The following is a 144,179-nucleotide window of genomic DNA, read 5'->3' on the forward strand; positions in this document are numbered from 1 at the left end:
TAGGAAGCTCCCTGTAAACAACCTGGTGGAAGGAATAAGATGTCAACTAAAGGAAACAATAACTAGTAGAGGAAATTAACCTTCAGAGGGTCAACCACCCCCCCAGGAAGTGCGAATTATGAAGTATTTTGATCTGGAATACCTTAGTGGGTAGGGTCATTGGACAAGAGAGCACCATATCCAGCTAGGCTTCGAGGTCTACTTGGCTCCCCTTGAATGCTTCTTGAAGTTGAACTTTGACGGGGCATCGAAAGGGAACCCAGGCATGGCAGGGGCAGGAGAAATCATATGGGACTCGATAGGAAAAATTTGTAGAGTATATTTCATAAACCTAGGCCGTGCTTCAAACAATGCAACATAATTCTAGGCCCTGGAGCATAGGCTGGAAACAATGATTCGGGAAGGAATGATGAACATAACTGTCGAAGCTGACTTTGTGTTAGTCATCCAAGTGACATGTAGGTTACAATGTGGCGCACAATTAAGCAAAGTAACACAGAACTTGTGCTTGGCCCAGTTAATCCAACGCATTCAGAACATTTGGAGGTGTTGAAAATTGTGGAGTTCACCTTAGTTCGACGGTCAGCGAATGCATTGGTAGAAAGGGTAGCAAATGGAAGGGTAGAGAGCGTCCATTCGCTAATCGACGTGGCGTGGAGGAGCTATCAGAGGATCAGCTAAAGGAGGAATGTCGAAGATTGGCAGAGAATGATCACTCCACGTCATTAAGGCGAGTTGATAGAGAAGGGGTGGGCCCGAATCAAGGAAGTGAACCATTCTCATCATGGATAGATAGGTAGAAGGTAATTGGGAAACAAGAAGGGGTATGTGTTTGCAGTACAAGGATAGAGTGACAGTTGGTGATGGGAAGGAGGGAATTTCCACTGCAATAGATCGTAAGTTGGATCGACTCAGTAATATGACAGTGCGGCGAGAGGAGTGAGAAGGTACGACATCAAGAGGGGAAACGTACAAGAGCAAGTCCATGGTGATTATGATTCTATACAAACCTCTCGGAGGGGCTAATGAGAGGGAGGCACTCGCAAGAACACACGAATGAATAACAACATTGTTGGCATGTCTGGCTTACTGCAAATGGAGAGGGAAAGTACTCAAAACTCGGCGAGGCAAGTCACATCTTGTTTGTCGCCTTTAAATCGCAGTCGGGGAGTGGGCATTTTCGATATAAGGCAGAACGTTGAAAGGTGGTGTAATTGTGAGTTTGTGGTAGTAATTTTAGCAAGGGAAATTAAGGTATCAGGGAGTGCAATGGGTAACGGTCGTATTGTGGGAGGCAGGTCGAGGGGTATACACCGAGTGGATGCTCAGGGTTCTGAGTCCAGCAAACGAACACACATGGAGGAAAAGGAGAGAGTTGTTGCAACCAATTACTAAGCAACAGTCCTGCAAAAAGCGGAGGAGATAGTGGAAGTCTGGGAGATTGAGGTTCGACGACAGCGGAGGGTTGTCCTGATGGAAAAATAGAGGAGGAAGTGGACTGGATTATCGACACCAGGAAATCCAAATCACGGATGACTGTGTACCACAAGACCTTAGAGACCATTTGTCATGTTAAGGCTCTGGTGTGGAAGCTGCAAGCAGAGGCAGTGGAGGAGAGGACTAGGAGACAACTTGAGACAAAAATCTATTTGAAGGCTATAGACCAACGACTGAGAGGAATTGAAGAGGTTCTTAAGGGTTTGATGAATATAGAAAAATTGCAGGATGGTAGAATTGGGCATATGAACAAGATGTTCTCAATCTATCTGAAGTACATCCACAATGTGGATATCTCGCTGGGTGAAGCGAAAAGAGATCTGGCCCGTCTGAGAAAGTATCGAGTTCGGGAGACTAGCGATGTTAGTGGTCGTCCACCGACAACTCCAGAGGCTCCAACAACAACCCTAGCGGCGAATCCAAGAGCCGGGCCAATGACAACAACAACTCCTATCAAATAGTGATGTGCGTGTGGAACCCTATTCTTAGTTGATTATGGCGTTGACCACTCTTTTGTTTAGTTTCTTTTTATGTTTCTATATGCAGTATGGTAGTTATTTTGTTAAGAGTAGGTCTGAATATCAAAGTTGTAAAGTTATTCAGATTATTCAGATGTGAAGCCCTGCAAATAGTAGTAGTGGGAAGGGGCACTTTTTAAAACTGTATAAGGGATACCACAAACTAAAAAATCCGATGGCGTGCCTGGTTAAATGTGTGATTAAGACCATCTTCTTCTGCAATTGGTCTGGTTTCCAATCTGGCAGACCAATTGCTATTCTTGTACTTCGCTTACAAATATAATAAATCTTTGTTGACTTACAGAAAAAAGGATGGATCAAAGTGGGTGCACAAAGATGATCCCCTTTTTCATTGCAATTAGAATGTGTGTTCATTGTTTTTTAGGAACACACGCGGCCTCACACTTTCTTGTTTAAATAGCCTCGATCCCCACCAAAGCTTCATGCAAGCTACTCATAAGAGTCCACGTCAATTATTTTAGTAAAAACAATGCACATGCATTAAAAACATGTTTTCATTTCTTAGTGTGCACACATTAGGAATGTGTGTGTTTTTGTCTATAAAAACATTTAAAACAAAATTATGCCTACTTTTCCTTTATTTTCTACCAATTTGAGGCAACTTTTCCTCTGCTAATGCAATCGCATATCATCATCTAAGCCCAAAATCAGCAAGGAAAAGTAAGGCCTAGAAATCTGCATCATTGGTACTTAATATTTTACAAAGAAAAGCTATCATTTCAAATTATATTTGATTTTAAATGTCATTTTTATTCATTTCTAAATTTCAGAAATTCACATATTTTTAAAGAAATTGTTTGGTATTGTATATTTGCAATTATTATTCCATCAGTATGGAGCAAAACCCTAATGAAAACACAAACCCAACCACCCATAAGAGTCCTACAATGAAATTAAACAATGTTTAAATGAACTTAAAAACCTAATTGGGGAGCTTAGGAACACAAGAGAGTCATATTTTATTTCATTTGTCATTTCACTTGACACTATCACTACCATTGACGATGTCCATGGCCAATTATTTGATGTATCTAAATATAGAACCAATATGAGAGAGTACTATTCAACTAGTAATAGTAAAGAAAAGTTCAAAAAATAAATTTAAGAGAGTATAGTTTAGTTGGTTGTTGACCCTATAACCAACCAACTGCTTGATTTGAGAAAGAGGTGTCTTTTTACGGAAATAAATACATTCCCAAAATGGAGAGACAATTGGATGGATTGATGTGGTGTGTGGTGTTTGATAAACCCTCTTGTAGTAACAAGGAGCTTCCAATGAATTTCCTTTAGAAATTATGGGTCAATTTCATTATGGATCCCGATGTCAATTATTTTGGCATTGAAGAATTCCAAGGAGTTGGTATTGGCTCTACTTATAATTGAGAAATCATCAAGTGTAACCCATTAAGTAGATCAATTTCTTCTAAGAAAATTCCTAACAACCCCTCCCCCTAACAACCTCTCCCCAACCCCAGCCAACCCACCCCAACTCAGAGATAGGAGTTGGGCCACTATTATTGCGATATTGTCCCAAACACATAATCTAGTTTGGCATAGTATATTTGTGACAACTTCTTAATGATAACCATCATCTAGATGTTAGACCATGAAGTAAAGGGGTTTTAGGTTAGATTGGTTATTCTGATTCCAAAGCAATTGTTTTGCATCGATACTCTCTTTTAGGCATTCTTACCATGGCTCGAAAGAAGATCCTATTCGATTTCCAAAGCAATTTTTTTGCATTGATACTCTCATTCTAGGCATACTTACCATGGCTCGAAAAAAGATCCGATTCGAGATAGTTTTATGGGCAAAGTTGATATGACATATTTTATATTTTCACTGCTTATGTATTTAGTTTTGCATTTGAAAAATATATGGTCAACATAACTTTAAAGTAATTCTAAGCATATTTTAATTTTTTGGCTTGTACATCTCCTGAGAGATGACAAACCTCCCTTAATGTGGCAGAGAACCTACCCTCCCATACTTGACGCAACAATTGTGGTAATGTGTTAATTGGGGCTCCTCAAACTTAGGTATTTATGATGTTACATTGTTGCAAATTAGTTATATGCTTCATATCGAATCTTTATTTTTCTTTATGCCTTGAAAAGATTGAGCCTAGTTTATGGTTTTGTGAATTGATGTATATTTTTAACAAAACACATCAATAATGATTCATTTCTTAAGCTAGAATATTCATCTTATGAACACAATTGAAGTAATTTAGAACAAATCCTTACAATATTTCAAAGGGGTATGCAAGGGGTTTTTGTTGTGGCACCATGCATGGAAAAATTTAGGGGCTATTATTTGTAGGTGGGCTAGGCTAATTTTACGTGTTTTTTCAAAAAAAAGAATCACCAATTTCCATTTTTTCTAAAATTTATTCGCCAAAATTTTATAATATAGATTATTTTAACTTAAAAAGTGCTAATAATTTACAAAGGCTATATAAAAACCATTAGAAATTTGAATATTTCTAGAAAAATATCACCAAACATTTTACAATTTGCATATTAGGGACTAGTAAAATTTTCCAAGGTTTCTAGACTTTAAGATAAATTTTCATCATCAAAATTTCCCTGTCACTGTGAACTTGGGTTAGTTGTCATATAAGTTAATATCAATCATTCTACCTACTAAGTGGGAAACTTGCACACAAATGCACATCAATGGAATTCTAAACTTAGGCAAAATGTCATCAAGTTAGGAACAATGTGATACCCAAATGTGACAAGAATATATAGATTAAATGGTTTTAGTTTACCCGCACAATATGTTAACCATAAAAAATGATTACTGTATGTACAGAGTGTTGAAAGATGCTTGCCCATTTTCTTGGATTTGGATCTTTGTACACAATTTTATATGCATTAATGAAATCACATCAAATCATGAAAAAGGTTCTAGAAAACTTATTATTAGCAGAAAAATCTCATGCTAAAGGCTTCCATAGTAAACTAAGACTTTATGTTGTAGCTTGAACTATTGTAAGGACTCGGGTACCTCAAACATCCACACATAGGCCCAAGACCAATCTGCTAAATGAGTTGTCAAGGCCATGAATGAATAGGGCTAGGCTTAGAATGTACTAAAGAATTTTAATGCTCTTGACTTGCCACCATGGGAAAAAAACGCTAGGTATTTCACTCTAATATGATATAACTATGCCTACAATGGTCAAGCTCAAAGTTCCTTTGTAGACCAAAGTATATGGAAGATCTGTAAGACTATTAAGTTCTTCATAATGAGATTTCCTATTCAGATTTTGGTTGTTGTTTTGTAAACATTGTATATAGTGGACTCTTATTTTGAAATCGGATGGTAAGGCCCTTGCCAAGGTTCCTGTTAGATTTCGTTAAACCTAACACTTGGTAAATTATTAACCTAACAGATTCTAAATACATTAAATAACTTACATAGCTAGGTTCATAAAATTAAATGGAAGAAAAAATAAAATAACCAATCTTATAAAATGACACACAAATTCTACCCAATCAAAGTTTTTCATTAATAATCCAAACTTGGGCTCCCATATTCGGATAATGGCCCAACTGAGGAATTAATTACAGCCTTGGATCTGATCTAGCTGGTCAGCCCTCCTTGATTGATTTAGATCTCCTTGCAACCCTTCCTCAGACCCAAAACTCACTAAGAAGCCTTTCTCAATATTGTGTTGTTATAATTTGCCTTTCCCATCTCCCTAACCTTGTTGTTATAACTTTACATTGAGTTAAATCCCTAATCCTAATCTCCAAATTGATTGATGTCCAAGGTTAAATATTGCCTCACTTGAGATCAACAATTGAGATTAAAACATATTTACTAAATTAATTTAATTTACTTTTCCTAAGTTTCTTTAGCTCAATAAGCCAATATAATAATATGTTTTTTTTTCCCAAGTTATACTTAGGCTAATTTACATTAACAACTTGCTCACACTTGAGGAAGTGTTTTAAGAAGATCATGGGTGAATTTTTCATGCCTAAACACTTAGGCCTCTATAGAAGTACCTCCCCGAGCTAGAAAAATTAACACTCCCTCTTAGCAATGGAGGTACTTCTTCCACATGGAACTAACTTTGTTCCTGGACTTGCATCCACTACCATGGCTTCTCCCTCTTAACTAGAAGACTTCCCTACCATCATCCTCCAAGACCCACTCCTAGTAAAGTTGTTCCTAAATCCTCCTACTCTTGAACACCCTATAAGGTCATATCATACCAAGAGACATTCTTGACAAAATCGGGGGAATCTATTGACTTCTCCTCCCCTCCCGAACCTAAAGATTGACTCCCTTTGAACTACTCAACCTTTAGAGCTAACTACTTCCTATTCTTTGTCAATAATATGCTTCTCCCTATGCTCAGTCTTTCTAGCACCCTTAGGAAACTCGTTGGTTTATAGATTCACTAGGATCTCCCTTATGGATCTGTCTTAATCCTTTGAGACATTCACGAAACAATATGCTTCCTATCCCCCAACTTGTATGGTCTTCCTCTCTCCCTCTAAGGGTTAACCTTTGTGAATCATGTTGGCAGACACGGTAGTATCCTTCATACCCTACTATATCGGCCATTATTGGCTCATGCATGTCATGATAGATCCTATGCCTGATGACTTTTTGCTTCATTCATCTACTAATTAAACATGCTCGGCTTAGCACTCTGGCCACAACATGATCCTCTGTGTTGTGTCCTCACAACACTTGTAGCACACTTCCTATGAACTAATGCAATGATCTTTTCAACAACTAGTTTCTATAGGTGTCCTTTGCAATGCACCCCCAACCACATGTACATAATTGGATCAATGACCTGTATGTCCCCACTATATGTTAACTTTTCTGATGATTCTATGTTGTGTCAATTACTTTAGCCCAATTTACTTTTTCATTAACAATGCATCCAATTATTAATAATGTAACCAATCATTAACTATAACTAAATATAGAACAATATATGCAATGACAAAGAAGACAATAACACAACCATAAGAGACGGTAGATTGATCCAAGACTAGGGAAAAAGCCCTCAAGGTAGAAACCCTTTCAAAACTTCTTCTTTAATAGATCGTCATAAAAAAATTTCAACAAAGCTTACAATGAGCCCAATACATATATTTGCAGTGGAGATTTAAAAAACATATCTATACACTAGCAGAGAGAAACCCATATCTACTAGATCACTAAAGCCAACTTGAGCCAACTGTCAAACCCTGGAAGCTCTCAAAAAAATTGATTGTGTGCGTCCGAAGCTCTCTGGATGCTCTCTCGAATACTGTGTGAGGTCATCTATGACTGCTTGGATGCTCTCAGGAAGACTCTATGCATGCGTTTGGGGTCAAACCCACCTAGATCTTCTCCAAACCCTCAGATGCTCCCTTCTAGTTACTGTGCGTGCGCCCGAGACTGCCCAGATGCTCTCAGGACCACTCTGTGCGGGTATCCGGGGATCGACACCTTCAGATCTGCTTCTGAAACCCTAGACGCTCCCTTAAGCTTCTATGCCAGTGTCTAGGGGTCTCTAGACGCTGTCTTGACCACTGTGTGCCCACGTCCAGAGGGGAGCACATCTTTGACCCTGCGACCTCATCGAGGAGCTCATCCTCAACCAAGAATCTCAAAAGGGGAGTAACTCTCAACCCAATCATATTTTCTACCGATCTTACCATCAATGACTCTTAGCAGTCATGTGGTAAAACACCTGAATCATAATAGACTTGGGTTGTACACCCCAAGTACACTCTCAACTCGTTGGCCAAACGAGGAGTGGTATTCTCAACAAGCCCTGCTTGTGGGTATGATGCCAACTAGGATATACTCTGCAAAGACCAAATATGGGAGCAACATTCTCTGACCTATGAAGATATGGGAGCAACATCTTCAACCCTATGTGTAACAGATAGGGGAGTACCCTATTGTCTAGAGATCCCTCGACCCCAAGAGACCTTTATCTTAATTCCTCACCTTGGGAGCTAAAACAGGGTAGGAAGAGTTGGCTCAGTATCCTTGATCAGTGCTGCCCCTTATCCGGAGGGACCACATCCATCAGTCCAAGCTGCTCTATGAAGACCAAGAACTTTCCTTTTGGTAATTCCTTGGTGAGAATATCTGCAATCTATTCATTTGTCGATATGTGATGGAGTCTAACAACTCCTCTCTGCACCATGTCTTGAATAAATTGATATCAATTCTTAATGCTTGGAATTATCATGGAACACAAAATTCTTTGCCAACCAGATCCTACTCTTGTTGTCACAATATATCACTGTAGTGTCTAGGACCTACTCAAATAGCTCTCCAAAGAGCTTCCTCAACCAAATTGCTTCGTAGCTAGCCATGCTAGAGACAATGTATTCTGCTTCGGTGACACTCAATGCTACAGACTTTTGTTTCTTGCTCATCCAGGATATCATGGCAGATCCAAGGAAATGAATTCCTCAATACTTCTCAGCCTCAGGAAATGAATTTGCCCCCCAACAATATAATTTTCACTAGGGTTTCGACCTGCAAGAAATCCCCTATAGAACTTGACCTCCACAACACAAATTCGACCAAGAGCCCTGGATTTCCATGAATTCAGCTCTTCAATTGTTTTGGTACTAAGATAATTTCAACCTCAGTTATCCAATAGATCTCGGCTTGCTCTGCACCATTCAGCCTCCATGAAAATAGAAGGGGCTTCTCACTCGATTCAACTCTCAACCACTGTGATAATTAGCAAATTAATGGAGCCCAAGGGCTTCTCGTTCTACATTATTGATGAACTCGAACCCACAATTTTTACGATGAAACCTTTTTGATCAATGTCAATCCAATCCTTGTTAACTTTTGATGCCTTCACAAGCCTTGAATTTAAGAAATTCCTCCAATTGACTAACTAGGGTGTATCTTGCAACACCGAAACTAGTATTTATCATTGGGGTGGATCATTCAACCTTATGTTGAAATTTTATATGTGAAGAAAGGATGGAATTGTCTTAATGGATAGCACAATGGTGTGCTCTCAATGAGTTTTCAAGAAGCTGAGGTTTTCCCATGAGCATATATATGTATATTTGGATGGAATTACAAGATTCTATGGATATGGTGATTCAGTTGTAGGTCATATCTCTGCGTTTATTGAGTTTAGCAAGAAAAATGGCCTCCTTCATGAAGATTCTTTGATAAGGTATTTTGCATTATGTCTCAAAAGATTCGCAAGGGAGTCTTTACATCTTTTACAAATTTCCTGCAAGCATTTTGCACACGCTCAAACTATACTTCTAAGTTGTTGATGCCCATTGTTGAAGAGAACAACATACTTAATGATGCACAAAATTAGATTGATGAGGGTCCAGACCACCTACTGAAGATGATGAAACCAACACCCGAGTAGTAGGCATTTCTAGCATTCTGCTTGAAAACGAAGGAGACAGTCTAGACATGGAAGCTGATCTTTCTCTAGATTCAGTTCATAGTTTGAATAGAGAAAAACGAAACTTTGTGACCATAGAAGCGGAAACCTTAGAAAAGAAAATTCCAAGGCAAGAACAACCTCGGGATTTGGGTGCAGATTTGAGGTCCTTACAATGTGCAGACTTGTTGTTTTGCACACAAAATAGGTTACCTCTGTTATGCAAATGTGAGCCTTTCCCTTTCCATATAACGACAATGGCTTCTAGCTTAAAAAAAGTCGATAACTTTTGTTCCAGTGATCTGGTGAATAGGCAAAGATTAGATCCAACCAGTTATAATGATAAATTTGGCAAAGGAAGATTGAGGGGAACTTTGCACAATCCATATGTCCAGGGATTGAGTAGTGAGGACAAACATGTTGGGAATGATTCTAACCTAGGTTTATGTCCTGCATTAATTGTGGGTGATCTTCCTATACCCAAATCTACAGCCAGTTATGATAAAAAAGTAGACCAATTATGACATGACTTTGAAATTGTCCTAAATTTATGCCCTGAGACAACATTTTTTATGCCCTTGGAAATGATCAAGATCTCTCGGTGTTGGATAAAGCAGATAATCATCACATAGATGCATAACCTGGTGTTACTGATGAAGCAGAAGGAACAATCAGTAATAATTGTTGCGAATATGATGACAAAGTGGATCATTTCACCTATGGTCCGATTAGGACGAAGCATAACAATGACTGTAATACAACACTAAATCCAAAGGTTGTTAAAGGATTTGAAGACGATATTGTGTTGACATAACATTATCAAAATAAATTGCTAGCTAGAAGCTCACTTTTCCTGACAACAAATGGCTAATTAGAAGACAACTCTACAAAGGTCGGGTATTGTCTTTGCGTCGGCAAGACTATTGAAATGTCGAGGGCATGTTGCAACTATGTAGTTAGTGGCTGATGATAGAAAGCCTAAATAGAGTCCATTCTAATGGAGTATAAGAATGAGGCATAGGATGGAGTTGATTTTCTGAATATTCAGTGAATAAATAAAAATATGTTGGTGTCTTTGACTACCACTAATAACCCTAGTGAAAATGATAGTTGATTTCTGACTCTAGCTTCAACCATTTGTCATCAATGAGGGAAATGGAAGGATTAAGTAGACCGATTGTCCTATATATATTTGAGGAGATGGCTTGCCACATGACAAAATGGATCTAGAGGGTCGAAAATCACTATTTGCTATCCCCAGATTATGTTTGGGTGCTGACATGTTATGACATGTGTGTCAAGAGAAGTTTCTTCCCTATCTGACAACCGATTCCCCAAATCGCCTTAGCAAGTAATCTTTATCTAAATATCGGGATTTCGAACAAGGAACTGCATTCATGAAAAAATAATGAAGGAACAACACCCTAGTCAAATGTAGTCCTTTATCAAATCTCATACCAAATACAATAGCCCTCTTCAAATCTGGATAGGGATATCTTGTTCCTGGTTTATTCATTGTTATCATATCCTAGAAGATATTATTGATTTGCAGGTAACCAAATTCACTTACTCCACGAAAATGATGGAGAAGCCATCCCACATACACTTGGTTTTCAATGTTTGACATGATTTGGCATAACGGAAAAGGTCACTATACCCTGGACATAATGAGGTGATTAAATTGGATCACCCACTTCCCCTGATAACCCCCTCAAGAAGATACTACAACTGCATAGAAAGTAGAATAAGTCCACTTAGACAATAGTGTAGCAATTTTCTTGTTGATGTTGATGTGGAGCTTACATGTACATTGATGAGATTCTAAGGCACCCATGAACTTCTGAGAAGAGCACATGTCCTGCAGTTGGAGACAGTTGTTAACCCTCCTTTTAGTAGTGGTACCCATAGTAAAAATTTTCTTTTTCACTTGCATTTTTATGAGAATCACATATTGGTGACATGAAGTAGCCCTCTTGGATGGACTGGTTGCATTATGATTTGTGTGCATCTTCACATTTCTCAACGCGATTCAAATTCTTTGAGGAATTTCACGTAATTCAGAGCATTGGTCACACCTATGAGAGCATTAGTGGGGCCACTTGGCACATGTGGATGTCTTCTTGATGTACCACATGGAAAATCATTGAACATTATCCTTAATTGTCACCGTATGTGCAGATTTGGAGGACCAATTTCCATGCATGGCAACCATGGGGGTATAATTCAAAATTTTGATAACTGGAGGGGTTATGAGGATGAGTTTGGCACTCTTTGATATGTCTTAGATGATGTGGACATAGATTGAATATAATATTTTGAAGAATGATGAGCTGGAAATGGAAATCAGTTTCATTCGTATCTTGGCATCACCTTCTTTGTGCAGGGTTTTGTGACCTATTTTATGACTTAAATTTTCATCCCCACACTTCATGGAGATCCCTTGGTCCAAGGTATGGGCATAGACCCTCATTTGAAACATTATTTAGAGGTGCTTTACCATTGTATCACATGTTTTATAGAACTATATTTAGCATGATGTAACCCCTTTGAAAATACATTACCACCCTTTCATAAGGCCGTTGCACTAAAGAAGAAGAACGGTGGGGACCTTGTTGGCTTAGGAGGACCCTTCACCATGTTTTGAAGCTTGCACCACCTTCTTTCAAGGACCCTTGACCATTTACAACAACATTAGAGCCTTTGGAGGCTAGATGTGGCACCATTGGCCATCATTTCTCTTCTTGAATGGATCAACCTCTCTCTTTGAGGGTTTTACTCATATTTCATTGTACATGTGGTTTGACCACTTTATTTTAATGATGTATTAGTTGATTTTATGAGTTAGATAGATATAGTTTGCTTAAGCTAGATCTAAGGAATTAAATCAAATAATTACATTTTATTGTAAAGGAAGTTATATCTCACTCTATAAATAGAGGAGAGATCCCTCATTTGTGCTTATGATTGGATTGTGATTGTACTGCTCTACTTGGAGTTTAATGGAAATATCTTTATTGGAGAATTTTTGGTGTTAAGACTCAAGAGCTTATCTATGTAGTGATTGTTTTCAATTTAGAAGTTGTTCTTTCTTGGTTCAATGGAAGGCGCCATAGTAGTTACTCAAGACTACCACAAGGATACTAAGGTTAATCCATTATAGTTGCAAGGAGGATGTCTAGAGGCTATTCTCACATGCTCTTCTTTGTTGGTACGTTTTAATCCTCTTTGTTATACCAAACTCTCAAGGTCCTTAGTAAGTGTTTAGATTGTATTTCATGCCATAGTCAATCTTGTGTTTGAAGGATTTCCCATTGGAAGAACCTCTTACATGTGAAAATTCCTTAAACCCTGGAATTCCTACTACAACACTGATGATATTTCTCTTACTTGTTAGATTTACATGAACAAGTTATTTGCAATTTCCTACGACAAACATCGAAATACATACATTGCAGCCTACACCATTTAAATTATATGCCGAAACAAGAAACTGAACAATAGAGAAAGATCCACACAAATAACACAGTTGTTTATGGAAAAATGTCCCCAGAAAAACCCAATTCGAGAAAACCAGTGCAGCAAATCTAAGGGTTTTTATTATTAAGCTGAAGTATCTCTACATACAACCACTGGATGCCCTCCCGGAAATTGAGTTACAGAGAAAATCACTTAGTAGAAGAAACTTGTGAGATTACCTCACTCTACACTTCAAGTCCCAGCTGATCTGACAGCCGAACTGCGAGTTCCCTGGATACTTTTTCACTGCCCTTACGTGGGCCCTGCGTGCGTCAGCTCAACTGGGAATTGATTTGCCCTTATAAGCCTTTTCCATCCCTATAGTCTCAAAAACGTCATCTTCCTTAGCAAATTCAGACCTATGTGCTGGAAGCTACTACGCTACTCTGCGTGGGTCCTATGTGAGCCCATCCAGGGTCTGTGTCACCCTCTATGCCCTCTGCGCTACCTCCTTTGTGTGTCTCTCTGCCTCTCTGCTGAGTATTCTTTGCTCCAGAGAAGATCCTACAACCAAAACTCCCTCTGCCTGTTGTGGGGAAAAATGCCTATGCAGGACGATCCTATCCACCTAAGGTGTGACAGTGCCTTAGCAACAAACAGAAACAGCTATTCTAGTATTCTTCCTTTATGAATTAAGAATGAAGAGAGATGGATGGACTAACCGGTGTCTTCCGTTTGTCCCTCGATCCGGTTTCTCTTCTCTTTGGGAGTTCCCAGCTACTTGCCTTCTCACTCGCCCAGCTTCAACAGGTTCCTGCAAGATCACAAGAAGGGAACACTACACAAAGACATAGATTCATATTCATAACTAGTTCAGGATTAGAAATAAACTAAACATACTAATGCAATCATACATCAAAGACACATCAGTATATAGGAGAAACCAAGATAGCTTTATTAATGAAATAACAATGTTCAGGAGAAGATACAACCAAGAGAGTTCCAATCCAGCATCTACCTCCCAGCGAATGAAATCCTTTCTTCACCTCCCTTCAAAGCATTAAGCACCCAATGATTCCAATCTCAAACCAACAACAATTCTTTGCAATAACAAAATTACAGCCTCTAGATCTCATGGAGGAGAGATCCATATATAGATGTTTGGAGAGAGGATGAGTCAGATTGAGATCTGACTAGTGTCCTCTCTCTCTGTCAGTTCTTGCTTCCACTTGGAGACTAAGAGCCTCTTACTCATCATTTAGTTGAACTCAGCAAGGCAAGTGTCATGGAGGAAGATTTTGGAAGCTTCCACAGTCTTTACACCTCGCACAAAGGACTCTGCCATTTGTCATTTCCCGCTCAGCGCACCTTGGTAGTGCTTCCACCTACGTTGCAATGCAACTAGCCAGTGTAGCCTCTGCATTTCAACGCACGCAGCTAATGGAGCCTCTGAATTGATCCTGAATTGACTTGTTTTTGAGTAGTTTCTGATGGAGAACTTCTGTGAATTGCTGTGGTTTGTTAGCCTTGTTCCTCTAGGGGTAGGAACAACATGTTTAGGGACTTTGGATCCCTTGGATTATGGACATTTCATACTTATAGCTGTAAGGCACAAAAATGTCTATAACAGTTGCCCCCTAAAGTATGAGGCCGTTTATCGGGTGAAATGCTTTATTAGGAGGATCCGAAGTTCTTTCAATGCTGGGAGGAGACCTGTAATACAATACAATACAATACATTATTTTCATACTTTTTTCATGATCTAGCTGAGGCGGGCATTCCAATGCTCAGCTTTATAAATTCATTTTCATGTACATATAACAGACAATCGTCTGATGATAGACTGATGATTCTGATAGAGCCATCATCCTTTTGGTAGGATGATTATTTGTGCGGTAAAGCTGTACATTTCTATGTCTTTATTTTCTGAATATATATCGCAACCCGGATGGATGAAACTAGATCCGGGGTCTTCAATCTCGTCCGATCTTCACTCTAAGTACAAGTCGATCCATGTGAGAATTGCTCTGAAGTCGAACATGGAAAGACATCGCTTGATTACTAGTCAATGATGTAAAATGTTAACAAGCGCGAGAGGAATCACCGATAATGAAGATGACCCTCAAGGTACTGCAGTACAATTCACGTGGTGTGAATAGACTTGGCATCGAACACCACGCAAAATCTTTTGGTCGAAGGTCATTGATGTATACCTGTCGCTGGAAGTGAGAAACTTGCCATTGAGGCATGCAAGCTTCAAAGTACTGAAGGGGGTGTTCCTAGATCAACTTCTTGGATAATGAGCTGATGTCGACAAGAAGCGATCCGTCAAAGTAGGGCCTTAAAGAATCCCACATCGATGACACGGAACGGAGCTAATGATTTTGATGGAGGTGAAAACGATCTGATGACATATGATTCAGGGTCGCGGTCATGAAAGAGTATAATGTATGGTAGTGGATGGGACACAGGTGACTTCTCTGAACGACTTCTCTTGAACATATGGCGACAATTATGCGATGGATCGGTAGCATTACCCCAAATATGGATGGTATGGCGAGACCATGGTGACGTGACCGGTGAATGAAACAACCCAACCCGGTTGTGGTACGGAGGAAAAGTGTCATGTTCAAGAGCGACTTGCTACCATCAAAGTTTTCTTGAGTTTCTCCCAATTTTTTCCCAGTCATTGCTGACCAGTACCTCTTTATTTTTGTCAAGATTGAGGAGGATAACATATGCTTGTTCTATAACTTGCCCTTCGGGCAAGCCCATCGCTATGTTTTAACGAGCCTAGCGATAGTGAAACTCGTTCTCGTCTAAAGACAAGTTTGTCGCTATTTCATGCATTTAACGAGTCTAACGACAAGGATAACTCGGTCCTTTTCATTTTTAGAGAGTCTGAAAAGGTACATAAAGTTAACTCCAAAAAGTCGTTTTTCGTCATCTAATCCCTTAAGTTCGAAAAAGTATAAAACAATACAGAAGGGATGGATGTTCGATATCTTTAACGAGCCGAATAAAAAAAGTGCTCGATCTTTTTGTGCAATAATCCCTCAGGTCCAAAAAGATTAAAATCTAGAGGAGGGATAGCTCTTCCGGTCACTTTATCGAGCTGGAAGGCCAAAACTCGGCAATCTTTTCATATTTCACGAGTCAAATGAAAAGAGCTTAAAGAAGACTCGTCTTTTGAGGAACGAGTGATAAAAAAGGTTAGCAGCTGATTCCAGCGAAGGATTGGAATTTCCAAATCACGGCAGTGTCACAAGGATGGCTAGTGAAATCACTCTTCGCAGCTGTTCCTCAAAATGGGTAAACAATCATATGGAGGTGAATGATCGACCAATGGAAAAGTGGAGGTGATGGGCAAACACGACCAAGGCTTTAATGGCTGATGATATTACATTCACGGTGGTTATTTACCGGAATAGTTCATTTTTTAATGAGCTTAAACGCGGGTGGAAAAATTTGCTCGATCTTATGTTTATTTTTTAACGAGCATGAACTATGCGCTAAAACTGCTCGAATCTTGCGTTTATTTTTTAACGAGTATGAACTGTGTGCTAAAACTGCTCGATGATGGTCTTGTTTTTTATTTTTACCATAAATAGCTTTGTTCTTTCAACAGATAGTACTGTATCTTCAACTGCTTCATCAAACGAGTTAGAAATAAATAATATTTTCTTGAAAATGAGATTGAAAACACTAATATTTTACTTTGAACTATGTGAAAAGCAATTAAAAAGTGTTTTTACCTCTCATTTTACCATTTCATTTGCACTTGGTTTGTTGGAGCTTTGGAGGTGCCTCTTCCTCTTCGATTTTCATTTCGGGAGATTCTGTGGACGATTCTCGGCGCCGTCTGGACCAGGTAGGAGCTAAACCCGAGCTCTTTCATTTCATGGTTTCCTTTTTGCATTCTGTGCCTCTTTTCCTGTTTTTCTGAGCCCCTGGGGTTTGATGGTCTCATTTTTTCATCAACGCACCCTGTGCCTAGCGAAACCTGCGCTGAATGTCAGCCAGTATGAAGGCAATTTGACGTTCAACACAGGTGAACCACTCCTGCAGGTGCGTTGGGCGAAAAAGAGGAACTTGTTGCATAGTTTTTGATGAAAATTTTGCCTGTTTTTCATCAAAATCAGGATCTTACTCCTTCTCTTGTTTGTTTTGCAGGGATCTTTGAGAAAAATGACCCTTACATGGCGAGAACGAGAGCATGAAGAAGAGGACATGATTGCCCTACATGATCCAGTTACCGTGAACGCGCTGAGGAACTGTGGCTTGCTGAAGTTCTTCCACATCTCTAGCATGAGACAACAGATCAACCTACTGCAATATTTGCTCGATGCTTGGGATCCTGACCACCAAGTTTTTCAGATTAGGGGCAAGTCCATCCCCTTGACAGTGGTGGACATCTATTTCTTGACTGGTTTGTCGAGGCGAGGTGCCCCCATCTCTTTGTCAGGTTCGGTCCGGGGGAGCGATTCTGTGAGAGATTATGTCCGCCAGTATTGTAGGGAAGGATCTCAGTCGAGTAAAGACGGTAAGATCGTCATCCGCGATGTCACCGACAGGCCCCTCAGGGCTATCTTGTTTACTTTTGGTAGGATGGCTGGGAGTGCGTCTCTTCATGTAGCCAACAGGTCCTATATGCAGCATGCCTTGGAACGCCTCCAACCGAAATTGTTCAACTGGTGCGATGCAGTACTTCTGGTGATGAAAGAACAGCTGACCAAGGTAAAGACCAGAAGATTGAAGAACTTTGGGTTCGGTTCTATTTTGACTGCCTTTGCCTTAGAGAAGATACCACTGATGCAGCCTTAGTACATTGCACTTGACTTGCCTACTCCTACTGAACCACGTATGCAGAGATGGGTTGACCACATGTCTAGGCATGCCGGCCAGTCTCAGATTTCGTTCTCTAATACCTTCTTCAGGTGGTTCGAGCGTCAGGAGATGCCTTATGCCGAGTATCCATATGCTGGCATGGATTTCCAGGGTGACCCAGATTTAGTACTGCCAGCTGGCGAGCAGTGGGGTGCTATTGGTAAAATCTTTGACCATATCATTGTTTATTGTTTTTGTTTATAATGTTCCTGTGCTTTATTCTATCAATACTTTAATCAAACTCATGTGTACATGCAGATGTTGGTCCTGTTGGCCCAGTAGCCCGTACGAGAGTGCCAGCTGTCGCCCCAGCAGGAGAGGTTGTTGGGAGAGTTATTCTTCGCGATCTTGATGTGGTTGAGACTCTTTCAGCTGTGCAGGAGCAGGTCGAGAGCCTTACTCTCGATATTCCAGATGTGAGGATTGACGAGTTGCCGTTGCATCTACAGCGGCATACTACCGGTGTGCCCAGACGATGGACTCATCTCTTACGCATGCACAGGCCGTGACTTGCTATCACGAGCATCATTAGACTAGGGTGCCCCCTAGCATTTTGAGTTTTTGGGTCATATGACCGATTTTGTCTTGGTTACAAAACATTATATGTAAACCATAAACAACTATATATATTTTTGATTTTCGGAGTTTTATTTTGGTTTATGTGATCCATATGTGAAACATTGATGATGCTTTTCTTTTTATCAATTTTGCAAATGTCTGTCTAACACATAGTTTGCTAATGAGTCGGTTAATGTGTTTAAGTTTCTGGAAATGTGTTGATACTGAATAAGATCAAATTGTCTTTCCAAAATCTTAACCCTTAGGAACATGCGATAAATAGCTGGATTTCGGACAGAGTAGATACCAGTGAGTTGCAGTATTACGAGTTGTGAGTCTAGCCTGACGATTAGTCGGCGTATACCATGGGTGATGGCATCAGAGAGTAGTCCTATCAACGCGCTATACTCAACGATGTTATTCGTTGATTGACCAATACATACCCCTCTGAAACTCACTAACTCGCCACTTGGATAAAAAATGGCCCAAGCTGCGGAGGATAGGTTCCGCGAACTACGACTCGCTCCGTCGGCATATCCAACACACGGTTCCAATGGATTTGACATCTGCAATAAACGTAAAAAGTGGATTACTTAACCAAAATAAACACTTTAGCGAAAACAAAAATGTAACAAAAGCATACAGGTTACTATTAGGCATAGTAACGCTTGAGGTACAACCCGTTACGAGGTTGCGCCTGTGGAATTCCGTCATAATCCATTAACTCGTGGGCTCCTTTCGCTAATACCCTTTTAACAATATAGGGGCCCATCCATAAAGACTTAAATTTACCAGCTCCCAATTTATCGGATTCTTGGTCGTAAAGCAAGACCAAATCACCTTTCGAGAAGACACGGGGTTTGACATTCTTGTCGAATTGCGGCTTGACTCATTTCTTATGGGTTTCGTTAGCCAATGCGACGTCACAACGGGTTTCATCCAATTGGATTAACTCCAAGAAACGAGCCTCTTCTTCTGAAGTTCCGGGGAGGAGATCAATTGCGAGTTTAAGAGACGAGATTTCACACTGGATTGGTAGGATTGCTTCCAGGCCATACACCAATTGGAAAGGTGTGAATCTAGTTGCATTCCTTACTGATGTTCGATAGGCCCACAAAGCTGAGTACAGGATTAGGTGCCATCTTCTTTTGTGAACCCCAATCATCCTTTGCAGCATGCGCTTCAGGACTTTGTTGATTGCTTCAACTTGCTCGTTAGCTTGCGGATAATATGGGGTAGAGCTGTCGTGAGACAACCCTAGTTTGGCAGCTAATTCGACCATCATGTGATTGCGAAAATGCGATCCATGATCTGTAACTATGGCCTGTGGTACGCCGAATCTGGCGACTACATGATTGAAAAAGAATAGGGCAGCTGTTTCACCAGTATTATCTAATGTAGGCATCGCCTCGGCCCATTTGGTAAAATAGTCAACCGCGACTATGATATACCCATGCCCCCCGGTCGAGGTGGGGTTACATGTCATGAAATCGATGCCCCATTTGGCGAAAGGCCCCACAGCTACTATTGGTTGTAGCGGAGCGGGAGGTCTTCTGGTTTTTCTATCAAAAATCTGACAAGCATGGCAACTTCTGACTGCGGTTATGCAATCTTTGAACATGGTTGGCCAGAAGTATCCTGCTCGTAAGATTTTTTGTGCTGTAGCATATCCAGATTGATGCCCCCCACAGGCGCCTGAATGACACTCATTCAGGGCTTTTTCGGCTTCCTCATGGGTGAGGCACCTCCTCAGAACCGTATCGACACCACGACGGTAAAGTGTATCACCGACGATCATGTAGTCTTTTGCTTGGTATCTAATACGTTTTTGTTCTGAGTGGGAGGTGTTTGGCCGAAATCTTTGGGTTTGGAGATAAACGATTATATCTCCATACCACTCATCGCTTGTGGATATCAGAAACAAACTTTCGTCCACGATTGATTCTTGGGATGTTTCATCGTTGGACGACGATGGGAGATCGCATAATAATTCTGCGAAAACCAAAGCTTTCTTTGATTTGGATTTTACAAATTCCAGATCAAACTCTTGAAGGATTGCTATCCATTTTGAATATTTTCCCCCCAGCAACTGTCGCGACAATATATAAGTCATGGGGTTGCAATCTGATAGAATGGTAGTTTTCCGAAAGAGGACATAATGTCGAAATCTCTGTATCGCTTGAATAGCAGCGAGTGCTAGCTTTTCAACGTAAGAATATTTGCTTTCTGTATCATTCAAGTTTTTACTTAAATAATATATAGGATGTTCAATTCCATTGACTTCTTGAACTAAAACCATCGCAATGGTCGTATCCGCTGCAGCCAGATATAGGTTAAAATCTCTTTGATAGTCTGGGGCATACATTAATGATGCTTTTACTAGAGAATCTTTCAGAGCGTCAAAGGAAGCTTGCGCCACCTGATCCCAGACAAAAGGTACATCCTTTTTCAAAAGACGAGTATAACCTTTAGCAAGTTCTGCGTAATTTGGAATGAACCTCCTCAGAAAGTTTGCTTTCCCTTGGAGTTTCTAAATCCGAAGCAAATTTGAAGGTGGAGGCAAATTTATGATTGCCTGAACCTTACAGGGGTCGAGACGAATCCCGTCCTTGGAGACTACAAAGCCAAGTAAACGACCAGAAATGACGCAAAATACACATTTGTGTGGATTGAGTCGTATCTTGTAGTGTCGACAACGTAGAAATATCGCTCTTAAATGCTGCAGATGATCAGTCCGCTTTCGCGAGTGAGCTGGAAGGTCGTTGAGGTATGGTTGAACGATGTTCTTAATGTCATGGAAGGCATAATTCATTGCCCTCTGAAACGTCGCCCCGACGTTCTTTAAACCAAAGGGTAATTTTCGATATGCGAATGTGCCCCACGGACAAATAAATGCAGTCTTTGACTGGTCCTGTGGGCGGATATTTATTTGATTATACCCAAAGAATCCATCCATAAATGAAAAGATTTCACATCCGGCGCATTCATCAATTATCTGGTCGATGAAGGGTGTAGGGTAGTTGTCTTTTGGACAAGCTTGATTTACATCCCTATAATCGACGCACACTCTAATTGTTCCTTGTTTTTTCATAACAGGGACAATATTCGATACCCAATCGGTTAGAGGAACCGGGTAGATGAAACCAGCATGGAAGAGTTTTTCAACTTCTGCCTTAATGGCAGCGACTTTCTTGGGGTGCACCTGCCGAAGCCGTTGTCTTACTGGTTTGACATCAGGATACATCTTAATTTCATGTTCAACGATACTTGAGTCGATGCCTGGCATTTCATCATATGACCAAGCAAAGACATCTCTGAATTCGCAAAAAAGAGCGTTATATATTTCCAGTTCTGAAGGAGAACAACATTTGCCGACATAAATATTCTCTACAACATCTGTTTTGGTCGAGATATTTATGGCTATAGTCTCTTCTATATTGGATAGGTTCCGCTCGGAATCCACCATATTTACAATATTTGATAGGAATTCAAAGACTGAAGGATGATAAAGGTCACCTTGAGTATCTTCTTCACAATCTGGAAGAAAGGAACGATGGTGGCTATCATTCCATGATGCCCCCTCAATCAACATTGATTGTATGATTCCTTCATTGGTTCCATGCACTTGCGACCAAGGATCCATTGGGGTACCATATTCTCTAGACCTATCTACCCAAACGCACGATGAGCGTTGATTTGGGTTCGCCTTCCAAGCTAGGAACATTGATTGCTACAATATTTCCATTGGGCTTGGGGGCAAAACCACTTCATGATCCATGTCAATATCGTTTTCTGAAATCTTTTGTGCGGAAGATATCATGTTGCAGGCTCCTACCAACGCTACTTCTCCTATATAGATTGGAGGTGGAAGCGTGAAAGTTCCCATTAATGTGGGGTCTTTCAGTAGGCCTACTCCGATATTTTGAAGCGAATGGTTGCTCCCATGGATCTTTGGAATGCTTCCCGTAACTTGAGAACCATTGGGGAGGAAGTTTTGCTGGTCGACGATTGTAATCCCTCCTTGGAAAGGGAATGCAATCTTTCTAAAATAGGTCGACACGACAGTTGCCATCGCATAGATCCATGGTCTTCCTAGTAGGATGTTGTAGTCAAGGTTCCCATCGATGACTTCGACATCTATTTCTACTGTTTTCCCTCCTAGTTCTACTTTCAAGTTATTCAGGATACCATATGGGGTATACGATCATCCATCAAATGCTTTTAATGTTGTCGAAGATCACGACAAGGTAGGAGATCCTAATGTTTTCCAGCAACTCATCGACATAATACATGTGGATGCCCCCTCATCAATAATCGTTCGATGAACGGTTTTGTTGAGGGCTTTCACTTGAATAAGGAAAGCTAGTTGAGTCGGTAACTGAGGATCGTATCCTTTATGATCGAAGGATACAAGATTGGAATATTTTGGGTCAACCCCACCGATAGCTGATAACAGAGCCTGCCTTTGGGATGGGCAATTTTGTAGTACTTCGAGGCGGATGGCGATTGGGCCAAATCTTCCACTATGTTATAATTTTGCGCTGCCCTAGCGCGAGGATTAAATGTCGACTTGTGTACTACTACCTTTGGCAGTTTTATTGTTAATTCAGGTATTACTGGTGGCGTTACAACTTCTGTCGAAGTTGTTGTCGAACTACTTGGTTGATCTTTATCCTTGTTGTTCGACGGCTGTGGATTCCCGTAATCTTTGTTCCTTGTCGAGATCAAAGCATCATTTTGCTGTTTTGAAATCGCCAACATTAGCACTTGAGACGGGGAAGCATCTCCACTATCAACCAGATTTGTTCCTGGATTTGGAAACGGATAAGTTAACACTGCTGAGGTTTTCGAACTCTTAAAGAATTTCTTCAGCTCAGCTTTGTATGGACACTCCCTTGTCCAATGATCCTCATCGCATATACTGCATGAATATTTCCTATTTCCAGGAGGGTTTGAAGAAGGTTCTTCAGGTGATGGCTCATCCTGTTTCTTCTTCTTCCCTTTGTTTTTTTTCTTCTTGCTTCCTGGTTGTTTGGTTTCTTTGCCCTTATCTGTCGATACGACATTTACTTCCGAAGCAAGAATTTCGCCTTTTGCATTTTGATCTGAAGTCTTACGGGCCTTCTTGGAATTGGCCTTTGTCGACTTCGCGTTTGTCGTGCCAATCACGCCATCACCAGCATGAGATTCATTGTTTGATTTAGGAGGAGGAGGAATTGAGAATTCCGGTGTAGGGGCGTCAGGTATTTTGTCGTAGAGCGTACCAGACTGAGTATAGACTAAGTCTAGATATTGCGCACAGCGATAACTTGCTCTTCAGTTACGACTCCCCCCTTTGCCACATCTTCCGTAATGGTAGGAAGTAATGACTTTATAAACCATTCAGCTAACAGTTGATCGGGAATGTATGTTTTCACCATCCTATGACGACGTCGCCACCCATGTATATGATCAGATATGTGAGTGGCGGTTGTCTGTTTGAAGTTGGTAAGGATTTCCGTTCCCATTTCATACCTTATAGGTAATTGAAAATGGGTTAAAAAGGTAGTGGCTAAGGTGCTGAAATTATTGAACGAAGCTCTAGGTAATTCAATATACCATTTAGCCTTTGGACCCGTTAACATCCTTTGAAAGAGGCGAAGCCTTATCGAATCATCGTTTAAGGTGTTTGACGAACACCATAGATGAAAGGTCATCACGTGATTCGATGGATCTTCACCCGGATTTCCATTAAATTTAGGAATGTCTGATGGAAGTTTGTGTGGAATCGCTGGCCACCAAGGGGCGTAAGCAATTGGATCGTTCGTTAACCGGTGTAAATCAGGTAACTCTAGAGTTGCCACGAATGGTAACTGCTGGCTCAGGTTAGGTGAAGCATACCCAGGATACGATGGGATCGCCTGAGCAGTTGGTCTTTGCATACCAGCATAATGCAGCTGATGCTGGTATGACTGGTAAGGTTGGTGGACAAGACCATTATAAAATGGTTGATTTTGACCGTTTTGAATGTACGGTTGTCCACTGTTTGCAAAGATCTGCTGCTCAGAACCTTGGTATACTTGTTGGAATTGTGGTTGTTGGTATTGCACCAGCCATGGTTGAGAAGTCATGTGCTGTTGTGCTATACTAACCGTTGGACCAAGGTGTGGGGTAATTGTACCCGTTTGGACCTGTGCCACCCCACTAGTTGGCGATTGTGGTTGAGTCGCAGGGTCAAGGGGCTGTTGCATTACAACCTGAGAAATCTGAGGTTGACATACAACAGGCAACGTTTGAACTTGCGACACCGTCACAATCGCTGGTGTAGTTGGGATGTTCGACATAGGTACACACTGTTGCATTGAATACACAACCCTTGGTTGTTGAGGTAGCATAGGCACCCAACCACTTGAAGCAATTCCAGTGTAACCTGAACTTTGTTGTGAACTCCCGTATGGATAACCTCCCGGAGGGGGTAATGAAAGGACATACTGCCCCCGATACGGTGGTGATCCAGCACTGAAAGGGATTGTTTGCCCTTGAGTACCGGATTGCCCAAATTGACCTCCAAACGGATCAATCTGTCGAGTTTCAACATAAGAGTTGCTGGGTATTATTCCGGAAGAACAAACAAGAACGGACCATACTGTCGTAATAGCCCCTGAATGGGCTCCTTCCAGCGGTTGAGAGCTAGTTGGAACAGATGGTATGCCGGTGAACATTGTCGGAGTGACGGAAGGGAGTTCTGTTGTCGCTATGTCAGGTGCCACAGTCCTAGATGTTGACGGTTGTTCAAACATTTTTAGTCTATCCAAGAGACTCCCTAGCGATTCTACAGGAACTTTCGCTGGTGGTAGACTAACTTCTGAAGAAGGATATAGAGTGACCCCGACTCCAAAGTGAGTTGGAGTACTTGTTGGAGGGTCTTCTACAATTTCTTCAATCGCAATCAGACCAGGTGGAAGAGGGAGACCGTCAGGTCCGTAAAATATTTCTGGTGCCGAAGAAGGGGTTGTATCGACCGCGACAGATGTTTGAAGAGCACCACTCTCCGGACCGGTTACTGATGGAACTGGTTCAGTAATACAAGTGTTTACTCTCAAACTAGGATCAGTATCACTGTCCCTCTGTGGCTGTTGAACTTCTTCTGTAGAGGCAGGGTTTCCAGAAATGGTTGGAGTAACCGGAACCTCCGATGTCGTCGGAACACTTGTTCTAAATTTAAGAGGAGATTTGGAACCGGTTAAACGAGTTCACTTTGTCCGTACTGGTTTCGATTCCGGAGACAAAGACGGTTGACTCGTAAGTCTCCGCGAACGACGGGGTTTCAATTGACTTTCTTCCACGATTGCGGATTACTCGATCAACTAAAATAAACAGGGGAAGTACGTTTTCGAATTGAATGAATTTTAGACGCTTTTAGACACAACTTGTTTTTTCAATTTTAAAGAGTCGAGAAAAAACAAAAGATGACTCTAGTCGCCTTCGATATTTTGACGAGCCCGAAGTGAAAAATGCTCGGATGGACTTTTTCCGTTATAGAGTCTGGAAAAGGCCAAAAGGAACTGCTCTGGAGATCTAGGTATAGGGTGTGCCAAACCAATCACAAAACTGTAGAATACGTTTTACGGTACAGCAGTCGATCTTCCCGAATGCTGTGTTCCGTGCATTGCGATTAGTAGGGCGGTCGACATGGTTTCCTAAGGATAAAGGTTTTGAGCCTATAGGGGTCTCCCAATATATACGCGACGGTACGTGGGAGCACAATCCGTACTGGTACTTTTGGTCCCTCAGGAGGAATCACCCAACCATCAGCGAGGCGAACAGATACCAGGTTTTACGACGTCGGAACACGTCTCTAGCCTAGACCTCTATGTTGTGTGTTATGTTACAAAGCGTTATTAAGTTCATTCAGTTTATTTTATGTTGATCTTTCTTAGAAGTTTGCCTTTTGAGGTTCACCACGAGATGTAGATACAACTTCCTAAATGCAATCTAAAATATGATAAGCAAATTTTATCTCTTTTTCAACAATGAAAATCCTAGCTACAAAGGGAAAAGAAAGACAACATCTTTTCTGAAAGAGCAATCAGCACACTCTAAATGCACTTTTCCTAAATCAAGCATGCAAACTATGAAGATGCAAATGCACAATGTAAGTGTTTGTTTTCCGCTCTCTTAATATTGATGCCTAAAAAGAAAGCTTTTTGCACAACTTTGAATTTGCTTTTAAATGACTAATACAAAGAAGTTTACTTTTTCGAAATCAGAAAGGGTAGAAGAGATTACAACACTTTAGGATTTTCGAAATGAACACTTGTTTCGACACATAAAAGAGACAAACTCAAACCAAAAGCAAAAGTAAATTTATAACCAACTGTAAACAGCCAATGAACTCTCTCCTAAGACCACAATCAACAGATCTGAATCAAGGGCTACAGGATGACTATTTCACTCTTGCAATGGAAAACTGTAAATGACGCCACAAACACATAAAAACACTCACAGTCTTTTTGTACAAAAGGAGGCATAATTAAAGCAGAGAAAAGGGGTTATCAGACAGGTACCTATGCTGGTTACAGGCTGCAAAAACAGAGATAAAAACAAGGCAAAACAGAGCAGAGAAACCCAGCTACACAAGGCCTAAGCTGGATCAGCGCACCTGTATAACAGAGAAACTGAATTGCAACGCAGGTAGCCTTCACGGGAACTGCGTTGAAATGCAGAGTCTCTTCACAGAGCCTGCGCTGGAGCAGAAACGAGAGTTCTTCTCTGGGTTCTGGGTCACGGTTTGCTGATTAATCTACAGTTTCAGGCCAAATAAAAGCAACAAGCAAGGTACAATCAAAGGGATGATTTGAAGGAGGGCTAAGATCTATCACAAAGGATCATCAAATCATTTGTGAGTCCATAGTTCAGATCATAGACAAATCCAGTGATTGGATCAAAGCAGCAGCTGTTTACTTTGCATATGAGAATAGCAGATGCAGTTCGATTGCTGCTCTTGAGTCTAGGAAACAAACAATGATAGAAACACAAATAAAATGAATAAACAGATCTCCTCAGTGGAGTCGCCAATTTGTTGTGGGGAAAAATGCCTATGCAGGACGATCCTATCCACCTAAGGTGTGACAGTGCCTTAGCAACAAACAGAAACAACTATTCTAGTATTCTTCCTTTATGAATTAAGAATGAAGAGAGATGGATGGACTAACCGGTTTCTTCCGTTTGTCCCTCGATCCGGTTTATCTTCTCTTTGGGAGTTCCCAGCTACTTGCCTTCTCACTCGCCCAGCTTCAACAGGTTCCTGCAAGATCACAAGAAGGGAACACTACACAAAGACATAGATTCATATTCATAACTAGTTCAGGATTAGAAATAAACTAAACATACTAATGCAATCATACATCAAAGACACATCAGTATATAGGAGAAACCAAGATAGCTTTATTGATGAAATAACAAGGTTCAGGAGAAGATACAACCAAGAGAGTTCCAATCCAGCATCTACCTCCCAGCGAATGAAATCCTTTCTTCACCTCCCTTCAAAGCATTAAGCACCCAATGATTCCAATCTCAAACCAACAACAATTCTTTGCAATAACAAAATTCCAGCCTCTAGATCTCATGGAGGAGAGATCCATATATAGATGTTTGGAGAGAGGATGAGTCAGCTTGAGATCTGACTAGTGTCCTCTCTCTCTGTCAGTTCTTGCTTCCACTTGGAGACTAATAGCCTCTTACTCATCATTTAGTTGAACTCAGCAAGGCAAGTGTCATGGAGGAAGATTCTGGAAGCTTCCACAATCTTTACACCTCGCACAAAGGACTCTGCCATTTGTCATTTCCCGCTCAGTGCACCTTGGTAGTGCTTCCACCTGCGTTGCAATGCAACTAGCCAGTGTAGCCTCTGCATTTCAACGCAGGCAGCTAGTGGAGCCTCTGAATTGATCCTGAATTGACTTGTTTTTGAGCAGTTTCTGGTGGAGAACTTCTGTGAATTGTTGTGGTTTGTTAGCCTTGTTCCTCTAGGGGTAGGAACAACATGTTTAGGGACTTTGGATCCCTTGGATTATGGACATTTCATGCTTATAGCTGTAAGGCACAAAAATTTCTATAACACTGCCCCTCTTTGCTTGATCACTACAAAATTACTGTGATGCCTCTAGCTTCAGCAATTCGATCTAACTGATCAACTCTCTATGTGTCTTCCAAATGACCCTCAAGCTTCCTTGAATAATATCTTCGTTGACATTCAATGACCCAGATTAGAAGCTAAGATCATTTCTGCTTGATCCTCATCTTATTCTACAAGTTACACACACAGTTAGATTAATATCCATTAATTATTTTAATTTCCTATGTTTAGACTTAGGGTCCCATTAAAAATAATTAATTATATTAATAAAACTGTCTCATGGTGGAATTTCCCAAAACGCTTTCTGGGTTCTTTGGAATACATGTGCCCAAGCCTGCTTGCAACATTTAAGACTTAGAGCACATCTGATGCTACTCTAAATCAACACTCCCTCTTAGCGAGGAATGTGCTCTAGCAATGCCTTCCACTGAAGCATCACCATGACTTCATAACATCGTCTTTTGCGCTGCTGATGTCTGACATGTTGTCCACCAACTACTGCGTTACTACTACAACTATACTACTGCTGACACTACCACTGTCAACACTGCAGCCATACTACAACTCCCTCTAAATTTCTACATCCGTGTTGTCACTGGCACTGGCACTACCAACTGCCCCTGCACTGCAAATTGTTGTTGCTGCTGCATCAGCAACGGAGAAACATCCCAAATTATTGAACAAGTGTTCAACATAGATTCATATCTATGTTGAAGCTCTGACTACTGCTAGTCCCATGCTCTTGCTTTGAAACCACTGCGTTGTTGCTGCTATTGCACTATGCCTCCCTGCACTATTGCAACTCTACACTACTTTGCTCAGACTTGACATTCTAACCACTGCATCTGTCACTTCAACACTCCTATGCACCAACTAAAACTGGTCCATCCTACTACTTCTGATATGGGCTCTCGTAGCAAGCAATTGATCCGAGAGGTGTGCTCCTCAAGGAAACTGCCCATCTGTAGTTCTTTCAAACTATAGCTCCAAATTAGCCCACCTCCCTCCTGGAGGTATCTCAGCTATCATGACGAACTCGTCCTCCTCGATCTTCGTGGGTGAAACCTTCGAATAGTGCTTTTCATCTTTGTCCTTCTTCTTGAGAGGACATTGTGTTATGTAGTGACCCATCTCACCACGCATGAAGCACTTGAGCTTTGAGATGTCCTTTTCTTGCCTCCGCTGCTCTTGTTGCCCCTTTGATGCAAGGGCTACATTCTCATCCTCCTCCTTGGGCTTCGACCCACTGCTGCTGCTTCTGTCAAGCTTACACTTGACTAGATCTCTCCTCAACTCCTCTTGCTTTAGAGCTACCTGCATCTCATCCCAATTCGGCAAAGTCGCCCTGTCCAAGAAACTTTGGACAAAGACTTGCCACTCATATGAGACTGAATTGAGGGTCAGTGTAACCAACTCGAAAACTTGAGGTATATACTCCACAACTGATAACTCATCTCGGGTCTCCTGAAGCTTTGTGAGGAACGAATCTACGCGCTCCCCCTTCGACATCTGTGCAAATCTCGGTTTCTTCTCCAAGTAGATCTTAAGCTGCTCAGAAGATCCCTGACATAGCGTAGACAACACATCCCACATCTCCTTAGCAGCCCCTCTGCTAGCGATGTGACACACTACATGATCCTTTACTCTGTCGAAGATCATTCTCTTTTCCTTCTCCATTTCTACTCGGTACTTCTTTAGTGGATCCTGATCTGCAGGCATAGCCACCACACTGTCGACATATGTATTGAGAGCATGCTCATCTAGAAGGAATGACATTCTTGCCTTCCAGATGATGTGGTTGGATGCCCCATCCAACCTCTCTTGATCTCTCAGACCACTGGTTGCCATCTCTGCCACGAAAACTGTCGAACTGCTCCTCTCTACTTCTTACTGTTTCTGCTCAACCAATAAGTAAACAAACTTCTTGGCGGGAAGTCTATTGAGGAAAAATTCCCTCACTGTGCTTCTCTTATCTTTTGATGTCTTTCTGCCTAGCAAAACGGCCTGTAGAAAAACCGCGTCCCACCATCTCTTCCTCACATTGAGGCTTCAATGCAGGTCCCTCTGCCACGACAAGATTTCGATCTAGAAGCCCTTCTCTCTGTCGAATCACTCAAAGAGAGACTGCCTTGAAATTCAGCCCTCAGGCTAGGACTGCGCAAACCCATCTAGGGATTTGAGCTGCTACCTCTTGTAGCTTTTTCGACCTCCTTTTTTGCTCAGTGTTGGATTCTCTGGCACTATTATTCGTGCTTCACCTACACTCCCTCTAATACCATGTGAAAATTCCTTAAACCCGGGAATTCCCACTGTAGCACTGATGATATTTCTCCTACTTGTTAGATTTACATGAACAAGTTATTTGCAGTGTCCTACGACAAACATCGAAATACATAAATTGCAGCTTACACCATTTAAATTATATGTTGAAACAAGAAACTGAACAATAGAGAACGACACACACAAATGACAGTTGTTTTTGGACAAATGGCCCCGGAAAAACCCAATGCGGGAAAACTGGTGCAGCGGATCAGAGGGTTTTTATTATTAAGCTGAAGTTTTTCTGAATACAACTATTGTATGCCCTCCCTACAATCCAGTTACAGCGAAAATCACTTAGCAGAAGAAACTGGTGAGATTACCTCACTCTACATTGCAAGTCCCGGCTGATCCGACAGCAAAACTGTGAGTTCCCGGGCTACTTCTGCACTACCCCTGCGTGGGCCCTGTGTTAGCCTCTAAGGCCCTGCATTAGCTCAAATGGGAATCAATTTTCCCTCAGAAGCCTTTTCCAGCCCTCTCGGCTCAGAAACGTGAGCTTCCTCAGCAAATTCGGACCTTTGCTCTAGAAGTTGCTACTGCGTGGCGCCTGTGTGAGCTCTTCTTGGCTCTGTGTCACCCTTTCTGCCCTCTGTGTTGCCTCCTCTATGTGTCTCTTTTCCTCTATGCTGAGTATTCTTGGCTCCGAAGAAGATCCTCCAGCGAAAACTCCCTCTGCCCTTGTTTGCTTAATCACTACGAAATAACTGCACTGCCTCTAGCTTCAACAATTCAATCTGACTGATCAATTCTGTATGTGTCTTTCAAATGATCATCAAGATTCCTTAAATAATTTCCTTGTTGACATTCCACGGCCCAGATTAGAAGCTAATTAATGGCTAAGATCATTTTTGCTTGATCCTCGTCTTCTTGTAAAAGTTACACCCATAGTTAGATTAATACCCATTAATCATTTTAATTTCCTAAGTTTAGACTTAGGGTCCCCTTAAAAATAATTAGTTATTTTAATAAAATTGTCTTCAAGTGGAATTTCCCAAAACCCTTTTTGGGTTCTTTGGAATACATGTGCCCAAGCGTCCTTGCAAAATTTGAAACTTAGAGCACATTCGATGCTACCAGAAATCAACATTATAATGGAGCCATGATTTCATGCTTTCCTTGATTAGACAAGTGATCAATTCATCTTATAGGGCTCTAACCTCTTGCCCTGATCCACAAGCACTGAATCACTGACATCGAGAGGGTTTTATTCTTAATCTCATCTTTCCACTTGATTCCTCTTGCTCCATAGCCCTAGCAGAATGTTGGCACTAATATTTTTTCCCCTCCATCACTTCAAGAAAACCCTAAAAACTCCAAAAGACAATTTTACCAAGGCTGCTATTGACATCACCTTGTGCTCATTTGATTAAGCCTTAGTGATCCTAGTAGGGAAGTGCCACTTGAGCTAGAGGAGAGTCGACCTAAAGTGAGAGGACTGGTTGCTAAGGTGATAGTAGGTGACCTTACCTAAAAGGTTCCCTTTGGATTGTGCATTATGGGTTGGGGCTTTTATCATACACGTAGAATTTGGGTAGGAACAAACCTCAAGATCAAAATTTTATTCTCTTGTAGGTTGAATTAAATCTAGAATCCTAGGCTTATAAATTTAATTTTTTGAATAATTATTGGCATTTCTCTCAATTAGGAAAATTGTTTATTTCCACACTAGATAAAGATTTTGGTCCTTTATGTGGCCAAGTCATGTTAGAGGTATGGAATCCTAGATTAGATTATCAAGAATTCTGCCAGATACTTCAACTTGTAAAATCCGTCGAAGTCATTGGATATATTTTGAGTCTCATTCCCTTATTAGGGATAATCCACGATCTAGTTGGTTTACACTTTTCTTAAAAAAGCTTTGTCTCTGTGATGGTCAAGAGTCTTCACAAGATTATTATTTCTTTTTATGTCTAACCATGGATTTGGCCATGGAAGCACAACACCATGTTTATTTCAAAACCCAACTTTGAAGTTGCCAAGTTGCATCCACAAGTTCAAAATGATGTTTTTATTTATGATTGTGAACCACATTTCAACTCACGTTTTCTTGAAGAAAAGACTCTTCCTAAGCTCAAAGATTTTCCTTTCAGATGAGGATTTTCATTATTATGTCCACTTGCACCATCATCTTTATCTTGTACTATATATCCTAATATAGTTATGGATGATATAGAGAACTACTATAAGTGAGGAGACTTGTACCAAGCATATGCAGCCCATGATGACCTTGACGAGATATTTGATGAAGAATTTATGCACAATATCGCCAATCATACGAGATGGGATTGATGGAATCATGTTTTACCAATGAGGAAATCATGTGTTAGTGCTCCGATACTCCATTTTGGTATCCATGCATTGGACCCCCAGATAGTGGAACCTTTTATGCCTTTTCAATAAAAAATAGTGCCCTTATGGCATGTCTAACAAGAACATCCCTCATAGGATGAGATAACAAGTGGTTTTCCCCACTTTCCCACTCTAATCTATTAGGTATTCATGTTTGTTTTCTATCTAGATTTGGTTTATGCGCCATCTAAGGTAGATTTGAGCTTCTTGGCAGTTGTCGAGATATGTAGTGACTAGGTAACTTGCCCTTCATTATATAAATAAGAGTTCTCCAAGCTCATTTGGGCATGAGGAAATTCAAGAGTGAATAGTTAAAGTCTAAGTCCCAGAGAGTCACTTGTGAGAAGCATAAACTATTCTTCCTTCCCAACATGATATTTATCTCACTTAATCCTAAGAAAAACTAAATCTCTATAGATATGTTCACATTAGTACTTGAGGTAAGGAAATGGATGATCATTCGAAACCTAGACATCATTGAGGATTCACCCCCCAAGGATACTCCTATACTAGGGTCTCTAAATAAAGGTCTTATTGGGGGAGGCAACAGGGTTTAGGTATCTTAATAGGTTGTTGGAATGACAATGGATCTTTCTCGTCATCTTCGAGCATGCTTTTTGATGCTCTTAATAAATTTGATATCCTCCTTATCACTAAGAACCATGAGAGTCCTATCTGGCCACCCCTAGAATATCATGTTGTCACTAGTGTTTTGCTTGTCAATAGGAGAATATATTTTTAGGTGGTGTCAAAGACTTACGCAAAATGGGTTTCCTAGCTAGAGGGTCCCTCAAGAATAGGGTTTCACTAGCAATTTCAAATAACTTTACTAGGTTCATGTGGTTTCAACTTAGTGGATTTACCCCCTACCTAGAGAAATCTACATAAAGTCCATTAATTCCCCCTAATTTTATCTCAAATTGCTATCCACAATAACTCAAACAAAGACTTCTATTTGGAACTATAGGTTGGCATCATTCAATACTCGACAATGGGGGATGTAATCTGTAATGTTCCTAAATGGAAATTAACAACAAATACCAAGCAATGAACTAGGAACAACAAAAAAACTGAAACTCATACACAACAATTAAACATAAAAATTTCTAGCAACACAATCTAAGCCATTTAATTCTTATTATGATGAAAGAGTACATATAATGGGCTGAAATGATAGAACTTGGGATTGCTATGTAAGCTGAGCAAAAACCATAAAAGATAGTTCAATCCCAAATGTGGAAGTACCCCCATAATGATCTGTGCACTACCCTACCTAGAAACAATTTACTACAAGATGGCTGAATAATTTGCAACTGGAAGTCTTGCTCAAAATATTGCCCGAAATAGTCTAAAACTTTAGCTCCAAACTCCTCTCCTAAAACCGAGAAAATCCAAAAATGGTTTGGGCTGAATCTAGATGATGTAGAAGCCCTTCAAAGTTGTGCAAGTGGCTCTCTGGCTAGCTATATGCCCTATTGGAAATTAAGCCCTGTAAACTACTCAGGAAATTCTGAAAAATCAATTATAGGCTCCTCACATCCAATCCAACAAAACCCAAAAAATATTTTAATCTAATTCCAACTCTCCAGGAATGCCCAAAAAATATGATTTTCCCTACCAACCAGTTTTGCGCCCAACAAGAGAGACACTATCGAGAAACACCAAAAATCCTCCTAAAAATAGTTGAGAAATTGTGCACAAAATATCCTCTGGAAAATAGCAATCTTTCCCAGCTAAAATCCAAGCAACCATGAGGTCCAAATCTCCTGAAAAATTCCTAGTCTACCAACCCTTGTGTAGACCCTAGAAAATGAAATCCAACCCAGCCAAACAACACTGTAACTTCAGCTTAGAAATTAGATGCCAATCTCCTCCTCCGACCAATATAAAATCTCCTTCAAAACCCTGGAACCTACTCCAAATAAACTTTGGGGTTTGTCTTCTGTGCCCAATAATAGTAAATAATTGAGTGGAATCATTGCAATAAACTCCAATGGAAGTCCTGAAATAGACTCCTGTTGAAAATAACAAGAAAAAATGGTAAAAATAGAATCTATATATTCCAATTTTAATTTGTCCTTGAATTAAAATTCGAATTTAGTCTCACTAGCTGCTTGAAAAATAATTAATTAATTCATCTTGAGTTAATTAGTTGGAGAAATTCAAGTTAGAAGTCTTTGTGAAATCTTGCAACAATTATCCCTTAAATTAAGAAGATTATCCTTTAATTAAGGAGATAAGGTTGAGTTATATTTGAGTTGTAATTAGTTAGCTTAGTTTACTGAGTTAAGTCCAGTTAAATTAGTTCCAAACTATTTGAGGAACTAATTGTGAGTTCAGTTAGTTAATGCATGCATGCATCCAACTAGTGTACTCTAGATAAATGAAGATTCTCTCATCATTAACTCATGCATGTCTATTCTGAGAAAGACCCAGTTGAGATTAAAGACAGGGACATTGTACTATCAGTTACATGAGCTTTCCTATAAAGGAAACTCATCCATGCAGAAGGAACAAGGTTCCTTGAGGATTGTTCAGTTTTACAGGGTGTGAGATTAGTGTCAGTGATCAGTGTTACACTCGGTAATAGGAGGATCACCCAAAGAAACTGCGCAAGGAAATAAGAGGCTTGGAGGGCTGAGGAGAAGGTTTGTAAGAAGCCTTGTTTGCCTGTGAGCATCCAGGAGGATTGTACTGAGAGCTGGCTAGCTGTGAGAGCTAAAGCTTTGTGTAATTCTGAGATATTTCCACCTTGTATGATAATACAGATAATGGGGTTTTTAGCTGAGGCTTTCCCCTAAGTATTCTTCTATGTTTCATGTGCATTGATTCTTCTTCTGGTTATATGTGTTCAACTTGATCTTGCTCAAATCTATTAAGCTTCCACAAGTTTGATTGTAGAAGTAGATTAAAGTATTTTGCTTTAGTTATATTGCATTATCAGGGTAATCTCCAATCAAAATTTCTACATGGTATCAAAGCAAAGGCTATCAGAGCTTTGAACAGTATATTGAGAAGAGAATTCGAAGTTTGAAGTTCGGGGTTGCAGGTGCAAATCGAATTCATCTCATACTTCAGGTTGGTCAATGGCGTTCTATGGCTTGAGACTTGAGTATGCCTTGGATGGCAGCTTGAATTACATAGCATGGAAAAATCGCATGGAGGTTGTATTAGAATACAATGGCTGGAAGGATTTCATTGATCGGGAAATCCCAAAGCCAACTTCAACTAATGCACAAGAGTTGGCTGAGTGGAAGAAGTGCGTGGCGAGCGCGAGACATATCATCTTTGAGGGAGTTCGAGACCATATTGTCTCGAGTCTCCATGGGAAGGATACTCCATATTCAATGTGGAAGACATTGAAGGACCTCTACCAGAACAATAGCGACCAGAGGAAATTGTCGCTCAAGGATAAGCTCCGAAGAATCAAGATGGAGCATGGTGATACTATTTCCACATATCTGAACAAGCTCACCACCTGTAGAGGTGAGCTTGGAAGTGTGGGAATAACTACTGTCAATGATGGGAAGGATACTCCATATTCAATGTGGAAGACATTGAAGGACCTCTACTAGAACAGTAGCGACCAGAGAAAATTGGCGCTCAAGGATAAGCTTTGAAGAATCAAGATGGAGAATGGTGATACTATTTCCACATATCTAAACAAGCTCACCACCTGTAGAGATGAGCTTGGAAGTGTGGGAATAACTACTGTCGATGATGATATGGTGAGCCTCGCTCTCCTTGGCCTTCCAAAGAGCTGGAATAGCTACCAGGACTCTGTGAATGGAAGGGAGAAACTACCGGATTGGGAATGACTGTGGTCGGATCTCATGCAGGAGGAGATCAGGAGGAGCACACGAGATGGTTCTTCATCCAAGGATGATGATGAATAAAATCTGGCCTTAGCAAGTAAGGCAAGGAAAGGGAAGGGGAAGGCATCCCATTCTGAATCGAATTCTTCTCATGGAGGGAAGAAGGTTGACAAGTCTAAAGTGAGATGCTTTAATTGTCATGATATGGGTCATTATGCGACTAATTTCCCATCAAAGAAGTCAAGAAGGGATCCTTGGAAGGATCTGAAGGTGAGGCATTAGCCTCTCAGTTCGAGATGGACTTTACCCTCATCGCATGCATGGTGTCATCGATGATGGGTTGTGGTTGGTATCTTAACAGTGGAGCCTAATTCCACATGATCGGCGATAAAATTTTATTCAGTACCTTGGAGGAGAAAGACCTCAAGTTGTGCATAGAGATGGGTGACGGTGAAAGGTATAGTGTTTCAGGAGTGGGCACGGTTGCTTTTCAGAGGGAGCATGGAGCTCTTATCACCTTGATAGATGTGAAGTATGTGCCTGGACTGAAGAAGAATTTGGTATCGATCGTTATGTTGGAGGACAAAGGCTACCATGTTGTTTTTAGTAAGGGAAAGGTTTTCCTTAGACACATCACCACGGGACAGGTGAAACAGATCAGTTCACGAGTTAAGAACCTGCATGATCTTGAGGTTCAAGATGCATGCAAAGCCTTGAGGAGCAAGGCAAATGTTAGAGACTTGGTGGTTGAGAGGGAGAGTAAATTATCTCTCAATATGCAGTCCCAGAAGAAGTCTCAGACAATTGTGGAGGATCCGCAACTAGAGTCAGCAGAGGGATCACATGTAGCCATACCTCCAGGTGTGAGGTGGGGCGATGTGAAGTGATAGTCCCAAGAAGGCTGAAATTGGGCAGGGTCCATTGAGAGGTTTTATCTCATGGATTTTACTTTGCTATAGGAGCCCAAAGTACATAGTAGCGGGAGGAATCAGTGGGATTGTTGTAGTTAGAGATCAAAGTGACAAAGGCTAGAGAAGTCAGATATTGAAGAGCGCAAAGAAGGACTGACAATAGTGCAGAAAGGAAGAGTCAGCAGAAGCGCAAAGTTTTCAGTTGACAGAGGCAATAGCAGTTGGAGACATTGATGATAGATGCATCATATTGATTCAGTTAGATTTTTTTTTTTGCTTATGGAGTTGTTGGAGCAACAACACTAGAGAGAAGTGTTGCATGCATAACATTCCAAAGGCTCATGATCGGGATCGAGTTGAATTCCTTTCTTGTTGAGAGGGAGTGTTGGAAATAGCAACAAGAAATGATAAAAATAGAATACGGATATTCCAATTTTAATTTGTCCTTGAATTAAAATTGAGAATTGAAATTCGAATTTAGTCTCACGAGCTGCTTGAAAAGTAATTAATTAATTCATCTTGAGTTAATTAGTTGGAGAAATTCAAGTTAGAAGTCTTTGTGAAGTCATGCAATAGTTATCCCTTAAATTAAGGAGATTATCCCTTAATTAAAGAGATAAGTTTGAGTTATATTTGAGTTGTAATTAGTTAGCTCAATTTACCAAGTTAAGTCCAGTTAGATTAGTTCCAAACTGTTTGAGTAACTAATTATGAGTTCAGTCAGTTAATGCATGCATGCATCCAACTAGTGTACTCCAGATAACTAAAGATTCTCTCATCATTAACTCATGCATGTCTATTCTGAGAAAGACCCAATTGCGATTAAAGACAGGGACATTGTACTATCATTTGCATGAGTTTTCCTATAAAGGAAACTCATCCATTCAGAAGGAACAAGGTTCCTTAAGGATTGGGAAGTTTTACAGGGTGTGAGATTAGTGTGAGTGATCAGTGTTACACTTGGTAACAGGATCACCCAGAGAAACTACGCAAGGAAATAGGAGGCTTGGAGGGCTGAGGAGAAGGTTTGTGAGAAGCCTTGTTTGCTTGTGAGCATCCAGGAGGATTGTACTGAGAGCTGGCTAGCTGTGAGAGCTAAAGCTTTGTGTAATTCTGAGATATTTCCACCTTGTATGATAATATAAATAGTGGGGTTTTTAGCTGAGGCTTTCCCCTAAGTATTCTTCTGTGTTTCATGTGCATTTATTCTTCTTCTGGTTATATGTGTTCAGCTTGATCTTGCTCAAATCTATTAAGCTTCCGCAAGTTTGATTGTAGAAGTAGATTAAAGTATTTTTCTTTAGTTATATTGCATTATCAGGTTAATATATAGTCAAAATTTCTACAACTCCCCAAAGCCTCACCAAGGAGACACTCGAAGTTCTCCGAAATGAGGTTGAGTTTTGCTTGAAACTCTTGAGCTAAACAACTATGTTCCTCTTATGCTCACTAGCCTCCAAGAGAGAGTTTCATCTCAAACAATAGATGGACAAAAGATCATCAACAAATTAGTCTGTCCCCATTTTATAATTTTTCCCCATGCTTCTAAACTCCTTTATTAATTATTATTTTAATTGGTAGGGGCCATTTTCCACTAAGTGATTTTTTCCTTCATTTTAATAAATAATAATTTGGCATCAATCTTCAATAATACTTGCCACCTTTCTCCAAAATAATATTTTCCCCTTATATTAATATTACCAAAATTGAGAAAAAATCCCATGCTCCCAAAATTGGGGATATTATAGCTATAATTTTCCTTTCTCCTCCTAAGTCCCCAATGCCAGCAATGTCTCCTCTTTCCAAAATCATCTCTAATGCAGAAAATCAAAATTGGGGACATGATGTAATCCTAGTAGGAGACTTTAATACTCATACCAAATCTCTTCAGATTCCCCTACATGATTGATCAAAGGATGTGTTTTGCATTCAAGAAACAATTCTAGATTCAATAGGTCTTTAGCGGTTATCTAGTGATGTATCTAGGGTTCTCATAGGTTATGGTAGGCACCTCTTGCAGGTCGATGAATCCCATGAGTTATTGATCCTAAATAGCCTTCCCTATTTCTAGAAGTATTCTTTCTTCACTTATTGATCTCACAGTGGAGGTGAAAATATAGTAGACTATGTCCTGTCCACTTAGGCTCTTCTCCCCTTCATCCACCATTTCTCAATGACCTCCATCACCTTAGCTAACCATGTTATTCTATATTTCTTTCCTTGACAACATCCCCCCCACTAGCCCACCTTGTACCACCTTTTCCTTTGATGAAGGTGATATCAAAATCTTTACTTCTCATCTCCACCAAATGCTCCCATATAAGTCCCAATTCTCATGCCTAGGTATATCGATGCCAAATACACCTATCTTTCGTCCACCATTTGAGAAGTTTATCTTCATTCCTACCCCCACTACACTAGATCCACCTAACCTTCCATCAAAAACTAGATCTTGTCCCATGAATAAGTGGTATGCCAATGAATGAAAAAAATTCCACAATCAACTTCAACACACCTTTGCTTACACCCACACTTCCCCTCCATCTTAAGGCTTCCATTATCACTTATCTACCATAAGAAGCACCTTTTCATTTCCCAATGGAGATGTGTGTTATGTGCTTCCTTTATCTGCTTTCCTCATCACTCTCCCCTTCTTCCTGATCCAAAATTCATGTTCACCTATACCTCCTCCCATTATGATGTACCTGGGCAACCCCTAATCCAAGTTACTTATCCCCTTCTTCCCACCTATTCTCTTACCGAGACATCCATGAGGCCATTTGGATGATGAAGACTAGTAAAATAGATAATGTGGAAGGGTTTGTCATGCGGAAAGAGTCAATTTTGCGGACAAAACCGACCTCCCTAGAAACTAAGGCTTTTCTAGTGACAAACAAAACAATCCAACACTATCTTTCCCTAAATATGCATTTAAAATAAAAGCAACTAGGTGTTTAAGGCTTACCTTTAGTCCAATGATGTTTGTAGCGGCCAAGCCTCTTCGATTCAGATGAGCTCCTCTCCTTGAAGCCTGTATACACAAACACGAAAACGATTACATAGCACCTGAATAACTCATATAATAAAACATATTCATCATAAAGACCAAGGAGTTTATGAAACAAATTATATATAACAACTTGTTGAGAAAAATGAACTTAATTGTATTAATTGGAAACAAAAGAAACCTTACAACCAATGCCTTGGTGTTGTGCAGGTCCCTCCCAGGGTCCAGCAAGAGTTCTCCTCTACTTTGATCAGCTCACCCATTTCCAAATGAAGCTAAGAAAGGAATGTGATCTCTCCTCTCAAGCTCTATAAGGGAGTCCTAATTTCAGCAGCATCTACCATTAGGAATGTTTAGCTTTCAACCTCCTTTGCCTATGGCCCAATGCCTGTATTTATAATGCTTTGGAGGACGTTAAACATGTCCACCATCAATGGGATAAGCCCCTCTTTCAAAGGGATAACTCCCCTCTTCATAGGATAAGTTCCTCTTTCATTGGGATGCATGAACCATCTGGAGGCGCTCAATCCACGTCAAACCATCTTCTAGAATGCTCTAGAATCGACCGCAAGTAAGTTTTTTGAAGTAAAACTTGCACCTTTTGACTTTTATAGGGGTACACATCCACCCCTTTACAGATAGAGCGTACAAGTACGCAGGTATTATGTACTTAAGGTGCGGGCCCGCAGGTAAGAGTAAGAGAAAGTGCGGAACTAGAGTTATATTGATTTTTTAAAGGCTTTCTCTCTTTTTGGAGTTTGACATGAGGAGTAGAGGTATAAGACTTGCCAAGGAGGACAATATGGTTATTGATGGAGCCATACTGACTGCAAATAGTCATTGTGACAAATTTTAGTGTAACAGATTGCCCCCTAAAGTGCGAGGTCTGTAGTAGATCAGGGTTTTATATCATCTAGGAAGGGTGAAGCACTTTATCATTTCGAGGATTATCTTGTGGAGAGCCCAGTCGGAACCTGCAAATATTCAACACAAAATACATATATGAGATCATATCATCGCTGAGGTAGGCATTCCCATACTCAGATCAAAAACTTAACTAACAAACTAACTACTGCTCTGATATAGGAATGATTTCGCAATACATCATAATCATAGACACATGTAGACACAGTATGGACGCAGCCATCTGTTTATAATTAGTCTACTGTATAATGAATACAAAACTCCTCGCAGCCTGGATGGCGGAAACTAGATCCAGGGTCTTCATTTCTGCTTCCTGAAATAGTACGATTCTATCCATGCGAATAAATGAGTTGATGTCGAACATGGTAGAAACCACTTGATTACCAGTCAATGATGTAAACTGTTAACAAGTGTGAGAGAGACCACCAGTGATGTCAATGGCTCTCAAAGTACCCAGTACAATCCATGAGATGTGAATGAATGTGTTGATGTCGAACATGTCACAGAATCCCTTGATCGAAGGTCATTGATGTAACCTGTCGTCAAAGGCGAGAAACCTGCCATTGAGGCATGCAGATCCCAAGGTACTGAGGATTTCTAGATCATCTTTCTAGATAATGTGCTGATGTCGATAGAAAGCGATCCATCGTAGGCGAGCCCACAACACGAAATCATAGATCAAGTTGAAGAAATGTAGCTGTAAGGACTGACTCAGGGATGGTCAAGATAGATGACAGATATTTTGCAGATGAATGGTTTATTTGCAAGACGCCTCTTGAACACATAACGACACTACAGATGGTTTGGTGACAATTGTCCCAAAGTTAATACCCGGAAACCGGCTGAAGACTTTCAATGTGGTTTGATCAACTATTAGGCAAAGGATTTCCCAACCCAGGTGAATGAAAAGTGTCGTGTTCAAGAGTGGTGATAAGGTTTTTCCGAGACAAAGTATAACAAATAGGCTCATTTTCCTCTCTTTTCCCCCACCATTTCTAGCAAGTACCTCTTTATTTTTTACAAGCTTGAGGAGGATAACATTTGCTTGATTATAAGCTCATCCTTCGGATGAGTCCAACTTAGTTTAGATTCGAACCCTAAGAAGGAGTGGTTCGTTCTTGTTTGTAATCGAACATGTCCTTTACTGTGAAATTTTAACGAGTCCAGTATAGGAGAAACTCAACGTTTTTCAATTTTAGAGAGTCTGAAAAACTTAAGAAGACTCCAGGGTTGACCTTTTTCGTAAATTTGTGTCTCCCAAGCCCGAAAAAATATAAAATAATACTTGAGAGAACCGCTTGATCTTTTACGACCAAAAAGTAATTTTCGTTATTAGTGTCACTGATCCGAAAAAGTAAAAAAACGATCAACGACAGGTCGTTTTATTTCCAATATCGAATTTGAAACGACAAAAATCCGGCAATCTTTTCATGTTTTTACGGTCGGAAAAGAGCTGTAAATGGACCGTCTTTTAATTCTGTTTTAACGAGTGTAAAAGAAACACTCGGCAATGACTCTAAGGTTTCACTTTTTCGTAAGTTTTAACGAGTTTGAAAAAATGATAAAAATGTACTCATGGTTTTCATTTTTCGTAAGTTTTAATGAGTTCGAAAAAATGATAAAAATGTACTCATGGCTTTCATTTTTCGTAAGTTTTAATGAGTTCGAAAAAATGATAAAAATGTACTCATATGGCTGACTTTCAATTTAATTTACGAGCAGGAAAAGACGGGAAGAACTCAACATTTTCATTTGTTTTACGAGAATGAAAGATAGAAAAATAATCTCTGGATTTTCATGAGTTTAACGAGTCTTGAAAATAACTGAAATTGACTCGAGATAGGTTTCATTTTTACAAAATCTTGAAACAGAGAAAAACTATGCTTCAAAGTAGTTTCATTTTTACACAAGCTTGAAACAGAGAGAAAACTGTGCTTGATGCCCCCTAAGCGTAACTACTAGAGTGCATGCCCCCCTAGCTTCATTTTATTCAACTAAGTACAAGCTGGATGGAATGAAGGTTCATGTACGAGATCATTTGAAAGACCCGACCTAAAACTGTAAGAAAATTATGCAAAAACTGAAATAACTAAACTAAATATACAACTTAACATTTATGAGATCTAGTCAAACTCTCGACTTAATTAGAGGAGGATTTGTTTCATTTTTTAACGAGCTTGACACAGGAAAAGAACTATGCTCGGATTCGGTTTCATGTTTACGCAAGCTTGAAACGAAAAACCATGCTTGTTATAAGTTCGCATGCCCCCAGCATAATGATGCAAATCAAGGTACATGTTGACTCAGTAACAGGAACTTTCCTCAAACAACTGATTCATTTTTTAATGAGGTTGACACAGGAAAGAACTGTCCTCATACTCACTGATTCATTTTTTAACGAGGTCGACACAGTAAAAGGAACTTTCCTCGAACAACTACTTTCTACAATCTACCTATATAACCTAAAACCTACCTGATTCATTTTTTAATGAGGTTGACTCAGTTCATTTTTTAATTAGGTTGACACAGGAAAAGAACTGTCCTCATACTAGCCTGTTTCATTTTTTAATGAGGTTGATACAGGAAAAATCTATCCTCGTGGACACCTGTTTCATTTTTTAACAAGGTTGACATAGGAAAAGGAACTATCCTCACAACACCGTGTTTCATTTTTTAACGAGGTTGACACAGGAACAAAACTATCCTTGCAGCACCCTGTTTCATTTTTTAACGAGGTTGACACAGGAACAAAACAATCCTCGCATTCACTGATCATGGCTTCCAACTGGAAGAAAGACATGTCAATGGACACACCTTGATCATGGCTTCCAAGAGGTCTTCATCAGAAGGAAGAATAGTTCTCTGGAAGGAACACATATCAAGGGAATCAAAAGGGATAAGAACATCATGTTCAAATAATCCCATAGAGTTTTCCATGTCAATTACCGGATCTAAATCAAAGGACGATGAGCATACAATGAGAGGCTCACTTACATCGGTAATTGAAAACATGGGACCAGTTGCCACATAATTAACCCGTGGCGGGGTAGATACCACTTTAGAATCAGGAACATTTAGGGGTGTCATATTATTGGTAGTTGAAACAAGACTAGGGAAAGAAAGCTGGTCTACAGTCACAAAATTTCCATTGTGAGGGAAAGACATCACGCGAAAGAGTGTCGATACGACAACTTTCATTGCATAAACATAGTCTCGCCCAAGGAGTAAATTGAAATCCAAGGGACCTCGAACTACTATAAGATCAATACAGACAGTTTTACCTTCCAAGGTAATAGAAAACTTAGGAAGGATCCCTAAAGGTTCACTAATGGTTCTGTTAAAAGCTTTCAGATTTTGCGTAATAGGTGCAAGATGAGGAGAACCCAAAGCTTTCCAAGCAGTTGAGGATAAAATACTAACAGAAGCACCTTCATCTACCTGTGTGCAGCGTATGTCCCTACCACCAACCTTGACAATGATTTGGAAAGGGATGGAGGAAGGAAGACGAGGTTCTGTCAGTCTATTCCAATCAAAGGAAAAGACCTCAGTACTTGGAGGGGGTTCTGTAGAAATAGGTGAAATGCCCCCGGCATAGAAGAATCTAATGTAACAAGAAGAACCTGAGCGGTATGAAGTTCACTCTCTAAAGGGAAAGTGGGATCGACCGAATGTGAAATTGAATCGACCACTTGATCAACTAATGGATCATCAACCTGAGTGATATGAGTTTCACTCTCCAATGGAAGAGTGTGATCGACTGTACTTGAAACTAGATCAATCACTCCATCAGTTGATGGTAGGTTGGGAGAAAGTTTACGGTAACCAGTTGGAAATTCTTGCTGTGGAACAGTAAGGTTTTCCAACAATTTCGAGGCTTCATCCATGTGAGGGCAAATGTGAGTTTGATGACTCCCTTTGCATAACTTACAAGGAAACCTAACTTTACCCTTTTTCCCAGGAACCTGACTATCACTGGTTGATGGATCAATGGAAAGTTGATGAGATTTTTCTGACCATACTTCCAAGACCATTGGAATACCAGGACAATTGATAAGGAAGTGGTCACTCTTACAAAGCCTGCAAGGGTATTTGGGTTTACGATGCATGTTGGAGGTTTCCTCAACACAACTAACACTTACACCCATAGTTGGTTGGTTGACTTCTTTCTTATCTTGCTTCTTCTTCTTCTTCTTCTTCTTCTTCCCTTTCTTCTTGTTCTTAGCCACCTGGTTACTAGCATCGAGGCTTTTACCAAGCGAAGAGGAAGAAATGGAGGAAGAAAAATTAGGCGAAGAAGGTAAAGGGTCAACAGAAGGTTGGTGATGTTGAGATGGTGAACTCTGTTGAGGTGAAGCATTCGGTTGAGGTGGAACAATTGGAGCATTTTGGGCCAACGAAGTTGAAAATAACCATATCGGTAATCCTATTGTAAATCCCGGTAATGACAAAGTAGCCATATAAGGAGGACCAACATTTCCAAAGAAAGGAAAAGTACTAGGATCCTCGTTAAGAGGGGTTCCTAGGTTGGTAAATTCCGGAACAGTTGCCATTATATTCAACTTCAGTGAATTTTATTAACAATTTAAAACTAAAATTAACAATTCACAATTCACACCTATGGTCTCTAAAAGTAAAAACAAACAAATTAACACGCACTATCAAATCTAGGAGTCAAACCACACAAAAACAGTAACTTTCCGTACCGAAAACACTAATTGGTGATGAAATCCAACGTTGCAGAATTCAATACAGAAATAGCAGTTGGAACAGTTACCCCGACAACCTGCTTAATGAATAGACTGGCACAAGTTACTCCACTTAACCGTCTCGAGTGAAGAGAACCCCCCAGAAAATCCAAGTGAGTCTAGCCAACGTCTGCTCCAGGTACAGTGGGGTCTTCCCACCACTGTCACCTTAGGAAGAGTCCTAAAGAATATGGCCACTAAGGCTACCAACTGAGACAAATACACCTGGGGGAACACTCTACGATCCGACACGCACGCAAGGGCAGAGTAGCAAGCTCAATCCCCTTGAAGGCTCCTTGACATAATCCAAGGTTTACCAACAAGTGACCCCAGGCTCCTCGACAATGGTTAATCCGAGGTTTACCGTTTTTAATACATGAATATCTGGCGTCGTTCCTAATGAGGAAGGATTGATTCCCACACTGGTTCGGACACGATCTCGTGCTTCTCCTTTAAGAGGAGCTTTCCCAGAGCATAAATGCAACAATTGGATTTCTTCCTACCTCAATATTCAGCTACTTGTTTGTTTGTACTGTCTTGGAGAGTTAATTACTCTCCTACTCCAAGACACTAGCCTAAGCTAAGTTGGTGTATCAGAGCCCTAGAAATGTAAAAATTACTAGATGAATTTTAATTAATCTTTGTGTTATTTAGGCTGTTATTACTCAAAAGGGTAAATGGATATGAAACCAATGGTGTTATGACCCGACTCAAAACTGAATGCAATCGAATATGATAATGTAATCCTTTCAATTCAATGAATCCTAAATAAAGTAAGGAGAGAGTTTCCATCCACTTCCAACAATGCAAAAATTGATCACTAAGAGAAAATATAACAAATTCTCTAATGCACTAATTTCATCAAGAAAAACTAATGCAAATCAATTTCAAAACTTTTTTATTTTTATTTTTATGTGTTAAAAACAAGCATAAAAATATGTAAATTCAAATCAAAGAAAACTGATCTAAATCTACGATTGATTTTTCAGAATGTAAACTATGCAATTGTAATCTATGCACAATTCACTTGAAAAGTATGCAAATGTAATCTATGCACATTTTTCATTCATATTCTGAAAATGAGAATTCTAATTATGCAAATGTGATCTATGCAAGAGAATTCTCAAACACAAGATGATTCTAATGTAATCTAAGAACCAATCAAGTGCAATTCGAGAAAATTGGGTGAGAGTTCCAAAGATCAAAAATAAAAACACTCAAAGGCGATTAACACTCATACACAATTTAGGCCACTCGGCGAATGAGGGGGAATTTTTTTTGCAAAAACAAAAGCAAAAAGATGCAAAATTGTGAAAAGACTGAGACAAACCTCCAAGTTATGACCAAAGGAAATCAAATTAAGAATTTCTCAAAAAAGAGACTCAAAACGCCCAATTGATAAAATCTTAAAGCAGGAATGCCAATGAAATTAACCAAGGAAAGTTTTTGACAAGGAACAAGCAGGTTTGGGCAATGGCTAAAACCTATAAACAAATTCTAAATTGATAAAAAAGAGGAAAATTTGAAATTCTTCAAATTTTTTGACAGGGTACGCAGGCAACCTGTTTACACAGGTGCGTCTACGCTCTGTGCACAAAGCAAAAGTGCGTACAAGTACGCACTGTGCTTAACTCAGAGGGTGCGTACCTCTCCCAAAACTATGAAAAATGAAAACTAACTCAAAATTAACTAAATTCACCCAATCCCACAATCATCAATTCAAAAACAGAAACAAAAATACAGTTTCTCAGGTCAAAGTATAGACAAAGAAAACAATCAATCTCCCCAGTGGAGTCGCCATTTTGTCATGCGGAAAGAGTCACTTTTGCAGACAAAACCGACCTCCCTAGAAACTAAGGCTTTTCTAGTGACAAACAAAACAATAAAGCACTATCTTTCCCTAAATATGCATTTAAAATAAAAGCAACCAGGTGTTTAAGGCTTACCTTTAGTCCAACGCTATTTGTAGCGGCCAAGCCTCTTCGATCTAGATGAGCTCCTCTCCTTGAAGCCTGCATACACAAACAAGCAAACGATTACATATCACCTGAATAACTCATATAATAAAACATATTCATCATAAAGACCAAGGAGTTTATGAAACAAATTATATATAACAACTTGTTGAGAAAAATGAACTTAATTGTATTAATTGGAAACAAAAGAAACCTTACAATCAATGCCTTGGTGTTGTGCAGGTCCCTCCCAGGGTCCAACAAGAAAGGAATGTGATCTCTCATCTCAAGCTCTATAAGGGAGTCCTAATTCCAAATGTAGCTAAGAAAGGAATGTGATCTCTCCTCTCAAGCTCTATAAGGGAGTCCTAATTCCAACAACATCTACCCTTAGGAATGTTCAGCTTTCAACCTCCTTTGCCTCTGGCCCAATGCCTGTATTTATAATGCTTTGGAGGAAGTTAAACAGGTCCACCTTCAATGGGATAAGCCCCTCTTTCAAAGGGATAGCTCCCCTCTTCATGGGATAAGTTCCTCTTTCATTGGGATGCATGAACCATCTGGAGGCGCTCAATCCACGTCAAGCCGTCTTCTAGAATGCTCTAGAATCGACCACAAGTAAGTTTTTTGAAGTAAAACTTGCGCCTTTTGACTTTTACAGGGGTACGCACCCACCCCTTTACAAACAGAGCGTACAAGTACGGAGGTATTATGTACTTAAGGTGTGGGCCCGCAGGTAAGAGTAAGAGAAAGTGCGGAACCAGAGTTATATTGATTTTTTAAAGGCTTTCTCTCTTTTTGGAGTTTGACATGAGGAGCAGAGGTATAAGACTTGCCAAGGAGGAAAATATGGTTATTGATGGAGCCATACTGACTGCAAATAGTCATGGTGACAAATTGTAGTGTAACAGATTGCCCCCTAAAGTGCGAGGTCTATAGTAGATCAGGGTTTTATATCATCTAGGAAGGGTGAAGCACTTTATCATTTCGAGGATTATCTTGTGGAGAGCCCAGTCGGAACCTGCAAATATTCAACACAAAATACATCTATGTGATCATATCATCGTTGAGGTAGGCATTCCCATACTCAGATCTAAAACTTAACTAACAAACTAACTACTGCTCTGATATAGGAATGATTTCGCAATACATCATAATCATAGACACATGTAGACACAGTATGGACTCAGCCATCTGTTTATAATTAGTCTACTGTATAATGAATACAAAACTCCTCGCAACCTGGATGGCGGAAACTAGATCCAGGGTCTTCATTTCTGCTTCCTGAAATAGTACGATTCTATCCATGCGAATAAATGAGTTGATGTCGAACATGGTAGAAACCACTTGATTACCAGTCAATGATGTAAATTGTTAACAAGTGTGAGAGAGACCACTAGTGATGTAAATGGCTCTCAAAGTACCCAGTACAATCCATGAGATGTGAATGAATGTGTTGATGTCGAACATGTCATAGAATCCCTTGATCGAAGGTCATTGATGTAACCTGTCGTCAAAGGCGAGAAACCTGCCATTGAGGCATGCAGATCCCAAGGTACTGATGATTTCTAGATCATCTTTCTAGATAATGTGCTGATGTCGATAGAAAGCGATCCGTCGTAGGGGAGCCCACAAAACAAAATCATAGATCAAGTTGAAGAAATGTAGCTGTAAGGACTGACTCAGGGATGGTCAAGATGGATGACAGATATTTTGTAGATGAATGGTTTATTTGCAAGACTCCTCTTGAACACATAACGACACTACAGATGGTTTGGTGACAATTGTCCCAAATTTAATACCCGGAAACCGGCTGAAGACTTTCAATGTGGTTTGATCAAACATTAGGCAAAGGATTTCCCAACCCAGGTGAATGAAAAGTGTCGTGTTCAAGAGTGGTGATAAGGTTTTTCCGAGACAGAGTATAACAAATAGGCTCATTTTCCTCTTTTTTCCCCCACCATTTCTAGCAAGTACCTCTTTATTTTTTACAAGCTTGAGGAGGATAACATTTGCTTGATTATAAGCTCATCCTTCGGATGAGTCCAAATTAGTTTAGATTCGAACCCTAAGAAGGAGTGGTTCGTTCCTGTTTGTAATCGAACAGGTCCTTTACTGTGAAATTTTAACGAGTCCAGTATAGGAGAAACTCAGCGTTTTTCAATTTTAGAGAGTTTCAAAAACTTAAGAAGACTCCAGGGTTGACCTTTTTCGTAAATTTGTGTCTCCCAAGCCCGAAAAAGTATAAAATAATACTTGAGAGAACCACTTGATCTTTTACGACCAAGGAGTACTTTTCGTTATTAGTGTCACTGATCCGAAAAAGTAAAAAAACGATCAACGACACGTCGTTTTATTTCCAATATCGAATTTGAAACGACAAAAATCCGGCAATCTTTTCATGTTTTTACGGTCGGAAAAGAGCTGTAAATGGACCGTCTTTTAATTCTGTTTTAACGAGTGTAAAATAAATGCTCGGCAATCTTTTCATGTTTTAGGAGTCAGAAAAGTGCTTAAAGATGACTCTAAGGTTTCACTTTTTCATAAGTTTTAACGAGTTCGAAAAAATGATAAAAATGTACTCGTGGTTTTCATTTTTCGTAAGTTTTAATGAGTTCGAAAAAATGATAAAAATGTACTCATGGCTTTCAGTTTTCGTAAGTTTTAATGAGTTCGAAAAAATGATAAAAATGTACTCATATGGCCGACTTTCAATTTAATTTACGAGCAGGAAAAGACAGAAAGAACTCGACATTTTCATTTGTTTTACGAGAATGAAAGATAGCAAAATAATCTCGGAATTTTCATGATTTTAACGAGTCTTGAAAATAACTGAAATTGACTCGAGATAGGTTTCATTTTTACAAAATCTTGAAACAGAGAAAAACTATGCTTCAAAAGAGTTTCATTTTTACACAAGCTTGAAACAGAGAGAAAACCGTGCTTGATGCCCCCTAAGCGTAACTGCTAGAGTGCATGCCCCCCTAGCTTCATTTTATTCAACTAAGTACAAGCTGGATGGAATGAAGGTTCATGTACGAGATCATTTGAAAGACCCGACCTAAAACTGTAAGAAAATTATGAAATAACTGAAATAACTAACCTAAATATACAACTTAACATTTATGAGATCTAGTCAAACTCTCGACTTAATTAGAGGAGGATTTGTTTCATTTTTTAACGAGCTTGACACAGGGAAAGAACTATGCTCAGATTCGGTTTCATGTTTACACAAGCTTGAAACGAAAAACCATGCTTGTTATAAGTTCGCATGCCCCCAGCATAATGATGCAAATCAAGGTACATGTTGACTCAATAACAAGAACTTTCCTCAAACAATTGATTCATTTTTTAACGAGGTTGACACAGGAAATAACTGTCCTCATACTCACTGATTCATTTTTTAACGAGGTTGACACAGTAAAAGGAACTTTCCTCGAACAACTACTTTCTACAATCTACCTATATAACCTAAAACCTACCTGATTCATTTTTTAATGAGGTTGACTCAGTAAAAGGAACTGTCCTCATACCAACTGATTCATTTTTTAATGCGGTTGACACAGGAAAAGAACTGTCCTCATACTAGCCTGTTTCATTTTTTAACGAGGTTGACACAGGAACAAAACTATCCTCGCATTCACTAATCATGGCTTCCAACTGGAAGAAAGACATGTCAATGGACACACCTTGATCATGGCTTCCAAGAGGTCTTCATTAGAAGGAAGAATAGTTCTCTGGAAGGAACATATGTCAAGGGACTCAAATGGGATAAGAACATCACGTTCAAATAATCCCATAGAGTTTTCCATGTCAATTACCGGATCTAAATCAAAGGACGATGAGCATACAGTGAGAGGCTCACTTACATCGGTAACTGAAAACATGGGACCAGTTGCCACATAATTAACCCGTGGCGGGGTAGATACCACTTTAGAATCAGGAACATTTAGGGGTGTCATATTATTGGTAGTTGAAACAAGGCTAGGGAAAGAAAGCTGGTCTACAGTCACAAAATTTCCATTGTGAGGGAAAGACATCACGCGAAAGAGTGTCGATACGACAACTTTCATTGCATAAACATAGTCTCGCCCAAGGAGTAAATTGAAATCCAAGGGACCTCGAACTACTATAAGATCAATACAGACAGTTTTACCTTCCAAGGTAATAAAAAACTTAGGAAGGATCCCTAAAGGTTCACTAATGGTTCTGTTAAAAGCTTTCAGATTCTGCGTAATAGGTGCAAGATGAGGAGAACCCAAAGCTTTCCAAGCAGTTGAGGATAAACTACTAACAAAAGCACCTTCATCTACCTGTGTGCGGCGTATGTCCCTACCACCAACCTTGAAAATGATTTGGAAAGGGATGGAGGAAGGAAGACGAGGTTCTGTCAGTCTATTCCAATCAAAGGAAAAGACCTCAGTACTTGGAGGGGGTTCTGTAGAAATAGGTGAAATGCCCCCCGGCATAGAAGAATCTGATGTAACAAGAAGAACCTGAGCGGTATGAAGTTCACTCTCTAAAGGGAAAGTGGGATCGACCGAATGTGAAATTGAATCGACCACTTGATCAACTAATGGATCATCAACCTGAGTGATATGAGTTTCACTCTCCAATGGAAGAGTGTGATCGACTGTACTTGAAACTAGATCAATCACTCCATCAGTTGACGGTAGGTTGGGAGAAAGTTTACGGTAACCAGTTGGAAATTCTTGCTGTGGAACAGTAAGGTTTTCCAACAATTTCGAGGCTTCATCCATGTGAGGGCAAATGTGAGTTTGATGACTCCCTTTGCATAACTTACAAGGAAACCTAACTTTACCCTTTTTCCCAGGAACCTGACTATCACTGGTTGATGGATCAATGGAAAGTTGATGAGATTTTTCTGACCATACTTCCAAGACCTTTGGAATACCAGGAAAATTGATAAGGAAGTGGTCACCCTTACAAAGCCTGCAAGGGTATTTGGGTTTACAATGCATGTTGGAGGTTTCCTCAACACAACTAACACTTACAGCCATAGTTGGTTGGTTGACTTCTTTCTTATCTTGCTTCTTCTTCTTCTTCTTCTTCTTCTTCCCTTTCTTCTTGTTCTTAGCCACCTGGTTACTAGCATCGAGGCTTTTACCAAGCGAAGAGGAAGAAATGGAGGAAGAAAAATTAGGCGAAGAAGGTAAAGGGTCAACAGAAGGTTGGTGATGTTGAGATGGTGAACTCTGTTGAGGTGAAGCATTCGGTTGAGGTGGAACAATTGGAGCATTTTGGGCCAACGAAGTTGAAAATAACCATATCGGTAATCCTATTGTAAATCCAGGTAATGACAAAGTAGCCATATAAGGAGGACCAAAATTTCCAAAAAAGGAAAAGTACTAGGATCCTCGTTAAGAGGGGTTCCTAGGTTGGTAAATTCCGGAACAGTTGCCATTATATTCAACTTCAGTGAATTTTATTAACAATTTAAAACTAAAATTAACAATTCACAACTCACACCTATGGTCTCTAAAAGTAAAAACAAACAAATTAACACGCACTATCAAATCTAGGAGTCAAACCACACACAAACAGTAACTTTCCGTACCGAAAACACTAGTTGGTGATGAAATCCAACGTTGCAGAATTCAATACAGAAATAGCGGTTGGAACAGTTACCCCGGCAACCTGCTTAATGAATAGACTGGCACAAGTTCCTCCACTTAACCGTCTCGAGTGAAGAGAACCCCCTAGAAAATCCAAGTGAGTCTAGCCGACGTCTGCTCCAGGTACAGTGGGATCTTCCCACCATTGTCACCTCAGGAAGAGTCCTAAAGAATATGGCCACTAAGGCTACCAACTGAGACAAATACACCTGGGGGAATAGTCTACGATCTGATACGTACGCAAGGGCAGAGTAGCAAGCTCAATCCCCTTGAAGGCTCCTTGACATAATCCAAGGTTTACCAACAAGTGACCCCAGGCTCCTCGACAATGGTTAATCCGAGGTTTACCGTTTTTAATACGTGAATATCGGGCGTCGTTCCCAATGAGGAAGGATTGATTCCCACACTGGTTCAGACATGACCTCGTGCTTCTCCTTTAAGAGGAGTTTTCCCAGAGCATAAATGAAACAATTGGATTTCTTCCTACCACAAGATACAACGACTTGTTTGTTTGTACTGTCTTGGAGAGTTAATTACTCTCCTACTCTAAGACACTAGCCTAAGCTAAGTTGGTGTATCATAGCCCTAGAAATGTAAAAATTACTAGATGAATTTTAATTAAGCACTGTGTTATTTAGGCCGTTATTACTCAAAAGGATAAATGGATATGAAACCAATGGTGTTATGACCCGACTCAAAACTGAAAGCAATCAAATATGATAATGTAATCCTTTCAGTTCAATGAATCCTAACTAAAGTAAGGAGAGAGTTTCCATCCACTTCCAACAATGCAAAAATTGATCACTAAGTGAAAATATAACAAATTCTCTAATGCACTAATTTCATAAAGAAAAACTAATGCAAATCAATTTCAAAACTTTTTTATTTTTATTTTGATGTGTTAAAAACAAGCATAAAAATATGTAAATTCAAATCAAAGAAAACTGATCTAAATCTACGATTGATTTTTCAGAATGTAAACTATGCAATTGTAATCTATGCACAATTCACTTGAAAAGTATGCAAATGTAATCTATGCACATTTTTCATTCATATTATGAAAATGAGAATTCTAATTATGCAAATGTGATCTATGCAAGAGAATTCTCAAACACAAGATGATTCTAATGTAATCTAAGAACCAATCAAGTGCAATTCAAGAAAATTGGGTGAGAGTTCCAAATATCAAAAATAAAAACACTCAAAGGCAATTAACACTCATACACAATTTAGCCCCCCCCCCCGGCGAATAAGGGGGAATTTTTTTTGCAAAAACAAAAGCAAAAAGATGCAAAATTGTGAAAATACTGAGACAAACCTCCAAGTAATGACCAAAGGAAATCAAATTAAGAATTTCTCAAAAAAGAGACTCAAAACACCCAATTGATAAAAGCTTAAAGCAGGAATGCCAATGAAATTAACCAAGGAAAGTTTTTGACAAGGAACAAGCAGGTCTGGGCAATGGCTATAACCTATAAACAAATTCTAAATTGATAAAAAAGAGGAAAATTTGAAATTCTTCAAATTTTTTGACAGGGTACGTAGGCAACCTGTTTACACAGGTGCGTCTACGCTCTGTGCACAAAGCAAAAGTGCATACAAGTACACACTGTGCTTAAATCAGAGGGTGCGTACCTCTCCCAAAACTATGAAAAATGAAAACTAACTAAAAATTAACTAAATTCACCCAATCCCACAATCATCAAGTCAAAAACAGAAACAGAAAATACAGTTTCTCAGGTCAAAGTATAGACAAAGAAAACAATCAATCTCCCGAGTGGAGTCGCCATTTTGTCATGCGGAAAGAGTCAATTTTGCGAACAAAACCGACCTCCCTAGAAACTAAGGCTTTTCTAGTGACAAACAAAACAATCAAGCACTATCTTTTCCTAAATATGCATTTAAAATAAAAGCAACCAGGTGTTTAAGGCTTACCTTTAGTCCAACGCTGTTTGTAGCGGCCAAGACTCTTTGATCCAGATGAGCTCCTCTCCTTGAAGGCTGCATACACAAACAAGCAAACGATTACATAGCACCTGAATAACTCATATAATAAAACATATTCATCATAAAGACCAAGGAGTTTATGAAACAAATTATATATAACAACTTGTTGAGAAAAATGAACTTAATTGTATTAATTGGAAATAAAAGAAACCTTACAACCAATGCCTTGGTGTTGTGCAGGTCCCTCCCAGGGTCCAGCAAGAGTTCTCCTCTACTTTGATCAGCTCACCCACTTCCAAATGAAGCTAAGAAAGGAATGTGATCTCTCCTCTCAAGCTCTATAAGGGAGTCCTAATTTCAGCAGCATCTACCCTTAGGAATGTTCATCTTTCAACCTCCTTTGCCTCTGGCCCAATGCCTGTATTTATAATGCTTTGGAGGAAGTTAAACAGGTACACCATCAATGGGATAAGCCCCTCTTTCAAAGGGATAGCTCCCCTCTTCATGGGATAAGTTCCTCTTTCATTATGATGCATGAACCATCTGGAGGCACTTAATCCACGTCAAACCATCTTCTAGAATGCTCTAGAGTCGACCGCAAGTAAGTTTTTTGAAGTAAAACTTGCACCTTTTGAATTTTACAGGGGTACACACCCACACATTTACAGACAGAGCGTACAATTACGCAGGTATTATGTACTTAAGGTGCGGGCCCGCAGGTAAGAGTAAGAGAAAGTGCGGAACCAGAGTTATATTGATTTTTTAAAGGCTTTCTCTCTTTTTGGAGTTTGGCATGAGGAGCAGAGGTATAAGACTTGCCAAGGAGGACAATATGGTTATTGATGGAGCCATACTGACTGAAAATAGTCATGGTGACAAATTTTAGTGTAACAGGGTTCTAGGAAAAAATCCTCAGGCAAGGTCACATTATGGACAACCACTTAACCAAATTTTTCAACCATGTGGTCTATATGTGTTTTCCTAAATCTTAGTCACAAAATATTATTCACCTAATCACCAAATTGAGCTCTAATGCGGGATCCCAACAACTACAAGATAATCATAGTTGGCCACACATTTTTCAAATTCTATGCCACAATCCTCCATTTGAAGTTTTCTCGAGAGATTGAGAGGAGGCAACTTAGAGCTAGAGGATAGAAGGGATTCTAACCAAAACATTAGACCATTGATCACATCCTCACACTCAGGGATTGTTACCCGCCCCTTTAATCGTGTAATGAAGAATGCTAAAAGATGGTGGATTTCTGAAATTTGTTAGTACACATCAATCCTCATCATTCGGGCATGATAGTTAATGGCTTTGTAAAATGACATGAATGGAGTTCTAGATTTGGAACTTCTTTAAAACATGGCGAACCTGTAGCAGATTCTTTAGGAGACAAATCTTCTAAAGTCCTATAAAAGACTACAGATTGGATAGATATTGAAAGATGCACTAGCAATAGAGTGTTGAAACCCTTAAAGAGGGTTTGGGTGGTGATGCACCTTGTACAAGGGATGTCTCAAAGTTGCACCATTGTACCTCCTAAGCGCATGAAAGGTTGTAATTATAGATATCAGATAAGAGCACTCTAATTGTAAATCATATTTATTATAATGTCAAACGGTATATATAGTCATAATGTTAAAATATTTTTGGGGATGACCTACATTTGTCTCCAAGTTTATTTGTAAATACGAATTATAGATGGTTGACCTCAATAAGACCTGAATTTGATTGGATAGTAGGATGCTGAGATGAATTGAAATATAGGCTAAAAGACTTAAGATGACCTAAACGTTTAGGTGTTTGTTGATTATGTGAGGCCTGATAAGATATGGAATTTTGATGAGCTCCTTTTAAATCAATATTGAAGTGTGTCCTATTGTGGATGGCTATTGAAGAAGAAGAAAATATTTTAACATACACGAGGCTAAAGATAGCCTATGGGACAGATTGCTTTATCATTTGATTCTTGTATTCAACCATTTTCCTATGAAGCCTCACAATAAACGCTCCTAGCTTCTTGACAAACCCCTCGCTGAATAAACTATCCCAAGAGCTAGTTGCCAGAATATTTGCATAGCATTCCCTGTTGTCTTTGAAGGCCTCACATCCTAAAATGAAATTCTTTTTTGTTTCCACTTTTCCGGAAGAGCAAAAAATATATAATCTTTCTTCCCACACTTCTTTTGGCCTTTTCCAGCGCCTTGTTTCACAACGGAGTTGATGAGAATTAGTCTTTAATTGAGCAATAAGAATTTTGGCTCTCCAAGAAATATTGGCACCTATGTACTCTTTTTGTTGATGATTATGAGTGGGATTAAACTCTTCAATATAGTACTTTTTCTTTCTCCCTAGCTCCTTATCCCAAGTACGCTTGTGGAACTTATTGACAACAAAAGCTTTTATCTCTTTACTATTTACGGGACACATGTTCAAGAAAATACCCATATACTAAACCATTTGTTATTTTTCTGCATCCAAGTCTTCTTTCTTTTGCACAATATGTCATTAAAGACAACATTAGGTCATCTTACCTCTTCCATTTTCTCAATTTTTTTTAATACCTTATGACTCGCAACATAGAAATTGCTTCAATAGGAGCAACCCTTGTTTCACTTAACAAGATATCATAAGGAACTGCACTTTCAATTTTGAATTTGTTTGTAATCAAGTGCTTCTAAATTTTCTCAATTTTTTTTCCACTGCATGTTATATGTACTGCTGGCCCATGGTTCACAACCATAGAGAATCACTAAAATCACTAAAATCCCAAAAAGAGTTTGAGTGGTTTTCCAGTCACATAAATCTGCCTCTCTACACCTATTTTGAAAAGCATAAAATGATTTCCAACCCCCCAAAGTTTTTTCTTTCTACAGTCATCCCAATTTATATTTTTGTTGAAGACAATTCCAAGATATTTGTAATTCGTAACTTCTTCCAAAGTGTTGCCTTCAAAGTAGAACTTATGTTGGCTATGCTTTCTTTTGTTAGAGAAAACCACTACTTTCGTTTTGTTAATATTGACTTGCATCCCCACCCTTCTACAAAAATGCTCAAGGGAAAGTAAGTGCTCTTGCAAACCAAGAGAAAATTTAGCAATTAGAATAAGGTCATCTGCATACAAAATAAGCCTTATAACAAACTTGCCCAAATGGATACCGTCACCCCCTTGCGAATTTAGCCACTCTTCAAGCTTGTTGATATATAAACCAAAAAGGGTAGGAGACAATGGGAAACCTTGCTTGACCCTGATATCACTTCTAAAACTTTCAAAAATTCATGTTGAAGTTATAATTTTGACTTTCACCTCTTCATACAGCCTATGCACAGTTGCTTTCAAATTCCTAGGAACCCCAAGTTCCTTCATTCTGTAACAAAGCTTATCCCTAAGAACTGTGTCAAAGGCATTTTTGAAATCAACAATGCAACAAAAGGGTTCTTCCTTTTTCTCCCAAACTTTTTCAATGATGTGCCTTAAATTTATACCATGATAAATTGTGGAATGTTTAGGTCTAAAACCTTCTTTCCCTTTAGCATGTTTATCTCTTTCTTCCACCCACTTGCTGATTTTATTTTCTAGCATGCTTCAAAATTACTTTGCAAACAAGGGGTTTATCATTATGGTCCTATAGTTGGAGGGATTATTAACGTCACCACTCTTGAAAAGAGGTATTTCCAAACAAGTTGTCCAATCTGTGGGGAACACCTGTTGTATGATGTTGCTGAAAATTTTTGTAATGTGAGATGCAAAAAATTTTAAGCCCCCATTTAGATACTTTGCTTGGAGGTTAGATAAGTCTTTTGCTTTTCCAACACCCAACTTCTTGATACCCATCTCTACCTCTTGCACCATGAAGAATTCAGTATCAGTGTTGACCAAGGGAGGAGGGTCAACCATGGGATCTTTCTCATAAAGTTGTCTTGCATAGTCAAACCATTTAGAAGTTGTAATACTATTTTCAGTTTGCATCTTTCTCGATTGGAGCTCCTTCCAAAATAATTTGGAGTTATTTTTCCCAAGGAAGATTAGTTCTTCCCTCCTTGAAACCATGAAATCAAACTTTTTCTTTCTTAATATATTGCTTGTAATATTTGAGCTTTATCTTACCCTTGTTTGACTCTTTCCACATTCTCTTTTCCTTTTTGCATTCCTCATCAAATCAAGCATTAATTGGAAAGCAATTTGTTTTAGACTTCATAATTTTTGCTCTTTTTGCACTCTGCAAGTGCGCTTTATATTAAATGTATTAATTTGTGACTATGAAGGATGTGGATTGGAATTTTTCCCTTCTCGAAGAGCCTCTCTAGCGTTATTTTGAAGGTATTACAATTTCTGGAGTCAAAAGAATTATGCCCTTTGGGATATTTTGTTGAACACACTAAGTATTTTACCCTAACTACTACTTTCCAGTCCATGAGAAACTTAAATAAATTGGCCTGTGATCTTATTTTAAGTCCCAAAGTTGATCTCCAATCAAAACTTCCTCCATTTTATCACACAAACCATGCAAGCAAATTACATATTCTACTACACTCGCTCCAATTTAAGTAGTGCAAGTGAAATTAACAGACTTTGCCCATCTAGTCAAACCATTACAAATGACTAAATCGAAAGCCCCACATAGAGTAAGCAGTTGTTCACCAAAGAGATTGTAGTCTTTCTCCTCTAAAATTCTTTCCCACTGATGATTACTCTCTTCTGTAAGCTAGATAGGGTTGCAATATTCTTTACAACAAAGAATGCTAACTTCCTCACTTGCAGTCTTAGCACTGAAATCGCCCACTATAAGGACTTCACCTAGCTGAGAATATGTTTCAATATCTGCTTTTAAGGCTGCAAAGGGATCTTTGTGTTCAAGCCGTCTACTTTTGTAAGATTTTGAAACTTGTGGCGCAAAATAACATGCTGTAATTCTGATGTGATTTCCATTTTCTGATATTTTAAACCAAATGAACTGTTTATTTGAGGTCTTATTTTTCTAACTGAATGAATAGACCTTCTTTTTCCCTCACTAATACCATGATACCCCTATGATCTTTTCCATTCCCTGCTGCCATGTTCCACACTACCGTCATTCAGTACCCTTCAAACAAAGGTGTCTTGCACCCTTCATGCTCATGTGTTTCAATAAGGAAAATTATGTCTCTATCTTCTGCAATAGGCCCTAACTGAGCTTCTCGTCTCCATGCGTAACCTTTGTAGTTCCAACAAAATAATCTTAAGGAAACCTGGGTATGACTTGATTGCTATTTGTTTTGACATACAAGACTCACAGTTGAGTCTTTGTCCCTGCTTTCCCATACTGACCTTGTTTCATGGTTTCCTACTAAAGAATTTGTTGCCTCTTCTTTGTTACCATCTTGCTGCTTTGTTTTGGAATGAGTTCCAAAATGCACTATCACAAATTTACCTTTATAAATCCATGCTCTCTTTCCCTCGTCCCTTGTTGCCCTAACCTTTGACATTTCCTCCCTCCTTTCCTCTTGTTGTCTTATAGTTAAATCTTCTTCTAGAAAAGCGAGAACCCCTCAAGAGTTGTTTCTTTCTTAGAATGATATGTTTATCATGAAAGCTTGACATGATGGTTTTTATGGGCCTGGCTCTCTCACTGTTAATATTACCCACCCTCCATGCTTGGCATATTTGTCCTTGCCAAAGTAGCTTGTCTTTTAGGAAGTCCCTTGCAAGGTCAAGAGTACATGCATTTTTCCCATAGTCTTTCACCCCTTTAATAATTATGTTTGTTGTTCCATCTTGCCTTTTCTTACTTTCTCTATCTTGCATATTTCAAACCGGAATGTTTTCTTCTTCTTCCCTATTAGCAGAATTGCTAATAGCTTGAGCCCAATTTTTGGAAACTTTTGTGGAACCTCCTTTCATTTCTTCTCTTGCTTCCTCTTCCTGGTTGTCTATTTGGGCAACCGATTTCCCTTTATCCTAGTATGGTTTCAAATTCGCCACCTCTGTACTTTCCAGTACAGATTTTTTCATGTTTTGCACATCTGTCTTCATGTGTTGCCATTCTGTCTTCCCTATCAAGATAGCTTCCTGTAGCAATGCCACTTTCTCCTTCAAAACTTTATTGCTTTCTGCTAAAGCCTAATTTTCAATTGTTATTACATGGATTTTATGATCTCTTTCTTGCTCTTTAGCTTCTAAAAGATCCAACCTCTTTTTTGCACTTAACAATTCTTTCACATAAAGATAAGATGACCAGGTGAGAGATGTGGATGTGGCACTATAGAAGGAAAAATCATCAATAACTTTTTCTCTGGACTTGTTGTTGCGACATGCTTGCAAAGGGGACGTGTTTGAATATTGCTTATTGCGAAGGGCCCAAGTACTTTTCCTTTGAGACCATTTTTTCCTTGTCCTCTCCCATTTTAGACGGGTTAGTTTTCATTTTAAAATGCCCTGATATTGTTTGGCATTGACCCAAAACCACTTCCCTGCTTTGGATGATAAGGAATTTTTCACTTGTCCTAGATCATATGTTTCCACAGGGGCTGAAACGATTATAGGGTACAGATGTTGATTTGTCACTGTTAAGGCCCAGGTGTTGTCACATGGAAAATTGATTGGAAGCATGGTAATGTTTTGAAGGTTTGTGTTCCCACCTTAGGAGGATTCATGAAGGATATTTTGGAAAGCTTGATGGCTGTTTTTTATGACTTCTGAATAAATCCATGAATTTGAAGGGCCTTTTGGGGGCTAGACACTACAACAACAACCCCATTTATCCCTTCATTTATGGATATGGGTTGCTTTGTTAGCACTCATGCCCCCTCATTGTTGTACATATGGTATAAATGCCTCTAAGTTGTATTGTTTTGGATTATTTAATCGTTGAAGAAGATCTTTCAACCCTCCATATGCTATAATAGGGGTTCCGAAATTTCTGCAATTTTTCTCAATTATAATTTGGTCGTGGATGGATAAGTTAAGTTACTTTTCTTGGCTGAAATTGTGATGTGATGTGATCTTTCATGGATGCTTGTAGTGGATATTGGATGATGCATGGCGAAGTAAGTTAGTTTATTTGCTTTATCTTGGTAGTTTATTTGCTTTATCTTGGTATTATGTTCCATGGTATTATCTTGGTATTATGTTCATTTGCAAAGATAATATATTTGATATCTGCTTCATTTTCCCTTGTTGAACTAAACCCTTCTTCTAAGTATTTGAGGAATTGAAATAGTGTTTTCTTTCCCTTAATCATCCAAATTTTTTGAGACATTAGATCTCAAACCGTAGGGTAAGTTAGTTGATTTTTCCTAGCTTGTTTGGATCTAGTTATCACTCCAAGGAAACCTTAGAATTGTTTTATTCCTTAATTCCATATGTCCCCCAAAAAAATACATATTGAAAAACTAAGGCACTAACCTTTTATCCTCCATCACCCATTTTTCTTTATAACATTTAAGCTTGTTTTGCTAGGATTTCCTCTCCAAGACCATCTGATGATTCATTGAATCTATGTTCAGGGACCTATTTGAAATTCTATTGGTTGATATCAACCTTTAGATTGACCCATAGGAACTTTTGAGCCCAAAATATTGTAACTACCAAGCCCTAGCAATCCTATCCTATGGAGAACCCCATGTGAGTCGGAGGAGAGCTAACTAGAAGCCAAAAGAGGGTTGGTGAGGTGTTAGTGGCCCCCTCTAAAGTGTAATTGGTTTTGCACTTGAGATTTTAAACTTTATCTTAAAAAGTACAAGATTTTGCTATAATAGGGCCATCATTGAGGAGGCGCAACATTTCTCTTCAAAATTTTATTGCTATTTAGTAGAATTTTGAAAATATTTTGATTTTTTCCACAAATAAGCCTTGTCCCATAGACTTAGAGACATTGACATTTCATAGATCTTGTTATCAACCATTATGCACTTATATGATCCAATTCTCGATCATCTATGCACAATGTGATATCATATTATATTAGGAGTATCATTGGGGTTAAACAAGGTTTCCCCCTATCCCCCACATTGTTTGTCATCTATATTGACGAGCTAGAGCTCTTCTTGCATGAGCACATTCAGGATAAAGACAAATGCATTCTCCAAGTCCCGATTTCTATCTTTCTATTTGCAGATGTTGTGACCCTTCTAGCTTCAACCCCTAAAGGGCTACATAGACAACTAGATGCCTTGGCCCTCTTTTGTGCCTTGTTACCCACCATTTTGTGGGTGATATCCCTAGGAGAAAATTTTTCTCCACGACGGTCCTAAACCGATAGCCAACAGCCCCTTGCAGCCACCAGCTAGTTCATTGTGCTATTTCTCCACCACCTGAGCCAGCCATGTGGTCCCTCGCCCATCGGCCATGATTGTATGTTTGAAGGTGGGCCTCCCGAACCTAAAGATATGCCTTGTCATTTGGTAATTGAGTATTATAGTTTTCTTATCATGGACACTTCTGGGCATGGATCAATGGGGGGATTTGGTAGAAAGAATGGGCTAGGTTTGTGCTCCTGTCCCTTGGACCCCTTTTGGATATTAACCTTGGATTCTAATCCCATGGGGTATTTTTACTAATCATTTGGCTTTAGGGATGGTATTTCACGGGAAACCCCGATTTAAGTTGCATGGTCTCGCTCCCTTATCCTCTTATATTACCCCCTTTCCAATCATTATTACCCCATTCACCATTTCTCCCACCTAGGTCCACATACCTCCACCGGTCCATATACGGTTAGCTCACCCCTTCTCCTTGCCCCCACCACACCTTGGGTCAGGCCTAGAATGATGCCTAGGAGGTTGATGCAGCTGAAAAGAAGGATAAAAGTATATTTGGCCACATTCAACAGGAAAATGTAACACAAAATGCAAAGGATGGCCAAAACAAACACATTTAGCACGTGGGAAAAAGCCAATACATGAGCCCTATCCCATCATCATGGACATCACCTTGGTTCCTACAGGTTCTATGAAACTCCCTCTACATATAGGAACCCATGATTGTCCCAACCCCTAGTGGGCAATGAACCGCCCTACCATTAAAAGGGGTATTAACTACTATATCTTATGCATCATGCTCTTACCCCTTGAGCCCCGAGCAGTTAACCAAAGAAAATCATAAAAATGAAAAAGGCGTATAAATAAGGGTGGACAAATGAAGGTCAGGGAACCTCATGTACCACGATTTCTCCCTCCTACACATTATAAACTCAAGTGTGGGCTTATTTTTTATTAGCTACCCTTGTACCCCAGCATGTGGCACAGGGCCGCCCCTTCTCATCCCCTACTTCATTCACCTATCTATCACATGCCACCACCTTTTGAATGATGTACCTTGAATATATTATCCCCTTTAGAAGTAGAAACCACGTAATAGGATAGTTTGTTAACCCCATCTGGAGTTTAGAAGACATTGACACATCCTGAAGCCCATTATGGAAGGGCAAGAGATTATGAAGTACATGTGGTACATGTGGTCCATGATTGGTAAGCTCATTTACTCGATTCCTATAATGACTTCTTGTACTGTAAGTCTAGGGGATGCATTGGATTTACAAGAAGTCAATATAGGAATCGAGTAAATGAGGGAGACCAATCATGGACATATCATTATTGGCGACTCCATTGGAAGAACGAAGCCCTAGTTCTTCATTTAACTTTAAGGTCGGTGCTTGTAGGGTGAAGCAAGCATTTTTCTACACTTTACTTTCATCCTGGTGATTCCTACATATTTTTCATGTATACCTCAAATAGGTTGTCTTTCTTTGATAAATTTACCACTTTGGACATTGCTAGCATTCCTGGGAATTCTAATCATGTCGCGGGAAAGATGGTACGTGGGGTGCCCATGTTTGATGGTGATCCACTCTCCGCAATTGACCACGTAGGAAGATTTAATGCACATGCTTCAAGAGAGAAGATTGTTCACCAAGATGTCCCTATGTTATTGTTCATGGGATCTCTTGGTGGGTGGTCATAACTCATGGTTGCATGATTATTAACCTAGGAGTATCTCATCTATTCTAGAGTTCATTGATGGATTTCTTAGACATTTTCAAGTACACCCTGCATTCAGCACCCAAGAGGAAACCTTCATCAAGTATTATCAAGACATTAAGAATCTAGGTAATGAGAAAGAAGATGAGTCCTCCTTGGGTCCACATGATGAAAATGAATGATTTTGAGGACACATGTACTGGGAAGGATGAGTTTATGGAAAGTGAAATTGAGACCAACTTTACCTTTCTCAAGGATATTACTCCCGATGAATCCTATTTTGAAAACCCTGAGAAAGATGATCCCATTAGCCACTTGGAAGATGACAATGAAGATTATTTCCACATTGAGAAGGAGAAATGGGAAATTGTTGGTCCCCCGTTTGATTGTGCTCCCATTTACGACACCGACAAGGAGGGTGAGGATGAGATCGGTCTTCCCTTCCCCTCAAGCACTATTTATGATGACATACCCATTTATACCCTTGGGAAGGATAATCTTCATTTTCATTTGCATAAAGAGGGGCAGTTGGAAGTGATCAATTTTCCTTTTAGGAGAGACCCAATATTTGATACTAAGGAAATTGATAAGGCTCCCACTTCTCTTGAGTATGATTCTATGTTCAAATCACTTGAGCCTTTAGATTATGATTTTGGGAAAGAAAAACCCGTTGAATACAATACTTTTTTCTCCCTTTTTCCTATTGGTCATCATCATGGGTCTCATCAAGTGATTCCCTCACCCCTAGTTATATGATCTCAAGTAATTGTGAGCCCTTTCTCCCTCCTGAGTATAGTGTCAAGGAAAAGCTCGCCATTGATTATACTTTTCCTCCTTGGATGCACCCTCATGGTTTTGATCACTCCATAGTCTCCCCTCTCTAATGTAATCATCATGGGCAACCTACTTTTTTTTCTCCATCTCGTGGGCCTCCCTTTCCTACTAATCATAACCCAATGAAGGCCATAAGCCATGGCGTAAATAATAAGGACAATGGTGGAAGTGATATGCCGAGGTCGCCATCCATCGAAATTTTATGAGCTTGGTTGTTGACATCTCTATATTTTGGTTGCAAGAGAAGATATCATGGACTAGATTACATCCTTTTCTTATCTCTTCTCGCATAATCATCCATATGTGGGCATCATATTTTCCCACCTCCTGTCCACAACATCCTCCAAGTGTTTGGGTTTTCATTCGCTTTGGGACTTGTTGCATGAGTAATCATATAGGTAGGCATATTTATATTGACTTGATGATATGTTGGTTGCATTGGATTTATGATTACACTTAATAATAGCTTCGGCATATGCATGTTAGGATAGGATGCATTGCATGCTTATTTCCGCATTAGAATTAATGTCATATGATATTTCTCATATTTGCATATTTTATTTTCTGTTGATTTTATGGCCTAACATATAGCATGTGAGATCACGAGATGCCACGAAAGCAGGTTGCATCGTGTTTTTCATCTATCATATGTGTAGGTGATAGGTCTATGGTAACTAAGAGATTGTTGGAGTTCTCATGACCTCCCATTAAAATAACTTCACCCACTTCTTCGAGAGATCACGTTCCAGTTGGATCCAGATGTTACCCACCATTTTGTGGGTGACATCCCTAGGAGAAAATATTTCTCCAAGATGGTCTTGAGTTGGTAGGTAGTAGCCCCTTACAACCACCAGCTAGCTCATTGTGCTATTTCTCCACCACCTGAGCCAACCATGTGGTCCCTTGCCCATCTGCCATGATCGTATGTTTGAAGGTGGGCCTCCCGAACCTAAAGGTATGCCTTGTCATTTGGTAATTGAGTATTGTAGTTTGCTTATCATGGACACTTTTGGGCATGGATTAATGGGGGGATTCAGCGGAAAGAATGGGCTAGGTCTGTGCTCTTGTCCCCTAGACCCCTTTTGGATATTAACCTTGGATTCTAGTCTCATGGGATCTCTTTTACTGACCATTTGGCTTTAGGGATGGTATTTCATGGGAAACCCCGATTTTAGTTGCGTGGTATTGTTCCCTTATTCGGCTATATTACCCCCTTTCCACTCATTATTACCCCATTCATCATTTCTCCCCGCCTAGGTCCACATTCCTCCACTAGTCCACATAGCTTTAGCTCACCCCTTCCCCTTGCCCCCACCTCGGGTCAGGCCTGGAATGATGCCCCATGGGTTGATGTAGCTAAAAAGAAGGATTAAAGCATATTTGGCCACATTCAACAAGAAAATGTACCACAAAATGCAAACTATGGTCAGGACAAACACATTTCACACATGGGAAAAAGCCAATACATGAGATCTACCCAATCATCATGGCCATCACCTTGGTTCCTACAGGTTCTGTGAACCTCCCTTAACATATAGGAACCCATGAATGTCCCAACCCCTGGTGAGAAATGAACCGCCCTACCACTAAAGGGGGTATTCGCTGCTATATCTTATGCATAATTCTCTTACCCCTTGAGCCCCAAGCAGTTAACCAAAGAAAATCATAAAAATGCAAAAGACATATAAAGAAGGATGGAAAAATCAAGGTCGAGGCACCTCATGTACCATGATTGCTCGCTCCTACACATTATAAACCCAAGTGTGGGCCTCCCTTTTATTAGCTACCCCTATACCCCAACATGTGTTCCAGGGCTACCCCTTCTCATCCCCTACTTCATTCACCTGTCTATCACATGTCACCACCTTTTCAAGGATGTACCTTGAATATATTATCCCCTTTAGAAGTAGAAACCACCTAATAGGATACTTGGTTAACCCCATCTAGAGTTAGGAGACATTGGCACATCCCAAAGCCCATTATGGAAGGGCAGGCCATTATGAAATCCCCACCTGTGGTCCATGATTGGTAAGTTCATTTACTTGATTTCTCTAATGACTTGTTGTACTGGAAGGCTAGGGGACGCATTGGATCTTATGCAGGATTGCAGATGGTATTCATCTTGGGTTTGGTCTCCCTATACGGGGATCTAATCCTCCAGAGGGCTACATTGGCACACGTAGGGTGTGTGTCTAGAGCCATGGGCCTCTAAAACAGTAGACAACATTCCATGGATCCCCGAGGATGGTTAGAGATGCTCGAGATACTCTTATTGGACGAGGAATATGCTCCTGGTTCACCTTTTCCCAACCGACCCTACAGATGTACCATGCACTTGGAAGATGATGAGGACCTGTAGGATAGTGTGGCATCCCCTACACCATCATCAGAGCCCTTATATACTATCTACATGCATCCAACTCATTTGGAGACCCATGAGATTATGATTGTGCTCCCACACCCATTGGGAGTGCCACAGGTTTATTGTTTGGAGAACAAGATGCCAACCCCTTTTCCATCACTTTTGAGGGTCCTACTCTTCATTATGGCACTAGTGGACCACAATAGGTCTCTTAGAGGTCCCTACAACATGCATAGATTATTATTTGACCTCTTGAGAGGCTTTTTTATTTATTTGTGAGCTAGTTTGGTGGGCTTGTCACCAAAAGTGAGTATTAGAACATTATTTTATTTTTGGGAATATGTATGCCAAGAAGGCTAATTCAAACTCCTCATTAGTGTATAAATACAAGTGAGATGAGTTAATTTTCTCATCATCACTTTAGATTGGATCTTTTCTCTCTTAAGAATTTCACACTTTTTCTAGAGGATGAATTGGAGTTTTGTGGATGACTTTTGATGTGTGGATATTGGTCAATCTTATCTTGGAGCTTCTATTTTGTCAATTATTGATGGTTGCATATATTTTGTTACACGTAATTACATGTTTTTAATGTTATTCTTGTTTTACTTCGACATAGATGTCAGGCCAGGTAGTAACTCTCTAAAGGTAGTAAAACTGATTCGTCTAATATTCCATAGGTAGGTTATTGTTATATACATTAGGAGTGATTGTTCAGTTCATCTCCCGATGACTGTTCACATTCCTAATTTATTTATTTACAAATTTCCCCAATCATGAAGATTAGGTGTCAACATTCCCCCCCTTAATCTGAAGGGATGTTGGTGAGTCCAAGCATCATTCTGAATTGTTCAAGCTTTTCCTTTCCAAGTGCTTTGGTGAAGATGTCTGCAATTTGCTCATTTGTGGAACAATGACGGAGATGGATTGTTTTGGCCTCAACATGATGTCGAATCAAATGATATTTAGTATTGATATGCTTTGTTCGATCATGGAACTTTGGGTTCTTGGCCAACTTTATTGCAGAGGTGTTATCAATCATGAGTGGAGTTGATTGTACTTGTTTTACCTGCAAATATTCAAGAATTTTCCTGAGCCACACAATTTCTTTCATTGCTTCAATTGCTGCCACGTATTCTGCTTCTGTTGTGGAATCTGCTGGAACTGATTGTTTGCGTGATCTCCAGGAGACAGCTCCTGATCCAAGACTCATAGCATATCCTGAAGTAGATACCCCAGTTTCTTTGTCTCCATCGAAGTCTGAATCAGAGTATCCAATCAAGCTGAAGTCGTCCACCTGTGTATACTTGATTCCAAGGTCTTGAGTTCCCTTCAAGTACCTTAGAATTCTTTTTGCAGCAGACCAATTTCCCTCACAAGGCTTTTGCATGAACCTGTTGAGGATTCCAACAGTAAATGAAATGTTTGGTCTGGTAGTAGTGAGGTAGATGAGACTTCCTACAAGCTGTCTATACTTTGTTGCATCCTCAAATTCCTTTCCTTCAATAGATGTGAGCTTTAAGTTTTGTTCCATTGGAGTAGAAAGAGGATTGCACTCTGTCATGCCAAATCTGTTTAACAAATCTCCAATGTATTTCTTTTGAGAAAGAAATATGGCTTTTGGATGTTGGGTTACTTCAATGCCAAGATAGTAATGAACATAGCCCAAATCAGTCATTTCAAAACTTTTCCCCAATTCCTTCTTTATGGATGCAATGTAGCTTTGATTGTTCCCTGTCATTAAAAGATCATCTACATATACCACAAGATACACAACTATTTTTCCAACTTTCTTGATAAATAAAGTTGCATCATCAAGATCAAAATGATTGAAGTTGAGTTTCAGAAGATGCTCAGTTAGTTTTTCATACCAGGCTCGCTTGCTTGTTTGAGGCCATACAAGGACTTCACAAGTTTGCATACTTTATGTTCATGTCCTTTCATAGCAAATCCTTCAGGCTGGGACATAAAAACATTCTCTTTTAGATCTCCATTCAAGAATGCAGTTTTTACATCCATTTGATGGACTTTCCAACCGTTCTGAGCTGCTAGTGCAAAGAGTGTCCGGATGGTGGCCCATTTTGTTGTGGGGGCAAAAGTTTCCTCATAATCAACCCCTTCCTTCTGTGCAAAACCTTTTGCCACAAGCCTAGCTTTGTGCTTGTCAAGTGAGCCATTAGCTTTGTACTTGTTCTTGTAGACCCACTTGCAGCCAATTGGTTTGGTTCCAAATGGAGGATCAACCAGCTTCCAAGTGCCATTCTTTATGAGAGAATCATACTCCTTTTGCATCGCTTCTTTCCATTCATCATGAGAAGAAGCTTCTTTGAAGGAAGTTGGTTCAAAATCTGTAGACAAGTTCAACTCACAATCATAAGTAACATCCATATCAACAGGTGACTTAGAGTCATCTACATCACCTCCATTTTGTCAGTTTGAATTTCTGGTTCCTGTTTTTCCAATTTCATCATGATGAACACTTTCAAGTGTCTTTGTCAGCCACTTTGGGGGACCTTTCTGAGATGGTCCAGGCTGCTCTGTTGATTGAGTTGGGATTGAATCAAGATTGAGTCTCCCAATTCTATCAATTACATCACTTAAAGCATCATCCGTTGTTGGAGTTTCATGCAGAGGAGATTGTTCTTCAGAAGAAGATTCCACATGATGATCTAGTATAGGAATCCCCCCTTCAAGATGTGGAATCTGATTATCAAACTCTTGAAATGATTTCGTTTTTGCGAATCTATCCAAGCAATCAAGTTGCCGCTCAACAACATTGTCAGATTTGGATGATTCAAGAAAAAATACATCTCTAGATACAACAAACTTTTTATTTACTTCATCATAGAGGTGGTATGCTTTGGAGGTGTTTGAATACCCCAGGAAGATACACTTACGACTTCTAGCACCAAGTTTGTTTCTATGTACCTTTGGTATCAAAGCATAACAGGTGGAACCAAAGATCCCGAGATGTTTTACCGAAGGAACATGTCCATACCACAATTCATAAGGAGTCTTGTTTCTTATAGCATTAGATGGACATCTATTCTTTATATATGCAGCACATAGAACATCGTCAACCCAAAACATTATCTTTACATTTTTGAAGAAAAGCATGGATCGTACCATATTCAAGATTGTTCTATTCATTCTTTCAGCTACACCATTTTGTTGGGGATTATAAGGCACAGTTGTTTGATGTTTGATCCCATGTTGGCGAAGATAGTTTTCAAATTCATTTGATGTATATTCTTTTCCATTATCAGTGCGAATAGACCCAATATGAGATTGTGCATCATTTTCAATCCATTTATGAAAATTCTTGAATGTTTGAAAGGCATCAGATTTGTTCTTCAATAAATAAACCCAACACATTCTGGTGTAATCATCAATAAATGTCATGATATATTTATTTCCATTTGCAGAAGGAACAAGCATTGGACCACATAAATCTGAATGAATGAGTTCAACTTCCTATGTGCTCTTGAATGTGAATCATGAAAAGACTGTTTGCTATGCTTTCCTAGAATGCAAGCCTCACATTGCTTATGTTTCCTAGGAATTGTAGGCAAACCAGCAACACCATTTTTCTTCAATAAGTGGAGACTGTCATAGTTCAAATGTCCAAATCTAGCATGCCATAATAAACTTGATGGAAGTGTACCTTCTTCATGATGAGAAATATATGAGAAATGTTGTGCATGAGCAGAGGTTCCTTGCAGTTTGAGAAGCCTTTCTTCTTCTATTCCCCTCATGACAAGTGAGTGGTCATATGCTTTTCTTACCTCAAGCTTGCCATCAAACATATGAATGGAGTGACCTTGCTGGCGGATGTGAACCAAGGACAACAAGTTTCTCTTGAGCTGTGGGAGATATAGAACATGATCCAGAAGAAAGTCTGGAAGACCAGGCAGTTTAAACCTGATTGTGCCAAGCCCTGATGGCTTGATTTTTGACTGATCTGCAAAGTACACTGCTCCATCAACATTGTCAGTGAAATCTTCAAAAAAATCTTTTCTATGACTCATATGACAGGTTGCTCCTGAATAAAACAACCAATCATTTTTCGAAGAAGCAAGTGAAGCATTAAACAAATCTTCATTTACTCCAATGTTACATTGTGCCTCAATATAGTGAGCGGATTCAGGTGCTTTACCTTTGTCTGTATCATCAGTTTTACCTTTCTGTTGGTTTCTTTTCTGCTCAATTTTGTCCCATGGTAGCTTGCATGTAGAAGCATCATGTGATCCATTTCTTTTGCAGCGAATGCAAGGCAGATCTGCCTTTTCTCCTTGAGAATGTTTGCCCCCTTGCCTCTGAAGTATCTTCCTCTTCCTCTTCGTCCACCTCTTCCTCTTATAGAATCTTGAGCAGGATGCTTTTCTTTATGAGCAAGGTACACAGTCTCTTTAGAAGATTCAGGGACTGTCTTCTTTCCAAAGGCTTTCTCTCTTTTAGAAAACTTTTTCACAAGAGAGTCAAAGGTTATATCTTTAAGATTTCCATTTTCTTGTAAAGACTCAAGATAATTGGAGTAAGTAGGATAGAGTTCCTTGAGAAAAGAAATAAGAGGGATTTCCAGCTCAACCTTAGTGGATTTGATATCATGCATTATAGACTTTACTTCAGATGCAAGAGCAAGAGGATCATTATTTTTCAGTTCAAGAGTGAAGAGTTTAATCATGAGCTGAACAACTTCAAGTGCAGAATGTGAGTCATAGAGTTCTTTCAGCTTTTGTAAAGCTTCAAAGGGAGTTGAATATGATGAAATATGGCGACTTAATTCTTCATTTACAGATGCTACGATTAATGCATAGGCTTTGCTGTTCTTGTTTTCCCAAATGACGAGCTCTTTGTCTGATGTAGGCTGCATTGGGTCATTGTCTGCTTCTCTGACACACACTCCTTTCCACAACTCATTGAAGATGAGGGTGTGTTTTATCATCCGGGACCATTCAAGATAGTTCTCCTTGCCAGTGAGAACTATTCCTACCATAGAGATGATTGAATGCATTCTGTAAAAAATACTTCTACTGATAAAAAAAACTTCTGCTGATAAAAAACTTCTGCTGATAAAAAAAATCTGCTGATAAAAAACTTCTGCTGATAAAAAAACTTCTGTTGATAAAAAAACTTCTACTAATGTACAGTGAAATTGTACTCAGATATATTAAAAAATAGAGGTATTATTTTGTCATGGTATATGGGGGACAACGTGAGAGCCAAACGCAAGAGCGTTAATAACATTCCAATACGACAACAACATTCCAATCGTTCAACGTTAATAACATTCATATACAACAATGTATATCAACATTATATATGTATAGAACAATGTATTATGGAACAATGTATATAAGTATCAGTTCTGCAATGGCGCGGTGCCTCTTAATTTTGTTGCTTGCCGCTATTCTCTCCCTCTATGAACTTGTTCAGCCTGGCCAACAAGAGGTGGACAATCCTCTGGTTCTCCACGATGCTTTCGAGCAAAACCCCTCCGCCTACCGAGCGAGAAAAAGAATGAGATGATGAAGGACGTTCCCCTTGTGCGAGATATGAGAAATCGAAGCGGTGAAATGTTGTGACAGTGGGATATGAGAAACCGAAGCGGTGAGGGAGGAATCAAACACGCGACCTTCAAACGGAGTGATGAATCAAACAGTGTTATGGAGTGATGAATCAAACGGTTCACCGCAAGAGTGCACGGAGGTTCACCGCAACCTGGGAGGTGGTTTAATACAGGGCTTCGGCTACGCCTGCACTGCAATCTCCATCTCTATTTCTTCTACTAATAACTACTCAGGAGCGCATACCAAAAATAAACAAATCTCCAATATTAACATAACAAATCAGTGCAAATTCAAATCTATGCTTCAGGTTCTGCTTAAAACTTTAATGGATATAATCGAGATGTTTTCCAACGGATGGTTTTGTAGAAAAGATTCAATATCTAAAAGTCAATGAAAATGGAGGAAGTAAGCAGTTTGTGAAGGCATTTTCTTTTCAATTTTGAATACCCCTCCTTAGCTTCTTACTGAATGGCCTGCACGCTTCAATGCTCAGGCCTACAGCTGCAGTTAGTGCCATGAAAAGTGCATGCCACAAAGAGCCAATGTTTGGAAAATTAACCCGAAAAGAAAACCACAAAACTCGTGAAATCGATTCATTGACGTAAACATTGGGGCAGTGGAAATGGCACAGAAGAGGAAACTGTTTCTCCAACGGGATGTACACAGAATAATCAATGGAGGAATAATGCTTTTTTTTTTTGAAACGTTTATGACATGGCTCTGACTGTTCAGAGAGCGATTATTGGTATCAGACCATGTCAGGCAATGGACAGAGGCAGAGCAGCGCTATATCTGCTCATGGTCTGGACAGAGGCAGAGCAGCGCTCAGGAAAGAGGCAGTGGCAGAGCAGCACTTAGGACAGAGGCAGTGGCAAAAATGAAGGGAGTTACAACTATTTTTAGAACTGGCTCTGATACCATGTTAGGCCAGGCAGTAACTCTCCAAAGGCAGTAAAACTGATTCGTCTGATATTCCATAGGTAGGTTATTGTTATATACATTAGGAGTGATTGTTCAGTTCATCTCCCGATGGCTGTTCACATTCCTAATTTATTTATTTACAAATTCCCCCAATCATGAAGATTAGGTGTCAACAATAGACATTGGACTAGGATTTTCGTTTAGTTTAGGCCTAATTGTTGCATGCATTTACTACTTTAAATTGTGGAATTGTCTCTATTATAGCATCTCTCAATGTCTGGGCCATGTAATGTGAATGAAATCTCCTAGGGGTAATTCTATCAACGAATTGATCTTGATAAGCCATATCCTTTGCACATCGAAGTATAAAAGCTACAAGATTGCTTCTATTTGACCAAGAAGGCTAGCGAAGTAGTTTTGAGTCCTCCTTGACCAAGAACCAAAGGCCGTCACTCATATTCATCATGGAATCAATTCTCCCAAGACTAAGGCACTAATCTACAAAGAGATGGTCACCTAAAATCACATTTTTTTCACCTTTTTCCATATCTAGCCAAGTTGGGTCACCTAGGGAATCATTTTTCGAACAAACTATCCCTCCAAAAAGTTTGAACTCTTAGGGTCTCCTGTGTTGGTGTCTCCTCAAGGCCTCCTCCAATTTTTAAGCCATTTCGGTGGTGGAGTTGGGAGAAAATCCAAGCCCTAGCTCCGAGATCAAGCTTTGCCTTATAATCCCCAAGGCTAGTACCTCATAGCATCAAATCAACACCTTCAAGTGAAAATTATTTTTTTGATCATTTCCCCCACCTTGTCTAGGGTAATAAAATCATTGTTTGCCACACTCTTTCCTCCTACCCTAGACTGGGTCCACTTGGTCCCGTGTGGTCCCGTTCCTTTGAAAAGACAATTCTTCAAGAACCATCCAGGATACCAATTTCAACAAGGATTTTAGGGATTGGGAAACTCCTTCACAAGTCATATCCCATAAACCTAACCCTCAAATCCTCCCTTCCTTTCCCTAGAATACATTGTAGTTTTCTTAGAAAGGAAGCAAGATCCATCGTTCAAGCTTTTCTAGGAAAGGGACTATTTGGGTCACTCATATCCATTCATTTATTTATCCCTCATTGATGACTCCACAATATACCAGGTCTCCTCCCATCGGTGAAAGTACGTAAATAGAAGGGAGCCTTAGTTGAGGTGACAGTGGGCTAAGTCTCCATTTATTACCCTTGGTCTAGCATTTTCCCTTTAGGGATCCCCTTTAGGTCCCTTACTAGTTTGAGTGGTAAAATGCCATTTTTTAGTTTATCGTCAACTTGGGTAAAAACAAGGTCATGATCTTCAATGGGTCAAAGAAGATCCTCCTTGATCACCATTTATTTTTTGAAGGAGAGGAGATTGAAACCACTAGCACATATACTTATTTGGGAGTACTATTCATAGAGCCTCACTTTAGTCTCTAGCACGCACTTCATCCCTGAGTTAGCAAGGGATATCTCTCCTTGGCCCTTCTTGAGAGGCATTGTTTCTTTAACCATTTATAAGACATATCATCCAAGACGTTACTCATGGACATTAGACACTCTTGTTTGAACCACGATTCTATACCATTTCAAGGTTTTGGGATAAGGTTTGCTAGAGTTGAATTGATCTTCAACAAAGAGAGTACATTTCATGCTCCTTTATCACATCATCAAATGTAAGCATATACTACCTTGTGCCATTCCACCGTGAGATGGTTTGGTCTTATTTCAGTCCTATATCATATTCAAAGCTTCAACGATACATCAAAGGAATAAGATTGGTATCAATACTTGGCTTATTACTCATCAAATTCCATTACATCATCTAGCTCTTCAGTTCAATCTTAGTGTTGGTACTTCAGGACCTTAAATCTCCTAGCGTTTATTGGTATCACGATGGATCAACTCCCTCCATTTAGATATTCATTGAGTGCACCGAGCCACCTCTTACCTACCAAATAAGAGATTGCTACAATCATCTAGCAGGGACTTTACAAGCATTTTAGAAATATCACTTGGATAAACCCTCAAGGTAGGCTACATCCAAACAAGACCTTTATGCTAAACACTCGATGATTATGAGGGAAGGACTCATTGTTTGACCCCATTACACACTTCAAAATTGGATGCCTTCTCTTTGGATCCCTTGGGTCAATTCAAAGTTGGCTCTAATAGACTACAAATTGAGATTGGCCATCAGATTAATTAATCATATAGGATCTTCCAACTATACCATCTTCGAGATATTGAGATCAACGAATACTTCATCTTTCATTGCTCAATTTACTATAATATTGAAGGACGGTTCCATTGTCCCTTCAGGGAGCTAGAAAATCTTGGAAACTTCTTCATGTACCCCAACCAGAGATGCCTGCCCTTAAAAATACACGAGGCCCTCCATCTCCACCCCTCTATCCTCCAACAGCATTCACATTTTGGACCAGTGGATCACCTCCTTTCTTATGATGCTTTTGACAAGGGGCACCAAGTGGCAAATGGATAGGCAGGATCCAAGGTTAGTGAGGACATGCAACATTACTCCTACCTCTGGGAGATCTAGCAACATCACCAAACTAGGCCTCACATTTGCATATAGCCTACTCGCCAAACATGATCTTCTAAACCATTGCACAGGGTCTTTCTTCCAAATAGGAGCACAAGGCTCATTCCAAATCCTCTCCAGATTCTTCTTCCAAACATTGTTTCTTTATTCGGCCTCAGACGTTAGGAGAGATAGTTCTAGTGGACAAAGTAGCCCCGTACCACTAACACCATAGATTATAGATCTACTCACCTTATACATCTCTATCCAAGACCACCTCATGATTTTTGAAGTCGACTCTATAGGTTTTTTATATGACTTATATTCTATTTTACTTCTTTCTTTTTAATTTTACATAGGAATTACTTTAATGATCCCACTTTGTACAGATACCATTGAACGTAATAGTCTACTTGACCTACTTCAGTGGATGTTTGTTGGAATTACTTAAATTATATAATTTTATCTTACCTTATCTCTCTCTCTTAAGACTTCACTTGTATTCTCTCTCTTGAGATGCTAGGGCTTCTTATTCTTCTTGGGGTTTCTTGGAGCATCTTGGAGTTCTAGAGTTAGGGATTATCCTTTGAATATCGGACAATTTTGGACTTCTAAGGTTAGGGTTAGGTTTTCTTGGTATTCTTGGAGTTGCTTGGAGCATCTCAATGATCCATATTGTATCATTATATTGTTTTTCATCCATCTCAATGCTTTCAAAGTGGAAAAAGTGGAGAAATTAGCTCATAGGACCATTTTTACTAGCGGGACCCAATTTGGCAAATCGAGGTCTAAAACCTTTTGGGAGCATTTTGAGACATCAAATGATGCTTTTTGGGGGGTAAAACTTTCACACTTCAGTGCCACACCTTTTTTCATATTCTACACACAAATACATTTCCAACGACACAAGAATCACGTCAATCAAAATCCGTATGAAAAAGTTATGCCTCAAAATTTGACCTTTCTGCATTCACAACCATAATTAGAGAGGATGCCACGTTAGGCCCCATTATTCATGGAAAAGGGGCCAGCCACGTGATTATGATGAAGAATACTCTAGAAGAGTCCATATTGTAACTTTGGTTAACAATTGAAGTAGTTAAACCTAACCACTAATAGGCTATTGGGCTTTATTATAACCGGGCCACCAGGAGGAAAAGGGGTTCCATTCTTTTCAAATGCATTTGTTCCATATATGAGAAAAAATCACTGAGAGAGATAGGAGATAGATCACACAGAACCATTTTCTATTTAGAGAAAGAGAGAAAAGCAACCTCACCTTCTAGCTGGGTTTTCTCTCGAAAGGGTTTCCCAGGTCATATCTTGTGTCAATTGTGGTTTGTGAGTTTTTATTTCGTTGTTCTTTATTTTTTGCATAATTTTAATTTGCATGCATACACAATTAATCGTAATCTACATATCCATAAATTTAAAGAAAAATAAAACCCTAATAATGTAGAATTTGGAGTTTTAAATATAGTTTTATTAGATTTCTTGTGACAAACTGTCCAATGGAATATCCACGACATTTTATACATCATATTGGTATCAGAGTAAAGTTTTTTTGGGTATATTTTAGATATTTATAGGTGATCTAGATTGGCTAAGCCAAAAGTCGTAAAACCCTAGTCATAGCCGAATAATTCTCCTAATCATGCAGAGTAGAAGTTTTCATGCATGGAAGCACAGGTCGTAGATATAAATCATAATGTAAATCTTCTCATGTTGGCCCTAAGAAATAAGCTTGGGCTATTTGGAGAATATGGGGGTTCTAATACAGAGGACAGGTAAGAGTGAAGATTAGGAGATTGGGAAGAAACAAAGAACCAACCAAAGAAAGGACTCAGAAAATATCAACCTAGTTCAAGTGTCGTAAATCATTCACAGTCCCTATTCAAAATGGAAGTGAGTTCGATATCAATTCATACCAAGGTGAGATTGACTTTTTGAAGCTAAATCATTGGTTCTAGCAATTAGAAGTGTATTTCGATGTCCTTCATATTGAGGAAGAACATAATATTTCATTTGTGCAGCTGAAATTAGAGGGCCATGCCTTGACTTGGTAGGAAAGCCACATAGAGACCTTGAGGTTGGAGGAATATCCTCTAGTGACTAAGTTTGAGGACTTCAAAACCCTCATCAAGTCATAATTTTAGCCTATTGGGTATGTATAGAACCAGTGGATCTGATGGTACTACTTGAAATAAAAGTCAGGGCAAAGCATACAAGAGTACACCACAATGTTCAAAAATATGGCCATAATGTTGGGTATCTTCCCAAAGAACCTAAATGTATTCCTCAAGTATTTGGGGGGTCTACACAGCCATCTGCAAAAGCAAGTGAAGTTATTCCAACCCAAATTGGTGGACAAAGATTGTGTATAGGCATAGTACCTGGAGAACATAGGCCTAAAAAAGGGAAATCAAGTGGATCGAAGCAGGAGCAACAAGACACTTCTAAGGAGGGGAAGAAGAAGTGAAAAAGGAGAAAAGATAAAAAGATGACATCCATAGGATACCAGTGCAAAGACCCCAGCAACCCCTACAACATTGATGGCCATACAAAGAAGAAGTGTTGGAAGTTGTATCCAAAGCTTAACCTGAAAGACAAAAAAAAGACAATAAGAAGCAGAATCTCATGGCCACTGATTCAAGCAACCAAGTTGAAAGTAACTTAGATGCGAATGAGAAGATTATTTGTACGTTAGTGAAAAAATGGGTGAATCTAAGTAGCCTTAAACAAAAGGGAGAGAAATAAATGACCAAACTCTTCCACATAAAGATACAAGTCAAGAAGACAAAGATTGATGCTTTGTTTGACACAGGATCGTAGGTGAATCTCATAGCAGCAGAGCTGGTAAACAAATTGGGATTGGAAGTTCATGATTATCTGAGCCTATATCCATTGGGATGGGTAAATAAGGATGCTAAGTTGAATGCAACAAAACAATATAAAATGAGATTTCCCATAACTACTGATTTTATTGATGAAGTAGAACTAGATGCAGTTCCCCTTGATGTATGTGGAGTAATGTTTGTAATTCCCTACATGTACATGCGATATGGAATATTCATGCAGAGAGCAAAATAGTATTTGCTCGTCAAGGATGGAAAATCATTCACCATTAATGTGCACAAAGGCAAGTTGAAAATTTCACAAATAAGTGCCAACCAAGCCAATAAATTTATCAGTTCCAATAAGAAGTATTTTTACTATTTTTAAGATAAAATTAGTCTGTAATAGGAAAAGCATCCCTAGAGGGATGTACTAAGAAACAAAAATAACTAATGGAAGAGTTGCTACAAACATATAGGGATGTGTTCTGGAAACCTAAAGGGTTACCACCCAAGAGGGAAGTGAAGCACAAGATACAAATACTATCGGATTCCCCATTGCCAAACATTGTGTTGTATAGAAAGTCTGTTATAGAAGAAAGTGAGGTGAAGAAACAGTTGCAACAGTTATTGGAACAAGGTGTCATTCAACCAATTACATCACCATGTGGGTCACCCATCATCATTGTGCCAAAGAAGGATGGGACTTGGCGGATGTGTATTGATTATAGGGCGTTGAACAAAATCATGCTCAAGAACAGGTAACCCCTTCCCAAGATAGATGATCTACTGAATCAGTTGCATCAAGCTAAATATTTCACCAAACTAGACTTAAAGTCTCGAAATCACCAAGTTTGAGTCAAAGAAGAAGATACCTAGAAAACTACCTTCAAAACCAGGCAATGTTTGTATGAGTGGTTAGTAATGCCATTTGGCCTATGTAATGCACCAACTACATTTATGAAGTTAATGAATGATATACTACACCCTTTATAGATTCATTTGTTATTTCCTATTTGGATGATATATTGGTATACAGTGCTACCTAGGAGGAGCACATCACACATTTGATGTAGGTGCTAGAGACATTAAAGAAGCACCAACTGCTATCAAATATCAAGAAATGTGAATTTGAACAATAGTCTTTGGAGGAGAGAAAAAGATTGATCCTGCCAAGATGGACGCCATCATGAAATGGTCAGTGCCTACTAATGTTTTTGAGGTTAGGAGTTTCCTTGGGGCAACGCAATACCCAAGAAAATTCATGGCCTCATTTTCAGCAGTAGGAGCACCACTCCATGCAATAACATCAAGTGGCAAGAGTTTCCAGTGGGGAAAGGGTCAGCAGAGGGCCTTTGAGGAGCTAAAGAAGAAGATCAGTCAAGCACCAATTCTAGCATTACCAAACTTGCAACAACCCTTCAAAGTGGAGACAAATGCGAGTGGGTATGCTATGGGAGTGGCCTTGATGCAGGGTAGAAGGCCTATATGCTACCATTCTGAAGTATTTCATGAGGAACTTATTAACTACCCTACCTATAATAAAGAGCTCTATGCTCTAGTGCAAGCTGTGAAGAAATGGAATCACTATATAATGGGAAAGGATATAGTAATCCACACATATCGCTAGCCACTACAATACCTACGGGCCCAGAGTAAGCTACAGTGGACCAGGCATTACAAGTGGATCGGGTTTCTACAACAGTTTCATTTAGTGATTAAGTATAATAAGGGTAACACAAACAAGTTGGACGACATGATTTCAAGGCCACCCACATCAAAGATCACAACTTTGGGAAATTTGATACACATGGAACCATCCACCCATGATGCATACAAAGAGGCATATTCAAAGTATGAGGACTTCAACAAGGTGATTGAGTAGTTGCAAAACCAGAGCCATGTGCATGACGCTGACATAATTTTGACTACCATCTCTAGGTAGGCTACACTACAAGATAAATAATTTATGTGTTCCTAAAAGTTAGCATTTGCAGTTGATAAAAAAGGCTCACACCTCCAAGGTTGCAATGCACTTTGGTGTAGGGAAGATAGTGGCCCACTTGTAGAGGTATGTGTATTGGCCTAAGATGCAAGAATAAGTAGCTAGGTTCATAAGAGGATGCATGCTTTGTTGTATTAGCAAGCCTAGTAACATGAAACATGGTCAATATCATCCCTTACCTGTACCCACTCATCCCTGGGAAGGCATTTCCATAGACTTTGTGGGAGGTTTACCAACAACCAGAAAGTGTCATGACTACATGCTTGTGGTAGTTGATAATTTCAACAAGATGTTTGTTTTGGTGCCTTGTAGAAAAATCATAAGTGAGAAAGAAGCAACAAACGTCTTCTTTGGACAAGTCTAGGTGCACTTCGGGGTACCAAGGAGCATCGTTTCAGACAGGGACATGAGATTTCTTAGTGCATTTTGGACTACATTGTGGGAGTAGATGGAAATGAAGTTGAAGAGGTCTATAACGTTCCATCCTCCGACAGATGGGAAAACAGAAGTAGTCAACGGGAGTTTGGTGCAGCTTTTGAGGTGTTATAATTAGAAGCATTCAAAGACCTGGGATGAAAATCTAGTAAGTATACAACACTCTTATAATAAAGAAGTCCACACTTCTGTTGGTAGGTTCCCATTTGAAACTCGTTTTGGATATTTTCCGCCCTCACATTTAGATATTGCATATAGGCAGCAAGGAGGAGTGAGGGAGGATCTTACAAGGTATGTCTTGAGGGCTGAAATATTTGTTGAGAAGATCAAGAAAATCCACATACAAGTACATGAGACACTACAAAATTCATAGGAAAAATACAAGCCCAGGCATGATCAACACATAATAGAGAAGTCGTTGAAGGTGGGAGACAAAATATGGTTACGGTTGAACAAGAAGAGACTACAGGGTGTTGGTAAGAAAATAAAGGCTCTGTGATATGGTGCCTTCGAGGTACTCGAAAAGGTGGGAGGTAATGCCTATAGATTTAATATACCCCCATACATGCACATTTACTCAATTATGAATGTGGAGAATCTAAAGCTCTATGGGCCTTCCATGCTAGATCAGGAAGAGGAACAGGTCCTACCTTCTGTGGAGGATTTGGCACTCAATGCTTAGGAAGAGTTGAAAGAGGAAAGTGTCTTACAAAATAGTTCCAGAACTACAAGACAGGGGCAGCATGACCTCCGACAGATTGAGTTGTAAGGACAACTTCCAAACAAAGCTAAATGGTACACTTGAGAGAAGGTGGATGAAAATTTCCCTCACCTCATTTAGTAGAAGCTTTTAGGGACTAAAATCCACCCAAAATGGGGAGGTGTGATATGGATTTGATCATTATATTTTTTTTCTTCCATCTCAATACTTTCTGATTAGAAAAAGTGGAGGAATCAACTCATAGGAGAATTTTTACCAGCAAGACCTAGTTCGAAAAATCGGGATCTAAAACCTTCCAGGAGCATTTTGAGGCATCAAACGACATTATTTTTGAGGTAATTTTTTTTTGCTTTAATGTCACACCTTTTTTTCATATTCTACACAGAGATCTTTCCAATGGCGCAAGAATCACATTAATCAGAGTCCATATGCAAAAGTTATGCCACTTAGAAGTTGACATTCCTGTTTTTCCCACCATAATTCTAGAGGATGCCATGTCAACCCCCCTTATTCATGGAAAATGGACTAGCCACATGATTATGATGAAGAATACTCTAGAAGAGTCCATATTGTAACTCTGGTTAATAATTGAGGTAGCCAAACCTAAACACTAGTAGGTTATCGAGTTGTGTTATAACTGGACCACTAGGATGGAAAATGGGTTCCATTCTTTTCGAGTGCATTTGTTCCATAGATGAGAAAATATAGTTGAGAGGGATAGGAGATAGAGAACATAGAGGATTTGTGCGTTGTAGTATCCCACAGGCCTCAAGCCATACTTCTTTGTACACGCAACCATTTTCTATTCAAAAAAAGAGGGAAGAGCAACCTCACCTTCCAGTTGGGTTTTCTCACGAAAGGGTTTCCCAAGTCATATCTTGTGTCAATCATGGTTTGTGAGTTTTTATTTTGTTTTTATATATTTTCTTCATAATTTTAATTTGCACGCATACGCAATTTACCGTAATCTACAGATCTAGAAATCTAAAGAAAAATAAAACCCTAATAGCGTAGATTTCAAATTTTTAAATGTAGTTTTATTAGATTTGTCATGACAAATTGTCTAGTGGAATATCCACAGCAATTTGTGGATCACTCAAAGTTTAAGGGTTAGGGTTTATCTCTTTCAAATTGGAGAGTAGAGTTTTGAGAGAAAACCCTTGGGTGGATTTGTGAAGAAGAATAGAAGAGGACATCTTGACTTGGAGGTTGAGTTGGAGAGATTATTGCACTTAGATTTTCATAATTGAGCTGGGATTTTACCCTACATAGGGCTTTTTAGATAGTTGGACTTTTTGCAATAGCTTTAAAAGAAAGCTGTGATATTTACTTTTAATTCATCTTTAACTTATAGTTATATATGAAGTTTCCAACTGTCTACATCTCATGTTATTTTCAGATTTGGATTTCATTTATATATGTTCTTTATACTTTGTTTTCTACTTACAACTATTTATGTCCTTTTCATTTGACATAAGTAAAAGGGATTTTTTTAACTGAATTAACATCTAAGGAAGAAGACAAGGGGCTTACCTTATTGTTGTACACTGTTGTAAATAATGTTGCAAAAGTTCAATTTGAGATCTGATTACTGGCTGATAAGTTGCCCTAGAAGAGGCTGAAACTTATCCTTTTGTTTGGTATTTTTTCTCCTTGAATTCCCAAGAACTTTTGGGTATGAAATGAACAATTGTGAGTTGTTTTCTGTTGTTTTATACTCAAATTTATAGGAATCCTAAAGGTTGAAAATTTTGGGGCTTAGAATTAGGAAAGCTTCTAGGAAGACGGTGAAATTTTAGTTTTACATTAATTTCTTGAGTGCATAAAATTTCCACAAAGATGATGCATAGATGGGCAAAGCTACAATTGAGATTCTTTACACCATCCATAGTAACGAACAACATTGACGAAGAGGCTGCAACGATTTTTACAAGGGAAAAGGGGGTCATTGAAAGGGGCCAGTGAATGCAAAAAGGATCAATAGGTAGGGCATACATTAGTTGCAGGTCAATGGCTACCTAGGGTGGGGCACATGTCAGATGGTATGTAAAGTAGCTTATTACAAGAAATGGAAATGAAATAGGGGACAATGAGTGGATGGAGGCAACTTCATGAAGAAAAGTTGTAAATAATCCTAATGAGAATTTGCACATCCTCTCATTCTGTCAACAAACTACCTACATGAAGCCATTGACACATACAATTCTAATCAATATCAATGCAAGAACATCCCTCAACATAGTTCAAGTAATCAGGAATCTATTAGTAGAATTTTATTTTTATGATTGAATATTAGAAGAGCTTCTCTTTATGATGTACCTAAGCTCCCCTCAAGATTACCTAACTAGGTCCTCCCATCCTAAAGGATGTCATCAAACTTTGCATTAGTACTTACTTTATGGCTGATGTTAAAAGCGATATCTCCTCCTCCACCTATACATCTACCCTTATGCAAGGTAAAGCCCCCACTCTTTTATCTTTCTATTTTTTGCAAAGCAATGCACTTATCTTTAATTTTGTATGGGTTTATCCCTTTTTACTTATTGATTAATATGTATTTATTCTATTGCTTAAGTGTAACCTTGCACTCCCAAATCACTATTGTGGCTCATTTTACTGTAGTCCCTTTGACCTACTTTGGTCACTTCTATACATCAGTGTTGCAAACATTGCGATTAAATTACGAATTTTTGAAAAATCGTGATTTTTTCACCAAAACGATTTAATCACCGATTTTTTCGGTGATTTTTTTATTTGCAAAAAATCGCAAAAAAATCACGATCCGATCGTTAAAAATCATGGTAAGTGGAAAAAACGAGTTTAAAGGGTCGATTTTTTGTTTTTTTGTGTCATTTTTTTTTTCAGACAGTGGGCAAGTTTGAGAGCTAAGGAGGAGAAGAAGGGGCAGGAGAGGACAAAAGCGAAGGAATTTAGCATCCCATGCAAGAAAAATTCGAGTTTGGACCAAGTTTCTTAAGCAAAGCGTGGTTTCCAGGTATGGGTATCAAATTTGGCCCTTTTTTGTTTTTTTTTCTTGTTTTTGCTTGGGTTTTTATAACCCATTGATTTTCAATGATTTTTGAGTGGATTTGATTGTGATTTTTTTTTCATTTTTGTTGCATAGAGCGGAGTGTTCATTTTGGTCAAAAATGCGAGAACTTGATTGTTAGATTTATAAGTTTAATTTCTTCTTGTGCCCTAGTTTTTTTGCATAATTTTTGCTTGGTTTTGAATGTGCATTTTTTCCATTATTGTTGCATTGAGTTGAATTTTTTTTTTGTAAAAAATTCAATGTGTTGTACGTAAATTTTATTTTTATTATTTTAACTTGCAATTATTCTTGTGCCCTAGGTTCAACTTCATATTACATTAAAACTCAAGAGTTCGAAAAAGTTACAAACATGCCAAGGCAATTGGATCTTCTGTGGGAATTTGGTGAACATGATGGAGGGTTTAACAAATCAAACTTGACTTGCAAGTTATGTGGGCATCATATGACAGGGGGGTATACAGATTGAAGTATCACCTTGCACAAATACCTAGATATGAGGTAGGGATTTACTCAAATACAAATCCAGAAATCATCCGAAGGGACCTCAGATCATTGGAAGAAATAGAGAAAACCAAATTGTCCAAGTTAGCTCTGAAGAGTCAACTAGCAGGGAGTAAAGTGTTAGGAGGTGAACATGAGAGTGGCTCTAGTTCTACTTCAGCATCAGTATCTACAACCAACCCTGTAGTTGCCTCATCATATTTTGTTCCTAGAACCACATCTGATTCACAACCATCTATCTCTTTGATTATTAAAAAAAGGGAGAAAGAAGAAGTTGACAAGTTGTTGGAAAAGTTTCTTCTTTGGAGTGATATTCCTTTCAACATTGCAAGGAACAATCCATTTTTCCAGCCTACTGCTGATGTTATTGCAATTTTTGGCCAAGGGTACAAATTCCCTTCTTATGATGACTTTAGAGGGCGCATTCTTCAAAATCAAAAGGTTGACTGCACCAAGAGATTGGAGGAGTTTAGGGCATCATGGGCACACACATGATGCATTGTGATGTCAGATGATTGGACTGTTCAAAAGGGTAGAAGCCTTATAAACTTCTTGGTTAATTGTCCCAAGGGGACAATGTTTATGAAATCTGTTGATGCATCTGCACATATCAAAGATGCACGATTATTATGTGATTTGCTGGATGTGTTTATTCTGGAGGTGGGTCCAGAACATGTTGTCCAAGTCATAATGGACAATGCTACAAATTATGTTGCTACTGGCAAGATGCTTATGGAGAGGCATCTTGCCTTATTTTGGAGACCTTGCGCTGCACATTGCATTGATTTGATGTTGGAGGACATAGGAAAATTTCCTTTTTTCAAAGATATTGTTGACTCATCAAAAAGCCTTACAAAATTTATATATAATCATGCATATGTGCTTCATTTGATGAGAACATTTACCATCAACAAGGAGTTGGTGTGCCCTACCATTACACGGCTTGCCACCAATTTCATAACTCTTCGATCACTCTTGAACTTTATGTGGGATGTGAACAGAATGTTTTTTTTTAGATGAGTGGCATGCTTTGACATTTAGCTGCAAACCAAAGGGAGAGGCCATATGCAGATTAGTTTCATACCAGGAAAGTTTTTGGGCGGGAGTGTAAGAGGCGTGGAGCATTACTGAACCTTTGGTAAAGGTTCTTCGATTAGTTGATGGTGGCAAGCTCGTAATGGGATACTTGTATGAGGCCATGGACAGGGCCAAAGAATCCATTCAAAACTACTATGATGATAAGGGAGATTAAGGGTTTCAGAAACAAATCCTCCTATGGGAAGTGATTGATGAATGATGGAACAATACACTCCATCGTCCCGTTCATGCTGCAGGGATCTACCTAAATACTGCATTTGCTTACTCCTATGGGTTCTTATTTGATGTTAACGTCATGGATGGATTCTTCACCTGTATTCAGAGGATGGTGCCATCTCCAGCAGAACGTGCAAAAATCTCCAAAGAAATGGAGATATACAGGATGGTAGGTGGCACATTTAGCTTTGACATGGTTGTGGTTGATAGGAAGACTAAAATGCCAGGTATGTTTTAGTTTGTTTCAAATTTCATTGTCTCTTCAAGTTCATAACTTCATACTTTGCTTCAACTTTCAAATTTCATTTTTTTCTTATGTTTATCTTATTTGTAATTTTTTTGTAGATGCATGGTGGAGAAGCTATGGTGGCAGAGTACCCAATCTACGAAGGCTTTCCATTTGAGTGCTCAGCTAAACATGTAGCTCCTCAGGATGCGAGTGCAACTGGAGTGTATTTGAAAAAATACACACCAAGAAGCACAACAGGTTACTTAAAATATTCCAAATTTCCAATTAATTTTTTGAATTCATTAAATAATGTTTTTTTATAATTATTACTTTATGACCCTTGTGAAGGTTGGAGTCCCAACGACTTAATGACATGGTCTACATCTACTACAATCTTCGATTGTGGGTGAGGCAACTTGAGAGGACACCTTATGTGGAGGTCATCTCATTGGATGGGATTGATACCACTGCTACATGGAGGGTTGAGGCCGAGAGGCCTCTCATGGTGTCTGTTACTAATTGGTTAGTGCAGGAGGTAGTGGAGGAGGAGGAGGAGGAGGTGGCACCACCTACCCAGGCTACCCCTGTCACTAGTAGAGGACATTGTCTACCTCTTGTAGCTCCTAGTTCTTCAGCTTCTAGAATGCAACAGAGTCCACTGCCAACTCCACCACCATCTACATCTAGAGGGAAAGCTATTGCATTTTCTAGCGAGAGGGGCAGAGGAAATCAATAGTATTAGTTACTTGGTTCATTTAATTGTATATGACATTATGACTCATGATATGAGATACATTATTATATTTTTTGTTGATATTTTGAGGCTGAATTGGGACTCGGACTTACTATTCAAGACATGATTCACTTTTTCGTGTGATGTAGCACTAGAAATGGTATTACACATCTTATATATTAGTTCTTTTATCATATTTATGTGTCAATGCATTTATTTTATGTTGTAGATGCTTTAGATATTAAAAAAATTGAAAAAAATGAATATTTTTGTATTTGCCGATTGTTTCCCGATTTTTACTCATTTTTCCCCCTTTTTCCCCTCACTGATTTAATCCCGATCATGATGTTTGCAACACTGCTATACATTAAGAATATTATATTATCTAATTTATATACTAAACCTCTTTGAATAGAAAAGAAAGAGAAAAAAGGAGAGCATGGTGAAAGCCATAGACCCAATAAAGGATATTATGGTAGACTAAAGTTGTAATAATGTTAATGATGATGGTAATGGCAGGAGGTGTAGCCTCACCTATATAATCTTTATTACTGAAGGGTACACCATTACAATGGAAAGGAGGTTGCAAAAGTGTTGCATTTTCCAAAAGACTCCTAAAATTAAAAAAGGAAGAAAAAGGGAGCAAATGGTTGTAGCATGGGGGCACTTGCAAAATGGAAAGTGCTACAAGGAAAGGGTGAAGGAACTAGGAAAGGAAAAAAGGGAGAAGAACGTGAAAAAGAGATTTTCCCACAAAAATAAAAGAGAAGGGGGATCTTCCTTGAGGAAAAGTAAATCCAACCCATAGATAGTACATTTTTCCGACGAAGAACCACTAAAAAAATCAATTAGTGTAGGACTCTATACAAGGCCATAATAGAGTAACAAAAAATGTACAACAAATAATTCAATAGGCAAACTAATTATCAGATCCCAAAGGTGATGGATGACTATAAGAACTATTGATGGGTCCCATCAATAGGTATATTTTGAAGCCCATTGTGCTCCAATCCATAAAACTCTCTTTTTATCACATTAATTTTCATCTTTTTAACCATAATATGCTTAGTAGGAAGAGTAAAGTGTGCTTGTTGTATTTCATGGCCTAATGTGATTAATATGCAGGCAAAAGAAGCATTTTTGGAGATATTTACTATGCAGGGGATGATTGGAGACATCTAGAGAGAATATTGGGGGGCTTGTCCACTGCATTAACTCCCCAACTCAACTTGAGATCAAAGATTCCTCACCAACAACTCGAATTCACTAGTAGCCGAGGAAATCAAGTGCATGTGAAATTATAAGGGAACTAGATCCACCAATCTCGAGATTTTGGAGGGAATCACTCATTTTTTCAAGGGAGTTGCCCTCAACTACTTTTTGTATAAATAAAGATGCCTAAAGGTTCCTTAGGATTCAAATTTGTATTGAAGATAGGAATAGCTACTGAGAGCCTCGAGTTTGATACTGTTATTTTCGTCTTTCATATGGTGTATGTGACTCTTTTTTTTCAATGAGAAGTACATTGTTGGCATGCATCTGAGTTAGTTTTGGAGGGCTGAAACCCTTGCGCTTGGGCCCAATGCAAAGGCGTTAGTCCCTCTCTTGTATTATTTCCTTGTTCTTGTTCAAGTCATTGCAATTATTTTCTTGTTTAAGTAGGAATTACATCACAAAACTTGTAGTTGCAGGTTTTCCTATCACCTCTCTTGTGGGAAGAGTGGTTGGAAGATCTACAACAACAACCCAAAAACATGTGTTTATGATTTCTTGGAAATTGTTAAGTGTTGGATTGTAATCCTTTTGCATGCTTGGTTTCTGAAACTTAGAAGTTAGTAGCATTGATTTGGCAATTAGAGTTGTGTTGTAGGGTAGAGTAGATTTTAATAAAATTCAACTCATCCTTTCCATGTTAATTTATTTTGCTATAATATTGATAATTTGATGCATGTGCTTGATTAGTCTATGGCGATTGTTGTTGACTTGCAGGGGTGGGCACACTCTTCCACATCCATCTAGACCATTCCATCTCTCTCCTGGACACTTCACATTGCTTCCAAACTCTGCCACCGAGATCACTCTTCCAGGGAAATGAAGGACACTGTGGGCATAAACTTTGGTGCAAGATAAGCCTCTGAGGGGTACTAAGCTTGGCTAAGGGGATCCCACACCCTTCATTCACTTACACCCACCTTCCTTCACCTTTAAGATACCATTCTTGTCCTAAAAAATCTCTTGGACCCCCTCTTGTAGCAAAATAGGGCCTCCTGTAGCACTTCCTATAGCAGTCTTGTAGCATTGCTTACTTCAACCAGATTCACTCCAGACTTTGACCCTTTCATTTTGAAGTTGAATAATGGCCCCCAAGATTTGATTTCATGATCAATACTCTAATACCACTCCAACCCCATCCTTTCCTCACTGCAAACATAAGACAACAAGTAGAATTAGACTTAGCATTTTTTTCATAGTTGTGTTGAAGATTGAATTCCTCATTTTTAAGCAAGTTGCAAATAGATAAATGATTCATGCAAGTAGGCTATTGATTTGATTAAGTGTGCAAATAGAGTAGCATGGTTTACTTTTGTAACTAGACTAGCCTCTTCCTTTCATGAAATTTCAATTAGCATTTACATTTAATGAATGACATTTTCATTTATGTAGTTAGAATCATGTTCATCTCCTTGCAATCATGATATTCTTTCATAAGAAATTCTCTTTGTAGTTAGTTGAAGGAGTGGTCTCTAAATACCTTGATCTGATCTAATGATTGAGGGTGACATGAGTAGAACCTAACCTACTATGCATATAGCACTATCACCTCTAAGTTTGTACGAACCCCAGGTTGATAATTTAAGTTGAGAAGCCTTGGGAGTTGCAACATCCTTGGTGCAATACCAGGGCTCATCACTTTTTGGTGTCGTTTTCAAGGAGGTATTCAAGTATGTGTTTTTTTCTACTTAGGAGTTACTTTTTTTTTTCTCACTTTGCATCGGTCTCATTGTTTTGAAAGCTTTAAAAAAAAGGGAAAAAGAATTAAAAAAAAGACCTAGTTCTTTCATGCCTCGTAGGAGTAGGGATAGTCAAGGGAAATTCTTACCAAAAACTCCCACCCCTTCAAGCAATCAACCTTCATTACTCTTTGGTGAATTTGGAATTCCCTCCAGACTACAAGGGAGTTAGAAGACCCTCTAGGAAAGCACCTGAAATTTTTGAGGAACCCATAGGGGAAGAAGAACCTATCTCACCTACCCAAACCATGGATGAAAATAGACAAAATGAGCTTTTCCCTATCAGAGAAACCAATGGGGAGGCCAGAATGAATAATATAAGCCCTGCTGCCCTTCCACATTTCCATGGCCTAACCTCTGAGGATCCTAACACCTTCATGTTTGAATTTGTTGTTGTCTGTAGGACCTATGACTATGCCTCAGATGAACAAAAGTTGAAGTTGTTTCCATCTACCCTCAAAGATGCAACCTTGTGCTAGTTTATGAGTTTACCTGGAGGCAACATCACTACTTGGGCCCAAATGCAACAATCATTCAATGACAAGTATAGAGATTATTGTAGGTCCAAAGAAAAAAGGGAGGAACTCGTTAGGATGACCCTACGACCAGATGAATCCTTGGAGGACTATGAGGAAATATTCCAACTCAATTAACCCTTGACATTGAATCACACAAGCTAGTTCTTCTCTGAGGGATCAGGGAGGATGTAATGGAAACCCTCAACATGTTGTCTAGAGATATGTACCAATTGACTTATGATGACATCAAAACTGTATTCAAGAATCACTCTAGTGCTACTAGGAAAAAGGGTAGGTCTAGCCAAGGCCTGATCAATTCATCTCCCTCTACAACAACCATCAAACATGAGATAAGAAGTATTTTGGAGAATTTTAAGAGTGAAATTTTGCATACATTTTCCATGCAAATGGATACTATGCAAATTAAAAGGAAGCAAGAGGAAGCAGAAAGGGCACTAGCTATCTTCTACCCTAGATGCACTAAGAGACACCCTAGGAATGAGTGCCCACTGAATGTCATAGAATTATGCTCTGTTTGTGAAGAGAATCATGCAACAGAAAAATGTCCCTCTCTTCCAGGTCTGAAGTCTATATACCAAGAGGCAGAAGGTGGTTCAAAGCAGCTCTGTTTCATTAACCAAAGAAGGCCTCAAGGCCCTTGGCCATATCAATAGGGCATGCAAGGTGCGCACTATCCTCATTAAAATCCAAATAAGAATGCACCTTTCCAGCCTTGGTACCCTTCCACTCATCCATCATGGCCCACACCTCCTCCTTGGCCTTATACTCCTTAATATCCTCCTCAGCCTATTAACCCTCCTTTCTAGCCATATCCACCTCAATCTTCCCAATGGGGCAACCTCTCACAAGGGTGGAGGCCTCAAACAACCCAACCTCCTACTTTACTACCTCCACCTCAACCTCAACCACAACTCCCTCACCATACCCCACCTAAGAAACCTCAAATGCCTGCTCAACCCAATCTGAACCCGAACAATAAGCAGACACAACAAGTTTATAGTGGGGAGACATCCTATCCTGCTTATGTTGTGGAAATCCAAGAGATCAACCTTTGGTTTGGGAAGGTGCTCCCAGATAATCACCCACCTTCTCCACTTGGAGAGCTTGAAGAGGAGAAGGAAGAGAGTGCCCCTCAAGTCAATGCACCTCCTTATCCTGAAAGGTTGGTCCACCCTAAATAACAAACACAGAATAGGCTGAACTTCTGGGAGAATTGAAGAACTTGTGTGTCAAAATATCCCTTCTCTAGGCCATCAAATATGTTCCCATTTACAACAAGCTTATTAAGGAAAAATGTTTCAAAAGGCCTGGGAGAAGAAGAAGAGATACCCCCACTATCAATGTTGTTGGACAATTATCTGATCTGATGCTTGGAAGGGTAATCTCCCCAAAGTACTTGGATCCTAGTAGCCCAGTAGTGGATGTGCACATCGATGGCATTATGGTCCCTAATACCTTGATTGACCTTGGGGCTACAATCAATGTGATGACTAGGGAAACCATGCTCAATCTCAACCTCCAAGGGGCCTTGAGGAAGACCACTATAGTACTGCAACTTGCAGATAGATCCACAGTAGCTCCTCAGGGAGTTATTGAGGATATAATGGTCTCCATTGACTCCTGGGAGTACCCCACTGATTTCCTTGTCCTCTAACCCAAAATTAAGTTTAATGGCTATCCTCTCATCCTAGGAATCCCTTGGTTGGCCATTGCTGATGCCTACAATGGTTGCATGGCTGGGAACATGACCATTAAGAATGGGCACCTATCAAAATAGCTAGTGGTGTATCCTCCTGCTCAACCTTCTATTGAGCATGATTTTCCCTTGTGGTTAGAGGATGAGGAAGAGGAAGAATTTTATCAGACATCCCCCTACCCATTCTGCACACTGGCACTGTTATAGGGGGAGGGAAACTTGATGAAGATAACCTTATTGATTGTATCTTATAGAATCAACCTCCTGCTGCCATGCCAGTTGATGAACTAATAAAGGAATCTGGAAGAAGTCCTTGGACTAATTTTTCTCTACTGACTCTGGCCCAGAACATGCCAAGGTTGTGGAAATTAGCCCATCCATAACTCTAAAGATCAACCCCTCTCTCTTAGCCGAGCAGGAAGAACAATTATGCAGTGTGCTGAGGCAACACCTGGATTCTTTTGCTTGGGATTATAAGGAGATGAAGGGTGTGCATCCCTCAGTCTGTACTCATCATATCTACATCAAAGAGGGATGCAAGCCTGTGCGCCAACCCCAGAGAAGGATGAACCCAACTCTTAAGGACATTGTGAAAGAGGAATTACAAAAGCTACTGATGCAGGGTTCATATACCCCATTTCAGATAGTGAGTGGGTGTCCCCTCTCATTTTAGTCCCCAAGAAAAATGGGAAGTGGAGGATTTGTGTTGACTACCAAGAACTTAACAAGGCTACAAAGAAGGACCATTTCCCTTTTCCCTTCATTGACCAAGTCCTAGATGGCCTTGCAGGGAATAAATTATTCTCCTTCCTAGATGGATTTAGTGGGTACAACCAAATACAGATCAGCCCTGAAGACCAATATAAGACCACATTCACATGTCCTTGGGGTAACTTTTCCTATAGGGTCCTTACATTTAGTTTGTGCAATGCCCCTGCTACCTTTCTAGAGTGAAGTTCTAAGTATCTTTGTTGAACTTGTTCATGACACTGTTGAGATATACATGGATGAATTCACTCCTTATGGATGTGACTTCCAGGAAGCTCTTTCTAATATGTGCAAAGTCTTAAAGAAATGCATTGAAATGAATCTTTCATTGAGTCCTGAGAAATGTGAATTTTTGATGAGAGCAGGGACTGTCCTTGGCCATTCCATATCTAAGGGATAAAGGTTGACCCAAACAAAATTTCCATCATTAAAAGGGTCCCTATCCCTCAAAAAAAGAGATGTCCGAAGCTTCCTTGGATTAGTTGGGTATTATAGAAGGTTCATTAAATACTTTAGTAAACTGGCTTCACCTTTGTTTGGACTATTGGCTAAATATTTAGACTTTTGTTGGACAAACAACTATCAAGAAGCCTTTGAAGTGCTAAAATAAAATTTGACCACTGCACCCATCCTTAGAGGTCCCAACTGGGCATTACCTTTCCATATACACACAGATGCATCAGATAAAGCTGTAGGGGCTGCCTTAGGACAAGTGGAAGAAAAATTTCCTTATGCTATCTATTTCATCAGTAAGAACATTTCTAAAGTTGAGTTAAATTATACAGTCACTGAAAAGGAACTCTTGGTTGTGGTACATTCTTTGAACAAGTTTAGGCATTACATCATTGGTTATCAAACTTTTGTTCACACTGATCATGCAACCATTAAGTATTTAGTGAATAAACTTGATGTTAATGCTAGGATAATTATATGGTTGTTGTTATTGCAGCAATTTGATTTGACTATTATTGACAAACCAGGAAAAGAGAATGTGGTTGCAGATTTCTTGTCAAGACTAACCTTACCTACAAAAAAGGAAGAAATGGTAGATGATCAACTCCTAGATGAACACCTCTTTGCCATCTTGGTGCTCTCTCCTTGGTTTGCTGATATAGCCAACTACTTGGTTGCTGGGAGGTTCCCTCCTAATCTATCCTCCAAGGAGAAAAGCAAGATTGTTAGGAAAAGTGCCCCATTCACTTGGATTGGGGGAAATCTTTTCAAGTTGGGGCCAGATCAGATCTTGAGGAGATGTGTGAGGGAAGAGGAGGTCTTTGACATCCTCTCAGCATGTCATGATGGACCTTGTGGAGGCCATTTTGTTGCTAAGAGAACAACCTTCAAGGTTCTACAAGCAGGTTACTACTGGCCCACTCTACATCAAGATGCAAGAAGATACACCACTAGGTGTGATTAATGCCAAAGGATGGGTAAGCCTACACCTAAGGATGAAATTCCCTTAAAACCTCAAGTGACTCTAGATCCATTTGACAAAAGGGGCATGGATTTCATTGGACCCATTGGGACAGAAGAAGTATATCATTATGTGCACTGATCAGTGATTACTTGACTAAATGGGCTGAAACAAAGGAAGTTAAGGCAGAAGCCAAGCAAAATGTGGTTGAGTTTCTGAAGGAGAACATATTCTACAAGTTTGGTTTTCCAAGAGAGTTGGTCATTGATCAAGGAACACAATTCACATCAAATCTGATCAGAGATCTCATGAAGCAATGCCACATCAAGAACAGGACATCAATTGCCTATCAACCTCAAGCAAATGTGCAAGTGGAGGTCACAAATAGAGGATTGAAGAACCTTCTGACCAAGGTTGTTAGTAGTAGCAAAAAATATTGGGCAGATAGACTTGTAGAAGCCACTTGGACCTACAACACCACATGAAAAACCACCACTGGATTTACTCCATTTGAACTAGTCTATGGAAAGAAGGTCCTGATGTCCATTAAATTTGAGTACAATACCTTAAGAATGGTAGCTCAGTGAGACTTGGACCTCACTACAACACAACAAGGGAGGTTGTTCCAACTCAATGTTTTAGATGAATTTAGGCTGCAATCTCTCTTGCACACTGAGGTAATCCAGCTACACAGGAAGATTTGGCGTGACAAACACATTAGGGAGAGAATTTTTCATGAAAGTGATTGGGACCTACTGTATGATTCCACATTCAAGGATTTCAAAGGAAATATTAATGAAAAGATGGTTGGGTTCTTATCTAGTGGAAAGATGATATAAGAATGGGTCTCTCGAAATCATAACAATTAATGAGGAAAGCATTTCCTTGCTTGTTAATGGTTACATGTTTAAGTTGTAAAAAATACCACTGTCCAAAGAAGATTTTATTAGTTCAATTAGCGAGTTGAATGTTATTGGGAGGCTCACAACCCTCATTCCACCAAGCCTCTGAAAAATAAAAATAAAGGGCCTAGATGAAAACCTCCATGAAGCATCTAAGGCCAACTCTTGGGTTGAAAACCTCTACGAGGAAACCCAAGAGAAAAAAAAAAACAAAAGAAAATAAAAAGATTCCTGGGTGAAAACCTCCTCTGAGGCACCTGAGGCAAGCATGCAAGTTGAAAACCTCTCCAGAGGCAGTATACACGTCTCAAAAACAAAAACATAAAAAAGGAAAAAAAGAGAAAAAGAAAAGAAAAAATAAAACACAAGGATGATTCTTTACATCAATTAAGCAAACATTTGTTTTTGCATGACTCCATACAGTCAAAGGGACATTGGTTACTGAACAAAGTACACCACCCATTTCTCCATTGTTCTCGGTCATCCATTGCATTTTCATCCTCTTCATCCACCTCGCTACCTCTCTCCATCATTTAGCCAGCAATTGAACAATGTTTTTCCTCATTTTTGAAATTCTACAGGACTATCCTGAACTGCGACAGGATTGTCCTAAATTACTATAGGAGCAACCTGAAATGCTACAAGAGGGAGATTCAATTGGAAAAAGGGGCCAAAAGGTCATGTTTTCCTTGAGAAATGTTGGAAGTGGTACACTAAAATTCCTTCATCACTCATCCACCCCATTCAACTAAATTCATCCTCAAAATTCCATTTCTGCCATACAAAAAAAAAAAAAACCACACACACACACACAGAAAAAGGACTCATCCTTCACCATTTTGACCACCTTCACCACCCTCTGGTAATTCAAATACTGACCCTATACCCCCTATGATTTGTCCTAATCCCTAAATGCAATATGAGGTCTTGAGGGGGAACTAAGTGACTGCTACAGGAAGGAGATCAGTCCTGTAGCAGATTGCACAGTTCCAACAAGATCTTGAACCGGATATTATTTACAGGTCTAGAGTAGAAGAACCATCTATTGTGAGGCATCATGAGGCCATTCCTGAAGCTTATAAAGGTCACACCATCCCTGAAGAGTAGATGTAAGGTCATCTATCCACTCCAATAGCAGCAGATCAAACATTGGAAGGAGGCCTGCATGGAAGAAATATTTCATTAGTCGACTACATCATCATGTTGTGAAGACCTGTGCATAAGTAAACAAGGAAAGTTAGCACCTCTAGGGGTCAGTTAATCAATCATCAGCTCAACAACAACCTGCATGCATCTCCAGCACTTCGACATCACAGGTAGGCTTAGGTATGACACCCCTCACCTCTTCCCTATGCACATAATGGTAAAAAAATGTGTTTAATGACCGAGAATGGAGTTTTTATGGGCTGGAGGTGGCCAGTAAACTTGGCCACCTTCGATTAGTAAACTACAATTCACTCAACCACCCATGCAACGTGGAAAAGTCAAATTAAGTGGGGTGATGATTACGAGGAGTGGGGGAAACAGTTAAAAAAGGAAATTTGTGCAAGAGCTAAGTCACCAAAGCGCTCTAAGCCATTACCACAAAAGGGAATAAAAGTACGAGGCTCGATTCCACTTTCATAATTGCCCATTTCTAGAAAACAATTGGAGAGACCCACCAAGGTCAAAAGGGAATAAAAGTATGAGGCTCGATTCCACTTGCACAATTTCTCATTTCTAGAAAATAGTTGGAGAGACCCACCAAGGTATTAAAGGACGAGCTAGATGCTACCAGAGTCTACCTAGGGTGCCACCAAAATGCTACAAGTTGAGTTTGCAGGTGCTACAGGAGGTTCTATAGGAGGATCTAAATTGCTACAAGAGCACAGAAAAGAAGCTACAGGGATGAATTAAGGGGAGAAAGGGAGCCAAAACCACTAGAAGTTTTCCTCAAACCCTCATGCACATGAGAGAGTCATCTTGGAAAGGGTAAGTGGCCTCCTCCCTCTCTAATTTCCATACACCTGCATGAAGAATTTTACTTAAATTTAGTACCCTATAGCAACCATTGTGCAGTAATTTCCTTTGAAAATTTATCATATAAGAAGGCAAGATAGGGACAGAGAATTTTTTTTCATAGTAAAAATTATCATCCTTCTCCTCCTCTGTCAAAAAGAAAACGAGCCACTATCTCTGCACCCGAGACTACTTTGAGGCAAATATTGAAAATACACTTAAGATAACCTAGAGAAGGAGCAGTGGGAGCAATGGGAGGAGTTTTCAACAGAAGAGAACCCACAGACACAAACATTTTTCTAAGACATCAGTGGATGGGATTCTTTGAGCAATTAAAGGGATATGATGATGAGATAACTCAAGAATTTTCCATGGCCCTCAATTCTCAGGGAGAAAATAGTGCCACTATTGTTGTTAGAGGACTTGCAATCCATTTGAGTGCAGAGCTTATAAGCAGAGTAACCACCATACCCTTAGGAGTTTGATGGAGCAAGGAGGATAAGGCAATAGGTGTTACAACCAAGAAAAACTTCTTCCTCCATAGAGAGAAGCCTGTGGAAGACAAAAATGGAGTAAGAAGAGAGAGCCTCCCTTACCCTTGGGATGAAGTGGCCTATCACATCCTCAAGTACATATTTTGTGAGGGGAGGTTGAGCATTGTGTATGCCTATCAATTTAGGTTTCTCTATGAGCTAAGGTTCCAAACAAAGTTACCAATTCCAAACAGACTCAGTGTCCCACATTTCCTCTTATAATCCATCATTGAAATGAGCTAAAAAGTGAAGGAAGGGAAGCACTAGAACATTTCCCATCATGGCCTCATCAAGATAATTGTCATGGATGCCTTAAGCCACCTAAGGAACCCTGTGCTATGGACTAACTTTGTATACATGGAAAAGGAGGCTTTCATTAAAACACAAACCCTCACCTCCACACAACAACATGAAACACCAACCTCTAGTACTGGGGGTAGGGAAGAGAAGGAAGAAGAGAAGGAGAAAGAAGAAACAAAGGAAAGAGAGGGAGAGAAACAAAGAGCAGAGGAAGAGAACCCTGAGGATCCCTCCAAACCTCAAGGGATAGAAAGACAGGGGAAACAAATAAGCCTCTCACCAAGAAACACAGAGCAAGAGGTGGTTGCCACATTGGCCACACTTGGCACACCAGTCAAGCCCAAAAGAAGGCAGCCAAGGCAAGGCCCCTTGTACTTTAAAACAAGGAAGAGAACCAAGATAAGGCAAGGGAAGCCTCAGCCTCCTTCAAAAGTCCCTATCACCATTGATGAATCAGCAAGCAAAAGGGAAGAAGTGGGACCTAGTGAAGGGAAGATTGAAGAAGTTACCTCTCCCAAAGCCAAGAGTAGACAACTTATGCCACCCATAGGGAGGCCCACCACTAGAGCAGTCACATCTAAGAGGCTGAAAGCACAAGCTACCCTATCACAAGAAAAAACAGAGGAACTACAGGAGAAAATAGAGGAGCTACAGGAGAAACAAGGACTGCTACAAGAGAAACAAGGGCTGCTACAGGAGCAATAGGAGATGCTACAAGAAGAGGAAACCACATCAAAAGGAAAAGAAGAAGGTCTCCAAGAACTCCAGGAGCCTAATCCACAACCTAACCTTGAATCTTATTACAAATTTGTTGAAGGAGGTAGGATTATACCTGAGAAATTTTTTATACCACTCTTCTTTGAGTTGGAAAAGGAAAGAGGCAAGACTCATAGGTGGATGCAAATTGCAAAATCTAAGAAGGTGGAAGATGTTGGCCTCATGGAGGAGAAAGTGAATGAAATGAGCTAGGAATTGAATAACTTAAGGCTAAGGGAGTCAATCATGAGGGAGAAACTATAGAAAAAAACAAAAGGTTAAGAAAACATCTGCAAGAAAAAGAGGTACAACTTACCCCTATGGAAAGTTTATCCATGGAAGCCATACAATGCAGGAAACCATCCAAACCCTATGCCATCTTCCTCAGGGATCAATGGTTGCAATTCTAGACAAAGACATTAGCACAGTATGGATCTTTACCTTTCCAATACTATAGGAAGTTCGTTGACTTTTGCAAAAAGGAAAGTATTGAGAAGAGATCCAAACTAGTTGAGTTTTCCATGCATAATACGATCCTCACAAACATGAACTTTTGGGACCCCAACTCAAGATTGGGGGACATGCAACTAATGGCATTAGCCTCTTGGTTGACCCATGAGGAAACAAGAGCTAAAGAAGTAAAGAGGGTGATGAAAAAAGAAGAGAGGGAGCCCTTATACATCAGAGTAGAATTAGTGAGCCCCAAGGCTATCATCAATAACCACAACCTCATCTCCATTGATCCTGAATTAACACCTCAATATATGGAAGCCCAAGAACAAACTATCCTCCATTTTGAGGAAACCTTTAGGATGTTGGGGACAAAAAGTTTGCAGGATTTCCAAAGAAGATGGCATACCTTGCCTCACAGTTTGCAAATCAGAGTATCACTCTCCAAAAATACTAAGGAATGCCTTGGAGAGAACCCCAATATACAAAAGAATCATGCAAAGGTCAAATATCAAGTGGATAGGACTCAAACTCACTCCTCCCTTACTGTTGGGCCTACAGACGAGAAGAGACCAGGGAGAAGAAAAAACGGAGTGGGCAGACATAGAAGCAAATGCAGGGAAGGCACACCATCTGAGATGCCTTGGGATGTCAGAGAGGCCACCAGGGCCATGAATGAACTTCACATTAGTGACTGAGTTTCTCAGAGGGTGAGAAACACCTTCAGTATGGGGTGATGATGGGTCCCATCAATAGGTATATATTGAGGTCCATTGTGCTATCCTCTAACTCCTAAAACTCTCATTTTCTCACACTAATTTGCATTTTTTAAACCATAATATGCTTAATAGGAATACTAAAGGGTGCTTGTCATATTTCAAAGCCTATTGTGATTAATTGCAAGAAAAATAAGCATTTTTGGAGATATTTACTATGCATGGGTTTATTGGAGACATCTAGAGAGAACATAGAGGAGCTTGCCCATTGCATTAACTCCCCAACTCGGTTTGAGATCAAAAATTCCTCACCAACAACTCGAATTCACTAGCAGCTGAGAAACTCAAGTGCATGTGAAGATACAAGGGAACCAAATGCACCAATCTCGAGATTTTGGAGGGAATCACTCCTCTTTTCAAGGGAGCTTGCCTCAACTAATTTCTATTGAAGATAGAAGTAGCTACTGAGAGCCTCGAGTTTGATATTGTTATTTTCATCTTTCATATGGTGTAATGTGACTCTTATTTTCTGTCAATGAGAAGTTCATTGTTGGCCTGCATCTAAGTTAGTTTTGGAGGGTTAAAACCTTGCATTTGGGCCCAACCTAGAGGCTTTAGTTCCTCTCTTGTATTATTTCCTTTTTTCTTGTTCAATTCATTGCAATTCTTTTCTTGTTTAAGTAGGAATTACATCATAAAACTTGTAGTTGCAAGTTTTCCTATCACCTCCCTTGTGGGAAGAGCAGTTGGAAGATCTACAACAACAACCCAAAAACATGTGTTTATGATTTCTTGTAAATTGTTAAGTGTTAGATTTTAATCCTTCTACATGCTTAGTTTCTGCAACTTAGAAGTTAGTAGCATTAATTTGGCAATTAGAGTTGTGTTGTAGGGTACAATAGATTTTAATAAAATTCAACTCATCCTTTCCATGTTAATTTATTTTGCTATAATATTGATCATTTGATGCATGTGCTTGATTAGTCTATAGGGATTTTTGTTGACTTATAAGGGTGGGTACACTCTTCCACATCCATCTAGACCATTCCATCTCTCCTACACATTTCACATTGCTTCCAAACTCTGCCACTTAGATCACTCTTCCAAGGCAAATGAAGGACACTATGGGCATAAACTTTGGTGCAAGATAGGCCTACAAGGGGCACTAAGCTTGGCTAAGGGGCTCCCACACCCTTCATCCACCTTCACCCACCTTCTTTCACCTTCCAGATGTCATTATTTTTCTCAGAAAGCTCTCGGACCCCCTCCTTTAGCATAATCGGGCCTCCTGTAGCAACCCTGTAGCATTGCTTACTTCAACCAGATTCACTCCAGACTTTGACCCTTGCATTTTGAAGTTGAATAATGGCCACCAATCTTTGATTTCATGATTAAAACTCTAATACCACTCCAACCCCATTCTTTCTATTAGGGTCTTATATTTTATAGGATGAGCTGACTATAAGCTGTTCATTTTTGTATATGAAAAGTTGCAATTAATGTTACATTCTGTAAATTATTTCCAAAATAGAAAAAAAAAGGGATACAAGAAGAAAAAAAATTATATATGTGTGTGTGTGAAAAGAATGAAAAACCAAAAAATATGAGAAAATAGAAAAAAGAATGAAAAATACCCCAAAAGAATAAGTGAGCAAGTCTAAATGACACTCAAAAAATGAAAAAATGCATCAGTAATACCTTAGAAAGTTTGAATAATGTGCTGCTAGTTAAAATCCCACATTGAAGTTAGATAAATAGATTAGTTTGTTTAATAACACTGTTTAAGCATGATTAGGCTTGATTAAATGTAATTAGTTTTGATAAGAGAATGTTTAACCACACAGTGTAACCTTGTTTAAACTAGACTAGGTAAAATAAAATTGGTTTACCACACTCTTTAATCGTGGTTTAACATTAAAGTAGATTAAATTAGCCTAAGTTTGATTAATTAGACTACATTGTCTAATCGTGGTCTAATTAACTTGTAAATAACATAAATGTAATAAGTCCACTTTACATGCTATAAGCGCAAATATCATATGTAAAGGTATGAATAAAGTTTAAAAAGGCAAAAAAATTTGTCACATTGTGAATAAAGTAAATGACAAGACCCTTTTGTTGTGTAGCGAATAACATCGGCGCAAAATTGAATGACGAAGACTTTGTTGATTTTTGGTAGCATTGGATGTGCTCTAGCTCCAAAATTTGGTGGAGGGGATAGAACACATAAGATCTCAAGAACGCAGAAATTGTTTGGAGAAATATCACCCTAATGAGGATTTATTAAAATAATTAATATTTTTAATGGGTTCCTAAGTCTAAACTTAGGAAAATAAAAATATTATTGTGTATTAATAAAAATATGGGTGAGAAGGTTCTAAGTGACAAGGATCAATCCTGTTTTAATCTTAGCCATTGATTAGAGATTAGATGATGGCCATTGATTAATCAACAGGAAAAGTATAAGAGGAGGCTTGAGGGTCAGTTGGAGATACACCAAGAGATCAAAGAATTCGTTTTTTCAAGGGCGTGGTCTGCTGAGAAATTGAGCTAAGTGATCTAAGTTGCAGTGAGAGGGACTTCAGTCTAAGGCCGAGGATACATAGCAGAGAGGCAGAGCAATAGCAGGAGAGACAACGCAACTCCACAGAGGGTGACGCAGAAGCTAGTGGGGTTGACGCAGAGGCTAGAGGAGCTAACACAAAAGCTAGAGGGGTTGATGCAGTTCCCTAGATGCGATGCTGGGGTTTTCTGTGGGGCAGAGAGAGCAGCATTTCAGCATATCGACTTCTGAGCAAGGGAGGCTCATTGGGAGGGTGATGCAACTCCTAGAGGAGGTGACACAATTCCAACGCAGAGCTTGGAGTAGCCATCACTACCCAGCACTGGGAGGGTGATGCAGCTCCTAGAGGAGGTGACACAGTTCCAATGCAGAGCTTGGAGCAGCGATCGCTACCCAACATTGGGAACAACAATTGTCAGTTGTGGGGTTTGATCATCTAGTTGTTGGATTGCCAAAATATCTGTCTCCAGATAGAGGTACTTCTGCTAGGTTTGTTCTCTATTGGGTTAGCCGGATTTGACACCCTAGTTGTATTCATAAATCTACTTAATTATACAAACCCCCTATATGTTGCACCGATTTCCTAAATTGGGTTTCTCTGGGGACAATTGTCCAAAAATAACGGTGTCCCTTGTATGATTGTCTCAGTTTATTTCAGTTCATGATCTGTATGTACGTGTAGGCTGCAATAGTTTTTTCATCGTGGTTTAAGTAATTAAATAACTTGTTGAATGAAAAGAACAAGTAGGAGATGATAAACCAGTGATTACAATAAGACTGCTGATGTGTAGATTTTGAAATTTTCACAGATTTCACTCTGTCGGGATCAACGGTGGGGAATTGTATTCGGCTCCCCCGAGCCAGGGGGGTTCGAAAAGGCAGAAAGAGCTTTACCATGTTGGGTGATGTGGCAGCTTCTTAGGTGATTTTCACCCCCTGCCTAATACCAAAAAATGTCCCTCCCCCCCCCTCTAAAACTCACCTTTTCCTCCACATCCCATTTACCCTCGCGATTGTTGACTTCCTCCCTCTCTCGTCCATTTCCCTTCTGCCAGGTGGCCTCCCGTCCTCGCCTCGCTCCGATGCCAAGCCACATCAACCCCCGACCCCACTCAACCCCAATACATTACTGCCACCTATCCTTCTGCCACCTCAACATCAAGTCATTGGTCAATTAATTTTCACTCATTCCCATGACAATGGACCTGCTCCTCCAACTGTTAAATCACAACGGTACATCATTTTGCCTATATTAACCACTAAAACCCGTTTTTATCCACCTTTCCATTGTTGTTTCAAGCTGCTAATTATATCAAAGTTGTTACAGTGTCCTGTCTACACACTAGAACCTGTTGTAGTGCCAAGTCAGCAGAACCTGCCACTGCTACAGTAATCCAGACCACCATTGCGACCTGCACATCCAGCCGAATACCAGTCCACTTCCGGATACCAACCTGCAACCATTTTCCTGGGTAATTCAAAACTCTGATTTCATTTCTCTTTTATCATGGCCCCTAAAGGTAAATGTAAAGCCACAGATGACAATCCCATGCTACCCCCTGTCCTAGAGGTAGACCATCAACCCTTAGTGGATCAACAATACAAAATTGTTGAAACCAGTTGTGAATTCAATCTATACGAACTTCACAACTGGTTAAAAAAAAACTTCTTAGACCAAAGCGATGAGCTGAGTCTCTAGGACTCTCTCCTACCCTAATTCATCTTTTCCTTAGACACACCACTTCCCTGAATTTGTCTCCTAGTGTCAGTTTAGATATATTCCTAGTCAAAGGACAATTTTGGCTCAGAATGGAGACATTTTGTTCACATAATCCCTGAGTCAATCAACCAAATGCTGCAAATCCCAAATTCTGACTCCCTGAAGCCATTTTCAGTAGATTACCTCATGGAATTCTACAAGAACCTGACCTTCCCACAAAGAGCCAAGATTTTTGAAACTTTTCTACCAGAGGATGCCCAATTACCCAAGAAGAACCCCCCTGTATTCATCCTCTATGTTCCCGAAGATGACCAAGCAGATAATTTCCATTGTTTCATGTTTATTGTGCTACCAATACGATCAATGGGTTGATGAGGCCATTATTGGTTTTTTATCAGTCTTTACAACTGGTGAAAACCCCTTTATTTTCAATTACAGTCAGTTTCTTGCAGATACAATCCATGATCAGTTCCTAAAGTTCTCTACTGAAGGAAATTTCAAATATGCTTCAATACTTGTTTATCTATTTCTTTATCATCAAGCAGACAGGTTTTAGTTTCCCATGCAAAAATTGGAGGAGCAAAGGCAATGCTCAATTAGTAATTCATTGGACTTCTTTGATGAGGAAGCATTCCAATGAGTTTACCTTTAGTGATTTTGTAGATCAGTTCCTATATACAGTTGCCTACTTGTTGAACAATGATGTGGAGCCTAGAATAGGACCAAAGATACAAAGAATTATGCATCTCAGTGAGCAGACTAAGACAGGAGATTGGTACTTGTACCAAAACTATACGAGATCGGAGTTTATGGGTTTGAATTGCCACCATATAGGCTCCCAAAATTTGTTCCCACAAGGATCTTCTCATTAGAATATATAAGACAGATGATACATATGGATGATCTCCATTTTGTTGCAACAAAGAAGAAGTCTCAGTTTAAAATCAAGGCACAGGTTGGACCATTTATATGTAACACCAGGGCAACAGGTAAGGATGCAGATTTTCTCCTTAAGCAAATGAATTTCAAGTTGAGTTTCACCTGGTCATACGACCCTTTTGGAATCATTTCCAAACTAAGAGTGGAGCAGAAAACCACTCCCTATACTCACACTCCTAGACCAGAGATAGAGAAGTTTATGAATCAAAGTCAGTGGGAGGAGAATACGCTACAAGAGGCAGAAGAACAGGTGATATTGTTGTGGGGAAAAATGCCTATGCAGGACGATCCTATCCACCTAAGGTGTGACAGTGCCTTAGCAACAAACGAGTACAGCTATATTGGTTTCTTCCTTTATGAAATGTGAAAGAAGAGAGATCAATAGACTTACCGGTGTCTTCCATTTGTCCCTCGATCCAATCTCCCTTCTCTTTGGGTGTTCACAGCTACTTGCCTTCTTGCTTATCTAGCTACAACTTCCTGCAAGATCACAAGAGAACAACTACTTGCGACAAGAGAACAACTACTTGAGACAAGAGAAGAACACTCCACAAAGATAGATGTTCACATTCATAACTAGTTTAGGATTAGAAATAAACCAAATACACTAATACATTCATACATCAAAATACATCAGCATATAGGAGAAACCAAGATAGCTTTATTGATGAATAACAAGGTTCAGGAAGAGATACAACCTAGAGGGCTCCAATCCAGCGTCTCCTTCCCAGCAAATGGAATTCCTATCTTCAGCCCCTTCAAAGCATTAAGCACCCAATGATTCTAGTCTCAAACCAACAACAATTCTTTGCAATAACAAAATTCCAACCTCTAGATCTCATGGAGGAGAGATCCATATATAGATGTTTGGAGAGAGGATGAGTCAGCTTGAGATCTGACTAGTGTCCTCTCCCTCTGTCAGTTCTTGAGTCCACTTGGAGGTTCTTGCTTCCACTTGGAGATTTGGAACCTCTTACTCATCACCAGTCGAATTCCCTGAGGCAAGTGTCATTTTGGAAGCTTCCTGGGTTTTGACACCTTGAGAAATGAGTCTGCCACTTGTCCACTCTCGTTCAGTGCAGGTAGCCTTTGTTCCAGTTGACATTCAACGCAGGTAGCCAGTGTTGGCTTTGACATTCAGCGCAAACAGCTAGTGTAGCTACTGAAATGATCCTGAATTGACTTGTTTTGAGCAGTTTTTTTGGTGGAGAACTTCTATGAATTGCTGTGGTTTGTTAGCCTTGTTCCTATAGGGGTAGGAACAACATGTTTAGGGACTTTGGATCCCTTAGATTACGGACATTTCATGCTCAATGCTGTAAGGCACAAAAATGTCTATAACAGTTGCCCCCTAAAGTATGAGGCTGTTTATCGGGCGAAATGCTTTATCAGGGGGATCCGAAGTTCATCCAAAGCTCAGAGGAGACCTGTAATACAATACAATACAATACATTATTTTCCATACTGCTTTCATGATCTAGCTGAGGCGGGCATTCCCATGCTCAGCTTTATAAATTCATTTTTCTGTACATAGAACAGACAATCGTCTGATGATAGACTGATAATTTTGATGAAATTATCATCCTTTGAGTAGGATGATTATCTGCTGCAATGATGTACATGTCAATGTCTTTATCTTTCCTGAATATATATCGCAGCCCGGATGGATGAAACTAGATCCGGGGTCTTCAAACTCGTTCGATCTTCACTCTAAGTACAAGTCGATCCATGTGAGAATTGTTTTGAAGTCGAACATGGAAAGACATCGCTTGATTACCGGTCAATGATGTAAACCGTTAACAAGCGCGAGAGGAATCACCGATAATGATAATGACCCTCAAGGTACTGCAGTACAATTCACGTGGTGTGAATAAAGGACGTGGCGTCGAACACCACGCAAAATCTTTCGGTCGAAGGTCATTGATGTATACCTATCGCGGGAAGTGAGAAACTTGCTATTGTGGCATGCAAGCTTCAAAGTACTGAAGGGGTTGTTCCTAGATCAACTTCCTGGATAATGAGCTGATGTCGAAAAGAAGCGATCCGTCACAGGAGGGCCTTAATGAATCCCACATCACTGACAGGGAACGGAGCTAATGATTTTAATGGAGGTGAAAACGATCTGTGACATATGATTCAGGTTGGCGGTCATGAATGGATGAAGGATAATGTATGGCAGTGGATGGGACACGGTTGACTCTTTCTAAACGACTTCTCTTGAACATATGGCGACACTGGTGCGATGGATTGGTAGCATTACCCCAAATATGGATGGTATGGCGAGACCATGGTGAAGTGACCGGTGAATGAAACAACCCAACCCGATTGTGGTACGGAGGAAAAGTGTCATGTTCAAGAGCGAATTGCTACCATCAAAGTTTTCTTTAGTTTCTCCCAATTTTTCCCCAGTCATTGCTGACCAGTACCTCTTTATTTTTGTCAAGCTTGAGGAGGATAACATATGCTTGTTCTATAACCTGCCCTTCGGGCAAGCCCATCGCTATGTTTTAACGAGCCTAGCGATAGTGAAACTTGTTCTCGTCTAAAGACAAGTTTGTCGCTATTTAATGATTTTAACGAGTCTAACGACAAGGATAACTCGGTCCTTTTCATTTTTAGAGAGTCTGAAAAGAGCTTAAAGAAGACTCATCTTTTGAGGAACGAGTGATAAACAGGGATAGCAGATGATTCCAGGTACAGGTTGGAATTTTCCAATCACGGCAGTGTCACAAGGATGGCTAGGTGAAATCACTCTTCGCAGCTGTTCCTCAAAATGGGTAAACAATCATATGGAGGTGAACGATCGGCCAATTGAAAAGTGGAGGTGACGGTGCAAACACGACCAAGGCTTTAACGACTGATTATATTACATTCACAGTGGTTATTTACCGGGATAGTTCATTTTTTAACGAGCTTAAACGCGGATTGAAACACTTGCTCGATCTTATGTTTATTTTTTAACGAGCATGAACTATGCGCTAAAACTGCTCGGATCTTGCGTTTATTTTTTTAACGAGCATGAACTTTATGCTAAAACTGCTCGATTACCCAGTCATATGATAAGAGTGTCTCATCAAGATTCTATTTTTTATGGAGCTTCATCTCACTAAGCTTTGCTCCGCATCCTTTCTTTATGCAAGTTAGGAAACGGCTAACCCAAAAAACAGGTAAATAACCGCTCTTTGCTTGCACTCCAAAAGGTTTGCATGCCCCCAGGTATAAAGTATGATTTCAAGGTTACCCCTCAATTTGCAGATAAAACATTTGTTTTACCGGGAGAGGCCTACCTCTTTCAGGCTACCCAAAGATTGTTTTGCTATTCTTTCAACAAAACACTTCTTCAGCGATGTCTACCGAGATAAACAAAGGTGAGTGACGAGACCCGCCCTCTCACATAACTTTGACAAGAGAATCTTATTCCAGAACAACCCCTCTTCCAACCACAGACGAGGTACGGACCAGTCATATTCTCCCGCGGAAACCTACCCTATTCCCAAAGTTTTCCTGCCGAAGCAGGCCAGGACGCATGCCCCCTGGGTTCTAGTCATATCCTCCCGGATTACTCGCGCTCATCAGGAGGACGGACCGTGGGTTGAGACACTTCTTGCATGAATAGACCATTTTGGGATGGTATCTGACTATTTGCGATGCGTGATCCGGGAAATGAAAGTTGGTCCACGAGCTTGACCACTCTTCTTTCATGCGGAAAACACATTACTCTAAAGAGTGAGGAGACTATAGCTCCCATGCAATATATATAGTCTCGTCCAAGGAGTAGGTTATAATCCAAGGGTCCTTGAACGACCATCACGTTCATTTGAACGGTCTTCCCTTTCAATGTTATAGGCACATTGAGGAGGATCCCTAAAGGTCGACTGGTTCCTTTATCAAACCCTGATAGATTTCTCATTTCAGGTAAAAGCGCTGGCGAACCAAGCGCTTTCCAAGCAATAGAGGAAAGGATACTCACAGATGCCCCCTCATCAATGATAGTGCCAGCCATTACCATTCTCTATATTTGAACGATAATTCTGAATGGTATGCTTGCTGGCAACCGGGGTCTGCCTAGTTGGTTCCAGTCAAAGGACACAACCAGGTTTCTTGGTGGTGGGACCGAATAAACGGCTGGATATCGCTCTGACGAACTTCCTTCCTGCAATAAAGGAATGGGGGCATTGCCCCCTTGTTCATCAGAGTCAGTGTTGATGAAGAGAATTTGGACGGTGTCGTCTTTATTCTCCTCTGTGATGGTATCAGTCGAAGATAGAGCCTCTGAAGGCAAAACCGGGTCAACTGCCGTATCAACCTGTTGACTTTCGTCAGGCATGGATCCAGACAGTTTATCTTCAATGATAGGTGCTTCAGCTGACCATCTGGGCGGGTCAGCCGGGTTCTCAACTAGTGAAGGACTTGGCAGGAGTTTTTGATATCCAGGAGGAAGTTGCGCTCGTAAAATCGGGCGATCTTCCAGAACTCTTTTAGCCTCGTCTAAGAAGGGACAACGGTGGATGGCATGATCACCTTCACACAGTTTGCAGGGAAATCTAGATTTCCCTCTCTGTCCTGTGACTTCACTTTCACTAGTTGACGGTGAGCAGTCAACATGGCTATTAGAGGTTGATGCTACCGAATTGTGCAAACGGGGAGACCAGTCCCTTAGTATTCGAGGGATACAGGGACAATCTCTATGGAAGTGGTCTCCCTTGCATATGACACATGGCGATTTAGGCCTTGTCAATGTTGTGTGTGGATTTTTGTCAGACGACACTTGTTTGCCCCCAGTCACCTTTGGCTCCTTCTTCTTCTTCTCTTTCTTCTTCTTTTCCTTCTTCTCCTTAGGAACCTGGTTTTTTGTTTTACCAGTTCCGTCAAGCGAAGAAGAAGGAGGAGAGGAAGATGAAGTAGAAGGCTGGTGGGCAACTCTAGCCTGGTCTAACTGTTGACTCGACTGTTCAGGAATGGTGGTGTTCTGAACGACATTGGTTGAAAAGAGCCAAACTGGAAGGCCAATTGTCAGTCCTGGAAGCGACAATGTGGCCATGTGGGGCGCACCAACATCTCCCCAAGAGGAGAAGGGACTAGGATTTCCACCAAGGGGAATTCCTTGGTTGGTGTGCTCCATTTTTCAACCTAAAGATCAACGCAGGAATAAAGGGTGATTGTTCCGTTTAAAATAAATTTTAACGGCGCTTTAGACACAACTTGCTTTTTCAGTTTTAAAGAGTCGAGAAAAAGCTAAAGATGACTCTAGTCTCCTTCGATGTTTTAACGAGCCCGAAGTGACAAATTCTCGAATGGACTTTTTCCGTTATAGAGTCTGAAAAAGGCTAAAAGGAACTGCTCTGGAGTTCTAGGCAGAGGGTGTGCCAAACTTTTTGCAAAACCGCAGAATACTTTTTAGGGTACGGGTGGTCGATCTTCCTGAATGTTGTGTTCAGTGCATTGCGATCAGTAGGGCAGCCGACACGGCTTCCTAAGGATAAAGGTTTTATGCCTATAGGGGTCTCCCAATATATACGCGACGGTACGTGGGAGCACAATCCATACTGGCGCTATCGTCCCTCAGGAGGAATGACCCACCATCCACGAGATCGACAGTCACCAGGCTTAACAACGCCGGAACACGTCTCTAGCCTAGAGCTCTATGTTGTGCGCTATGTTGCAAAGTGTTGTTAAGTTCATTCAATTTATTTTAGGTTGATCTTTTTAAAGTTTTCCTTTCAAGGTTCACCACGAGATGTATGATACAAATTCCTAAATGCAGTCTAAAGATGATAAGCAAGCTTTATATCTTTTCAACTTTGAAAATCCTAGCTACTAAGGGAAAAGAAAGACACCATATTTTCTCAAAGAGCAATCAGCACACTCTAATGCACTTTTCCTAAATCCAACATGCAAACTATCAAATGCAAATGCACAATGCAGGTGTTTGTTTTCCGCTTTCTTAGTATTGATGCCTACAAAGAAAGCTTTTTGTACAACTTTGAATTTGCTTTTAAATGATCAATACAAACAAGTTTACTCTTTCGAAATCAGAGAAGATAAAAGAGATTACAACACTTAACGATTTTCGAAATGAATACTCGTTTTGACACTTAAAAGAGACAAATTAAAACCAATAAGCAAAAGTAAATATATAATCAATCTGCAAACAGCCAATGAACTCTCTTCTAAGATCACAATCAGATCTGAATCAAGGGCTACATGATGACTATTTCACTTTTGCAAAGGAATAATTGTAAATGACGCCACAAACACATAAAAACACTCAAAGTCTTTTTGTACAAAAGGAGGCGGAATGTAAGCAGAGAAAAGGAGTTTTCAGACTGGTACCTATGTTGGTTACAGGCCACAAAAATCAGAGATCAAAACAAGGAAAAACATAGCAGAGAACCCCAGCTGCACAAGGACAAACTGGTTCAGCGCAACCTCAACACAGGGGTTTTGACATTCAGCGCAGGTAGCCTTCACGGGACCTGCGTTGAAATGCAGAATCCCTTCACTGGGTCTGCGTTGAAGGAGAAACTCTTGTTTCCCTCAGGTTTTGGGTCACAGTTTGCTACTTAATCAACTGTTTCAGGCCAAATAAAAGCAACAAGAAAGGTGTAATCAAAGGGATGCTTTGAAGGCTACTAAGATCTATCACAAGGATCATCAAATCATTTGTGAATCCATTGCTCAGATCATAGACAAGTCCAGCAATTGGATCAAAGCAGCAACTTTCTACTTTGCATCCGGGAAAGATGCAGTTCGATTGTTGCTGTCAAGTCTATGAAACAAACAAATGATAGAAACACAAATGAAATGACTTAAACAGATCTCCCCAGCGGAGTCGCCAATTTGTTGTGGGGAAAAATGCCTATGCAGGATGATCCTATCCACCTAAGGTGTGACAGTGCCTTAGCAACAAACGAGTACAGCTATATTGGTTTCTTCCTTTATGAAATGTGAAAGAAGAGAGATCAATAGACTTACCGGTGTCTTCTGTTTGTCCCTCGATCCAATCTCCCTTCTCTTTGGGTGTTCATAGCTACTTGCCTTCTTGCTTATCTAGCTACAACTTCCTGCAAGATCACAAGAGAATAGCTACTTGTGACAAGAGAACAGCTACTTGAGACAAGAGAAGAACACTCCACAAAGACAGATGTTCACATTCATAACTAGTTTAGGATTAGAAATAAACCAAATACACTAATACATTCATACATCAAAATACATCAGCATATAGGAGAAACCAAGATAGCTTTATTGATGAATAACAAGGTTCAGGAAGAGATACAACCCAGAGGGCTCCAATCCAGCGTCTCCTTCCCAGCAAATGGAATTCCTATCTTCAGCCCCTTCAAAGCATTAAGCACCCAATGATTCCAGTCTCAAACCAACAGCAATTCTTTGCAATAACAAAATTCCAGCCTCTAGATCTCATGGAGGAGAGATCCATATATAGATGTTTGGAGAGAGGATGAGTCAGCTTGAGATCTGACTAGTGTCCTCTCCCTCTGTCAGTTCTTGAGTCCAGTTGGAGGTTCTTGCTTCCACTTGGAGATTTGGAACCTCTTACTCATCACCAGTCGAATTCCCTGAGGCAAGTGTCATTTTGGAAGCTTCCTGGGTTTTGACACCTTGAGAAATGAGCCTGCCACTTGTCCACTCTCGTTCAGTGCAGGTAGCCTTTGTTCCAGTTGACATTCAACGCAAGTAGCCAGTGTTGGCTTTGACATTCAGCGCAAACAGCTAGTGTAGCTACTGAAATGATCCTGAATTGACTTGTTTTGAGCAGTTTTTTGGGTGGAGAACTTCTGTGAATTGCTGTGGTTTGTTAGCCTTGTTCCTCTAGGGGTAGGAACAACATGTTTAGGGACTTTGGATCCCTTAGATTATGGACATTTCATGCTCAATGTTGTAAGGCACAAAAATGTCTATAACAGATATACACAAGTACCTCACAGACTCCACTACCTCAAGAAAAAAAGGACAAGAGGCCAAAAGAATTTCTGATATACAAGAAGAAGCAGAAGACTAATCCTAAACCAGTTTTTTTGCAGGAGGATGAGGAGCAGGCCACCATAGTCCTAACATGCCCTCATGTTTCTACAAGGGAAGAAGATATCCTCATAGGATCTCCCTCTTCCTCAGCTTCCCAAGATCCCCCAGATACAGCTCAAACAACAGAGTTGGTTCAGGACCAGGCTGAACCAAACATTTTTGCCAAATTCAAAGAAATCAAGAAGAAAAATGAACTTCTCAAAGCCACCACATACTCCCAATTCTGGAAGCAAACAACCTCCTCACAACATAGGCTTCTTTCAGCCTTTGACATAGAAAAGGGGAAATGAAAATTTCATTCCTTCAAGCACAGGCCCCATTTCCAAAGACTCCAGCTGATTACAAGAAGTCCATATTTTCTTTTGATGTCAACCAGATTCACCCTATTGACCAAATGGACATGCATAAACAAACTGGTGAGATGTTGTACTCTACTCTGACCAATACTGCCATGACAACATCCAAATTGCAGGCCTCAGTCAACAACATACAATCTCAATTAAAACTTGAAAAGATCTCATCTCTGGCCAAAGACACAAATATTAAATCACTAGAAGACCTGGTAATCAAACTGGGCTATGATCCCAGTGATGTAAAAGTAGCAGAAGAAATTGTGAGGAGAAAGAATGCAGACATAGAAGCATTGAAGAAGCAACTCAAGCTTCCCTCTACAGAAGACCCTCAAACTAAGGAAGTTGGGAAGCTTGAGAAAAAAAAAGAGGACATGTTCAAGATTATAATTGAACAAAATAGCCAGATTAAGGACATGGAGGTTGAGATGGAAAGATTGTTGAAGGAAAAGGAGTAGTCATCACAACTAGCAATAGTTCCACTAACAACAGTCCCTATTTCAGTTGCAACCACAGCAAGAGCATCTACATCAACAACAATAGAAGCATAGACCACATATTCCTCAAATGAGTTGGTTAAAGCTATGGAAGACATGTCCATTCAGGGGCAGGAAATTAAAAAATTAAAGGCCCAACTCAAACCTTTATAGGAGCAAAAATTAAAAATAGATAATTCATATGTAGCAACACTACAAAAATCTCACATGCTAACCCAAAAGATTGAGTTGTTGAAAAGTGAATCTGCAATGGCACAGACTTTGGCAGAGATTGGAGTCAAAGAATTTCTAATATACAAGAAGAAGTAGAAGACCAATCCTAAACCAGTTTTTCTACATGAGGATGAGGATCAAGCCACCATAGTCCTAACGTGCGCTCATCTTTCTATAAGGGAAGAAGATATCCTCATAGGATCTCCCTCTTCCTTAGCGTCCTAAGACCCCCCAGATACAACTCAAACAACAGAGTTGGTTCAGGACTAGGCTAAACCAAACATTTTTGCCAAATTCAAAGAAATCAAGAAGAAAAATGAATTTCTCAAAGCCACCACATACTCCCAATTCTAGAAGCAAACAACCTCCTCACAACATAGGCTTCTTTCAGCCTTTGACACAGAAAAGGGGAAAATGCAAATTTCATTCCTTCAAGCACAAGTCCCATTTCTAAAGACTCCAGCTGATTACAAGAAGTCCATATTTTCTTTTGATGTCAACCAAATTCACCCTATTGACCAAATGGACATGCATAAATAAACTAGTGAGATGCTATACTCTACTCTGAACAATACTGCCATGACAGCTTCCAAATTGTAGGCCTCAGTGAACGACATCCAATCTCAGTTAAAACTTGAAAAGATCACATCTCTAGCCAAAGACACAAATATTAAATCACTAGAAGACTTAGTAAGCAAACTGGGCTATGATCTCAGTGATGTAAAAGCAGCAGAAGAAATTTTGAGGAGAAAGAATGCAAACATAGATGCATTGAAGAAGCAACTCAAGCTGCCCTCTACAAAAGACCCTCAAACTAAGGAAGTTGGGAAGCTTGAGAAAAAAAGAGAGGACATGTTCAAGATTATAATTGAACAAAATAGCCAGATTGAGGACATCGAGGTTGAGATGGAAAGATTTTTGAAGGAAAAGGAGCAGTCATCCCAACTAGCAATAGTTCCACTAACAACAGTCCCTATTTCAGTTGCAACCACAACAGGAGCATCTACATCGACAACAACAAAAGAATAGACCACATATTCCTAAAATGAGTTGGTTAAAGCTATGGAAGACCTGTCCATTCAAGGGCAGGAAATTGAAAAATTAAAGGCCCAACTCAAAACTTTATAGGAGAAAAAATTAAAAATAGATAATTCATATGTAGCAGAACTACAGAAATCTCACAAGCTAACCCAAAAGATTGAGCAGTTGGAAAGTGAATCTGCAATGGCACAGACTTTGGCATAGGAAAAGGAGAATATATGGGTAGAAATAAATGAGGCCATGAATGAAATATGGCCCTCAATTCAAATTATTTTTGAGCAAGAAGATCTAATACAAAGAGTAAAAGAGGTTGTTGTAGAGGTAAAAGTAGATTTGGGATAGAAGCATGGTGAAGCCACTGCACTGATAAGGATTTTGAATTCAAAAACCAAGGAAGAATTAGAAGAATTCGAAATTCCAGATAGGACAGAAACAATTTTGGAGGTAAGAAGGGTCCTCACTAAAAGGAAACTAATGCTGCAGTTAGACAAAAAATGTCATAATATGGAATCCAGAATTTAGAAGTTTCATAGAAAGTTTAATGTGCTTAATCATAGGGGACTACCAAGATTTCTAGGACTTGGAGATAAACTGATTAGCTTAGAATATTATCACCAAAAATTATATAATATTGCAAGAGATAAATCAAAGTTTGTTGACATAAAAGTAAGCATCACAAGGAAGGCTTTTATGGAGGCTTTGGATATTGACCTATTCATCAAATATGAGATTAAACACTTATTTATCATCAATCCTACCTTTCAAAAGTATACTGAGGCAGATGAGACCTACAGGAAATTGGCAAAGTTTGCTATCCAAAGTGAAGATCAATGGGATAAACTATGTGAACTGCTTGGGTAAAGCAGTTTCACCTCCAACAACAAGACAACATGACAACACTTCTTTAGGCCTAGTCATCAACAACAACCCTTGAGGATAGTGCTAGCAGCTTCGACAGTTTTAGATCTCCTATATTTTTTTTCTATTTATGTAAGAAGTTTTGATATATTTTGTAATAAATCTTGATATTTCCAATCAAGATATTTTGTTAGAATTTGTATAAATACTTTAGAATTCGAAGTATTAATGTTGAGACTTGTATGAAAAAATAATACTTTTTGATGTAAAGTTGTTTAGTGTGCTCAAGTGATCAATTCTCATTAATACAGAAAGTTGTTTTAGAATTCTTGTGTCAGACTCATTGATGAAGTTTTATGTCATGTTAATGTGTTTTTTCTTTGTCATCACATATGTTTTCCTTATCTGTTTTGTTCAAATAAAAATAAGAAATTGAATTTGTTTAATGGCACTCAATTCTAGCTTAAGAACAATAATTGATGTTTTCCAACTGATGTTAAATATAGAATTATTAAATGCTCTATGTTTAATTGATCCTTAATCTTTTCCTTTGTCTCACTTCACAAAGATCATAAGATATGATAGTCTACCTACCTTGCCATGTTACACTTGCATGTTAACTCTGCAATTGATCTACTTAAAGCTTTGACTCCATTGCCCAATGGCTTCCTATTACTGTTTCAACCAAACAATCCAAAAACTAGATTCTGAACCTTACATCTAGCCTAAAATCCCACTACAAACAAATCTAAATTTGACAGAGAGATCTCTCTCTAAGTTTAGAATGGCTAGCTTCTAAACTTAAAAGTGGTTATGTGGTTACCTCTGGGTTTCTTTCTCATCCTTAATAAATTACGAAGTGCTAACACTTTCCTCACTACAAACATAAGACATCAAGTAGGATTAGACTTAACATTTTTTTCATAGTTGTGTTGAAGATTGAATTCCTCATTTTTAAGCAAGTTGCAAATAGATAAATTATTCATGCAAGTAGGCTATTGATTTGATTAAGTGTGCAAATAGAGTAGCATGGTTTACTTATGCAACTAGACTAGCCTCTTCCTTTCATGCAATTTCAATTAGCATTTACATTTAATGAATGACATTTTCATTTTTGTAGTTAGAATCATGTTCATCTCCTTGCAATCATGATATGATTTCATAAGAAATTCTCTTTGTAGTTAGTTGAAGGATTGGTCTTTGAATACCTTGATCTGATCTAAAGACTGAGGTTGACATGAGTAGAACCTAACTTGTTGTGCATATAACACTGTCAACTCTAAGTTTGTAAAAACCCCAGGTTGATCATTTAAGTTGAGAAGCCTTAGGATTTGCAACATCCTTGGTGGAATACCAGGGCTCATCAGCTACCTTGAGCCACATAAGATCCAAGGATTAAGCTTGGGAAGATGCAAAGATAGTCCAAAAACAAAGAGTTTGATAATATCAATTGTTGGGATTATGCTTATTGAAGTGGACCTCACTTTATGCTTCACATTGTTTTACATATTCTATTGAAAATAAAAGGAAACGGTCAAATTATCCAATTCTTTTCTTAGAACATTTTTTGTGGAAGAAGTAAATTGATCTTGCAGTAGACCTTTCCAATTATTAGTATCCATGTTTCTGGTTCAAATCCATGTTTTATGGAAATTATCTCCTATTTGCCTCTCTCTAATCCCTTTGATTGATTCCTCAATAAGAAGTCTAGACAAGAGGTTTCGAAGAGTATTCTATCTCATCCTTCATTACCAGTGTCAAAAGAGATGAATATATCATCTATATATGCCAAAGAAAATTAAAAGCTTATCTTTGTCATGAAACTTATTTTGCATGTGCATGTGGTTAGACTATTAGCTTGCAAACACAAGTATGATTATCCTAGAGGCATAATCATAATTGGAGCAACAAAGTATGTAAGAATCAAGCTTTACAAAACCACACAGATAAAAACAATATAAATAGAACTATGGCTTGTTACTACAAATTGAGATGAATATGCTAGGCAATAAAAGTAAAAGGATGAGAAAAGAGAGAAGTTCTTTGGCATTCACTACAAAAACTAAAAAAAAACTCAATTCCCTAACCCATTGTCTCTCATGAGATTAATGACTATATCGTTTCTTATAAGACCGATCTTCCTAAAGAGAGGGGTTCTTTAGCATTCAGTAAACAATCTCAAAATAAGCTTGATTCCCTAATCCACTGTCTCTCATGAGATTAATGGCTATCATTTCTTATAAGATTAGTATCCCTAAAGAGAGGATTTTTTGCATTCATTAAAAAATATCAAAACAAACTATATTCCCTAACCTATTGTCTCTCATGAGATTAACAACTATATCATTTCTTATAATATTGATCTCCCTGAAGAGAGATGTTCTTTCACATTCACTAAAAAATCTCAAAAAATGTCAATTCCCTAACCCATTATCTCTTTGATATTAATGGCTATATCATTTCTTATAAGATTGATCTCTTTGAAGAGAGAGGTTCTTTCGCATTCACTAAAAAATCTCAAAAAAACTCGATTCCCTAACCCATTGTCTCTCATTAGATTAATGGCCATATTGTTTCTTATAAGATTGATATCCCTTTCCAAAATGTAAATAAATAAGTCGTGAAAAAGTAAGGGAGAGATGGCTTGCTACTAGCTAGATTCTCATACTCTAAATAGTAAGTAAATGGTAAATAAAATAAATAAAGGGGTAAGGACTTTTTTTCAATCTCCATTTGTGATGGAGCACTACAAAACATGGGTGAATCTCCAAAAACTTCATAACATAGCATAACGAAAATGAAATGCCATGCATTAGCAAAAAAAGAATAATAAAATAAACTACTAAATCTAAGAGGAAACCAAATAAAAAATTGGAAACCCCAAATTTCCCTCAAAATCAAAGATATTAAACCTCCAATCTATAAGGCACTAGTCCCCCCCATCTCTAGGTGAAAGTGTAGTCTTCTCCTTCCATGTCTATTCGACCTCGAAGCTTAGGAGGAGGTGGAAATGGGAAAAGGGTGAGGGAAGAGGAGGTGCAAGCAAGAGGAAACTACATAAAAAGCAAGGGGGGAGTGAAAAGACCATTAGAATGGTATAAGAATGTTAGATTTCACACCATGAATAAGGAGGTAAAGGTGAGAATCCTACCTAAACCTACATGAATTTAGTCTTCCCAATATTATGGCAACAAACCATGGGGATGTCCCTAAGAGAATAGTGGAGAATGTGAATTCATGTGCCAAATATCCCTAACTATAGGTGCCAAATATTGTGATGGAAACCATGAGGGTCACTAAGCTGACTTCACTCACATTCCTACAAAACAAAGTAGTGATGCAAAGAGAAGGGCCATGGATGTTTAAGGGAGGAGCAAAAATTTCATGAACAAAGATGATATCGAAGAGAAACCAGACCAAACAAAAGGTCCTCCTAGGGGCAGTAAGACTCCAAGCAAGGAAAGGAACCCTATACTTAGATAATTCCACCCAATTTAGAGAACAATGGCAATTAGAACATACCAATGGGAAACTCAACAAGTTTTTAGTGAAAGGCACTCTTTCTTTCTCAAGAAATAAGAAAAAACAACTCTTTATTCCATATGAACCTAGTAAACGCTCACTAAACAACAAACATAAAATCCTAAATGAGAAAAATTGTGTGGAGCGGTCCACAAATTCATAAAAGTCAAAGGAATTAAGGGAAAAGAACTCCCTCAAAGGAAAAATGTGAGGGTAGAGGGAAAAGGATGGGAGTTTGACCATTGAAATAAAAGAAGGCACATGGATCCCAACAAGGAGCGGCTTATAAACATATCTCAAGAGAAAAAAAGGAAATGGATCTTCCACTAGATTATTTTAATTAAATGGTTGTGGCTTGCACATTAAACCATAATCAAAGGCGAATCTATCGATGGTCTTACTTGGTAGGTTTGTTAATTCCCAAGTGATCTAGTGATGCTTGCATGCACATTGGGATAATGTGAGAAGGCAAGTTTGGCTAAGGCTTATTTCATAGGGATGATCCCAAATAACTAAATTGAACTACAGAAGCTAGTAAAAGAGACAATAGAAGAAGAAGGAACAACTACACAAGGTTAAAGCACCTCTAAAAAACCATCCTAGGAAATATTAGCACAAAAGGTTAATTTTTCGTGCTACAATATTAAATTTTAAGTACATACTAAAATATATGTTAGAATCAAATACTTAGGCATGAATTATATAGCAAATTGTCAATTTCTTAGCTATCGTCCCTTTGCAAGCCTATTCGGTGTTTTTGTCTTCAATATTGATAATTACTTTCCTCTTTTTGTGGATTTTTCGATATTAAAACACCATTGTGACTATCTTTGTTAGCTACGTATAATATTCACCCATATATTTACTCAAAATTCCCATGCATAATTGACCTCCTCAATATACTTTCCTTGTTGTTGGTCTCACTTCATGCCCCTGGTCTATCATTGCTAAGTTTTTCGTCAAACCCATTTTCTTCCTTAGCTCTAAATTTGAATTTAGCATCAAAATAAACGTATAAACCTTCATCTTTGTGTCAACTACAATCTAGGTAGATAGCATTCTTCTATTTATTCAATGGACATCTTTGACAAAAATATTTACACATTTGAAATTCTAGGACTTGTATTGTTTCATCTTGATAATTAAATAATTATGACAAAATTAAAATTCAATAATAAACACGAATAAATTATGACTTAACTAAGCTATAGTGAAGCCATTTTTTCTTGGTTGAAACACTAGACTTTGGAAAGATGGAGGAGAAAAAGCGACCAAATTATAGAAATTTGTGAGGGATGTTCCTTAAGTGTGATAGAAACAAGTGAAATTAACATATCAAATGTTACATTATTAATATGATTTACAAACTTATAGGTATTTATAGCCTTAATATAGACTTGACATCATTAGACATCATCTAGATTGCAAATCTAACATGTAAGGAAACCTGTGTTGCACGGGTACCCGCACCCGGGGGTGGGGTTCTCTAACCCGTCCCGGGTTCCCATACCCAAGTACCGGATTCGAATACGGGTTCTTCCCAGACGAACCCAAAAGAACCGGGTTCTTCAAAAAAAAATTGGGTTCTTTTCCTTTAACGGGTTCTTGGGTTCTTGGGTTCTTCGGGTGCTTGGGTTCTTGGGTTCTTCGGGTTCTTCGGGTTGGGTTCTTTGGGTTCTTCATAAAAAAAACTATATTAAAAATTTAATTTTCAAATAATTTTTTTATTATTGAAATTTAAAAAATAACTTATAAAACAGGTAAAACTTATAACAAAACCTAAAAAACCCTAAATCAATTCTTGTAAATCAATTTGGAATGAAACATTTTTCCACGGTCCTTACCATCAAAACCTGTGTTGCACGAGTACCCGCACCCGGTTTTTAAAGTTTTTTACAAGTCTTGTTTTTTAAAGTAGGATTGAGACCAGCCATAAGCTGTAATCAGCTGATGCTGTTAAATGGAAAAGGGCTATTTTGGACAATGGCTAAATTAAGTATCAAAATCTGCCAATTTCTCACAGCGTTCTGATAACATCATGTTAAGATTAAAACTAGGAAAATATGCCTAAATCATATATGGTCTCTATAGACTTGTACACCAAGTAATCTCTAAAAACTGCGAAGATGTTTTATGTTTAGATAGTTATTATTAATATTCAAGCAGAGCTTCACACTCAAAGACAAACTATCCCTCAAGCCATCACATGGCTGTTGTGCATTTTATTGGGAAACAAAGACTGATAAGCGTGTTATGTGGAAGGGTAAGGCTGCCACTGTTTTTGGGATTGCTTTACCATAGAGCACACCATGCATGGGGCAGGTGGATGATTAGACATCAAGAAAATTCTAGACCACTATCAGGTTGAGAAGAATGTCCTATGAAAAAATTGTGTTTTTATATGGGAGAGACTAAACATTCAAAGCAAAGTTACAAGCTCAAGCTCCAGCCAGAATGACCAATTTCAATAAGGAGAGAAGCTGTCTTGAAATTAGAGCAGGAGACAGAAATGCTAACACTCCTTGGTTGTGTAGGAGGAAGGGTCTGTACGACCACAACCTGATTCCTTGATAGGAATCCTTGCAAATGAACCTAAGCTGCATAGTTATTTTAAAGCCTGTGTGTGACAAAATCTGTCCCAAGTTTCACCAAAATAGTCGAGTCTAGCATTTATCCTAGTATGCATTTTGAATTTTCAGTTTTAGTAGTAGCCTTGAGCTCTCTCACATCGCTGTCACAATGTCATGGTTACACGGAAAAGATTCAAAAGAACAGTTTTTTGGTGATAAATTTTGAAATTTCAATGTCAATATTGAATGTTCAATGATGTGCATGTTTAAATGATTATCATTAAAGTTTTCTTGTTTAAAGTTGAAAAAATATACAAATTCAAATTTCATATATATTATTACTTATAAATTTATAATTTATAAAATATAATTATTAAAATTTAATATTATTATATTACCCGACGAACCCACGCACCCTGTTTCCAAAAATGTCGTCCCCGTCCCCGTCCCCATCCTCGTCCCCGTCCCCGTCCCCGCACCCACGTTTCCTGGCAACATAGAAGGAAACCTAATAATATCCATTTATGCAATGTATTTGTATTATGCCGTCTTTTTTTTTTAATCTCCACATAACCATAAACTTCTACTATAGTGAATGTACATTTATAGTCATGAAGTTTACATTTAATGTAATCTTATTATATCATATATAAGGCTATTTGTAGTCATGTTACACTAAAAATTGACTAGAATTACTAACTCAAACCAATAGCTTAAGTTTGATAGTATTTGAGTAAATATGATGCTAGGCTAGCATTTTATGATGGTTATACTATTTACAAAGATGAAAACATTCAACAATAATCTCAGTATTAAATTTTGTGAATGCATCAAGTAAAATTTTGACTCGCTAAAGTTTAGATTAACTTTAGTGACCATAAAGTTTACTAAATATATCTTATATAAGCTATAATGACATCTTGTGATTAACATATGGAGTGCATCATGAGAAATCTAATTTCATAAGTCTAAATTATAATCTAAAAATTATAGAATATTTCAATATATTATCTCCCTAATTATTTACAAATCTTAATGTTAATTATTATATAAACCAAGAGTTTAAAAAAGTTTATATATATTTAAAAAAAATAATTTATTTCATTTCAATTCAAATTCTTAAAAATCTATAAAATAAAATCAAAATAATTATAAAAGACTATACATGAAAATTCAGAGATCCTATATTTATTTATATTTAAAATTATTAAAAATATATATATTAAAAAAAATCCCATTTAATGTATAGCTAGAAAACTATATCTATATAAAAAATTATAAACTAAAAATTATGAAATATTTCATTATATTATTTTGTTAATCATTTGCAAATTCTAGAAGTTAATTATTCTATAAATTAATAGTACAAAGATATACTTATATTTCTAAGAATACAAATTTAATTCATTTTATTTCATTCTAATGTTATTTATATTTTAATATGAAATATTTTATTTATATTTAATTATTTATTAAAAAAATTAATATATATAATGAAAAAAGAAAAAATGCCACTAAAAACTATATCCATATAAAAAATTTACAAATTTATCTTTAAATTATATTTTAATATTTTAAAATCAAATTAATTTCAGCTTCAACTAAATAACTAATATATTATAATTAGAAAATACTTAATATTGAGTAAATATATATTTCATTACATCGTGAAACTTGAATTGTCATTAAAAACATAATAAATATTAAATATCCTTAATTTCATTGTTATTATTATTTAATACCAAAATAGTAACTAGGATTTAATTATTTGAAAAAATCAAAACAATCCAAATCTTATATTCCCTTCCGTCACTGTGTCAGCACTAATCGAACCATTCCCTTTGTGAGAGAGAATCTGCCCTTCAATATTTTTTTAGTATAAGGAATCGGATGAGTTGCCCAGAAAATTATGGAAATTCTAATTATATTTAAAGAAAATACGGTAAGGATTTTTGTAAATTAATTATAATTGTTAAACTTCAAAATTTTAAGTGTTTTCGATATTTTTGATGGTGCTGAATCCATTTTCATTATCAAAAACAAAATTCAAACACTGCCTCTACAAAATTTTTTGAAATTATTTTACAGAGATTCTAATCACTTTTAACTATCCAAACAATTCCTCTTCCTCATTAGACTACTCTTCAATATTTATATCTTGAACTGGGAAAAGGAATAATACCACGCACCCATACCTGCAAACGCTCCTGAGGTAATAATACCTCGCTAGACTATGTATTAGCCCGAGAATTACTTCTGCCACAGGGCAATAGTATTATAGCCCCCTATTTTTACTTAAGGGTATAGTTATTATTTTAAATTAACAAAATGATATTTAATTTTTTTATTTAAAATATAAAATTAAAATATTTTAGTATTTAAATGATATTTTTAAATATATAAATAAATTTAAAACTTTAAAAAATCAAATACTATATCTATACCAATTAGGCAACTTTAAATTATAATTTTTAAGACTTGTGTATTAAACAACCGGAATAAAATTGGTATCGTGCATATCACATGAATGGTATGAGATTAATGTGGCTCAGACCTCTATTAATGTTTGTGAGCATGGACTATTTTTGCAGCCTTAGTATTAACTATGTTATTTATAACCAAGCATCTTGAGATTAAAATATGATAGGTTTAAGGATAGATTTATATATTATCTTCTTTATTATTTGCAAATTCCAATACTGATCTATATATATATATATATAATATTAATTTAATTTATTTCATTTTGAAGGAAAAATAATTTTAATATTAATATTTTATTATAATAACATTTTTTTAAATAATTATATTTTTAAAGATTTAATAATTTTTAAAATAAATTTTCAAGTAAATTATATTTTAATTTTTTAGATTTTGAATCACTTAGTATGGTTATCTTTAAAATTTAGATTAAAAATAAAACAAAAAAAATCTATAAAAAATATTATATACTAACATAACCATATTTACTAATGTGGTTGATATATTTGATGATGATGATGATGATGGTGGTTAATGTCCGCTGAGATCAAACATTGGTCTATCGGACCTAAAAAAACAAATTATTTATTTTGATTTAAGATTTTATTCCTATGCTCAAAAAGCTTGGAGAGAAGCCTCCCGAGCTCACTATAATTTTGACATTGTAAAAGGCTAGGAAGGTCAATATTGTAACAAAGATTGTGAAACTGAGATCTAATGTGATTGTGAAACATTGGTCTATCAGACCTAAAAAAACAAATTATTTATTTTGATTTAAGATTTTATTCCTATGCTCAAAAAGCTTGGAGAGAAGCCTCCCGAACTCACTATAATTTTGACATTGTAAAAGGCTAGGAAGGTCAATATTGTAACAAAGATTGTGAAACTGAGATCTAATGTGGTTGTACGCGGGGCACTCTAAGAGGAAGTGGTTTTCATCCTCGATGTTCCTATTCTCACATATATGGCAGATCCTTTCCATCCATGGCGTTTTAGGAACTGCCCAATGACCTGTTTCACTATGGAGCTCATCAGAATTCATTCTAATCTTTGCTATATTAATTTTCTTCTTTGAGCTAGTTAAAATAGAGAGATACTTTTGATCTTCTAGGGTGGGGTTGATGACCTTCTTATAATAACTTAATTTTCTTTTAGCTGCTAAATCTTTCTCACACCACATTTTTTCTTTGAACTGAGAAGTAACAATATCTTTAATGTTATTTATGTTTTGCAATGCATCATTCTCGTTGATCTCCCAATAGTTTAACCAGGCCCTTGTGTCTTTATGCCACCCCCGATTGAGCCTTCGGTGGTTTTGGCTGGAATTTAAAGCTAGCTTAAGAAGTCTATGATCGTCTATGTTATTGAGTTTGTGCTTGTACAACAAAAACCTAATCATAGCTAGGCTCTCAATAAGGGAAAGACCTACTTCTATAAGGAGAATAGGATAGGGTGTATTACTTTTAATTTTTAGGTTATAAGTTATAAAACGCTTCTGGATTTGCTCAATCTTTCTCCATGATTCTCTGGAGATGTTGCAACCCCAATCCTCAAAGCCATATAAGATAACAGGAGTGACTAAAGTTTCAAAGAGGAACTTCTTTTTATCCCACATTATCAGGTTTGTTGTTTTACAATTATTTTCAACACCAAAATAAGCTTTCCACCCCCCATTAATCCTTTTTTCAATGTTATGGTTCCAGTTGAGCTTGTGATGAATATCAATTCCTAGGTACTTGTAAGAATACACTTCCTCCAAGTTATTATTGTCATACATAAAATTAGCGTAAGTGTCCTTCTTGGATTTGATAATCATAACTTTTGTTTTGTCAGTGTTAACAGTCATACCCATGGCAGAGTAGAAACCCTTAAGAAGCCTGAGTTGCTTATCAAGATCAGATGGGCACCTTGTGAAAAGAACAATATCGTCAGCATAGAGAAGAAGGATGACGACTATCCCAGCTAAGATCGTGCCATCACATCCTGCTTCCTCTAAATAGCCTTCGAGCTTATCGATGTAAATGCCAAATAGGGTAGGGGAGAGGGGGCAACCTTGTTTAACTCCGATGTTACACTTAATATATTTCGACCACCCCTCATTGCTCTTTAGCTTGGAAATTACATTCTCGTATAACCTTATAGCAGCAGCTCTCAACTCGAGAGGAACTTTTAGCTCTTCTAATCTATTCCAAAGGTTGTATCTAGGAACCGTATCGAAAGTCTTTCTAAAGTCCACAAAGCAACAAAATAAATTGGATTTATCATTACGACATTCCTCCGCAATGATCCTAAGCGTAACGAGGTGGTTTGTTGTTGAGTGATGCCTTCTGAAACCTGCTTGGCCTTTAGCCCGCTTACCTTCACTTTCAAGCCATATGCTTAACTTCTTTTACAAAATACTAATTATTATGTGCATTTTGTTAAAGACTAATTATTTTTGATTATTAATACTTAGATAAATAATAACAACCATATTACTATATATTTATATATTTATTACTACTATATTAATATTATATTATATATTAAAATAATATTAAGTTACTCTATAATATTTTATTAATACACCACTAATAATACTTCAAACTATAATATAATTCACATTTAATATATTACTGTTATATGTGAATTAATGTGGTTGAGTTAGCACAATCACATTAATATTTTCAATGCGGTTGTGACACATTAAAAATATTAATGTGTTAAGTTTTTTTTGTAAAAATACTAATGTGGTTAATGTATGCTGAAGGTTTCATTTGTATATACCATCAATAAATATATATTAATAAAAATAATATTATTATAATAAAAGTATGATTATTATATATTTAATTTTATTTAATTTTAAATTATTTAATATAGTTTAATTACTTAATAATAATATTAACTTATTAACTAGTAATATTAATTAACAATAATAATGTTAATAACAATATTATTTTAGTAAATGTGGTTGATATATGCTGATGGTTGCATTTATATTGATTGCTAAATATATAATAATAATAATTTATTTATTTTTTTTAAAATGTGAATAAATAATAACTGGTTTTATTAAAGAAATAATTAATTTTAATATTGTTTTTAGAAAAATATAAATATTTTTATTTTATCATTTATATTAATTTATGTTTATAAAAATAAAAATAATAATAACTATAATTATAATTGTTATTAATAATAATTTACTAATCATAATTAATAAATAATAGTTAATCAATTAATTATTATTAAACCACAATAATAATTGTTTCAATTAAATATTACTAAATAATAATAATAATAATAATTAATTCATTTTTAGATAATAATAATAATAATTAATTAATTGTCACAATGTGACATTGGATGATTGTTGATCATGGTTGATTTTCATATTAAGACAATCTTGGTCACAAAGCAACATTTGAATGTGGTTGACTATGGTTGGCTATAGTTGACCATAATTAATATTATAAACCCAAAAACTTAAACTAACACCCAAAAAATATGAACCCAAACAAATAATATTAAATATTAATATTTTAATATATTAATATTTCATTAAATAACTATATTTTAAAAAATATAATAATTTTTAAAAAAATTCTTCAAATAAATCACATTTAATTTAAAATTTAGTATGGTTATCATTAAAATTTGAAAAAAAAACCAAAACAAAAACCCATAAAAACAAACTTTATATTATTTAAAATTTCTTAATTTTTTTAATTCAAATGCTGAAATTTAAATATATTTATATAAAAAATACATTAATTATATATATTATTTAAATTTTTTTTATAAAAATGATTATTATTTAATATATATATATATATATATATATATATATATATATATATATATATATTGTGTAAGTCAGGAGATTATATTATATAACAAAATATAGTACAAAAAATCCGCTATGGCGGATCGGGAGCAGGAAATCACAGTGAGCCATTTCTAAACTTCTGCTCAGAGTTTTTACCAAAACAGGACTGTAAACAGCATACCTCGCAGGGTAGCTTGACCCAAACTTTTTCCTATCAGCCGACACAACTAAGACATTGTATAGCATGACAAATACATAGACAAACTGAAACAGAGGCATAGACAAACTGTAACAGGGACATAAAAAAAGCCGAAGAGAGCCACACCGGGAGCGAAGCTAGATGAATTTTCCCATCTGGCTGATGGTGTCCAGTCCCATCTGTCGCATATGAGTATTCATCCTGGCTTGCATTGCTTCAATAGTTTCATTATCCTCTGCCCCTGTTTTGGCAGGCTGCGAGGTTCCGGGAGCAGCATTGACCGTGTCTCTCAGAATCTGGATGAGGAGGGTGAGCTTCCTGTTGACAATTTGAACGGCTTCATGAACTGTGTTGATCCGCCCTTCCAGAGAGTTGTTATAGTTGATAATCTTCCCCATCTGCTCCTCCGTAAGGATCACTTCAGTTGCTATGTTTTGCTTCTCAATCTCCGTAGTTTCCAAGGCTTTGGCTATGAGCATTTTGGTGCGCCAACTTTCGGCCTTCGTCCTAACGAATTGAGTGGCCCTCTTCGAAGGTGTTCCAGGGTCCCTCAGCCAATCGACCTCCGCAACAATCTCCTCCTCCATGCGCCCCTCCTCCGCTCGCTTCACCTTAGCTTCCAGCTCCTCTACCTTACGCTTGTTCCTCGCAGCAGCATGGGTTTCATAACCTTGCTTCGCCTCCAACAGGTCCTGATTTGCTGCATCACTACGGCAGCCACTGGCTTCCATACTGACCTCTCTGTGTTTCTTCCACCCAGAATTACTCTCGCTCACGGAAGTTAAGTCTGCACTAAGGAAAGACACAGTAGTGAGAACAGAGTGAGAGCCCACAGCTTTATAGCCTTTGCGGGTGTTGCTCCTTCTGAAATCGGTCTGGATCCTGCTGTAGGTAGGAGTACCGTTACCATCAAAGCGAATGAGGTCCACACATGCGAGGCTGATGCCGGTCGTTTTGGAATGAGTGTGGTTGCGTATGATCCATAGAGCAATTTGCCAAGTGTGTTGTACTTCTGATCGGTTGTTATGGAAACTAATGGAGTCGGACATACCCAGTTTGCCCTCCTTCCGATTCCCCATGCTTTGTACCTTGAGCCTTCCTGACTGATACACCATGACCATAAATGTCACTGATGTCTTTTGATACGGCTTCCTTCCAGGTGTGCTGGTGTTAATTCTCCTTGTGCTTTGATTTTTGTGGCGCGATCTGTAATGATCGCTGGTTTGTCTGGTCTGCCGCCGCCGGTTAAACCATCTTCCTGTGAGTCCAGTCATGCCGTTAACTCGGTTGCTGGTGTGCTCTTTACCGCAATTATCCTCCCTCCGGTGCCGGATGTCTGAGCCATTATCGGCTATATATATATATATATATATATATAATTTAATTTTATATTTAAAAATAATTATTATTTAATATTAAATTTTTTTGATGATGCTGAATTCATTTCCACCATAAAAACAAGATTCAACTATTATCTCTATTAAATTAGTGACAATCCAAACAATTTCTCAAATTACTCCATTTCTGTCATGAACCCCATAAATTTAAATATTTACCCGTTATATGGAAATATCGAAATTTAACAAACATTATTAAGTGCTACATTCACGTTCCTATCTATTCACGTTTATGACCATGACTAAGCAATAAACGGTAGCATAATACCACCATTGTATATATATATATATATATATATATATATATATGATCTACGTTATGTACGATGGCATACACCCAACTTATGCATTAAACGACTATCCTACGGCATATCTTTATAGCTGTTATAAAATATATTAAACCTCGCCTTATGGAGTTGAATGTTTATGTCAATGGCCGCCATGTTTGGTTTGTCGTTCGCATAGTTTTTCCGGCGCCAGGTGGAGGACGGAGTTTTTAATAACCTCACTAGCTCTTTGCCAGGTGGCCTGGCGTTTCCGTGAAGCCATGTGACTCCTTGAACGTTGCGCTGTTGGACTTCCCGCCCAGGTCTCCCGCTCATTTTAACGGTGGAGATCTATCGTTTGTATCCAAGGGCTCAGCTACACTCACGGTTTGGGGTTTTTACATAACCCATCGGGTCACCATTTGGCTCATTTGGAAGGTTGTCTCGCGCCGCTCTCTGTGCTCTCGCCCTGTGAACGATGCTCCACCCCTTGGCCGGTTCCTCCATCTCACGGCGCACTCTGGTACTCCGCCGGTGAACGTTTCTTCACCACTTGGCCGGTTCCTCCTCGGCACCAACTGTTGAGGTACTGCTACCACGGTTGCTCAGGTAACTGTTCCTGTTTACGCACGTTTGTTTTACTCCGCCATTTAACATGTAGTCATACGTGCTTTGTTTCAGTTCGGAGTTCGATTAAGTTATTCTATTGCGTTTTTTTTTTGTTTATGTTAACCCTATTGTATCTGTGGTGTGCAGACGGGTCACTGCTACCGCCTTCCTTGCTCAAGGAACGACCGAGCCCCACCATTTCTCAGGTATGCCTCCATCCCTTAATTAGGGAGCGAAACCTGTGGTTCGCCCCGTATGGTGAATGCTCTGTACATATGCGTAACAATTTAGAGATCTGCCAGAGGGGGTTCCTCATGGATCTCGTTTCATTTGACTTCAGGGTTCGTGTTCGACCCATACTCGGGTTATGAGTTGCGGCGCTCCATCCTTTGCTCGGTTCTGTACAGCACTTTGGTTATTTAAGGGTTGTGGATATTGAAGTTTTTGGCATTCATGCCTGAATGTGTTCGTACATATATATATATATATATATATATATATATATATATATATATATATATATATATATATATATATATACACTTGAACAGTGGTTCTCGGCCACCGAGTCGCCCTTTTAAACTGGGTTTTATTCTGGCGATTGAACACTCATCCGTTGTTTATTTATGTTTGAATAATGTCTATGATTTTTACATCTTGATTTCAGTGATTTGCAATAGATTTACCGGTCCACCAGATATTTACCATACATTGTTTTTGCTTGATGGCTAATGGCTACGACGACTGTTAAGAGTAATCATACAGTTCTATGATAAGCTTTCCTGAATATTGTGTAATTATTACTTCGTTTTCTATAATCAGTAGGGTTTGTTCCATTGATGGTTGATTGCTATTTTAAAGTGCTATTGACTTTGATTATAGCTATAAATTTTGGTTTCCGCTGGTTACAGAGTTGTACCTGATCATGACAGGGTTAAATCATCATATCGTTTACCTATGCTTCATTTATTGATATTTATCAATGCCTACAGCAGGGCATGCGGCCGTGCACTGTCGGCCGAATGCGCTAGCTCTGGTAGGGTATACTGTTCTCGAGGTCCATTTGTTTCTTTATGCTGTTATTATCCGCCTTATCGGGTGCCTTAACCGGCCAACCCTGGCGCTGTATCATACCATACTTCCTGCGAGACTGATACCCGACCTCTCAGCTCAGGGTTCGCAGTACAATGGTTTACTGTTATAATGTTTCAAGTCCTTTCTTGAGTTTAAAGTAAAACTAGCTATCTTTTCAAGTATGCCGGTCACGACTCTGGAATTAATAATCGCATTTCCGAGTTATTTCCTTTCTTTCTTTCTGGGCATAAGCCCTTTAGATATTTGTTATGTTGTGCCGTTCTAATGAAATTCTAATGCTCCAAATTAACTCTATTATTCTCTGTTCGCATGGTCAGTCCCATACTCTGGTTTACTGATGCTGGTTTATAACAGAAAGTCTGTGAGCTTTTACTAGTTAACAACAGACAATGTTTAGATGTTTACTTAACCTACATCGTACTGCCTTCCTTTGCGGATATGCTACTTTCGTAATTTAAATAAACATTGTAACAGCCAAAATGGATTCAGACTTAGACTATATCTACTGCAATTTCTGTTCTATATACAGTTTATTCTTAGTTAATATTTGTGGTAATTCTCGTACCTGGTTTGCCAGTTACAGGAATAGGTGTTCCAGAAGTTCACCCGCAATTCATGCTTGCTCTTGTCTGCCCAACCTTGAGATCCATCATCACGTTGGATTCTCCCCCCGAGCTATCTTGCAGGCCTGCAGCCCTCAACAAGACTTATGCACCTCCGTGCTTGGGTTATCTGGTCCTTACCAGACTTAACCCTTTCTTCTTTTTCCTTTTTCCTTCCTTGGAATTCTTTTTTCCCCCCTGTCTGTCCCAACAGCCCAGGGGTTTTCCTTCCCAGGACTTTTCCTGTGTGAAAGGGTAGTTTTTCAGTTTCATAACTGATTCCTTTTCTTTAAAAATCCTCCACCAAGAGGCTGCCAGCATTTCAAAGATATATATATTCCAATATATTCAATTTCATAAATAAGATAATGTCATTTAGTAAACAATAATTAACAACTCACATTAGTTTCTTACCACAGTAACATTCCATATTTACATTTTTCCCAGGGTCATCACATCTTCCTCCCCTGGGATTGGACATCGTCCCGATGTCTATTTCCCTTAAATAAGTCCGGGTGAACTTTTCTAATAAGTTCCTCGTCTTCCCAAGTAGCCTCCTCAGGCCCGTAGTGCTGCCACAACACTTTAACTTGGGTAATAACTCGTTTCCGCAGCCACACTTCTCTCCGGTCGAGAATGCTCTGTGGTTCGACCAGAACCTCGCCTTCCGGTTCGACCTACAGACAATCAATACCTTCAGTCAGTTTCTGTTGAGTATATCTGCATAATCAAAACAACCGGATTAATTCTTACCCGAACATCTTGCCATCTGATCACATGTTTAGGGTCGTATACATATTTCTTTAGAACAGAAACGTGGAAAAAATTGTGAACCTTAATATGACTTGGCAAGGCGAGTTGGTAAGCCACCGACCCCACTCTAGCCAAGATCTGAAAAGGTCCAAAGTACCGAGGAGCCAACTTAGCGCATCCGCTCCATTGCAGTGTGCTTCTTTTGGCTTGGATCCTCACAAACACATGGTCACCAACCTGATATTCTTTGAATCTTCTTTTCCTGTCTGCAAAACTTTTCTGTCTATCCTGCGCAGCCTTCAAATTGGCACACACCCTTTTCACCATGTCTTCCATTTCTTTAAGCATTTCCGGACCCAAACTCAGCTTATCCTCAGGTCCACCCCAGCTTGAGGGTGTGTGGCATTTTCGCCCATACAGGACCTTAAAGGGACTTAGCTGTGTCGACGTATGATATCCATTATTATATGCGAATTCAACCAAGTGTAAATATTCTTCCCATTGGGTTGGTTTCAGCATCACATATGCCCTCAACATATCTTCCAACACCTGATTCACTCGTTCGGTTTGACCATCGGTCTGCGGGTGATAGGTTGTGCTAAAGTTCAATTGTGTTCCTAACTCAGCAAACAACGTCCTCCAAAAAGTGGATGTGAAATTTAAATCACGGTCTGATATGATTACTTTTGGCAGTCCATGCAGTCTGAACACATTCTTCATAAAAAGGTGAGCAATTTGCACCGCCTTATAAGTGGACTGCACAGGTATGAAGTGTGCCGCTTTACTCAACTTATCAACCACCACCATGATGGAATCATTGTGTTTCTTTGTTCATGGCAAACCGGTTATAAAATCCATGGAAATGGTTTCCCACTTCCACTCCGGAATAGGCAAAGGTTGTAACAGCCCGGCCAGATGCAGATGTTCTGCCTTAATCTGCTGGCACTCCAAACACGACGCCAAATATTCAACTACCTGCTTCTTCATTCCTGGCCAATAATATTCCTTCCTAAGTGCAGTGACCATCTTTTGGTATCCTGGGTGGCAAGTGTAGTGGCTGATATGGAACTCGTCCAAAATCAGATTCTTAAGATCATTCAAGTCAGGTACATACAACCTTTTGTTAAAATGCAGCATTCCAGCACCATCTAGTGTATATCCTTGCTGTAATCTTCCATTAACTGATTGCTGTACCTGCTGTTTTATTTGTTGATATTCAACATCTTGATTTGCTGCTGTTTTTATTTGCTCAAACAGAGAATTCCGCCACTTGCTGACTGAAAGTTCACACAAACACTGCACCTTTCGACTTAATGCATCAGCCACCCGGTTCTCTTTGCCTTTTAAGTGCTTAATCTCGAAATCGAATTCACTTAGGAAATCTGCCCAACGACCTTGTCTTGCATTCAAGGTAGGTTGACTGAAGTAATTTTTCAAGCTGTGGTGATCTGTTAACAACAGAAATTTCCACCCCAGGAGGTAATGTCGCCACATTTTCAGCGCATGAATAACAGCTGTTAACTCTAGATCGTAAGCAGAGTATTTCTGCTCATGATCTTTTAGTTTTCTTGATTCATACGCAATTAATTTCCCTTCCTGAATTAATACTCCTCCCACACCCTCCTTACTTGCATCGGTACACACCACGTAATCCTTATTAGGATCAGCTATACTCAAGATGGGCGCGATGGTGAGTAAATGCTTCAACCGATCAAAGCTCTGCTGACACTCCGGTGTCCACTTAAATACCTTTCCCTTTTTCTATAAGGAAGTGATAGGGTATGCTATCCTCGAGAAACCTTCCACAAATCTTCTGTAATAGCCAGCTAGTCCCATAAAGGATCTGATATCAGCTACATCCTTGGGTATGGGCCATTCCATAATAGTCTTTATCTTCTCAGGATCCACTGCAATTCCTTCTTTGGTAATCACATGGCCTAAATATTGGATTTCCTCCTTGAAAAAGTCACACTTACTAAACTTAGCGTATAGCTGGTGTTCTCAAAGAGTTTGCAACACCACCCTAAGGTGTTCTTCATGTTCCTCCTGGGAACGAGAATATATCAGAATATCATCGATAAATATCAGCACGAATTTGTCCAAAAACCTGTGAAACACGCTGTTCATCAAACACATAAAGGTGGCAGGTGCATTGGTCAAACCAAAAGGCAACGCCACAAATTTGTAATGGTCGTAGCGTGTTTTGAAGGCAGTTTTGGCAATGTCCTCTTCTTTAATCCTGATCTGATGATAACCAGATTGCAAATCGATCTTGGAGAATACGTTTGCCCCCTTCACTTAATCAAAGAGTTCATCAATCCGAGGCAAGGGGTATTTATTTTTGATCGTGAGCTTATTCAGCTGACGATAGTCTATGCACATACGGAGAGTTCCATCTTTCTTTTTGACAAATAATACTGGAGCTCCCCATGGTGATACGCTGGGGCGGATATAATTCTTATCCAACAGCTCTTGCAGTTACATTTTTAATTCTGTTAATTCTGGTACGCTCATTCGGTATGGTGCCCGTGACACCGGTGCTGCTCCTGGTGTTAGCTCTATAGTAAAATCTATATCCCTTTTGGGGGACAGTCCCGGTACCTCTTCTGGAAAAACATCCGCAAATTCCTGTACCACTGGAATATTGTCCAGTGCAGATGTTTTTTCTTTCTGGTTTGCATAACCAACTTGAATAGCATAAATTTGACATTTCTTCCTGAGACATTTAGCTAGCTGGGATGCAGTAATAGGTCGGATCTGTACATGGTGTTTAATCCCCTGCAACTCCTGCTGCTTTCCCAAGTCATCCTTATAGTAGATGGTTTTGGTCTTGCAGTTTACCAATGACCAGTGTCTTTCCAGCCAATCCATCCCAATCAGGATGTCATATGAACCCAATGGGAGTACATTCAGGTCCACTGTTATTGGCTATCCTGCTACGGTTAAAGAGCAGTTATTAATTTTTGCCAAGACTCGTCTCTTGGCTCTCGTAGCTAGCTGTACCAGCCATGGACTCCTGAACTTTTCAGATGGTAACTTACACTGTTCTACTATTTTTGGGCTAACATAACTTAAAGTAGCTCCTGGGTCAATAAGAACAGCTATAGAAAGATTTGAAATTTTACCTTCAAACTCCACCATGGTCGGCTGGTATTCCGCTTGATGATCATCCAAGGCTGTGTTAATCCTTGGTACGCTACGCGCCACTTCCCCAACGGTCGATGCTTCGTGGATCTGAGATATCTGGTCCATTCCTTTACGCTGCGGGCAGTTCTTAACATAGTGCGGTCCTCCACAACCCCAACATTGGACTGGAGGTCTAGTCATCCCTTCAATATCCGACCTGGCAGGTGGTTCACTGATCCTGCTCTCACTTGGCTTAGTCCAGAAAGTACTCTTTGTTACATTTCTGCTAACCTGTCCCTTGCCAGCACCCTTGCTGCCATTACCACGACTCCCTTTATTATTACCAGCAATTCTGTTACCCTTTCTTTCATTCCATCTTTTATTTGAAATGTCTCCTTTTTGTTTGTTCTGTTGGTAAAAGATTCTTGCCTTACGAATCGCCTCATCCATTGTTCTGGGATTGTCAAACTCAATTCATTCTCTTATATAGGCAGGTAGGCTGCTCACAAATCTCTGCACCTTGGCCTTCTCCTCCTTAATATATGGCACATAGCGAAGCAGGGAAGTGAAGCGGTTAATGAACTTGTCCATAGACTGTTGTCCTAGTCGTAAATCATGGAATTCCCGTGCCTTCTCATCATAGAAACGCTCGGTTAGATATCTCTCCTTGAAGTATTTCTGAAACTTTTCCCATGTTATGTTCTGCTCACTCACTCCTTTTACAATCTTGGTTTCTTCCCACCACAGGGTTGCTTTACCTTGTAGCTGGAAGATGGCCAGCCGTGCCTTCAGATTCTGATCATACTCATACAGCTGGAAATACTTGTTCATGTTAATTAACCATGCCTCCGCCGCTTCTTCCTATTCCCCATCGAAATGTGGAGGTTTAATTTTTCGGAATTCCCCCTGTAATTCCATCTTCTGTCGCTTTGAGGTCTATTGTTCTAGTACGTTATCAGAATGGTCCTCCTTTTCTTCTGAAATTTCGGGTGCAGTTGGGTAATTTCGTTCTTCAGTTGCCCTTTTCTGTTCTGCACTGGGATTGGCCAACGGTGGATTTTGTCTGTCTGACAAACTCTTCAGTATTCTTTCCTGCTCCACCGTCAATCGCGCATTGTCTTCTCGCAGACGTGCCATCTCATTTTTCAGTTCTTGAACAGTTTCTAGTATTGCCAGATTGGTACTACGTGTCTCTTCACCAAGCTGTACCCACAGCTTTGGATTTTCCCGAAGAATGTTGTCAGCTCCCTGCATTTCCTCTACTTTTATTGTTGACTGTTAGCTGATTATCGTTTCTGTATTTACCCCTAATTAATAAAACAAGAGAATCAGTTAGCTGAATTAATTCTTCATATATATATATAAGATAATCTTCCATGCAGCTGGATCTTACTGCTCCAGAGGCCACAGTATTGAAACCTCTGCTCTGATACCACATTGTCATGAACCCCATAAATTTAAATATTTACCCGTTATATGGAAATATCAAAATTTAACAAACATTATTAAGTGCTACAGTCACGTTCCTATCTATTCACGTTTTGACCATGACTAAGCAATAAACGGTAGCATAATACCACCATTGTATATATATATATATATATATATATATTTGATCTACGTTATGTACGATGGCATACACCCAACTTATGCATTAAACGACTATCCTACGACATATCTTCATAGCTGTTATAAAATATATTAAACCTCGGCTTATGGAGTTGAATGTTTATGTCAATGGCCGCCATGTTTGGTCTGCCGTTCGCATAGTTTTTCCGGCGCCAGGTGGAGGACGAAGTTTTTAATAACCTCACCAGCTCTTTTCCAGGTGGCCTGGCGTTTTCGTGAAGCCATGTGACTCCTTGAACGCTGCGCTGTTGGACTTCCCGCCCAGGCCTCCCGCTCATTTTAACGGTGGAGATCTATCGTTTGTATCCAAGGGCTCAACTACATTCACGGTTTGGCGTTTTTACATAACCCATCGGGTCACCATTTGGCTCATTTGGAAGGTTGTCCCGCGGCACTCTCTGTGCTCTCGCCCTGTGAACGATGCTCCACCCCTTGGCCGGTTCCTCCATCTCACGGCGCACTCTGGTACTCCGCCGGTGAACGTTTCTTCACCACTTGGCCGGTTCCTCCTCGGCACCAACTGTTGAGGTACTGCTACCACGGTTGCTCAGGTAACTGTTCCTGTTTACGCACATTTGTTTTACTCCGCCATTTAACATGTATTCATACGTGCTTTGTTTCAGTTCGGAGTCCGATTAAGTTATTCTATTGCGTTTTTTTTGTTTATGTTAACCCTGTTGTATCTGTGGTGTGCAGACGGGTCACTGCTACCGCCTTCCTTGCTCAAGGAACGACCGAGCCCCACCATTTCTCAGGTATGCCTCCATCCCTTAATCAGGGAGCGAAACCTGGGGCTCGCCCCGTATGGTGAATGCTCTGTACATATGCGTAACAGTTTAGAGATCTGCCAGAGGGGGTTCCTCATGGCTCTCGTTTCATTTGACTTCAGGGTTCGTGTTCGACCCATACTCCGTTATGAGTTGCGGTGCTCCATCCTTTGCCCGGTTCTGTACAGCACTTTGGTTATTTAAGGGTTGTGGATATTGAAGTTTTTGGCATTCATGCCTGACTGTGTTCGTACATATATATATATATATATATATATATATATATATATATATATATATATATATATATATATATATATATATATATATATATATATATATATATATGTATACACTTGAACAGTGGTTCTCGGCCACCGAGTCGCCCTTTTAAACTGGGTTTTATTCTGGTGATTGAACACTCATCCGTTGTTTATTTATGTTTGAATAATGTCTATGATTTTTACATCTTGCTTTCAGTGATTTGCAATAGATTTACCGGTCCACCGGATATTTACCATACATTGTTTTTGCTTGATGGCTAATGGCTACGACGACTGTTAAGAGTAATCATACAGTTCTATGATAAGCTTTCCTGAATATTGTGTAATTATTACTTCGTTTTCTATAATCAGTAGGGTTTGTTCCATTGATGGTTGATTGCTATTTTAAAGTGCAATTGACTTTGATTATGGCTATAAATTGTGGTTTCCGCCGGTTACAGAGTTGTACCTGATCATGACAGGGTTAAATCATCATATCGTTTACCTATGCTTCGTTTATTGATATTTATCAATGCCTACAGCAGGGCATGCGGCCGTGCACCGTCGGCCGAATGCGCTAGCTCTGGTAGGGTATACTGTTCTCGAGGTCCATTTGTTTCTTTATGCTTATATTATCCACCTTATCGGGTTCCTTAACCGGCCAACCCTGGCGCTGTATCATACCATACTTCCTGCGAGACTGATACCCGACCTCTCAGCTCAGGGTTCGCAGTACATTGGTTTACTGTTATAATGTTTCAAGTCCTTTCTTGAGTTTAAAGTAAAACTAGCTATCTTTTCAAGTATGCCGGTCACGACTCTGAAATTAATAATCACATTTCCGAGTTATTTCCTTTCTTTCTTTCTGGGAATAAGCCCTTTAGATATTTGTTATGCTGTGTCGTTCTAATGAAATTCTAATGCTCCAAATTAACTCTATTATTCTCTGTTCGCATGGTCAGTCCCATACTTTGGTTTATTGATGCTGGTTTATAACAGAAAGTCTGTGAGCTTTTACTGGTTAACAACAGACAGTGTTTAGATGTTTACTTAACCTACATCGTACTGCCTTCCTTTGCGGATATGCTACTTTCGTAATTTAAATAAACATTGTAACAGCCAAAATGGATTCAGACTTAGACTATATCTACTGCAATTTCTGTTCTGTATACAGTTTATTCTTAGTTAATATTTGTGGTAATTCTCGTACCTGGTTTGCCAGTTACAGGAATAGGTGTTCCAAAAGTTCACCTGCAATTCATGCTTGCTCTTGTCCGCCCAACCTTGAGATCCATCATCACTTTGGATTCTCCCCCCGAGCTATCTTGCAGGCCTGAAGCCCTCAACAAGACTTATGCACCTCCGTGCTTGGGTTATCTGGTCCTTACCAGACTTAACCCTTTCTTCTTTTTCCTTTTTCCTTCCTTGGAATTCTTTTTTCCCCCCCTGTCTGTCCCAACAGCCCAGGGGTTTTCCTTCCCAGGACTTTTCCTGTGTGAAAGGGTAGTTTCTTCAGTTTCATAACTGATTCCTTTTCTTTTAAAAATCCTCCACCAAGAGGCTGCCAGCATTTCAAAAATATATATATTCCAATATATTTAATTTCATAAATAAGATAATGTCATTTAGTAAACAATAATTAACAGCAACTCCACATCAGTTTCTTACC

The sequence above is a fragment of the Pinus tabuliformis genome, chromosome 1_1 (genome assembly GCF_031772625.1).
Source record: "Pinus tabuliformis cultivar Carrire ecotype Pingquan chromosome 1_1, CPIR1, whole genome shotgun sequence".
Taxonomy (NCBI): domain Eukaryota; kingdom Viridiplantae; phylum Streptophyta; class Pinopsida; order Pinales; family Pinaceae; genus Pinus; species Pinus tabuliformis.